General features: G+C 42.3%; 1 long non-coding RNA gene across 1 annotated transcript; it reads left to right on the top strand.

Moving 5' to 3' along the window:
- The first annotated feature begins 34,664 nt into the window (after positions 1–34,664).
- LOC124787700 lies at positions 34,665–99,192 on the top strand. The gene is made up of 3 exons (XR_007015992.1): positions 34,665–34,734; positions 90,292–90,367; positions 99,116–99,192. It is a non-coding gene; the product is annotated as an uncharacterized LOC124787700 (long non-coding RNA).
- The last annotated feature ends 44,987 nt before the right edge of the window (positions 99,193–144,179 follow it).

Below are 144,179 nucleotides of genomic sequence, written 5' to 3'. Positions count from 1 at the left end.
AAGTTTTTATTTCTTCTCCATGAATTTTAATACCTACTCCGAATTTTTCTTTTGTTTCCTTTACTGCTTGCTCAATATACAGATTGAACAACATCGGGGAGAGGCTACAACCCTGTCTTACTCCCTTCCCAACCACTGCTTCCCTTTCATGTCCATCGACTCTTATAACTGCCATCTGTTTTCTGTACAAATTGTAAATAGCCTTTCGCTCCCTGTAGTTTACCCCTGCCACCTTCAGAATTTGAAAGAGAGTATTCCAGTCAACATTGTCAAAAGCTTTCTCTAAGTCTACAAATGCTAGAAACGTAGGTTTGCCTTTCCTTAATCTTTCTTCTAAGATAAGTCGCAAGGTCAGTATTGCCTCACGTGTTCCAGTGTTTCTACGGAATCCAAACTGATCTTCCCCGAGGTTGGCTTCTACTAGTTTTTCCATTCGTCTGTAAAGAATTCGTGTTAATATTTTGCAGCTGTGACTTATTAAGCTGATAGTTCGGTAATTTTCACATCTGTCAACACCTGCTTTCTTTGGGATTGGAATTATTATATTCTTCTTGAAGTCTGAGGCTATTTCGCCTGTTTCATACATCTTGCTCACCAGACGGTAGAGTTTTGTCAGGACTGGCTCTCCCACCGCCGTCAGTAGTTCCAATGGAATATTGTCTACTCCGGGGGCCTTGTTTCGACTTAGGTCTTTCAGTGCTCTGTCAAACTCTTCACGCAGTATCGTATCTCCCATTTCACAGGCTATAAACATAATACCCACTTAAATTATGGATGAAAAATGGATGTGTGTCATGGTAGATAGTAATTAAAGTTTCATGAATTCTGTTCTGCACTGTGGAATTTGCTCTTTAGATGGTAATGAGCCCTATGCTGTGTATCAGTTTCATTGGCTAATGGTTGTCCACAAAAAAAGCAGTCAGCTGCAGTCTCATACAGTGATTAGTCTTCTCACATGTTGGTCATAGAAACATTGGTGCGACAAACCACATCAACATTCCTTGCAAGTTCATCAGGATGAGAGAGAAACCATGTGACAGGACCTTCCTCAGTGCATGACAGAACGATTAGTGTCATATGCACACACAATATGATACGCTGCCACAAATGGCATATGTCGTCCTGTGGAGGTAGTAAGTGAAACAGTGGGGTCACAATCACAGGGCACTACAGGAGTAAGACAGCACTTGATGTCAGTAGTGTATCTGTGGCAACTATGACTCACTTTGACATTGAAGCATCTGCTGAAGCTCATGAAGACAATCTTGTGAACAATTATGACATTACAAGCCTCCATAGCAGTGATGGAATTATCCTTATCAGTGGTTTAATCAAGCCACACTCTCTTCCTTCTCATCCCCTCTTCCCAATCAGTTACATCCAATTAAAAATATAGCAGCCAATCAAAAATACAAGATGGTGGAAACATACAAAATGATGGAACTAGCTCAATTGTGTTATTTGGAAATTAGAAACCCTCTCACCCTCCTTCTCCCCAAATCTCCCAAGCCATTCAGAATCCAAGATGGTGGAAAGAGCCCAATCTGTAAATGGGAAATTTAAAATCCCTTACCTCTCCAGCGAATAGAAGTGTATTGTTAAAATCATGAATAAATATGTTGACGGATATGAACTAAAATTACCTACCCTTACTTGAAAATCAAAGATATTCATTATTTCCACGAAAGCCAAACATTTACATACCTCTGATATAAAAGTAAAATGAAAAATTATGTGTAAAAATGATAGTAAGGGCTAAGATATGCATTACTTCTATGAAAGTCAAAGATATTTATACACACCTTTGGTGTGATGTGAAATGATGTATGAAAATGACGTCAAATTGAAGGATCTTGTGAGTTAACGAGCATTGCGCTCTCATTTAAATGTATGGCCGAAAGAGTCAGCCTACAGGAATTGTGAAACGAGCCCGATCGTCCAGGACCATGTGCCTGTCACAAAGGGCGCACATTCACCACGAGATAGGGAAACTCACAGGCATTTATTGTCTATTGAGGCCTAAGCGCTGTAGTGTGCGAGTGAGACAGACGAGAACCTACATCATAGGGAAACCCAGTAGAAGGAGTTTGTGGCCAGTGAGGCGTAGCAGTGTTAAATATGATGGGACCTAAGATCGGCCATAAAGGGAAACATTTATCGGAACTATTTAATTCTCTAGTAATGCAGGGAATGAAGCCACAGTAATTTTAATCTGCCATCCTCCATAAATTTTCATGGTGATCCCAATAAAACTTTAATATTGATCATATCTGTAATAGTTTAGGATTTATGTAAAAATGAACTTAACAAGTTTTGTAACAAAGACGTGAATGCTAAAATCTGAACGCTTTGGTCGATCTTAACGATCGACATTTCATACAGAAGCGCATGATTAAAATGACAAGCGTTGTGAATATCAACTCTATAACTTTGCTTGTTTAAAACATATAGTAAATTTAAATAATCAGTATTTTCAGTTAAGCATCAGATCATCATTTCCTCCACACAAAACACATTGAACGATGACAGCATGACACCTTATTGAATCATTAGGTAATAGAATATTTGTTGTATAGTTAGTGAATAATAGTCACTTTTGTTCTTTATTTATTTATCAGAAAGCACATTGGTGCAAGGCTAATGGCTGTGGCATTCAAAGAAGGAAAATGTATTGGTTTTATGTAAAGGAATTTAACGTTTATTATGTAATGGGTAATATTGTTACTTTATTTTTAACGTGAAAGTGGTCAAGCTTTGATTATTTAAATATGTTAAAATGTAAAATAATGTAGAATAAGCTGTAGCAAATCGGATGGACGGCTTCAGGAAAGGGAACTGCCCTAGTCAGTTGAGCGAGGATATTCGGCGCGCGAGAAAGTTCGGATTGAGACGCCAAAGCGGGCAGTCGGGTCTGTAGGCAGCTAGGAAGTGAAGCGACTTAGAAAATTTCGCGTTGTGCGGTATCGCGGGACTTGGTCTCTGAGTGGTGAGCAGCCGCGCGCCTTTTGTGACCTCTAACTTTTCGCATAGTTAGTGAGGTGGAGTATCAAACTTGTAATTCGCGATGAGATTGTGAATGAACGAACTGTGTCAAATGGATATGCGCTCGAGTGTAACAATAACTCAAATACGACCACTTTCGCCATTAGTTTGCTTTCTGAATAAACATTATTCAAACCAAATCGCAGCTGTGTGGCCTACATCATTTATGGGTGGTTAATTTAGCTGCCGATATTATTATTATTAATGTTGTTATATGTTATATTAACTTTGAATGGTTCATACAAATTCGCAAATTTTCCATTAGCCAGACAATTTAACCAAAGGGTTACAAGCGTCTAATTTAGGGCGTGTAATGCGACATGTGCCGTTCAACCCCTAGACGAGTTTGAGCCAAGACATTTCGACGAAGAGGAACCGCATGTGGGCCCGAACATCTTTGGCATGTTAGCTCGCAATTTAAATGTTACAATTGCCCCCCTCCATACTCACAAGGCCACACACACACACACACACACACACACACACACACACACACACATACTCACACATATGCTATGGGGTGAGGGCTATCAAAGGTAATTGACTTGGAGTAGGTCAATGATGAACAGTTTACACAATGACCATCATTCCCTTGCCCCTCCTCCCAAGTGATCATTATTACTCCCTAAGTGAGTACCTATCCCCTGAGTGACTACCAAATGGAATGGGTCACTGTTTAAGGAAACGCAATGTGCCATCATCTAAAAAAAATGGGTCACTGTTTAAATAAATGGTCAGTGTTTATGAAAACAGGTCACTATCTAAGAAATTGGGTCTCCATTTAAGAAAGCAGAACAGCTCATTGTTTAAGAGAATTGGTCACCACTTAAGAAAATCTAATGGGCTTAATTTAAAGAAATGGGTCACCATTTAAGAAAATGGAATAGGTCACAGTAAAGAAATGGGTCATTGTTTAATAAAATTGTTATTAATTTACAATGATGGTCAATGGAAAGAATAATGGTCAGTGAAAAGACTGATAGTCAGTGGAGTATGATGCCCAGCAAAACTGTCTCAAATTGCATATCCAAGATGTAACAGATCACCCCAAAATGTAACAAATTACCTCAAAATTATAATAAATTTCTCAACAACTGTAACAAATTTCTCCAGACATCACACACTGTGAGACGATGACCTAGTTTGAGGAGTATGTTGTTTACATGGAAGCAAGCTTCATTGAAGATGGGAATAGAGATGTAATTCATTACACTTTACAGTGCAGCGCAAAAAAGCTAGTTAACATTCATTTAGTACTTTTTTTACCTCAAAGGTGCCCTGCTCCTCTATTTTTGTATCAAACCAGTGAGCAAGCAGTAAGCAGTACTTGGAAACCAAGTGTCAGACATCACATTCATCAATGTTCATGCCCCAACTGAGGATAAAACAGATGAGGAAAAGGAGGAGTTCTATGGCCAACTAGAACAAACAACTGAGAGTACACCAACTAGAAATATCAGATAGTGCTGGGAGATTTTAATGAGAAAGCAGGAAAATAAGAATTTTACATACCATCTATAGGAAGGCACAGTTTGCATGATGAGACCAATGAGAATGGTCAAAAGATGATCAACTTAGCTATCTCAAAGAACCTGAGAGTAAGTTCGACTTACTTCGAACACAAGAGAATACATACGGGAACATGGTGTTCACCGGATGGAAGAACCGCTAACCAGATAGATCACATGTTGGTGGACCAGCGTTATAGCCATAGAGTCATGGACGTCAGATGGTATAGAGGAGCCGACTGTGCGTCAGACCACATCATCATTGTGTGCAGACTTAAACTCACGTTCACCTACATGCATAAGAAGAAGGCGACACTAGAACCTGCTTTGAATGTTGAGAAACTACGAGAAAGTGGCATTAAAGAACAATATGTTACAGAAATCAAAAACCGTTTCGAGGTCCTACAGACCCTAGAACCAAGAGAGAACGTGGAGCAAAGGTGGAAAGAAGCAAAGTCCACGGTACTAAAAGTAGCGGAGGATATGTTGGGAAGAAAGAATGAAGAAGAGGAAGTGGTTCAACGAGACATGCCAGAAGGCTACAGAGAAGAGAAGGAAGATGAGGGAGAAGTGGCTAGCTGACAGGGAGAATGAGCCGAAAAGGGAACATTTTATCAACATCAGAAGGGAGACAAAGCGAATCCTAACAGCAGAGAAGAGAATATATCTAACCAGTTTGCTAGAACAAGCTGAGGCAGAGAGCCAAAACAAGAACTCAAGGCAATTCTTCCAATACCTAAAAAGTCGGAACCATGGATTTCAGAGCCCAACTTTTTTCATTAGAGATAAGAACGACAACTTGATAAATGACAAGGAAAGTATTGTGGAAAGATGGAAAGAATACTTCTCAGAACTGTTGAATCGCCCAGACCAAGATGGGATATTACCTGCAAACACTACGGAGGAAAGGGGATGAAGAAGAATGGGAAGTTAGTGAAGAAGATGTGAAAATCGCAATCAAAGGACTCAGTAACAACAAAGCCCCAGGGGAGGACGGAATAACATCAGAATTAATCAAGGAGGGAGGTGAGAGCTTGCTCTTAGAGGTATATAAACTGATCCAGTTGACATGGGAGAAGGAGACACTGCCAGAAGAATGGAAATTGGCTATAATATGCCCATATACAAGAAGGGAAGCAAAACGGAATGCGGTAACTCCAGAGGAATCAGCTTGTTGAATGTAACGTATAAGGTGCTATCCATCATTATCCTCAGAAAATTGCAACCATTCACAGAGAACAACATACAGGAGTACCAAGCTGGATTTCGACCAAACCGATCAACAATAGATCACATTTTCACACTAAGACAATTGTTTGAAAAACATTGGGAGTATGATAGAGATATCTACAGCCTGTTCGTCGATTTTCAACGTGCATATGACAGCATACACACAGGAATAGCCTATACAATGCAATGCGGGACTCCAGAATCCCTGATAAGCTAGTGAGAATGGTGCAAAGGGTCAAAGGCAGCTGTACGTTTCCGAGGAGCCACATCAGAAACATTCGAGACTGAGACAGGCCTCAGACAAGGGGATGCTCTCTCATGTGTTCTGTTCAATGTCATCATAGAGAAAGTAATAAAAGAGTGTCGGCAACAGGAGTGGGCTGGAGTAGAGATGGACGGTAACTTCAGTTAACTTGCATATGCAGATGACATAGTAATATTTAGTGAATCAAAGCACGAGTTGGAAGAAATGTACCAGAAAACGGACAATTATGCACAGAAGGTAGGGCTCAAAGTGAATCGAGACAAAACAGAGTTCATGCAATTAGGAAGAAGACAAGAGCAGGTAGAATTTCTTGAGATAGATGGCAAGAGGTTGAAGAGAGTAGACCAGTTCAAATACTTGGGATCTTGGTTTACCACAGTCTACAACATAAAAATGGACATTAAGGAAAGAATAGCAGTGGGAACGAAATGCGTGCATTCCCTCAGAGAGACGCTTGGCTCTAAATCGACCTCAGTGAACACTAAGATGAAAATCTACAACACAGTGATATGACCAGCAGTAATGTACTGTTGAGAAACATGGAGCATGATTAAGCGAGAAAGAGAAAAACTATTAATATTTGAAAGAAGAGTAATGAGGAAGATATGGGGACCAGTTTTAGATAACGGAGAATGGAGGAGGAGAAAAAAACGAGGAAATCTATCTTCTGATGCGACAACCAACTATCCTACAGAAGATAAAGAGCAAAAGAATACAATGGGTGGGCCATATAGCCCGTATGCCAGATGGAAGACAGGCGAAGACTAGTGGGGAAACCAAACACCAAACGCCCCATTCGACGACCAAGGCAGAGCTGGATGTACGACCTGGCGAAGGACCTAGCAGCCCTGGGAATTGAAGACACCTGGAGGAACTGCGCACAAAACAGAAAGGAATGGAGGTAGTTTGTGGAAGCAGCGCGTGGTCTGCAGGGCCTGTGATCGCTGAATATCTATCAATCTATCTACCAGTAAGCAATTTGCTTAATGCGCTTGTTAGGCAGCAGGTGACCGATCAGCTTACTACTATTCTTACAAGAATATCACGTAAGCTACTGAAAAGTGATCGGTGCAAGATATCTTAGTGACTCTTTAGTTTCATTAAAGAAATATGTCATGAAGGAGCACTATTGGCACTTGGTTGTTTGCCATCCAACAATTCGTCACCAATCTCTCCTGTTTTAAGCTTGAAATAAAGTTCTAAGAAAACACAAACAATATTACGTACTTAAATAAGACTCTGTCTTGTGAGAGAATTGAAATAAGACATGGCAGTATAGATGATGATAACATTAATCATTCGACAATTCGGGTACAAGTTTAGCTTACATGTCTCTTGCAGAACTTGAGCAACAAGAAAGGTGAAACTTAGACAGTAGAAGAGCGGATCTTCATCTTTTTCGATGATGAGCATTTACAAAACTAACACATTGATAATACGCCAAGATGAGTCGATAAAAATGATACAGACTTCTCTTCTTTCCATCAAGGTAAAAAAACTTTGCAAAAATCCATTACTGAAATTACGAATTGATACAAACCTCAATTTATTCCAACAGTAAAGTCTTAAGAGCCCATTGGAGGAGATTCACTGCACATCTCATCTGACCTGATACGACACATGACCAATCAGCTAGCTCTGTTAAAAGATAGAGACTCTCTAATGTTATACTGAATGATGAAAAAAAAGCTAAAGAGGGAATGGAAAGGAAATAATAATAAAAAAATATGCTACATATAAAATGTAAAATTACATACAAATACAGGGTGTTACAAAAAGGTACGGCCAAACTTTCAGGAAACAATCCTCACACACAAATAAAGAAAAGATGTTATGTGGACATGTGTCCGGAAACGCTTAAATTCCATGTTAGAGCTCATTTTAGTTCCGTCAGTACGTACTGTACTTCCTCGATTCACCGCCAGTTGGCCCAATTGAAGGAAGGTAATGTTGACTTCGGTGCTTGTGTTGACATGCGGCTCATTGCTCTACAGTACTAGAATCAAGCACATCAGTACGTAGCATCAACAGGTTAGTGTTCATCACGAACGTGGTTTTGCAGTCAGTGCAATGTTTACAAATGCGGAGTTGGCAGATGCCCATTTGATGTATGGATTAGCACGGGGCAATAGCCGTGACGCGGTACGTTTGTATCAAGACAGATTTCCAGAACGGAGGTGTCCCGACAGGAAGACGTTCGAAGCAATTGATCGGCGTCTTAGGGAACACGGAACATTCCAGCCTATGACTCGCGACTGGGGAAGACCTAGAACGGCGAGGACACCTGCAATGGACGAGGAAATTCTTCGTGCATTAGACGGTAACCCTAATGTCAGCGTCAGAGAAGTTGCTGCTGTACAAGGTAACGTTGACCACGTCACTGTATGGAGGGTGCTACGGGAGAACCAGTTGTTTCCGTACCATGTACAGCGTGTGCGGACACTATCAGCAGCTGATTGGCCTCCACGGGTACACTTCTGCGAATGGTTCATCCAACAATGTGTCAATCCTCATTTCAGTGCAAATGTTCTCTTTACGGATGAGGCTTCATTCCAACGTGATCAAATTGTAAATTTTCACAATCAACAAGTGTGGGCTGACGAGAATCCGCACGCAATTGTGCAATCACGTCATCAACACAGATTTTCTGGGAACGTTTGGGCAGGCATTGTTGGTGATGTCTTGATTGGGCCCCATGTTCTTCCACCTACGCTCAATGGAGCACATTATCATGATTTCATACGGGATACTCTACCTGTGCTGCTAGAACACACGCCTTTACAAGTACAACACAACATGTGGTTCATACACAATGGAGCACCTGCACATTTCAGTCGAAGTGTTCGTACGCTTCTCAACAACAGATTCGGTGACCGATGGATAGGTAGAGGCGGACCAATTCCGTGGCCTCCACGCTCTCCTGACCTCAATCCTCTTGACTTTCATTTATGGAGGCATTGGAAAGCTCTTGTCTACGCAACCCCGGTACCAAATGTAGAGACTCTTCGCGCTCGTATTGTGGACGGCTGTGATACAATACGCCATTCTCCAGGGCTGCATCAACGCATTAGGTATTCCATGCGACGGAGGGTGGATGCATGTATCCTCGCTAACGGAGGACATTTTGAACATTTCCTGTAACAAAGTGTTTGAAGTCACGCTGGTATGTTCTGTTGCTGTGTGTTTCCATTCCATGATTAATGTTATTTGAAGAGAAGTAATAAAATGAGCTCTAACATGGAAAATAAGCATTTCCGGACACATGTCCACATAACATATTTTCTTTCTTTGTGTGTGAGGAATGTTTCCTGAAAGTTTGGCCGTACCTTTTTGTAACACCCTGTATACTTTGTTTCTCATACAATATGTTTACATTCATTGTTTTGTTTTACACCCAATACTGTTATGATGAATCACTAAATTGTCATCAAAAATTATACATCAGAAAGATGGTATTCACCTCAAATTACATCGACAATAAGTATTTTTACGTTTTTCGGGCATTTAAATTATTTATATTAATTACAATAAAATTAAATTATGGTGTATCACTAAATTTCCATAAAAAAGTGTACATTAGGAAGGTGGTATTCATCTCATCTTACAATTTACAGTTGACATTTTTACATTATTTGCAATTTTACAATAAAATCAATTATAATTTTTCTGGCCTTTACATTTTTACTTTACCCTGAAGTATTTGATGTTTGTCATTCTGTGCAGATCAGGGAAGTTTATGTTGCTTAAGAGTCGAAACAACAGGCTGCTTCAACTGAATGACAGCAGTTTTCACTTCGGGATCCAAGACACAGTGCCTGTAAACTTCTGTAGTTAGGCTGTTTACAGAGGATTGTTTTGCGACTTTTGCACTGTTACCTTTGCGCCCAGACTCGATGTCGAGAATGTACATTTTGCTTCATAGGCAACAAATTCTACAACAGTGTCACCATTCAGTTCGTCTTTCGTCAGACTAATTTCTTTTTTATCCGCCGGCGGAATATTGCATCTGTTATTAGCTGGGAATCCCAAACTATCGGGCCGTGTATATACGTAGCTCCTGACGTCTTCGTAGATATTTGGAGTTTTAATGTGATACATGAGGCTATCAGTACCTGTGTAACACAATTTTACACAATTTGTCTTAAATTTGTTTAAAATGTATTCATAGCGAAAGCCGAAAAAAGCGTCTTGGAAACAGTCTAACTCTCCCTTCCCACTGCAATCGGTTTGTCAAAGACGTTGTTTCGTCTGCTCAGTTCAATGGCAACTAAATTTTCGTTAAAAATGACGTTCTTTCGAAAATTCGGTTTTGCAATTAATGCAGCTGCCCCATATCGATCCTCCCAGAATGCCGCTAGTCTTATGTCCAACATCTTTCACACATTATGCATGGTTTTACTGAAAATACAATTTTCCTTGAGTTTCAATAAATTCTTCTCAAACTCATTGGTTGCACTCACGTACTTTTGTGGGTTAATCTCAGAATATGGTTTGGCTGGAAGATTCCCTGATTGATATAACTCAGTGAATCTTTTTTCTAAACCACTCTATTTTTCTAACGTTGTTTTACATTTCTCCAACGAATGAGATAGTTTCTCTCGTCAAACAGTGTTGAAAAAAATTTATTTGGTTTCGCACTATCAGATGCTTGCACCATTTTAAGGACAATTTGGGGTAATCTAATGTGTACCCTATGTTCGAATCATCTGGTACGTGGTCAGACACAGAACTTTCGGTACTCTTTGGAGGAAACCATTCAAAATATAACACTGGAAGATGCTGCAACATTGCCCAGTTGTATTGGTTATTATCATCAAGATAATGGTTTTTCGTTACACTCGGTCAAGAATCTGTTATTGGCAACTGTCTATCTGCAGTTATAATGACAATTCCACATCTAATACATCATTAAATAAAATAGAGTTGTTCGATGTGAATTATGTGCTGCAATTCTACTTTAGTAAGTTTTGCAGAGCCTCCCGCGTCAAGCCAGGCGAGGTAATGTAATGCACAGGATCCAATTCAGACGTCGTAAAGCAAAGATTGGGAAAGTTTTCGAACATGTTGGCAGGAGCAACATGTCAATTCTCAGATTTAAAGCGGAATATTTTCCAAGTGTATTAGATTTGGATACATTCCATACACTGCAAACTCTTCAGTATTCAGCCTCTGTTATCATTTTGCTAGTTAACAATCATTTCAACTTTTCGATTGACGGCAGGTGATCTTCCAGTACAATCTATTTGTTACTCAGATATTCGGATGGGAAAATTCCGTTCTGATTAAGTAAATTGAACCGTCGATCATTGCGAAAATATGTCATCACTGTGTTGATTTCATTAGATTTTGGTTTATGATGTGCACTTCCCGAAGGAGCAAGTCAAGAAATTTAGCGAACAGATTAATAAGAAATTTATGTTTCTTCTCTTCTCTTGGAGCATTACTGAAATCCTGTTTACAAAATGATCTATATTTTTCTACGAACATATGCTAAAAAGCAATGCCTCTAAACTTTTTTAAGTGAAAACTTTTTTAAAGCTTTCTGAATACAACAAACGTTTTTAACATTCCACATTTTATTCTTCATATCTAAATATTTATTTCTCAACATAGTCAAGCTGGTGACGAACACATTTCCCCCAACAAGAGACCGATTTATTGATACCATCACTGTCCGACTTTTTTGACGGAACAATAACCTCGCCTCTGCTTGCAGCGCTTCACATCTGCCAAACTGAAGTCCTGGAAAGTGTGCCTTGAGTTTTGGAAACAGATGAAAATCAGATGGGGCAAAGTCAGGACTATATGGAGGATGACTGATGACACTGAACCCAAGGCTTCGGACTGGTGCAGATGTCGCAGCGCTCTTGTGTGGTCTAGTATTGCCACGCTGAAGGAGAGGGCGCTGCATGTGTGGAATTCGAAACTCGCTTACAGCATGCTGTTTCTCACGCACCGACGTAGTTACGTTACACACCGTCATGTTACACACTACAATTCGGAGTCCTTTATCGCCAGACATGTACACATGATGAATAAATATGTAGAATGCTAATAATGTTTGTTTTATTTAAAGATTTTTCACATAAAATATTCGAAGGCGTTACTTTTCAGCAGGATAAGAGGGCTGTTTGAAAAGTTCGTGGAATCATCACCAGTGCTTACTACCGCAACCTGGTTCCCACATAATTGTAGGGTATCCGTTACGAGTAAACATATGAAGCACCAGTGTTGTGGCCAGAGATCTGTGGTGCAGACGCCGACCGCTGTGGTCTCGCGGTTCTAGGCGCGCAGTCTGGAACCACGCGACTGCTACGGTCGCAGGTTCGAATCCTGCGTCGGGCATGGATGTGTGTGATGTCCTTAGGTTAGTTCGGTTTAAGTAGTTCTAAGTTCTAGGGGACTGATGACCACAGCTGTTAAGTCCCATAGTGCTCAGAGCCATTTGAACCATTTGTGGTGCAGACGTCTCCCTGCTATTGTACCTGCGTAGTGATTTGTAAAGATGGAAAAAATCAGATTCGAGCACTGATTAAGTACTTCGTAAAGAAAGTTATGAAAGCAAAGAAAATTCATGCCGATCTTCAGAACACACTGAGGGGGGATGTCGCTCTGCTCCTTCATAATTAACTGCTCTCAAGTGGACAAATGGGTTTAAATTTGGTGAGGACGACTTAGAAGATGATCCGTGTAACAGTCGGCCAAGATCAGCCACTATCTCAGAAATAATTGCAAAAGTGCATGATGTGGTCACGGAGGATCGTGTGAGAAATTACTGATGCAAGAGGGATGTTATGTGAATCACATTTTATCAATGGATTTGTATATGAGAAAATTATCTGCTGTAGTGTCGCACTACTCTTAATGCATCGGAATGGAAATGTCAAAACAATGTTTGACCCGTTTTCAGAGCAACCAAAATGATTTTTATGTCGGTTTGTGACTACAGATGAAACTTGAGTCCATAAAACTACCTCAATCACAAAACAACACTGAAAATTAGTGGTAACATGTTGAGTCACCACAGCCAAAGAAAACTAATGCAATGCGATAAATGGAAAGGTCAAGGCGTCAGTTTTATGGGATGCAAAATGGATTCTGCTGAGAGATTATCTTACCATTGGTCAAAAAATTACGGGAGAATACGACGCCAACCTCAGGGACCAATTACAGTAAAATATACACGAATAAAGAGAAGGTTTGGCAAGAAAGAAAGTGATATTTTATCGAGACAATGCATGCCCACATACAAGTGTCATTGCCATGACAAAAATACATGAAGTAAGATACGAATTATTGCCACCCCACCTTACTTACTTGATATGGCTCCATCTGACTTACATACCTACTCCAGCTCAAACATTTTCTCGGTGGAAGGGGATTCTCTTCAAACGAAGAGCTGACAGCTAAAGTTGACGAGTTTTTGCAGGCTGGGAGGAATCTAATTATCGAGATGCGATCAAGGCAGTGGAACATCCCTGCACCAAGTGCGTTAGTGTACAGAAAGACCACACTGAAAAATAAAAAAAAGTTTCGCTGTAGTAAGTAGTTTCTTTCTATTCCATTCCGAGAACTTCTCAAACTGCCCTCGTAGAAGCGTAACCTGGATTTAATTTAATTTCTTCTCCGCCGTCTGTTGTCGTTTATTCGCAAATGTTTGCGATCAAGAAATGTCCATCGTAACTGCTCAGGTTGTGGAATACGACGGGCATTGTGTAGTGAGGCCTGTAGTTAACACTGCATCCAGCAAATGTTACGCCTTGGCACGATCTGGTGAAATGGCAATGGTTTCTGTGTTTGACATCGATTTCCTCAAACAGATTCCCACAAATATGCAAATCTCTGCCGTGTGAAACACCGATTCTTCTTCGGAGCTTAATATCATCTTTTATTTTGTAACGAAAAGTCATTTGCAGTCGTAGTCACTGAATAGAACAGAACTGCCTCTGGATAAATCAAGAAAGGCAATTTCACTTTGTTATTAAATTTTGTTAAATTTTACAATCTCGTTTTTCGCCAGTTGGCAATATACTACTGACCGGTTTGAACTGTGCATAGTCAACTAAACGTGCATCTAATGTTTCCAGGGAGTAATAATGGCATAGACACTGATCACACACTAAAACTGAATGCTGATAATCAATAATACTACTTCATGCGAGCCTCGACAAGTTTTTATGTAACAGATACGACATACGTCTGCATTATCAGCCTGCAACATTTATAACTACTCATGTTTGTCGTGATGTTGTTTTGCGATAGGCAGTAGTACAAATAAGAATTCTTTGTCATCCCTCTATTCTTCCACAGTCACCATTCATAATCTGAATACTGGATGCGGTAATCATTCACGGAGATGTACTCAATCTGTTTTTCGATATCTGTACTTGTTTCTGCTCTGCAGCGAACGGTTTGTTGGGAAAGATTAATTGATTTCCATGTCGCCAATATTTAGAATCGTGGTCTGCATTAATATTTAAAGGATATTAACATGCTGGAATTGTTCACTTAAAACATACATTATAGTTTGAACAAAAATTTGTTTCTGCTTGTTTACTTACTATCACTTTGGGCAGTTTTGTGTATATTCCTACATAAAATCCCTTATTTTCGTGAACGTTAACTCTTTATCGAATTATTTCCATCAATAGCCAGCCAGAATCGCAAACTTGGCAAGTTTCCAGTTTTTTCAAAAGTTTGTCTATGACACAGGTTGAATACCATTTACTAATGTCGTCAGACAGTGAAAGAGGCGCGTCCTTTGTATGAGCTACGTATGTTTTTCCTGTTTAACGAACTGTGTAGGCTCCTTAAATCCAGATCTATTGTTTACAACAGGATATATACGACTTCTAAATGCAGACTCGGCAGCAACCTATTTGACATCATCTGATTTAACTCATTTTACTGCCTGTTCGTCCACTATTACTAGTAAAATAAAGTTTCAAAGTTGACAAAGTTCAGCCTATCGAGGTGGTCTTCATTTTCCGCAGATTCTCAGCTGCTGCTGCTGCTTCTTCTTCTTGCAGATTTTCCAGCTCTCCGATCTGGAGGTAGGTATCAGACGGCGGATTCTCCACAGAGTCTGTAACATTGAATAAGTCAATAAAAAGTGTGATTTGCATTCATAGAGATGGTACATATACAACAAATGATGGACTGCATAAGTAGAAACGATTCATGAAGAAAAAAAGAAGACTTACACTTTTCCCATCGAATTTCCAGTAACTCCAGAGCGTGACGCTCGCTCAGAGTTAGGATTCTAAAAAAAATCTGGAAGGGATTCCCCCCAGAAATGTCTTGTAAATCAGAGCCTGCGCATATGCATTCTTCAAAAATAATCATGGAGATTAGAATCACATCGGCTTCGAAACATCGACATTTATTTGTATTACTGAACGAAATCCAACACCCACAAAGAATTCCAGAGGTAATGTCCTGTACAGCATAATACTGTACAGTATATTCTTGAAGTTCAGCTCCTGGATGCGAATGGATTCTGTTTCTTTATTGTGGGACCTGCCGCATATAATATGTTACTTTAAAAAGTTACTGAAGAAAATATTACATCCAGCAACTACAGACAGTAATAACAGTTCACCCAAAGTTGTCATATGTCCATCTACAACGTCAGGGCCTGTACTGATGCAGGGAATAAGGCCGAAAGAAGCTTATATACTAGAATAAAATATCAAGTAGCATACTCTCCCCAATTCTCTGCAGGATTCTGTTTCTTTAAAAAGTTTGATTGTTCATAGGGCTGTTCGTAGTGATCTTGTGATCACCTAGAAATGCTGTGGGTGTTTGAGTATTTCGAGAAAACATACCCCAACCGCAGCTGAGTTATCACACAACACACACCACTCTGAAGGGAATAATAGCACTGTCGTGCCACAATAACATAAGTTTTACGAAATCACAGTTGGTTTGAATTTGTGATTAGACATCATTCCAACATTGGAATCCTTATTCTGGCTTGAATTTGAGATAAAAGACGAGCTGAAAATTGATGTATGTTCCTGTTGAGGCGTCTTCATAAATTGATACTCCACGGCATTACCTGGAAATTAGAAAAGAGGTGTTAAATCATGCACGTACACTACAGACATATACACACACAAACACATTGTCAGTACTTACATATTGTTTGCAATGAGGCTTATACACTCATGGTAGTGATGTGAACTATTTGACAGCTTGAGAGGTGATTCGTCTACCCTCAATAACGTTCTGGACAAAAGTGTACCCACTAACGAAGATGACGATTGTCTCTTTTGCTCAGATAAATTTTTACATGAGGAGGCAGGGGAAGAATGAGTAATGTGTCTGACGTGTGAAATGTAGGCGCGCACTGAATGGTTAAGATAAAGAACGATATGCATGTGACTTCTATAAGTGAAATTATTTAGAGTAAGGAATTTAATAAATAAAATTGTGTATTATTATGTTTTATAGTGTCTTCTTTGACAACGAATTATTTCCATTAATTTTTTAACTTTAACAAACTATATAACGAAACGACTATTCCATATCTGTACCCCATAATCTGAAGTACTTAAAATGTCAAACTTTGTGTTTAGACTAATTTAGAAATCTTCCTAATGCAGTATGCATTCGAAAATATAGGAAATATTGAAATATATCCCAAAGTATGTGCTACAGATAATTTTGTTTGCTTACTATGAAAAACTGAGTAATTTGTGAACGAAAAACAAAATGGTATTCCATATTTGTACCACTTCCTCTACATCGTATTTCATACGACATCAATTAACGAAAACATTGTCTGTTAGAGATTGTCTATGGTCTTTTACAATGTTATTACAACAACGGCCGTGTCAAATATCGTTTTCATCTGTTACTAAGCACACGACAAATGTGCATTGTGGTTTGCTTTTATGTAGGATAGCCTTTTCGCTTCTCCTGTTATTTGTTTTCCAGTTCAGATGTTTAACAAGTATTTATTCCCTTTATTCCCCTATTGGTTCCTAGGCTATGTTGGCCTCTGCTTCTTTGTCTCTGGTGTGGTTAATACTTCAGAGATCTCTTGTATGTAGACAAGGTTAGCACTGCTGAAGAACTTGCTTCTCTTCCCCTCGTTCCTGGCCTCTTCTTTATTTCTTGAACGGGTGAGATTTGCAGATGTTCCTCCCTCGATTTCAACATTAGCGTATCCATTCTGGAAGCCACTGCCGCTGCAGATGGTTCATTGACTGGATCATTGGATAAATCCTTAATTATTCCTTCATTGCTGGCGATGAAATCTGCAACTGCGAAAGAAAGAGGATTTAACGGATATGTTCCTGTCACCCTAAACCCATTGACCGCTATCTCCCCTGCCTGGTAGTCGGGGTACACCTTCCCATTCAGTTCGGCGATGTGTTACGTGCGTTTTCCCTCATCCATACGCTTTCCTGCTCAGAACAATAGCGCTTCACCTATGAAGTTCTATTCAGCGGTTGCATCTTGTGGAAGTCATGAGGAGGCAGACATAAAATGATCGCATGGTTTCGTGTGCGTGATTTATAATATCCAGATTTCTGGAGTGACTCATTTTTTTCTCTAACATTTTTAACTGCCTTTGCACAATAGAGTTACCACATTTCTTTCGAGCTCGTAAAGTCATTTCTGAAGCAGTTCCTATAAGTAAAACAGGTTGTGAAACTACGGTACAAATACGGATTACTAGGGTACAAAAATGGAATACTAATATTCCATGTTAGTGACACAGCCATTCTGAAATTCAGAAACACAAATAAAATCTAAAATTAAATTTAAAGAGGCGACAAACACGCCATTTTACGGCTTAATGTATTAACTAAACGTCTGTTCACAAAATATATTAATAATTTACGTATTATGACAAGAATGAAACTGAAAAATTATCAACCTGCAACAATTATTCCTCCTAGTGAATTCGTTAAAACAGTTTCACTCACTTGCACTGGCTCCCAACTGTAATATGCAGTCATCCTAAAGCCGTCTACAGTTGCTGAACGTAGTTTTCTAGTAGCTAACCAAAGCACAGCACTTACAAGGCGAGAAACTATAGTATTCCATATTACTATCCCCATTCCACATTTGTACCTCTTACTCTGTCTAATATCTAATGATTGGTCTACCATTATTAATCAAGATTTGCTATTTTATTAATTTGTTGTTGATGTAAATGGCAGAGCGGATGAGGTGGAAGATCTAATTTTCAGGCGAACCTTGGTTCAAACAGTTGTTCAACCATTTACATGTAAATTTCCCCTTGTTGAGCCAAATTCCATGTGGTTCCTTCAACAAAACCATGGTCGGTTCCTTTACAATGTTTCTCGAGCTGATTCAAGAATTCTAATTAGCTCAACGTTGATAAGTCGTTACTTTCTGAGCTTTCCTTTCACGATTTTATTAGGAATACACTAGACATTAAGTAGTTACGAATTCTGGCAATTTCTGCTTTTCCTAGTACTCTGAGTTCATTTCACTTCATTTCCCGCATGTGTTTCTACTGCTGTTAAGTTAATGGGCAGAGTCTAAAGGCCGGCCGCGGTGGTCTCGCGGTTCTAGGCGCTCAGTCCGGAACCGCGCGACTGCTACGGTCGCAGGTTCGAATCCTGCCTCGGGCATGGATGTGTGTGATGTCCTTAGGTTAGTTAGGTTTAAGTAGTTCTAAGTTCTAGGGGACTGATGACCACAGATGTTAAGTCCCATAGTGCTCAGAGCCATTTGAAGAGTCTAAAGTTCTGTACCGGTCTCTGTCGTGAATGTCGTTGTGGTCTGTTTCTGGTTGTTCAAAATATTTCCTATCAATCTGTGTATCTTTCACTTTAGAGACAATGCTGAAGATCCTAAGAGAGAGTTAGCAGTTGTTTGTTCCGACTACAAGCCCGTTGCCGAGTAGCCTTCTGTTTCTCGTTGCAGCACTAATGCCGTATACCCGTCTTCTTCGATGTGTCCCAAAATTTTTCTCAGAAATTTTCTTTTAGTTCTAGGTTCTTTAGGTGTCCCTTTTGATCATGTTCCGACATTCTGAGGCGTACAGTACTGAAGCTGTCATTACCTTGCCGCAGGATAGGAGTTTTAGACCGAGAGAAAGATTTTTAGATTCGAAGAGGTTAGTCTTCCTCCAGTTTTGGTTCATCATGACCAGATCCCCATCCAAGGGCGTGTCCAACGAGGGGCAGTTTGACGGGGGGGGGGATACAGCAGCGCCTTCCCTCCTCTTCCCCCTCCCCACCCCTTAAAGAAAAGAAAGCTCTTCACAAACTGCACTCTTAACCCATCCTGCTAAACACACGTACCAACTCAGTACCAGTTCGAAAAAAGTCAGTGTTCCAATAGCCAATTTTTGTGTAACATCACAACTAATTTGCCGTTTACCGTCAAACCAGCACTCGATACATGTTAATGTCACAGACAGAATGAAAACTACATTGCCGCCGTGTACCTTCCATACAGGTAACGTGGCGGCTGAAAACACTGTTCCCTCCTTATCTGACGTGGATATTTCCCTACTTGTGTGTGAAATGAAATGTCCAAAATAGATAAATCCTAAATTTTGTAATAACTCAGACGCTAGTAATCTGATTTTAAAGAGTGAACAGCCCTTGAATCGTCTCTTTTAGGCCTAGGTTGCTAGCTTGAAGATGCGAAGTTGCTACCAATACATCTGTAATTGCCATGAAAATAGAATATACAACGTTTAGCGAAGACTTTTTCATATTTCATATAGATGAAATCACAATTAAGATTTCTTAGAGGGCTCCAGAAATGTGTGAGGTGATCAGCTTAGCTGAATCATCCTGTCTGTATTCCACTTTAATCATACACGAGGGCAGTTTCAGTAACTGGGACACGTTATACCGTCTTCCAGGCTGTGTGAAAGTGAATGACCGACTGCCCCCTTTCTCTCGAGAACGGGAGGCTTTTACGATATACAGATTTACAGTTTACTGCACATCGATCTGTGTTCCAATTGCGGGTTTCACAAGCGACCGCTGCTTATACGGGCAACTGCAGCCACATATGTAGTTCCCGCGTTGGCCTAACTACGTGTAAGTACAGAGCTATTAAAGAAGAAGAACGGATTTCAGTTGTTTATTACGGACAACGTATGAAAGATAGAAGCTCTTTGCGTATGCCACTGGATAGAAGAAGGCTCAAAGTTTTATATGCGCACAGACACTACACCATACACTCAACATGAGCCTCATGCGTTGCTGGAGAAACATCGGAACGGTAAGTCATTTCATTCCACACACGGATCAAGTGGTTCGTGCCTCTTGAATCGACAGCTTCAACAAATTGATTTCTCAGGTTCTGAAAAGTAGTTGCCATAATTGGGACAAAGGCTCTGTCTCGTACGTATCCTGACAGAAAAAAAAAAAATTGCAAGTCGTGAGCTGTGGTGACGTGGAAGGCCAAAAGCAGTGAACAAGATCTCGTTGTCCACCTCTTCCACTTCAACGTTTCGGGGTGCTGTTGTTAAGATAAGGCAGCACCTGAAGATGATAGTGAGGCCAGTTTTGCAGCATGTCCAGGTGTGACATTTCCGTCACAGTTTGCATCGCAAAAAGGAAAGATCCATAAACTTTATGAAGAGAAGCGGCACAAAACACTTTCAATTTCGCTGAGTCTCTTTCGTGTTCGACGACGGTGCTAGGTTTTTGTGACCCCCAAATTCTTACATTACGGCGGTTTACTTTATACGATAAGTAAAACGTCGATTCGTCCGAAAATATGAGTCGTTCGGAAAAAAGTATTCTCTGCTGTATCCTGGGGAAGTGAAATGCGAAATTCGTACCTCCTGTTACGATCGCCAGGACGTTATTGTTGCAGGAACTTCAAATTGTAATGCCTCATGTGCAGGCGTCGTTTCATAACACGCCGCACCGTTGTTCGGCCTGCCCGTCTTGCGGACTTCGGAAGGCTCCGTGTGAACGCATCCCGGGTACGCTCGACAGTTTCATCAGACGTGGGTGGCCGACCAGTGCTCTTCCCTATGCATATGGAACTATCTTCCAAGAATTTCGTATGTCAGTCATATATCTGCTCGTGTAGAGGAGGCTTCTCGCTGAACCGACGGCGGAATGCACGTTGCACTTGAACAATGAATTGACTTCGCGCAAATTCCAACACACGAAATGATTTCTCCTGTGGTATTGTCACCATGTTCCACAAACAACAACGCATCTGTGTTGAAACTTTGAACCTTCCTCTATCCAGTGACATGCGCAGTGTATTTGTCTTGGGACTGTTGTATTGAATCCGATATATCGATATTTAAACTACTTATCATTTTCTGCTCTCGAGATATCGAAAAAACATATATCGACGAGGAAAATATCTACATACTGACGTATAAAAATATCGGCTGCAAATCGTAAATATACTGCCGGTTTTAGAGCTGTATATTTAAGTGCTGATTTATTATTAGATATTTTGTACGTCAACAAGCTATCAGACTGCTTTAACCCCTTAGAGTAAGAATTGGAAAGAAAACCGTGCAGGTTCACGCTTGGTGAGGAGGAGATTAGTGTTTAACGTCCCGTCGACAACGAGGTCATTAGAGACGGAGCGCAAGCTCGGGTTAGGGAAGGATGGGGAAGGAAATCGGCCGTGCCCTTTCAAAGGAACCATCCTGGCATTTGCCTGAAGCGATTTAGGGAAATCACGGAAAACCTAAATCAGGATGGCCGGAGACGGGATTGAACCGTCGTCCTCCCGAATGCGAGTCCGGTGTGCTAACCACTGCGCCACCTCGCTCGGTCACGCTTGGGGATAACCACTTTGCTGACAATGGTAATTGCATGTAAGTGGAACAGTAAAAGATGGCTGGCTCTGAGCACTATGGGACTTAAGTTCTGAGGTCATCAGTCCCCTAGAACTTAGAACTACCTAAACCTAACTAACCTAAGGACATCACACACATCCATGCCCGAGGCAGGATTCGAACTTGCGACCGTAGCGCAATAAAAGATGTCCGGTGGGTTTCGTAAAATATCGGATTTATCTGGAACGTTTCATGTCGACTTCCATGCACTTTCCAACGCCAGCGACCTAGCAGCTGGATTGTCAAAATTGCGTGGTGAAGCTAAACGTTGCTGTTTCTGTCGGTAGAGTCGGTAGGGCCGATTACGTAAGGATTTCCGCTCACGCGTTTCTGCCCACCGGAAAGACCAATATTGTCATTTATATTTTTGTTCATCATTTTAGCAACTGTTTTGAAGAATGCCAATGTGAAGATATAGCACACCAGTTGCGTTAAAAACTGTTTTTAATGCAACTGGTGTGCTACTTCCTCACATCAGAAATCTTGTTACTCCATTTACACCGATACCGCCCATTGCACTGCAAACCAGGACGTGATGAAAGCTTAAAAAGTAGTAAGACTCCTTCACACAGTGAAAGCAAAATTGTGTTCTACAACAGTTTCAAAAGAACAACTTCAAATATTTGCCGAACATTGTGATAGAAATGTAACAAAATAAAAATATCGGCACGCGTTATTGCCATTTTGATGTCGATACGTCAGAGAAAAATTTTTAGGATAAAATATCGTTATAACAACTTTTCTTGGGAAAAATTCCGTTGTTATGATACTTTATCAACAGCCCTAATTTGCACTTTTTATAGTTTGTTTGTAAACAGCTGAAATCTGTTCTTTCTGTTTGAATCACCCGATATATTAAAACATTCAAAGGGCACTCTTCTCTGTTTTCCTGTTCAGTAGTATCTCTTATGTACTGCTCTAAAATAATGTCATCCCCGTCATTTAAGAAGTGACATAGCGTTTACGCCACGTTGATGACGATATACTACCAAAAGAGAGAGCTGGTGGAAACGAAGTATCTCTTATGTAACTCGACGGTACAGCGATAAATAAAAATGTATTTCAAGTGAACTACCTGTGAGTTAACGAGCATTTCACTCTCATTGTGACGAAAAGGTTCTGTGAGGAAATAAGTGTATCTATGTTTAGATTATAAGATAATTTGGAGAGGTAATTTGCAATGTTTTATTTCAGTATCGATTTGTGTACGCAGCTTCACTGCACGGAATTAAACAAGGGGTGAGATTTGTTTACCTTTGTTGTTAGTTTTGAGGCTAAGGGAATTATTTAAATTAAAAGAAAATATTAATTTGCCGATGGAGTCGATTGGGAATCTGTCACGAGATGCATGTCTCTAGTGGAACTTGAATAACGTGTCAGAATCGTTGAAGAATTTACGAGCATCTTGCAAACGCTGTAAATCAATTGTTTATTGTGTAGTTTAGATCTGTTTGTATCGATTCCATTTTTGTAGCAGTCTGAAATCTTTAGCTCGCCAAGCTATGCAGGGTGAATTAGAATTCCACCCACAAAATTTCGGAGTTTGTTCAGTGATATTTTCTGAGTATTAAGATACAGTGATCAAAAAAAATTACGGGAACATGGCTTGGGACGTTTGCCATTCTCCACTGAGCAATAACTGAGGACTGGGTATGTTACTAAATTAGACCTTTATCTGTCACAAATTAAGTGCGCAACAAAACATCGTTACATCGTCGATTGTTTACATAAAAAGAAATTAATGTCCGACAGGTTACTCTGGGTGTTTTCCTTTGGACTTCGAGAACTTCGATAATGTGTACACGACCCCCCCCCCCCCCCCCACCCCCACCCCTACCCCTCCATCCCCGTCGGCTTTTATCACAGCCTGATACCTACGTGAATGCTCTGTATAAGTCTGGGGATGTCACCCTCTGGTATCCGTTCCCATTCTGCAATGAGAGCATACGAGAGTTCAAAACGTTCAAATGTGTGTGAAACCTTATGGGACTTAACTGCTAAGGTCATCAGTCCCTAAGCTTACATACTACTTCACCTAAATTATCCCAAGGACAAACACACACACCCATGCCCGAAGGAGGATTCGAACCTCCCCCGGGACCAGCCGCACTACGAGAGTTCTTGGACAATCTATGGTGGAATAGCACGAACACGATCATGTCTGCAAGTCTATCCCACAAATGCACTATGGTGTTTATGTAAGGGAGCCACCGTCGGCCATCCCATTTCTTCAATGCCCAGGCTTCGCACGACATTCCTTTTCAAGCCGTCACATAGGCACTGGCATTAGAAAAAATTCAGGGCCACAATCGCATGCAGCAGCCATCACATGGTCCAGCAGGATCTGTTCGATGTACTGCCCAGCGGTAAGGCGACCATGGACAAGGACAAGACCCGCATGGTTGTCAACATTGGAGCCTTCTCACAAAATCACAGAATCCAGCAAATCTGTCGTTCTCCTGGACGTTTGGCAAGTACCACTCACCTCTGACCTCCACACATGAACACGACCATCACGTTGTTCCAAAGGGTATCTGGACTCGTCTGATAATAACACGTTTCACAGTGACGAAGTTCCCAGTTGAGATGGGAATGGCAGAAATGAACGCGAGCTGCAAGACGTTGTCGTGTCAAGCGAGATATTCGAACAGGACGTCAGGGTCGTAACGTTCTGACTCGTAACCGGTTCATTACAGCCTGATGGGACAAGGCGGCTCCAGTGGCCCTACTGAGATCGTCTTGGAGTGCTTTGGCAGAATCCGTACGATGCTGCAACGGAGAGATGGCTAGGTATCTGTCTTCACGTGGAGTTGTAATGCGACGAGGCTTTGTCCAAGTCACCTCGTTGACTGCAGCGTGTCCACGACCTATGGATGACACACGCAGAGGCATTGACATCTGGAGCAACAGCACCGACATTCCATCCTTTTTAGATCAAAGAGACCGTCCTTGCAACTGGCACTGCATTAAGAAGTCGCATTGCATGTTCTTGGTTCAATTAAACGTTCACATATAACAAGTGCCACCTATGTACATCACTAGAAAACTCTGAGACACCTATACTCACTTCCATCTCAGGGGTCACATGACAGTGTAATGCATAACGCAGTCAATAGACGGCGAATGATTTTAATTGTTGCCTACACTGAAAGCGGAGATCTCAAGCCACGCAATAAGACCGCAGGTACAGCCTGTACCAAAATAGATTTAACATACGTTGATACAGGAGTTCCCCTAATTCTTTTGAATAGTGTACAAGGGGCTGCTGATCTCCAATTGCTCTCTATATTTCGTTTGATTTCTAACTCTTATTTATCTATGTATCTGTATTGTACAACAGTGTAAATGTCAGTATGAGCTGTGTGGCTGGTTTGAAAACAAACTTGTTCCTTTCATTCACGATACTTGTTGTTAACAACAGTAATGCCAGCTACACTCTTCGCCCTCAAGCTTTTATTCTGTTCCGCTCGGTTCTGTCTCGTGTCTGTGCTTAGACTGAATGGGATGCAACAGAAAAAAAGATGTTTCTTTAGAACTATGCATCTGCCCATAAAGGCGCTTTGACAATAGTGTGACTTGCATTAGTTACCACATCTAACGATATCTGCCAGTGGAAACGATTTTGAGCTCAATGAAGTAACTGTAGCAGACGTCGCTGGGTATTTTTCAGACGTTCCAAATTCACTCTTTAGCATGGAATGTGATCATCATCATCATCAATAAAAACATCGTAATAATCAGCCATTTGACATCCGCTCCTGGATGAAGATATCCTCACACTTCTCCAGTTGTTACAGTGTTCGCCTACATACCTCTCCGTTCCTCCTGCATGTTTTCTACTATCATCTACGGTACCCACTTTACATTAGGTCGTCGCATCAGTCTTCTCCTTTCCTTTCGAATCTAGCGAAGTACTTGTGAGTCCATCTGTAGTCAGTTATAGTGGCTATGCATCTTGACCAATTCCATTTCATTTTCATTATACCCGTAATTTTGACTTCTAGTACCCTGATCAGTTTCTTTCCATTCCTGTATGTCCTAGCAATCCCGAGTGCACATCTGACCATTGACAGCAGGGCCGATCTCGGTTTTTGCAAAGCGAGAAGTGTCTCACTACCGGAAGTCAAAGCTGCGAACACACATTGAATTTAAACTTTTCTTAATATACACATCAGAAGCATTGTTTTGAAAACACTATTTAGTTCACAGAGAGATTATGGGCTATTTGCATTTTCTTGCTTATTTCCTTCACTGTCCATACACTCGTTATATTCAATTGCCCAAACTCTCAATGAACAATCGACGTCACTGGTAATTTGCACAATTTCTTTTTTATTTGTATTGATTAAACTTTTTTGATCTAATTATAACTGACTTTCGAACATAAGTTCTAACTTGCACAAATGAATTCTTCGGTTAATTTCTTAACTTCGTCTGCGCTAGAGGTAAACATCATAATCTCACCAGCAATATTTTGGTGGCTCTTTCTATGACAAGTATTATTTGTGCTTTTTGTCTGCCCCCGGTAGCTGAATGGTCAGCGTGATGGATTGTCAATTCTCTGGGCCCGGGTTCGATTCCCGGCTGGGTCGGGGAATTTTCTCCGCCCAGTGACTGTGCGTTGTGCTGTCCTCATCATCATCCTATCATCCTCGTCGACTGCAGGTCGCCGAAGTGGCGTAAAACTGAAAGACCGGCACCCGGCGAACGGCCTGCCCGGCGGGGGGCCCTAGCCATACAACTAAATTAAATAAAATTTGGGCTTTTTATCCATTTATGGAACTGAAAACGTCCTGTAAGGTTGGTGAGAATAGATTTGAGGAAATGAATCCACCTCCCCTAACTCCACTTTCAATTGTAAACTTCCATCTAACGGAAGCTATAACAGTGATGTGTATATTTATCTATACTACCATGGGCTGAATCAGTACATTGTTTCTCAAGCGCTGTTGGTACGGATTCAGTAGAAAATAAGTCAAAAGCTTTCTAAAAAATAATTGAATCCCAGGCAAAGTGACACGTCAAAGTTATTTTTCCGTTCTACGGTACGTCCAAGACAAAATCTGCCCCGTTCCGTAAACAAAAAGCTGTGTATTTATTATTTCTCATTTGCTCGATGTTCTGATCACGTGACGGGCGTGATTAATTGTCACAGCTTCATTTGACGATTGTTTCTTGAAAGTGTTGTGAGTTTCTTTTCGTCGTTCTCTGAGTTATTCAAGTAAAGCATGCCATATTATGTGAATGAAAGGGTGTGTATAGTTGAAGCTTACATCCGTACTGGTTCAGGACACTCGCGAAGTTTTTCATGAACCGTTCTCCAACCACAGTTTCCAGGAAAAAGTAATGCTAGGAGTTGGTGATAAAATAACGGTCCACTGACAATGTTTTAAATTCTAAGCGTAATTATAAGCTTTCAGTTCAAACTTCCGAAGCAGTTGTTCGCAACTGACGTATGTTAAATGTATATTTTGTCATTCTGTAATTAAGACATTACATCTCAAACCCTCTCTCATTTTACATGTTAGCATATAGCTTCTAGTTAATGAAGAAAGCAGGGAAGTATTGCTTAAATATATGGTGGATGATGAACTTGACCTGACAACAAGTTTCGTTTCACCTTTCTGGTCATGTGAATGGCCACACAAATTGGTGCTGTCCCACCGAAAACCCTCACTTTGTACATCAAATTCCTCTTCACGATTAAACAAATGTGGAGATTGTTGCGCGGTTTCTAGCGGTCGAATTATCAGCGCCATTTTCTTCAGAAGCACTGTCAATACTGACTTTACCTTCAAATTTCGAGAACTTCTACCCTCAACTAAATGAACATGAACGCCAGTACTGCTGTTTCCAGCAGAATCGAGCTACGTGTCACATATCTGTATTTCATTAATCACTGCCTCGTATTCATGTAGCCTCCACATAGAAGAGCGCACAGGAAGCAGGCGATTGTGACTGCGTCTTTCACCGGAAATGTTTCCTTCAGTTTTTTTAATCTATGGGGACATTTCAAAGGAAAAGTGTACGAAAATAACCCAAAGACGACAGACCAGCTGAAAGAAAACATACGCTGGTGTACAGAAACACCGATGATTCACTTCTCCGTACAGCGGGTTTCAATGTTGTTTCACGAGCACAAAAATTCATAGAGATACATGGCGACCATTTTTAGTATATTTTATAATTTTTAAATCGATGTAACTTAAAAACAGAAACACCTTATAAGACACTGTTTTCAAATAAGGCTGGGATATGTGCACTTTTGGTTTTGGCAAGTATTCTAGGCTACACTTGTTATTATTAATACATGTTTTATCCCTCCTAGGTTCACATTTGTGCATCATTTTCGTGATATCACAATCTTTTTTATTGTATGTGCCTGTTTTACTTGTGTAGACCACTGTCTTTAATTTACATCTAAAACTCCTCTTCCTCTTTCACACTCGTATTTCGTTGGTGTTGTTGACTGTGACTGCGTAGTCGCTTCAGTGTTGTTACACAACATGTCAACTGTGATTTTTTTTTTACTTTATTGTTATTTTAAAGCCTGTACAAATCAGGTAGGCTGGCAGCGGCACACTACGCCGCTCTTCAGCCATAGCGTTTACAATAGTAGAAGAACGGAGCATGATAATGAAACAAAATGACGGGCAAAAGAGAGAGGTCACAGAGACACAAAAAACACGGAGTCGTTCACACGTGACGATAACAACACTGAAAACACGTTGGCACGGCGCACAGAACACTGACGAATCCGACGGCACAAGTGAACGTAGTAGTGGGACGGCGGACACCAAAAACACTAAACGACGTCACACACACGAGACACAGAAGGCGATGATCTCCGGCGCGCGAAAGTTCACTTTGCGTGTGCGAGTCGGGGGACCTGCCAAGAGAGGAGGAGGAGGAAAGGGAGTGGGAGAGCGAGAGGGGAGAGCAGAGATGCCACGGGCAGGGGAGATAGGGGGGAGGGAGGAAGGGGGAGAGGAAGCCCGGGGGAAGAGGGGGGGAGGGAGGGGACTGGGAAAAGGAAAAAGAAGGGAAGAGAAGAGAAGGGAGGGAGCAACTGTGATTAGATGTATGTGTACTTGTATATCTAGCTATCTCTTAGTTAAAATGAGAACGTTCACGTTAGTGCGTCGCATACATGATATGACAAAGCATGTGTGTCTGTATGCATGTACTTTTATGTGGAACGCTAACTGAATTTACGTTTAGGGTTCTTGAACCTGTTACACCTCTATTTTAATATGTTGTTTCTTGTGCCAAGGGCAGTCATGTTTTATTCAAGGTGTCAGTTGCTATTAGACGTAGATGTTCTGATGTATGTAGGCATTACCTAATTCTGATTTACATTCTAGGTTTTATATGTTTATCGCCAAAGTCGTCCTTTCTATTTACACATTCTGCAAACAACATGATGTAGACTCAACATACTAACATTTTTGTACCCTCAAGCTTACGCTCTTTGTCTGTTTAGCCTACGTCTCTGTCGTTTTACTACCAGTGTAATTCATCCACCACGTTGGATACACAAGCATGGTATACAAGGGAGGATGATGATTTTACTTTCTGCTGTTATTATGTTAGCTGTATGGTATGTGGAACAGTGAGGTACAAAAATACCACCACATGTATTTGGTTTCACACTGGTGAGAACTATGTTCCAGCACGTCACACCTTAATATTGCAGAGTAGGTTACAACATGCCAGGTAAGTACGCTTATGTTTTTACTTTTACAGTTCTGTTACTTAATTTTTTAACAGTAGAGTATTTTATTTGGCGACTGCTTTCAGAATGCTTGGCAATGACGTGTCATCCGATAGCAATACATAATATTTTTAACAGCAAATTGCGGCATGATGCCGTTCAATAATGACACTAAGACTGTTGAATCAGACCTCACCAAAATTCTTAAAAAAATTTTTATTGGACTGTTATTAAATTGATATTTTGCTATTACTGAATATGTGTATTATTGAGGTGGGGCCATTTTATCTTGCAGATACTGCATAAATTGATTGTCGTGCTGTAAGCGATTCATTGTACTGTAGTTACATCTAAATCCAGCTTGTTATTTTGACTGATTAGAACCCTATGTTTTCTGCTATGCGGTTGGTAAAGACTTCAGTGATGGAATCTACGCATTGGAACAATGTACAATGCGTAGTTATCCAAAAGCGAACCACGGGAAAAAAGAAGTACATTTTTTTACCCAAAATACTCCTTTCACGACCAGGTCGAGAAATTTGTCCCCTTGCTCATGTGTGAACAGTGATCTGATCTGTTTGCAGACACTCCGGCCTATCGGAACACTCCACACCCAGAACACCAAACACTTTCCGGCCGCCCCCTCTACAGCTGGACTCAGCACCGGGGTTTCCTGGTGAATATCCTTATGAAACAGTGTATCATTATTGTTGTTCCGGTCACCTACTCTAAGGCTGGTTTGCTGCAGCTATCCATTCATGCCCTCTCCAGCTATTCACAAGTACAACACCAAACGTCATTGGCTTCATACGCACACACCTAGGTCTGTCTTTGCAATTACTTCCCTCCACCATCACTTCATCTATAGCTTTCAGTAATGACTCATGCTATATATGTCCCCAACCATTCTATCTGTTCGATACATTATGTTCTTTATTAGGAAGTTTTTTCCTCCTGTAATTGCTGCAGAACATCGTCATTGCTTACTTGATCAATCGATCCGATCTTCAACACTTTCCTGCAACTTTCAAAGACAGCTGATACTTTCCTGTCCTGCTCCGGTTTCGCACCCATACAGATCTGTGCTCAGCTCATAACTTTTCATGAATTCTTTCTGATGTGATGGTTCAAATTTTTGGACTATATCGAAACTTTCTTTTGTTACCTATTGTATACTAACTGAATCTTCCGTCGCTTCTTGGTAGAACAACTTTATAATAAATTAAAAGCGCAAGTTTGCTTTTGTTCTACAATGTTAATTTATTGTGCTAACCAGTTTTCAGCTTACAAGCGCATCATTAGACAATTACTGACTATTGTCATCACAGAAGTGACAATGTTTGTAAAAGATACTGGAAAAGAAGTTACACATTTGGACTGAAGCTCAGACGCACAGTAAATGACATCTTCGACACTGTGGTGATAATGCAATGTAAAAAGTAAAAAGCTGAACAGTAAATAAATATAAAGGGAATATGCAGGAATAAAACTTTCATACAAAACTGGTAAAGCATGACAACATGACAGTTTGTATTACAAACAAAACCAATAAAATAAAATAAAATCGGTACTTGACAAGGCTACTTCAAGAGCTATAAAACATGGAGAATGATTCACAAACCAATGAAAAAAAAAAAGAATAATCAGTTGTGACTACATAGTAGATAAAGAATCAAGCAATATCAGTAAGATAAACAGAAATGAATAAATGCAAGAAAATGGAGGTACATGAGCGAATGTACAGTAAATGCCATCTTTGAGAGTATGGTGGTACTGGATTTTAAAAAGAAAAAATGAACGACATACAAGGAATCAAACAAGAAAAACATTAACAATATACTTAAAAACTGTGCCTATGTAACAGTTTGCATTAAATAAATGAGCCAAATAAAATAAAAACAGTACTTGACGAGAAAAGTTCAAGAGATATTAAACATGGAAAGCAATACAAGTACCAGTTAAAAGAAAGACTTAGCAATTGTAACTACAGACTATATGGATTAAATAGGTAATTTCAATTTAATAAAAGAACTCAATGAATACAGAAATGGGGGAATATGAAGGAACAGACATTGTTTACTTTTACGCTTTTTACTTTTAGCATTGCATTACCGCCCCACAAAACGTGTGTGAGTTCCTAAGGGACGAAACTGCTAAAGTCATCGGTCCCTAGACTTACACACTACTTAAAGTAACTTATGCTAAGAACAACACACACACCCATGCCCGAGGGAGGAGTCGAACCTCCAGCAGGAAGGCCCGCGCAGTCCGTGACATGGCGCCTCAAACCGTGTGGCCACTCCACGCGGCACCACCAAACTGTGCCTTTGTGCTTCAGTCTATATGTGTAACTTCTTTTCCAATATCATTTACAGACACTGTGATTTCTTAGGTGACAACAGTCAGTAAATGTCTGATGATGGCGTTGTAAACCGAAAACCGGTAAACACAATAAATTAATACTGTAGAACAAAAGCAAACTAGCGCTTTTCATTTATTATCTATTGCACTTCCGAACTAGCAAAATTCCGCCACCTATTTTTACAGTCTCTTGTACAAGTTTAGCAATTAACCATGCGCCACATCAACCTGTGCGATCACCATAGATGTAATTTTCTTTATGTTTATGGAAATTATCTAATATACACTACCGGCCATTAAAATTGCTACACCACGAAGACGACGTGCTACAGACGCGAAATTTAACCGACAGGAAGATGATGCTGTGATATGCAAATGATTAGCTTTTCAGAGCATTCACACAAGGTTGGCGCCGGTGGCGACACCTACAACGTGCTGATATGAGGAAAGTTTCCAACCAATTTCTCATACACAAACAGCAGTTTACCGGCTTTTCCTGGTGAAACATTGTTGTGATGCCTCGCGTAACGAGGAGAAATGCGTACCATCATGTTTCCGACTTTGATAAAGGTCGGATTGTAGCCTATCGCGATTGCGCTTTATCGTATCGCGACATTGCTGCTCGCGTTTGTCGAGATCCAATGACTGTTAGCAGAATATGAAATCGGTGGGTTCAGGAGGGTAATACGGAACGCCGTGCTGGATCCCAACGGCTTCGTATCACTAGCAATGGAGATGACAGGCATCTTATCCGTATGGCTGTAACGGATCGTGTAGACACGTCTCGATCCCTGAGTCAACAGATCGGGACGTAATCAGATGTGAGTTCTAGTATAATATATTTGTCCAATGAATACTCGTTTGTCATCGGCATTTCTTCTTGGTGTAGCAATGTTAATGGTCAGTAGTGTAGTTGGAGGCGACTTTAACCTAGAGAACAGAGATTGGGCGGTCTATAGATTCATTGTGGGGGCTACAGACAGACAGTCGTGCGAAATACTTTTGAACGCGTTTTCTGGGAACTGTCATGAGCAACTAGCTCAGCAGCCCACTCGCAGTGGAAATATCTTAGACTTTCTACCTACAAATAGGCCAGATTTGACCTACAATGTCGGTATAGAAACGGGGATTAGCGATCGTGATGTCATTACATCAACTATGATTACGAAAGTTAAAGAATCAGTTAAGAGGACCAGGAGAGTGTCTCTGCTAGCTACAGCAGATAAACAGTTACTAGTATACCACTTAGGCACTAAATTAGCATCACTTTGTTCTAATAAGACGGATGTAGAGGACGACGTCTGCAGCAGCATGGACTATCAGGTCGGAGACCATGGCTGCGGTTACCCTTGACGCTGCATCACAGACAGGAGCGCCTGCGATGGTGTCCTCAACGACGAACCTGGGTGCACGAATGGCAAAACGTCATTTTTTCGGATGAATCCAGGTTCTGTTTACAGCATCATGATGGTCGCATCCGTGTTTGACGATATCGCGGGGAACGCACATTGGAAGCGTGTATTGTCATCGCCATACTGGCGTATCACCGGCGTGAAGGTATGGGGTGCCATTGGTTACACGTCTCGGTCACCTCTTATGCGCATTGACGGCACTTTGAACAGTGGACGTTACATTTCACATGTGTTATGTCCCGTGGCTCTACCCTTCATTCGACCCCTGCAAAACCCTACATTTCAGCAGGATAATGCCCGACCGCACGTTGCAGGTCCTGTACGGGCCTTTCTGAATACAGAAAATGTTCGACTGCTGCCCTGGTCAGCACATTCTCCAGATCTCTCACCAATTGAAAACGTGTGGTCAATGGTGGCCGAGCAACTGGCTCGTCACAATACACCAGTCACTACTGTTGATGAACTGTGGTATCGTGTTGAAGCTGCATGTACCTGTACACGCCATCCAAGCTCTGTTTGACTCAATGCCCAGGCGTATCAAGGCTGTTATTACGGCCAGAGGTTGTTGTTCTGGGTACTGATTTCTCAAGACCTATGCACCCAAATTGCGTGAAAATGCGATCACATGTCAGTTCTAGTGTGATATATTTGTCCAATGAATACCCGTTTATCATCTGCATTTCTTCTTGGTGTAGCAATTTTAATGGCCAGTAGTGTATTTCCAAAATTTCATTACTCTGCATTTATTTATTTATTTTTGCCTGACGAGGTCTCTTCGTGAGTGAGTGTGTGTGTGTGTATGTGTGTGTGTGTGTGTTTGTTAATTTTCTTAGATCATTGATTAAACTTCTGTTTCAATGGAAATAACAGAAACCCGTTTTTCATGGCTCTGGGGCTGTCTCTAATCTGTATAGGTGACGCCCCAAACCCATTAACAAATTTAAAACAAATTCACCTGCTGCGAAGCAAGTATGACAACTCTTCGCGAACCATCAGATATGGTGCTGCCATCTTGTGAGGAGGACATGCAAGGGCTCCACTGCGGTCTGCTTCACGGAGAGTCAGCAAGAATGCAGTAGCTATGACGTCGCCGCCTATGTTTCACCAGAAGTGCCGCAATTTGCCGGCCTCGCACGTCGCCTGACGGCACACGTCCGGTGGAAAGAACCGAAACGAGCCCGCAGGAGCCGCCGCGCGAGGTCGTTCCTCCTCGCGGTATCGAGCCAGGTGGGCCGGCCTGGGTCTCCCAGGAGACATCGATCGGCCGCCGGCGCGGCGTGGCCGAGGCGAGACCCGCAGAAGAGCGCGGGCCATGGCCGCCTCCGTCAGCAAGCGGCTCTCCCTCGTCGAGCAGAAGAGGATCCAGTGGGCCAAGGAGAGGGGTAAGCCGCCAGCGACGTCTCGCCGTTCTCGAAGCACCTGCACCGGCTGCCCACCTGCGACTGTGCCGGCGTTAAACGGGCGGCAACAGCACGTGGCACGTCGCTTCACCGTATCAAAACACTATGCACAGCCTCTCAATCAAAGAACACCTCGGACAACATTTTATTATCACGAAATAATCCAATAATAGGTGGAATCGACCATTTTAAATTTCCGCCAGTTATCTTAAATACACTGGCTCTAATATATTAGACTTTCGTTAAAAAATTACCGTTATCTAAATCAATCAAAACCCTGAGCTCAGAAAAGGTATGGGTGACAACGCAACGTACTTAATTTAGCAAACATGGAGAACTGGAATTTCCACAAACAATAAATATTTGCTTCAGTCAATAATGTTCATTTTAAGCAAGGATGTTTAGTGGTAGCTATGGTTTTCCACTTTTCATGTTGCATTTGTAACGACATCAAAATTTTCTCGGTGCTAACGATTTCGGGATCTTGTGCAGAAACTCAATACTGATCGCAACTCCTCTATCTTTAATAGTTTAACACCATAAGCGTGGTGGTTAAAAGTTTGCTTCCTTAAACAGTATAGAAGCAGGATAGGACTTTTCACGAATAAGGTGTGCAGTAGTTCAGTATTTGACACACCATAAATCAGCCTCACGTCTTGCTCGTAGTTTATTTATAATCACAGGGAAGTAATACACCAATGAGATAAAGTTTATAAAGATTCAACATTATCTGAGATGATAATATTATATGCAATCTCTGTCACATGGATTTCTAGTTTTTCTTACCCCGTACATAATTCTGTCTTGTCCAGAAGAGGCGGGAACAACACCTTATTTAAAACATTTTCCCATCACAATAACTAGTGAAATCGACAATTTTAAACTTCCAAAACTTTAATAAAAAGGAAAGCTTTTTGCAACCAAAGAATTCAGTATTTTTTCAAAAATGAGCACTGCTTGTAACTCCTCTGTCTTTAATTCGTTTGTTTATTGAGTAAATACCGAAAACCCGATGGCTCAAATTCCACTTAATTAAACAGTATGCAAGCACCCACTCTCTGACTAGGATGCTTCACAAAAATTCAGCTTCAAGTCTTGCAGCTTATTTATAAATATTACAGTGTGAAATTCTAACGACGCCAGATTCATATCGATTCAACATTGTTCGAAGTAATAATACGCTGCACAGTCGCCGTCACGCGGACTTGTGATGTATGTTGTGCCGGAATACCTTTCATAATTTCATCTCATCCAGAAGAGTTCGTAACAAAATTGACGTATGCTCTTTGCGACTCGTCTCTACATTTTAATATTAGACGCAGCACTAGAACGATATATTATGCCCTGATCTCTGTGCATGCTAATTCAGGACCTGACACTGTACAGTTCTATTCGACACTCAATTTTTACAAAGTTCTGCAAGCCACGAAGGGTGCCTCGACACTCCTTTCCACACTGTAGCTCAGATACTGAGACCAGCTTCTTACACTGTTTCGGAGGGAAAGTTCAATATTTGAAAAAAATATTATATCTTGTTATTTATGCCATAATTTGTAAAATGTGAAATACCTAATGAAAATATAAATCGTGACATGCTGACATAACTGTTACGGAATCATTTTAATTTTTACTTGAAATATTTTACAAAATCAGTAAATGATGTTCGGACAATTTACAACTGTGGAACCCTTCTCGGTGGGACTTCCATTAGGCCAGTCATCTTAAATACACTGGCTGTAATGTATTAGACTTTCGTTAAAAAATTACCGTTATCTAAATCAATCAAAACCCTGAGCTCAGAAAAGGTATGGGTGACAACGTATCGTACTTAATTTAGCAAACATGGAGAACTGGAATTTTCACAAACAATAAATATTTGCTTCAGTCAATAATGTTCATTTTAAGCAAGGGTGTTTAGTGGTAGCTATGGTTTTCCACTTTTCATGTTGCATTTGTAACGACATCAAAATTTTCTCGGAGCTAACGATTTCGGGATCTTATGCAGAAACTCGATACTAATTGCAACTCCTCTATCTTAAATTGTTTTAACACTGTGAGCGAGGTGGTTCAAAGAGCGCTTCATTAAACAGTATAGAAGCAGGATAGGACTTTTCACGAATAAGGTGTGCAGTAGTTCAGTATTTGGCACAACATTAATCAGCCTCACGTCTTGCTTTAGTTTATTTATAATCACTGCGAAGTAATACAGCAGTGACATTAAGTTCATAAAGATTCAACATTATCTGAGGTGATAATATTGTATGCAGTCTCTGTCACATGGATTTCTAATTTATCTTACCCCGTACATAATTCTGTCTTGTCCAGAAGAGGCGGGAACCACACCTTATTTAAAAACATTTTCCTATCACAATAACCAGTGAAATCGACAATTTTAAAATTCCAAAACTTTAATAAAAAGGAAAGTTTTTTGCAACCAAAGAATTCACTATTTATTCAGAAAATGAGTTCTGCTTGTAACTCCTCTGTCTTTAATTCATTTGTTTAATGACTAAATACCGAAAACCCGATGGCTCAAAGTTCACTTCGCCGGCTTGTGTGGCCGAGCGGTTCTAGGCGCTTCAGTCGCAGGTTCGAATCCTGCCTCGGGCATGGATGTGTGTGATGTTCTTAGGTTGGTTAGATTTAAGTAGTTCTAAGTTCTAGGGGACTGATGACCTCACGTGTTAAGTCGCATAGGGCTCAGAGCCATTTCAAAGTTCACTTCATTAAGTATGCAAGCACCCACACTCTGACTAGGATGCTTCATAAAAATTCAGCTTCAAGTCTTGCAGCTTATTTATAAATATTACAATGTGAAATTCTAACGACGCTAGGTTCAAATCGATTCAACATTGTTCGAAGTAATAATACGCTACACAGTCGCCGTCAACGGACTTGGAATGTACCTTGAGCCGGAATACCTTTCATAATTCCATCTCATCCAGAAGAATCCGTAACAGAATTGACGTATGCTCTTTCCGACTCCTCTCTACATTTTAACATTAGTCTTAGCACTAGAACGATATATTATGCCCCGATCTCTGTGCATGTTAATTCAGGTCCTAACGCAGTACAGTTCTATTTGACACTCACTTTTTACGAAGTTCTGTAAGCCACGAGGGGTGCGCCTCGACACTCCTTTCCACACTGTAGCTCAGATACTGAGACCGACTTCTTACACCAGTTATGGGGAAAAGTTCAATATTTAAAAAAAGCTATTATATCTTGTTATTTATGCCATAATTTGTAAAATGTGAAATACCTAATGAAAATACAAATCGTGACATGCTGACGTAACTGTTAGGGAGTGATTGATATATTTTACAAAATCAGTGAGCGATGTTCGGACGATTTAGAACTGTGGAATCCAAATCAATTACTTTCTAGGTGGGATTTGCATTAGGCTAGTCATCTTAAATACACTGCCTCTAATGTATTAAACTTTTGTTAAAAAATTACCTTTATCTAAATCAATCAAAACCCTGAGTTCAGAAAAGATATGGGTGACAACGCATTGTACTTAATTTAGCAGACATGGAGAACTGAAATTTCCACAAGCAATAAATATTTGCTCCAGTCAATAAGTTCATTTTAAGCAAGGGTGTTTAGTGGTAGCTATGGTTTCCCACTTTTCATGTTGCATTTGTGACGACATCAAAATTTTCTCGGAGCTAACGATTTCAGGATATTATGCAAAAACTCGATACCGAGTGCAACTCCTCTGTCTTAAATAGTTTTAACACTGTAAGCGACGTGGTTCAAAGTGCGCTTCATTAAACAGTATAGAAGCAGCATAGGACTTTTCACGAATAAGGTGTGCAGTTGTTCAGTATTTGGCACCCCATAAAGCAGCCTCACGTCTTGCTCGTAGTTTATTTATAATCACTGCGAAGCAATACACCAATGACATTAAGTTCATAAAGATTCAACATTATCTGAGGTAACAATATTATATGCAGTCTCTGTCACATGGATCACAATAACCAGTGAAATCGGCAATTTTAAAATTACAAAACTTTAATAAAAAGGAAAGTTTTTTGCAATAAAGAATTCACTATTTATTCGGAAAATGATTACTGCTTGTAACTCCTCTGTCTTTAATTCATTTGTTTATTGACTAAATACCGAAAACCCGATGGCTCAAAGTTCACCTCATTAAACACTATGCAAGCACCCCCTCTCTGACCAGGATGTTTCACAAAAATTCAGCTTCAAGTCTTGCAGCTTATTTATAAATATTAGAATGTGAAATTCTAATGACGCCAGATTCATATCGATTCAACATTATTCGAAGTAATAATACGCTGCACAGTCGCCGTCAAGCGGACTTGTGATGTACCTTTCATAATTCCATCTTATCCTGAAGAGTCCATAACATAATTGACGTATTCTCTTTCCGACTCCTTTCTACATTTTAACATTAGTCTTAGCACTAGAACGATATATTATGCCCTGATCTCTGTGCATGTTAATTCAGGTCCTCACACTGTACAGTTCTATTCGACACTCACTTTTTACAAAGTTCTGCAAGCCACGAGGGCCGCCTCGACACTCCTTTCCACACTGTAGCTCAGATACTGAGACCAACTTCTTACACTATTTAGGCGGAAAAGTTCAATATTTGAAAAAATTATTATATCTTGTTATTTATACCATAATTCACAAAATGTGAAATGGTTAATGAAAATATAAATTGTGACATGCTGACGTAGCTGTTAGGAATCATTTTAATTTTTACTTGATGTATTTTACAAAATCAATAGATGATGTTCGGACTTTGGAGCCCAAATCAATTACCTTATCGGTGGGACTTCCATTAGTCCAGTCATCTTAAATACACTGGCTCTAAAGTAGTAGACTTTCGTTAAAAAATTACCTTTATCTAAATCAATCAAACCTCTAAGTTCAGAAAACATATGGTTGACAACGCATCGTACTTAATTTAGCAAACATGGAGAATTGGAATTTCCACAAACAACAAATATTTGCTTCAGTCAATAATGTTCATTTTAAGCAAGGATGTTTACTGCTAGCTATGGTTTTCCACTTTCCATGTTGCATTTGTGACGACATCTATGTCTACAGTCTGCTGCTAAAATATGGCAGTTTGTTCACGCCTCTTATTTCGACTTCGCTGAATTCTAGGATATCATATTAAGAAAGATACCCTTAGCCCAGAACAGGTTGGTCGAAAACTGCGGTGTTAATTCAAAAATTTCGTACAGCACGCTATTCAGGCTTCTCTGACCTCCTCATGGATTTCTTTATGGTTACTAGCCCATTGGGTCAATGAGTAAGTGCCACACCGGAAATATAAAGGGTTGGGTTTCTATCCTTGTCAGTCCTGGGACTAGTCACTTCTTTCATCTCTCACAGTGGTTCGATAAACATTCATTAACTAGCACACAGAGATGTGTTCAAAATCTATATCTTACATTTTCTCTAGGGTTCCAAGGAATGACAAATTTAAGTGATAAACCATAGATTTTTCACTTCGAGAGACTTCCCTACGTCACATATTTCTTATGCTGTACACTTTGTTTGATTTCACTTTAGGATGTTATTTATATGTATAAGCTGTCACTAACCTCAGAATATACGTGAACAGAATAAACCCTGATTTTTTCCATGGCCAAATAGTCCATCTAAAGCGGACCCTTGGTAATTAGAACCTTCTGAGACAGGTCATCTGGGGACTAATAAGTTAGCATAATGTGAGATGATGGTTTAAAGCACGTTTTCTGACACTATGAAGGACTATTCACCGTGGTAGAAAATTCCGCTATATTGGTGTCGCCCATCGTCCGCAAGGTATCGGCTTGTCGAATGATGCAACATGCGGGTGGTGCAAAGTGTTCTGTCAGAAACTTCCTGGCAGATTAAAACTGTGTGCCCGACCGAGACTCGAACTCGGGACCTTTGCCTTTCGCGGGCAAGTGCTCTACCAACTTTTTTTTTTTTTTTTTTTTTTTTTAAAAAACTGTGTGCCCGACCGAGACTCGAACTCGGGACCTTTGCCTTTCGCGGGCAAGTGCTCTACCAGCTTTTTTTTTTTTTTTTTTTTTTTTTTGTTTTTTTTTTTTTTTTTTTTTTTTTTAATTTCTCGGGCAAGTGCTCTACCATTTTTTTTTAAGAAAACAAATAAAAACCTCTTGGGTATGAAAATAAAAGACGACGTTCTTCATAAATAACACAATATCCTTTGAAAACGTAAAACATAAAAGGTAGCTATATTTCCGCAACGGCCTTCTTTTGTATTTGTATGTTTTTTTTTTGGTAACATAAATGAGTGTACAGTCTCACCATCAGCAGCACTTCTTTTTTTACTTTATGTTATTTTTTTTATTTTTATTTTTATTTTTATTTATTTTTTTATTTATTTATTTATTATTTTTTTTTTTTTTTGGAGCACAAGAGAAAGAAAACAAATAGGCTGCAGATAGAGAGCTATGTGTGAAAGTGATAAACATGTGTAAGGAGAAAAAAAAAAAAAAAAAAAAAAAAAAAAAAAAAAAAAAAAAAAAACTTAGAAGAGGAGGAGGAAAGAGAACTGAAATAAAATAGGAATACTTTCCGCGCCATGCTCCACTTTGGCGCGCCAGCAGAACAAAATGCATTCTATCATTGACCATTGAAGGGGAACGTGGGATCGTCCAGCCTTGGCTGGCACGGTTTGTTGAGATTCCAGCTTTGAGGCGGGTTGGTGAAAATGCTCTGTAAATAGTTCGCGAAAGTGGCCCGATAGTGTCGATGCCGGCGAAGGGTATGGTGATACACTTGGAGGCGTGTCCAAAAGTCCGCCGGATCGACGATGTCGTCTCGGAAGAGGTAGTCGACAGCCATGCCACTGATCCATGTGATGGCGTGCCACTTAGCCGATGGAAAGTAGGTCGTGTCGGGATATATCATCATAGTGGGAGAAACGTGATGTGGTGGTACTCGGAGGTAGAAAGCCACAATCTTCTGTACGAGGGTCCAGACAGCTGCTGCTGGCCCACACTCAAAACGATGTAAATCTGTATCTTCGACATTGCACTTGAGGCACAGGGGTGAGTCCACCATTGCGATGCGATGCAGTTTCTGTCTTGTAGTATACTTGCCGTTGACGAGAAGGTACCACATAGAGGTGGTGTCAGTGGTGTGATATGGTTGGTGGATCGTTTTCCAAACTGTAGGCCATGAAACCTGGGGGTGACGTGTTTCGACGGGGTTGCGGGGTGGAGACTTTCGGAGAAGGCGGTAGATGTCGCGGGTGGTCGTCTTCCTGGTCCTGGGGAGCTCGGTGCATATGTAGCTGTACTCCAAAAAGAAACGGCCGATATGTGACATCGGAGGTGGAATGTGTGCCAAAGACGTCGGTGGGCGTCTCGAAACAGGCGCGAGCTCGGTGGTCAACATTCCAGTAAAACTAGCATTTTGGCTTTTCCATAACCGGAGCATAGTATTGGTGTAAAGTGCCGTTGTCCTGGCTCTCACATTAACCAGATCGAGGCCACCGTCCCGCTTCGGTAAGGTGAGAGCGTCATACTGGACTTTGAAGATGTGTCCAGAACAAATGAAATAGCCGAATGCCGCCTGTAACCTGGCCGCCATTGTCGCAGTGATGGGCAGAATCTGCGCTATATGGGGTATCCGAGCTGCCAGATGGGTATTGACGAAGGTGACTCTCTGGCACATATTCAGCGGGCGTAGTATGTGATTTTGTATGTTGGCCCGGAGGCGTTGCAGCAGCGCACGAAAATTGATCGCCGAGGTGCGGCGAATGTCTCGCGTGTACACCAATCCGAGACAACGAATGGTGTCTACCAGTTGAAATGGAGCTACGCTGTCTGCGGGAAGGCCGCGGCCGATCTTCATGGCGCATGATTTTGCCACGTTCATAGCGCTCCCTGCCCCTGCACTGTAACGGGTAATCCACTGCATCGCAGCTTGTACTTCAGCCGCTGAACGTACGACGAGGGCCAAGTCGTCCGCGTAAGCTCGGCAGCGGAACATATGATCCCGGAGTGGAATACCTGTCAAACGTCGCCGTAATCCGCAAATAAGTGGTTCCATCGCAATGGCATAAAGTACCGTCGACAAAGGGCAACCCTGCCGTACTGAGCGTTCAATTCGTATAGGTTCTGTAAGTCTGCCGTTGACGAGAAGTCTGGACGTTGCTCCACGAAGGAGCCGCATAATCACTTGCGTGAACGTCGGGGGAATTGCCATTCGGTCCATCACTGCGTTGAGGAATGCATGATTGACGCGGTCAAACGCTTGTTTGAAGTCGATGGAGATTAAAGCGCCTGGCAGTCGCGAGTGTGTTGCCACAGCGATCACATCTCGATATTCACTGAGGGCCGTCTGTATATTACGATCGCCGCCTAAGGATGTTTGTTCGTGGGAGACAATGTCCCGTAATACATGTTTGAGTCGCACTGCCAGAAGGCGTGTGAAAATCTTGAAGTCCGAATTGAGTAACGTGATCGGCCGATAACTGTCGAGTCGTGTTCCTCCTGCGGGTTTCGGGACTGGTACAAGTAAGCCTTCCATGAACATTGGTGGCGGGTTCGCCGCGCCGGACAAAAGTTCCCAGTACATGTCCCTCCATCGTGGCATCATCAAATCTTGGAAGGTTCTGTAAAATTCGAGAGGTAAACCGTCCGGGCCGGGAGATCGATTCAGAGACCCCTTCGCCACAGCGCCCTGGACGTCGTCGGTGGTCACTTCAGCAGTCAGGAGGGTTGCAGCTGCTGCGTTTAGAGTACCAAGTGTCTCATGGGCAACCTCAGCAATGGCCTCTGCACCGGCAGGTACTTCTTGATAGAAAAGTCTATAGTGCGTTGTGAATGCATCCGCAATGGTAGCTTGCGAAGTCAGCCGTCGTCCATCAGGTAAGTCTAAAGTTGTCATTAAAGCCTGTCGGCGTCGACGAACATTTTGAACAATATGATGCATAGAAGGTTCTTCACCATTAATCCTGTCTTGGCTGCGGGCTCGTACAATGGCTCCCTCTAGACGGCATCTGGTCAAGGATAGAATCTTGGCCTTGATGCGTTGAGCTTCTGTGAGGCGATCCGGGGATGGAGGATGATCCATGAGTTCACGTGGAGCGCTATAGTAGAAATCAGTTGTATGGTGATTCCACCTGGCTTTTGCTCTGCCATAGTGTGTCAATGTGCGTCGGATGGCCGGTTTGGCGCACAGCAACCACCACTGCAGTGTGGTCTCGTAACGCATAATGCGTTGAACACAGGTGTGCCACGTGTCGGTGACCTGTTGTCGACATTCAGGGTCCCGCAGTAGCGCGACATTGAGTTTCCAGGGTCCTGCACTGCGCCATATAGATTGTCGACGTAGGTTCATGGTACAGATATAGATGTCATGATCCGAAAAGGCAGACGGCCAACGTTCCGCGTCGAGGAGTACTGATTTTAGAGCGTTAGAGATGTATATTCTATCAAGTCGGCTGGCGGAGTGGCTCGTGATGTGTGTATACCCCGGGCGGTCGCCGTGTATCACTCGCCAAGTGTCGAGGAGACGAAGGCGGCGGACGAGGAAGCGAAGTTCGGGACATGTGGTGAAATGGGGGTATTGGTCTGTGCGCTCGAGAACACAGTTGAAATCTCCACCTACGATGAGATGATCGTATCGACCGAGGAATAAAGGCGTGATATCTTCTGCGTAGAACTGGGAGCGATCCCTCCGTTTATCAGTGCCCGATGGGGCGTAGAGATTTATGATTTTGAGTCCTTCAACTGTTATGGCCACCCCTCGCGCTGTTGGGAGGTATGCGACATCGGAAACTGCAATTCCTTCTCGGAGGAGGATGGCTGCGCCTGTGTGTTCCATAGCTGCAGGGGCGGCGTACGTCTCATATCCATAACACCCAGTCCAAGTCGCTGTCCTCAGTTCTTGTAACAGGGCGATGTCGATGTCCGCTGCTCTTAGCGTGTCACGGAGCAGTTGAAGTTTAGCATGGGAGCCGATATTATTAGTATTGATAGTAGCTATTCGGTACGCCTGATGGGAGATCCGTGCTGTTGATAGGGTCGTAGCTGGTGAAGATTGTTGTTGTGGATGCTGGAAGTCCATAGAAGTCGCAGGATGCGCCGTAGAAACTTCCCCCATTTTAGTTTTGGTCGAGCAGAGAAACAGATCTCATTTCCGCATCAGATGGAGGTGGGAAATCCGTGTCATCCGCCCATGAAAGGTGTCCGGCAGGTTTGACATCGGCGAGAGGTGGCAGCGCTGGCCGAGTCGGCTCAATGGCGTCGGTGACAACAGGCGTGCTATGTTCCATGGCTTCTGGGCGCGGGGCTTGCGCACGATCTCTGTCGGACGGTTCACCGTCTTGTGGATGACGCGTCTCCGTGGCAGAGGAGAAAGTGTTATCGTGTTCTCCGTCGGAGTGATGTGGCATTTCTTCGTCCTGCGGAGGGGGCTCAATGGTCGATTCTGATGTCTTGCGGCGTTTTTTTTCGTCGTTTGGGCGACTTCTGCTTTCGGCAATGAGTTTCGGTGTCTGAGGAAGGAAGAGATTCACGTCGTTCCGGTACAAAAGCCGCGGGTGCTATGATGCGGTCTTCATTCTCCAGAACACTCTCATTGGTATCCTTGTGATCTTCTAGCGTGGGTGTGTCCGGCTGTTGGACATGTTCACGGGCGGCATCGCCGGTGTCAAGGTGCTGGGACGCCTCCGGGTGTATCGGACCAGAGAGACGCTCGTGAACGGCGCCTTGTGAGGGCTGGACGTGCAGTGTCGCCGCATAGGTGACTGGAAGGGTGGTCACGGTTCTGTCGGTGTTCGTATCGTCGGGCCTTAGTTGTGTGATGCGGCGTTGCAGGCATTCATTACGGACGTGGCCTTCTTGGCCACAACCGGAACATGTTCGAGGTTGTCCGTCGTAAATGACTACCGCACGGCAGCCGCCGATAGAAATGTACGATGGAACGTGCCGTTTGAGATCGATTCGGACTTGTCTCACACCATTAAGCACCGGATACGTCGTAAACTGTGCCCATGTCTCGGCTACGTGGCTCTGGACTTTTCCGAACGGACTTAGCGCCGCGATGACTTCATCTTCAGCCACCTCGAAAGGCAGTTCGAATACACGGATCGTCCGAAGGCCAAGTCCTGCATGGTCGACATCCACAGGCCCGACGTTTCCGTCGGAGTGTCGAAATTTTAGTCCATGTCGCGTCCTTTGAATGATCTCGTTGCAGGCAGCGTCGGAAGTCATCTTAACATAAACGACGCTGCTAATGATCGATAGGTGTATGCCGATGAGTTCGTCACGCGGGATCTTCACGTCTTCGCGTAGGAAGCGTTCGACGGCCAGTGCTTTGGGTCGTGCGTATTCGTTTGAGAAGGTGAACTTAAGAGTGTTCTTCCTGTAAGAGTTGGCCATTACAGCTTGTTCGACTGAGAAGCGCTGTGACGAGGAAGTAAACAAAACACTCCGCGCGCGCAGCGGCGTGGACGGCCGAGCGCGGTGCGCACTGCTGCCCTGCCGAACGCAGACTGCTGAGCTACCGAAGCACGACTCACGTCCGGTACTCACAGCTTTACTTCTGCCAGTATCTCGTCTCCTACCTTCCAAACTTTACAGAACTCTGTCAAAGTTTCTTTAGGTGGTGCCTTGAAGCAAGAAGTAGCCCGCAAAACCTCTCGATTATTTGTTCCATCAGTAACGACATGTCTTCTGATTTTGAGACTGCAGTGTATGTTGTAGGAATTTACCAGTTGTGGTGGTGTAGTCGTCTACAAGGGGTATTAGGAAGACCGCAGCAGCAACCTGCACTTCGAGGTTATGTTTGCCTTGAAATTAGTGGCAGTCATTTCGAACAACTGTTGTGATGTGCGAGATAATAAATTATTTGTCAGGGTTGTAAATGATGTGACGTGTTCTAAAGTGTGATTTTCTGTATAAAATTTAGGTAAATGCTTGGCATTGAAAGACAAATGAACATGTTTGTCATTTCGAATGGTTTGCAGTGTCGGCAACCACGTCGAAAACAACTTCACCTTAAGCTGATCCTATATTTCATGTCTTAAGGATTGACGCGCTTAGATAATTCAGCTTAAACATCAGTTTTACTGCTTATATAATGTTATTCTTGTTTTGTTTGTAATTGAGGAATGGTTGACGTAAATTATCTCTATGCCAAGCACGTCCTCGAAACAAATACCAAACACCATCCGCGCTATGAGCTTGTAACTAGGTCAGATAACTGTAGAATCTAATGCGGCAAGAAAAACGAGAAAAAGTTGTCCAAGAATGTCGAAGCGAAAACCTATGTTCTCATAAGAATACAATTTGCTTCACAAAAAAAAAAAAAGTTCCAGGGACTTATAACGGCAAAATCGAAACTATACGGTTGACGTAAAAATATGTTCGCAAGTTATTATAGATTTGCAACTTGATTTTACAGCATCAGAATAGTCCGGTTTTTCGTGCTTTTACTAGTCCTATCTATTTTGGTGAAAAATATGTGCATATTCTAAAATGATTTTCATTATTTCTTCTGAATTTTAGGAAGCTGAATAAGGATTTACCTAAGATCACGATTGTTGATGTTGGTATTTCATCCACTTTTGCTGTCACTTGGTTTCTTCTGAGAAGGTAGACATAAAATGTGAACATTTTTCTCAGCGGACGAGCCTTATTCTAAATATTCATATGTGGACAACTTTCCTGGGTTTGTTGGTAGAAGATCTTGTAACGGTTAACGGTTCCATTCGTTAATTTACTCTAATTATCAAGGTTTTTAACATAAAGATTGACTTTAAGGAACGTCAGAGGATTTGATTGGGACATACTGCCCACGTACAGCATCGAGCTGCAAAAACATCGAATGCTAACGGACAACTGGGATGAACTTTACTTAGTTTTTGAGGGTGCAACTGACACGTTTGCCTGAATTGTTACCTAAAGTAGGATAAGGTTGTTCAACCCCTTAAGGATAAAATAAATAATTGTGTACACAATTTGTTTTGTGTACACTGAATCTTCATTTTTTATGCTGTTAACCACCTTACTAATCCGTACCCTCACAGCATAAGTCGTACTTAGGATAAGAAGTCAGCGACGACACAAAAACAATGAAATAATGTAACAAAACGTCACTGTAACAAATTTGCAAACTATAAACATAACGTTTCTTCCGTAGTTACTCGTAGTGTAAGTACACAGGAAACAAAATATGAGTTCCTAACAAATTAAACTGCTTAAATTGGTATATCGAAAATCACTTGGTTTGCTCACAGATAGCACAGAAATATGTATTAATATTTCTTTCCACGGCAGCACATAGGTAATGTACCAAACCTATACATTTCATACACTGAATCATGTCTTCTTCGCGATCTTACTTACACAGTTGACATAACCAGTTCAGTCTATCCTTTATTTTTTTTATTCTCGCTAAAGTTTGCACCTATCTGTCTCTTTTCATATGCTTGTGCACAGGTTTCTTCTTTTTATTTGCATTTGCTTTGGTTTCTACGCCCTTTCTGTAAGGACTTTGTGTTAATTCTATTGTTGGTTTAGGTCGCTTCGAATTTCTTTGATAATTGTTGTTATGCACAGGAGAGGAGGTAAAGTGTTCAAGTAAGTCTTTATTTGTTGACTGTTAATTTCAGCAATTGTTGCAATATTGTTTCCGATTCCACATTCTTGAGACATTGTGGAAGGTTCAGACCGATTATTGAGCTGTGCTGCAACGTTAGACGGTCTTCCAGTTTTTCGCGTCGTTGCTTCAGTTCCGTCACCCGATTCTTGGTCTGATTGATCAGCAATATATACAGTAGTTACTACAGAGTTCTCTTCTTTGACGACATTTCTATTACATGGCCGCAGACATGTTGCCTTAAAACTGTTAGCGCTTCTTCCGTTCAAAATGATGTCGCTTATGCATAGACTGACCTGAGGTATGCATTACTCACGGGCTGTGCATTGTTTACCTTTTTTTATAACACTCCCAGGATTTGAACGTAGCCACGAAGTTGCCGCTTCATTGTAGTTGTTTTATTAGTCTTTATAGTGTGTGGTTGTAGACGATGAGCCGCGTGAGAAGGAAATGATAGCACGCTTATACCAAATCACGAGCCACCTGGATAGCCTCTAAATTTTTGTTGTGTGTGTCATGTGTATCTAGTAAAAGTAGATTTTAGTTCTGGTCCCTTTTATCTACTTCTGTAAATTTTATCAAACGTTCTACCTGTCAGACAAACAGTTTTGTTGTTAACCATCAATTTGTCGAGCATCGAAATGCCGTGTTTTGTGGAACCCCCCATTTTAAGACGTCATTCATTCTGTTGCGATTAAACACCAGGGTAAGTCAATTATTACCCGCAGTTTAGTTATATTTTTGTTTATTTTGGTAGTGCTGTCGTTTTAAGGTGATGACGCATGATTTGTTTATTTGTTATTATATCATTGCAATTTTCAAGCCATAGACTTACTAAATAAAAACTAGACCACGCATTGGCACTAGTGTCGCGTCCCCACATTGAACGTGATAGAAGCCGCCATTTGCAGGGAAACAGTGCATAAACATGGTACGTTCGTGTGCTGCTTTTAATTGTAACAGTATAATGGAAGCAAAGACGAAGACGGAAACAATGTTACATTTCACAGGTCAGTCATTTCTGGTTGTTTGTTACTTTCTATTACTTGTATATAGTATTTTCATGGAGAAATAATACATCATGAGCGTTTGTTTTTGTTTAGGTTTCCCCTTACAAATGATTTTCTAAATCGGAAATGGATAGTTGCTACTCGGAGAGAGAACTTCCAACCGACAGCAAATTATTTGCTGTGCTCTCTTCATTTTGAAGAGAATTATTACATGGAAAATTATGTAAATGGATGTCAACTGAAGGACGATGCTATACCGACAGTATTTGGATTTCCAACTCATTTGAAAAAGGTATAGTGTTCTGGAAATCGTGCAATATAGGCCTAGGTTAAATAGTATGGAAATACTGTAAGTGTGCATAATTTTGAACGTTCGTTTTCCAGGTTACCAAGGCAATCAAATATATATTAGTATGAATCAGAGATAGGTCGAATAACTGCGTTTAGATACTTAACATGTGTTGTCAGGTGGTGATTATACTTCGTAAATGGTCAAATATTTGATCAAATGTTGCAAAATCAACCACTTTCAGAGGTGCTATCAGTGTTAAAAACTAATGTGCGAATGAAATTCCTACAGTATTTAAAGTGATATGGTTTATTACAATTAATCATACCAAAATTCGAGTGTAGACAATACTGTGCTAAACAAAAGTAAGCGTGCAAAATGCACACAGTAATCGGCAAAAAGCAAAGAGGACCCGACAGGAAAACCACGTGAATTAAATCATAATCGTACTGTCTGCTACTTTAAAAGTTTCATGAATTATCAAATGCAAATAACTCGATGTAAACTCTCTCCACCTTGTCAGGAAAGAGCCTTATATTCTGAAATTTCGCGTCTCTATGCAGACGTATTTCGGAAATTAGGAAACTACATTCATTTAAGTATACTTTTAAAATAGACTCGAATACTCAGTACTTTTTTAAACAAACATGTGTTTAATTTGTGCTTCAATTTGCTCTTGTTGCGTCCCATATACTTCAAATCACAAGCCCAGTACTAAGGATTCATCCCTGCAAATGGCGGCGATCAGCTGCTTTAATTGGGCGACAGTTGCCTCGCTTCTTCGCTACGGCGTGGTAGTGGTTTGTTTCAAGCTGCTAGGTTAGTTTCGTTATCGCTGCCGTGCTGTTAATCATGGCTGCACCGCTGTCTATTTGCACCAAAGAAGAGCAACGTTCAGTGATGCGTTTTTTGTGGTTGGAAGGCGTATCAGGGGCCGAAATTCATCGAAGACTTTCGGTACAATACGGGAACAGTGTTTTGCCACAATGGAGTGTCTACGAATGGATTGAAAACTTCAGAATAGGTCCCACAAATGTTACGCACGATGAAGGAGCCTGATGACCGTTTACCTCCACAAATAAAGAAACCATTGAGCGTTCACGTAAAATGATTCTCTTGGACAGACGATTAACTTTTGACGAAGTGGCACATCGTCTGCAAATTAGTCACGGTTCTGCCTACAAAATCGTCCACAACAGACTTGGGTATTGTAAAGTTTGTGCAAGATAGGTCCCAAAACAACTCACACAGTTGCATAAACGAACGCAGTTGGACATCTGCAAAAAACATTTGGATCGCTATGGTAAGATAGGGGACAACTTCTTAGACAGGATCATTACTGGTGACGAAACATGGATCCATCATTACGAGCCGGAGAGTAAACAGCAGAGTATGGAATGGAAACATCCAAATTCGCCGTGCAAGAAAAAGTTCAAGATCCAACCGCCCGCAGGAAAACTGATGCTTACTGGTTTTTGGGACGCACAAGTTCCGGTACTGGAACATTATGGGGAAAGGGGCACAACAATAGACAGTGTACGTTACAGTGAGATGCTTAGTGCAAGGCTGAAGCCTGCAATTCGAAGCAAACGCCGAGGATTGCTGTCAAGAGATGTTGTGTTGTTGCACGACAATGCTCGTCCGTATACTGCTGCCCACACTGCCGAAACGCTCCATAAACTCAAATTTGAAGTACTGGGTCATCCTCCATATAGTCCCGATCTTGCATCTTCTGACTATCACTTGTTTGGTCCACTCAAACAAGCATTAAGGGGCCGTCGATTTGCCTCGGACAAAGCAATGAAAGAAGCGGCGCATTCCTGGCTCGCAGCTCAACCAAGAACCTTCTTTTACGAGGGCATCAAGAAGCTTGTACAACGATAGACCAAGTGCGTTGAAACGCAAGGAGACTATGTCGAAAAATGATGTTCTTGTAAGTTTCCTATTTGATTACAATAAAATTTTATAACTACTTCGCGGATAATAATTGACTTACCCTCGTATAAACATCGGAGGTATGAATTCGCCTACTGTATCCATTGTACATACACTGTTGTTGCGTCCACTTGGTGTTTACGTCTTCGGACAATTACTGTAGATGATTCGTGAACTGCGGATAGCGCGGTTTCATCCACGTTATATATTTGGTCAGCCGCGTGCATACGTTTTCTGATCCTAGTATTTCCTTATGTTTATCAAAAAAACTCTTTAACGCGCTCTTTATTAAACCCCTTCCGTCGTGCCATCGACATTACTTCGGAAACCCGAAGGACAGTGTGGAATGATCTTTCATAGACCTGTAATACCATTCTTCTTTTCTTTATTGAAGCGATGCGATAGATGATATTTCTCAGCAAGTTGGTAGGCAAGTTTTCTCAATTCAGTTATAGTTACCCCGAAGAAACTAGAATCTAAATTAATTATATGCTGCGCTACTTCATCTTCTATTTAGGCTGTACTATCATTAGTTCTTCCAAATTTTGGTGCTTTATTTAAACCCTTCAAATGACGACGCAGTGTATGTTATATCTTCTACACGCTTCATTGAACCCAGTTTAACCATGCCGATGTTTCATCAAAGCTTCGGCCATATCCTCTTGTTTCCACTCATTGTAAGCTCTCTTCGTCATATTGCTCAGCTGAAATAAACAGTTTTTAGTTAGTATATAATTTCCATGAACGACTAAGTCGTACCGGTACGATTAAAAAATTCTACATAGGTGCGACACAGGCAGTGAGACATCTACCGCTTCTAAAACTACAGGCATAACCTTAAAGTTTTCTACCGTTTGATTATGCTTAAATGAACAGCAGAGTATCTAGAAAATATATGTGACCCAAAACAATTATCATTATATTATTTACACATGCACGAGAAAATGTAATAAGAACAGTCAAACAAACTTGGTTTTTCAATATTTTTCTGTCACAACAGCCAGCGGTCCTCACAATTGTTTTATACAACTTGATGGTGCCTTTTATAAACGTGGGATCAGTTATTACTGGAATACGACTTAGGCTGTGGTGCGACTAACGCAACTTTACTCTAATGACCAGGCAACTTTCTGCCATGTTCTTGCATTTAATCATTCCATTGGCACTAGTTTATAATAACACTTTTTTCTTGAACATTGCTTGCTGACAAACTTTGTAACGTAGATTAACAATGGCTTCAGACTGGTTTAACACTCATCGTAGAATGAACTGACTGTCTCTGTCGCCGGAGTATAAATGACGTGTAACAATCTATTTTTAGTACATGTACATAATTAATGTTATAGTTAAAAGTTATGAATATTCATCATTTTAAGTACAGCATTCGGTTCTGCAAAAAGTCTAAAAAATGCAGAAACGTGTGTGACATAATCAGAAACTCAGTAAAATTACGTTTTCGGTTCGAAGGTAATGAAAAAGCAACTGCAAACAACCAACCCAAAATAATTTCAAATTAAATTGTAACTATTTAATAATTATTGGTACTAAGTTTTTCGCTGAATCTTGGACAAAAGTTCAATAGTTTATTAATGTCTGGTATTTGGTTAACCATTTGCATGTATTTCTAAGCTGATTAAATTTAATGTTGCTTTATTCTCGAACATTCCTGTCAGTAGCAGTATATAAAATTATAGTATTATGGCATCCAACAGTATATTTTTTTTAAGGTCAACTTATATCGGCAAGCTGGTAAAAAAGCGAAATTAGAAATAACAAAAGATTAACAGTAATTACAAATATTGTCATTCCCACGACCTATATATTGGGCTCTACATTAAAAATAAAGATCGAATAGCAAACAAGTCTGCCACATTGCAAACTTTATCAATAACTGCAGACATTTATGCTCTGTTATTCGATGTACTGTGTAATTTTAAGTTGCAGATTATTGCTGTTTAGTTTATTCGAGATTCTGTAGCTTATTAGTACGAGTATTGTAAAAGATATTACTTCAATCATCCGTGAAATATTTTAGTTGAAAAAGCTTCGGTCTCGTATATACGAGTGAAATTTGAAATATTGACTTTAAATGGTGCTAAAATGTTTTTTATTTGTAGCCCATTATGAGTGGAAAAGGCGTGAGAAATAACGTATCAGAGCCTTCCTGGCCGCGCCAGTGGACCCTTCCTCGTGGCTACTGTAGACCCAGAGGCGGTATCTGGGGGAAGGGAGGGGTGTAGCGAGGAGGATGGGGGGAGAGTTTCGTCCAGACTGGAGGTTATGGGGCGGTCTCTCTGTAATCTGGTTACATAAATTGTTGTCAGGGCCTTCTATGTTCGCTTACGGACTAGTGACTTTCCCGTATGACAAGCCGGCCGCTGTGGTCGAGTGGTTCTAGGCGCTTCAGTCAGGAACCGCGCTGCTGCTACGGTCGCAGGTTCGAATCCTGCCTCGGGCATGGATGTATGTGTTGTCCTTAGGTTAGTTAGGTTTAAGTAGTTCCAAGTCTAGGAGACTGATGACCTCAGATGTTAAGTCCCATAGTGCTTAGAGCCATATGAATCATTTTGAACCGATATGACAGGTGATTTCCTGTTGGAATAACATTTTGAAATTTCTTGTCAGGAAGCGGCATTCTGCAAACGAGAGCTATTAGTGGGGAAACGAAATGACACAAGGAAGTGCTTCATTCTGCTCTGGAGGTAGACTGCTTGAAAGACATGTACGCTAAAACAATTTTGTGGAGTGTCTGGGAGTTCGCTACACCAGAAGTCATCTGGCAGCCCTCGCAGGCGTAGCAGAGGAATCGTTTGCCTTGTGCGGTGAAAGTGATGTTTCTAATTTCTGAAATCAGGATTAATGACCCATTCCGATTATCAAAGTTACTTTTCCCGTACAGAAAGCCTACAATAAACGAAACTGCGTAGGCAACGGTTTAGTGAGTGTGCACGTGCCCAGTAGGAATAGAGCTCATGGCAGAGCGCAGAACCATCGGCTAGCTGGAGATAATGTGTAATAAAAGAGACGGACTTGTCGAGGTTTAATTGAAGAAAATAATTTATACTTGTTTCTGCGGAAAATTGAAATGCGGTGTGTTTGCGTAACTTTTTACCTATTGAATTAGACTTGCTTCCCTGTTTTGTTTTTGTGAACGTTATCAGTATACGTTACTAGATACTAGTTGGAGCCAGTGTAGCGACTGTTTACTGTGTAAGTTTTCTGACCCAGTGGTCATGTCTGTGAACATTTCTGAAATTAGCTAGATTTTTTGTTGTTGTTGTTGTTGTTGTGGTCCGAAGACTTCTCTGATGCAGCTTTCCACTCTAGTCTACCCTCTTCATCTCGCATAACTGTTGCAAATTAGGTTCATTTCAATCTGCTAAATATACATTATCTGATTAAAAAATATTTGGACACCCCTTTGTATCTCATAATTGACCAGATACTGCCAGAGGCAGAGCATCCAGTATAAATGGAAGAGGGGAATGTTGTGTGGTCAGCATAGAGAAAAGTAACAGCAGGGATGGGTCGGCCAGGAGAGCTAAGTGCCTTCAAAGGTGTACTTGGATGCCACCTAACGAATCTCTGAGAAGCATTTCAACCGTTGTAAAGCTGCCCAAGACTACTGTTGGCGATTTGATTCTGAAGTGGAAACGTGAAAGAATGTCCATTGCTAACCCAGAACCAGGTAGATCTCATGTACTGACCTCCAGGGACCCTCAGCATTACGGAGGGTGGCTGTAAAAAATCACTTGAAATCAGCGGAAAGGATCACTCGTGCGTTTTAAAGTGCTACAGCACTACTGCCGGCAAAGGGAGTTAAAAATAATGGCGTGTCACTGGACAATGAATAACTGAAAAAGAGTGATTTGGAGTGAGGTATCACGCTGTACCTCGTGAGAATCCGATGGAAGTACTTGGATTTGGCAAACGTCTGGAGAACTTTACTTGCCATCACATTGAGAGCGCTCAGTGAAGTACCAAGGAGCTGATGTTAAGGTACCGGGTTTATCGTGGTTATGGTTTGCTCCTCTTATTGCACTTAAGTAAACGCTAAATGTGTAAGCATATGAACACATTTTATAACATAGTGTACTGCGTACAGTAGAGGAACACTTCGTTAACTACGCTTATTTTTATCACCATAACAGTGCACTCTGTCGTAAAACAGCATCTGTGAGGCAATGGTTTATGGACAATAACGTTCATGAAATGGACTAGCCTGCTCGGATTCCCGACCCGAACCCACTGCGATGAGTTAGACTCACTGTGATGAGTTAGAACGTCGACTTTTATCCAGTCCCCAGCGTCCAACATCACTATCTTCTCTGGTTTGCGCTATTGAGGAAAAGTAGGCTGCCATTCCTCCGCAGACATTTGGAAACTTCACTGAAGTCTTCTCTGCAAGGTTCATGGACACCTCATGTTAATTTCCACTAATAAGTGTCTGGATACTTTTGATCAGATGGTTCATTCAAGCCTTAATCTCCCTCTACAATTTTTATTCACCTCGCACTTCCTTCCCATTCCAAACTGACGATTCTTTAATGACTCAGTGTTTATCGTATTAACCGACCCCTTCGTTTAGTCAGACTGTTCCACAAATTTATTTTTCCCCAAATACACTCCTGGAAATGGAAAAAAGAACACATTGACACCGGTGTGTCAGACCCACCATACTGGCTCCGGACACTGCGAGAGGGCTGTACAAGCAATGATCACACGCACGGCACAGCGGACACACCAGGAACCGCGGTGTTGGCCGTCGAATGGCGCTAGCTGCGCAGCATTTGTGCACCGCCGCCGTCAGTGTCAGCCAGTTTGCCGTGGCATACGGAGCTCCATCGCAGTCTTTAACACTGGTAGCATGCCGCGACAGCGTGGACGTGAACCGTATGTGCAGTTGACGGACTTTGAGCGAGGGCGTATAGTGGGCATGCGGGAAGCCGGGTGGACGTACCGCCGAATTGCTCAACACGTGGGGCGTGAGGTCTCCACAGTACATCGATGTTGTCGCCAGTGGTCGGCGGAAGATGCACGTGCCCGTCGACCTGGGACCGGACCGCAGCGACGCACGGATGCACGCCAAGACCGTAGGATCCTATGCAGTGCCGTAGGGGACGGCACCGCCACTTCCCAGCAAATTAGGGACACTGTTGCTCCTGGGGTATCGGCGAGGACCATTCGCAACCGTCTCCATGAAGCTGGGCTACGGTCCCTCACACCGTTAGGCCGTCTTCCGCTCACGCCCCAACATCGTGCAGCCCGCCTCCAGTGGTGTCGCGACAGGCGTGAATGGAGGGACGAATGGAGACGTGTCGTCTTCAGCGATGAGAGTCGCTTCTGCCTTGGTGCCAATGATGGTCGTATGCGTGTTTGGCGCCGTGCAGGTGAGCGCCACAATCAGGATTGCATACGACCGAGGCACACAGGGCCAACACCCGGCATCATGGTGTGGGGAGCGATCTCCTACACTGGCCGTACACCACTGGTGACCGTCGAGGGGACACTGAATAGTGCACGGTACATCCAAACCGTCATCGAACCCATCGTTCTACCATTCCTAGACCGGCAAGGGAACTTGCTGTTCCAACAGGACAATGCACGTCCGCATGTATCCCGTGCCACCCAACGTGCTCTAGAAGGTGTAAGTCAACTACCCTGGCCAGCAAGATCTCCGGATCTGTCCCCCATTGAGCATGTTTGGGACTGGATGAAGCGTCGTCTCACGCGGTCTGCACGTCCAGCACGAACGCTGGTCCAACTGAGGCGCCAGGTGGAAATGGCATGGCAAGCCATTCCACAGGACTACATCCAGCATCTCTACGATCGTCTCCATGGGAGAATAGCAGCCTGCATTGCTGCGAAAGGTGGATATACACTGTACTAGTGCCGACATTGTGCATGCTCTGTTGCCTGTGTCTATGTGCCTGTGGTTCTGTCAGTGTGATCATGTGATGTATCTGACCCCAGGAATGTGTCAATAAAGTTTCCCCTTCCTGGGACAATGAATTCACGGTGTTCTTATTTCAATTTCCAGGAGTGTAGATTCAGTATCTCCTCAGTAGTTATTGATCTCTTGCGATGTGTACGGTATCATACCACGGATGTAGATGGGTTCCAACGACTGTGCCACTGTAAGAGCTCTGTAACCGCTAAACAAAATAAATTTGCTGCAGCAAATACCTTAACTTCCAAATTTGATTTCACATTTCGGTACAGACTGAGAACGAGTTCCGTAACTGGTAGCCACTTCCACTAGTAAACACCTGCCCAGAGACTAAGTCCATAGTCACTTTACTGGGCTGTGGTAGTACCAATCCCTGTGGGCTGCTTACTGTAGTGCAGTATTCCAGGATGTACGTTGTTAACTCCAAACGAATTCTGACAAAGACTGCTCGCTGAGGATTGTCTTGCAGGCTGCTGGGACGCGGGATTGCCAGAAGGAATCTGTGTGAGTGACTGGAGATCACGCGCTCCTCGCCCATTGGCTTTCCGAATGGAATGATGCCATCGTTGAGTCTGTTTATCTCCCGTGGGCGGCATGGAAAAGTAGTCCGCCTGCTGCAGGTGGCCTCTGTGAACAATCACTGAATCTCACTCCGCTCCTGGTCTCGTCACGTTGTACGCTACGCAGACCGCCCTTATGGTGGAGATGGCCTACCGAGATAGGGTAGCCACGTGGGAAGCAACGTTCCTCTCCCCCTACCCCAAGGGAGAGAAAGATGAAGCCTCTTGTTTTTCGGCTGCTACTTTTGTTGGCGGATGAAGTACAGCTCCAATTCAAACACCGTGCTGACGCTGCTAGGCTCTGCTTCCATCGATTCAGGTGTCGCCAGGGCGTCGGTATTCGTAGGCCGCCGCGGAGTGGATGCTCCTGCTTCAGGGAAGACGCGTTACTGGCACCTATAACTGAAAGAGGGCTATAATTCCTGGAAGGAAGAACCTTCTCGATGCTTGGTCGGAGTTGACTTACTTGTTTTCGGCGTGTGTCTCCATCTGCTCTCGATACAACATACATTGCACTGCTCAGACGACAAGCCACTGTCCCCAGACACAATTCCTTTTTTCCATACCAAACCTCTGCATAGGAGACCTTTCCATCTTCTGCAAACCGTCATTATCTGTTGCCGAATCTGGGGGTGACAGTCTTCTCCCAATGATGGAGTTCCTAGAGGTATGGGAGGGTCCTCATCTTCTGACCATGTAACATCTCTACCAGAACTATGTCCTTGTGGAGAGCGCTCCTGTAAGAAGAGAGGAACATTAGTAAAGCGTACTCTAATGTGTAGTCAGCTGTGAGCTTTATCTCTTGTTCCTTGAATGCCCAAATGTAGCTTTCGGGAACTCCATTTGATTCTGGATGAAATGGCATCTGCGGAGATGTTGGATCCCATGAGCCAGACAGAAAAACCTCAAACTCATGACTCACGAGTTATCTAATTCAGTGGTGGGAAGAAGATCCTCCACCGTGAAAATTAGTTTTAGTGCCCAAACCATTTGGGACATCCTACTCCTGTTCATCCTGAAGATGTAAAGAAAATCTACATCCATGAGAATGCTCCAGTTTGTCCCCATAAGAGATCCAGTATCACGGAAGTGGAGCAGACTCCAGGGCTCCATTGCCTCAGACCAAGCAAAGAAAAGTATGGCAGTGCACAATTCAAATTTACATCTCTGACCTGGATGTGGTTGTCCAGATCTTGAACCTGTGAAATGTAACTGCTGGAAAAAAAAACTGTCAAAGCTGAAGTAGAGACGATATAAAATGCATATTGGCAACAGCGAAGAAAAGAGTTTCCGAATGACTGGATGTGGTTGTCCAGATCTTGAACCTGTGAAATGTAACTGCTGGAAAAAAAACTGTCAAAGCTGAAGTAGAGACGATATAAAATGCTTATTGGCAACAGCGAAGAAAAGAGTTTCCGAATGAAAGATGTCTGTCAGATATAAATTTATCTTAACTTCTCTGAAGGTGTTTGGAGTGTAGCCTTATATGGAAGTACAGCATACATGATAAGCGTTTCAGACAACAAGAGAAGAGAAGTTTTTGAAATGTAGTGTTGCTGAAAATTTATTGTATTGCGTCCTACACTGCTATTCCTCCTGAGTAGACCTCACCTCCTGCGTAGCAGCATCGGCATAGCATACATCAACATGAGGCCAGGAGCAAAGTGAGTTTCAGTGGTTGTTCACAGAGGTCGCCCGCAGTGGCCAAACTACTTTGCCTCGCTCACCACAGGCGCCAACCAGACACAACGATGACATCATTCCATTTAGAGACCCAACAAGCAAGGAGCACATAACCTCCAGCCAATCATGTGGATTTGGTTTAGCAGTCAACGTGGCAATATGAGATTTTCCTCGTTGCCTGCAAGACAATCTTCAACTAGCAGTGTACTGTGTTAAGTATTCAACCTTCATCCTTAACTCATTGGCAGAGTTAGTGCAGGAGTCTCATGAGGTTAGCCGCTGTATGTAATTTCGTTACCAGCAAGATAACCTGCACTATTTTTTTTTATTTTTATACTTGATATCCACAGTACAAAGACTACTGCTTTGAATTTTCTGATCACTGTAACTTGTTAACATTTCATGAAATTTGAACAATGTGGGGCCACAATTAAAACGTTTATGATAGTTTTAGAGGAACCCAGTATCGGCTTGAAAAGGATTATGTGTCCGTTTAGCTCAAGAGCCACTAAACTGCTTTATCACCTTGAGAAAGAATACTGTACAAAGTACTTTCAAAATCATCAACATTAGAATCAAACACATTCACCACAATATATGCATCTTAGGTGCAAGTACAGTACTTGAAGAAGTGACGTTGTTTCTGTAAACAAATCTCTGCCTTAGGACCTAGTTTCCGACAGTATAAGCGCTTCAAGCATTTGTAGGAGATTGACTATCTGTCATGAGTTACGAAACACAAAGAACAAAATTTGGGTTTAGAAAATTGTCCCACTGAATTTGATTTACCCCTGTTCCACGGTGTGGTACTATTCCTGGAGAGTTTCACTGTACTGCTTATCCTGGTGAGCATCACTAATCCCACAATCTGTCTTTAAAAACCTCAGTTTCTCTTTATTATAGCGATTTCTCTGTTTGGCTCTCGAGTTCAAAGGCTGCAATAACCGGTAAACAATTTTCCAATTGGGGTTTTTCAAAACAGGAAACACAGTGCTTAATTTCACACTTGTAATGACTGTCGTGAGCGAGACCTTATAATGTGGCACCTCATCCTTTAAATGACTGTAAAGGTTCCTTGTATGTCTGATAAAATTTATGGTGTGCTTCCACAACCAGAATTTTACTCCGAAAATATTCAGGTAACTTGTTCTCAAATATTCAGGTGACTTGTCCTTAACATGAGAGTATCCTAACTCACTTAGGTGCTTACCCAGAGGGAATTGCCAGACGGGCCAATACTGATAAGCACCAACATTTGGCAATAAGAAAGTACGTTCAGATACATCACCTGATGTTCTGTGTGTCTGTCTATGTAACTGGCCAACTGTTCCTGTGCCACATCAAATGATTGGAGCATCGATGGCCTCCGTTGGACGTCTATGTGCTATTGGTTTCGCTCCTCCAACTGGTGTAACAACTGGTCCTGAGTAACATTTAATTTTCCATAGAAGCAATAATGTACCACAAAAGGTTCAATATTGGTAATGTAAAATTAATTTGTTGCATCATCTGGAGCTACCGCAAACAGACAAGTGTTCTCGATCTACTTGATAACGGAGTGAGAAGAGACGACCCTAGTTCCAACAAGAAGTACACACTTCACAAAAAATTTAACAAAGAAAGACCAAGAATGTCCAACAAGAAGCATGGACACCGGGGTTCGAAAAGAGAATGACCACTATGTTCACTACAACCACTGACTGTCCAGGAGTCAATACAATAAATCATCATAAGCGTAGAAAAATACACTACCGTATACCTTGTCGGCGTCATCCAATTGACGTTTACTGAAGGGTACTCCCCTCAGTGGCTGCTTGTGAGTGCCCTAGCGTTTGTCAAACACATGGCTGACTGTTAATGATGTATAGGTTTGGTAATCCAAACGACTGTCCTGTTGAAGGGAACTGTCATTGATAATCACAAACTACCTATTGCGCCAGTGTTGTGACTTTCACAGTATCGATGGTAACACGAATGTGATTGGATTCCAGCGACTGTGTCGGTATAAAAATTACGAGACCGCTGCAGAAAACGAATTAGTCCTGGTAAAATTACACTTATTTATTGTTACTCTCAGATATCTTAGCATCCAACACTGGTTACACATTTGATCTGTACGGACTGGGAACCAAGTTCTGGAACTGATAATCGCTTCCAGTACTAATACCTGCTCAGAGACTACTTCTGTAGCCGTGTTGTCGCACTATTAACTGTGACGATTCAAATCCTTCCTGGATGTTTAGGATGAAGAAATATTCCAGTATGGCAGTTCCTGACAACCACATGAATTCTGCCAAAGGCTGAACGCTGAGCACTCAACACCGAAGACTGCTAGTCGAAGACTGTCTTGCAGACTGCTGGGCTAAAAGTTATATTGCCATGCGAACTGCTACATCGAATCCACACGACTGGCTCGAGGTTATGCGCTCCTCGCTCGTTAAGCCTAGTTTACACGACGACACTAGGTTGCAGGCAACAGCGCTACCGGCCACTACGATTGCGCGCTGCGCGATTGCGCAACTCGTCGGTGAAACTAAACAGTTTCGGCGTGTTCCAACTTTGGCGACACTAGTTGCATGAATTTGGAGGTTATGTGTGTTCGTACAGTGTAGGCAAACTGAAATATGAAGTGGGGAACGGAGAATAATGTTCGCTTTTTGGATATCTATGCTTTGCATAGGTGTTAGTGGGATTTCAGTTATGCTGGTTACAAAAATAAGTAACATATTGCTTCTCCTGGGACCATCATGTGCAATCAGAACATAGATAGTTTGACAATATGTGAGCTGCAGGGCAAAATTTATTGAATTAGGAGCACATATACAACTGATTTAAGAAAAATACAAACAAATGTAATACTAACTGTAGAAATGCTCTTGTCTACAAGACTAAAATCCCATCGTTCGAGTTGGCCCACTGTTTTCTTTTTTAAGGAATGTTGTTGACAGGAGTGAAGGCTACGCAAATCAAGAAGCTACATTCTTTATTCAATATTCATCTGTTTAAAACGTCGCAGCAGTGCTGCCCATTCACAAATGTTTGGTTCAAATGGGTCTGAGCACTATGGGACTTAATTTCTGAGGTCATCAGTCCCCTAGAACTTAGAACTACTTAAACCTAACTAACCTAAGGACATCACACACATCCATGCCCGAGGCAGGATTCGAACCTGTGACCGTAGCGGTCGCGCGGTTCCAGACTGCAGCGCCTAGAACCGCTCGGCCACATCGGCCGGCACAAATGTTTGAATTTTGAAATATTGCCACTGTACAGATCTACCTTCAAGAGAGTAGTATGCAAACCACTCTCTTCTTAACGCGGCCTGCTTCGAATAATTACTGCTATTAATGTTAATAATTATTACTGTTAATAATTATTGGTGTTAATGAAGGAGTGTTGTCACCAACTAAAACCGCATCTTATAGCATGCCGAGTGTTCTCGACTGTACTGCATGCAATGTAATATTTAATTTCAGAACTGGCGACAGTGCTTCACGCATTACAATATCTTTATTACTTATCGCATAATTAACTTTATTGAGGATAAATGTTAACAGTTCTGGTGACTTTCTAAGATACGTAAAAGAACACTATGGGTCTTCCATTACAAATTATTTCAGCAAGGATGCTGAGCAACCGAGCTGACGTCTTTTCTTCATTCAGTCACGAATCGAAACACGTTTCTTATTTTTTCTCTTATGCAGCGATTCCACGCAACAAGCTTTAACTCCATTACAACTCGTGCGACGTGCAGCTGTCAAAACTTTCATTTCAAACACGCCTCAGGAACCCACAAAACGACGAAACTGAAGTATATACTGGTTTCGCTGTGTCTACAGTCAAATATGCAGTCATTTGCGTGCAACTCATTCCACGCAACGAATGGCGCAACCCAATGTCGTCGTGTAAACTAGGCTTTAGCTCTCCAAGTGGAATAATGTCATCGTTTGCGCCTGTGGTGGTCTCTGTGAACAACCACTGAAGCTCACGCTATTCCTGGCCCCACTGTGTCGTATGCTACGCAGAACGCTGCTACAATGGAGGGGACGCCTACACGACAGGGGTTGCAGCGTGTTACGCAACACTTTCTATGCATGGAATTTTCAGCATTCTTCTATAACACAACTTTTCATCTCTTCTCCTCTTGTCTGTAATGCTTAATGTGTTCGTTTGACTTCTGTACAAGGTTGCACTCCAGACAAAGGCCTTCAGAAAGGTTTTGTAACAATTAAATTTATATTTGATGTTAACAAATTTCTTTTACTTGGAAATGCTTATTTTCGCTGTTGCGTTTTATATCCTCTCTAATTCCACTTATCAGTTGCTTTGCCACCCGAAATGCAAAATTCGACTATTTTTAGTGTCTTGTTTCCTAATCTGTTTCTACGAGGGCTATCCACAAAGTACATTACGTTTTGGAATTAAAAATAAATAAAGTATTGCAAAATTTTTTTATTATATACAGATGAAAGCCACACTTAAATACTACTTTTCTACATAGTTGCCATTTAAATTAAGGCACTTATCGTAGCGATGGACGAGCTTGGAAATTCCTTCGTCGTAAAATTCGGCCGCCTGCGCCTTCAACCATGTGGTTACCTCTTCTTGAAGCTGAGCATCGTCATCAAAACGCTGCATAGCCAACCACTTCTTCATTACTGGGAATAAGTGGAAGTCGCTCGGTGCCAGGTCGGGACTGTGCGGCGGATGCGGAAACAACTCCCACTTAAAAGATTCGAGAACTTCACGAGTGGCATTTGCCGTGTGGGCCCGGGCGTCGTCGTGAATCAGCAAGATCTTTGAGCCCAACTTTCCCCTGCGCTTGTTTTGTATTGCTCTTCTGAGATTGTGCAGAGTTTGGCAATAACTTTGAGAGTTTCTTGTAGTGCCTCTTTCCAGGAAATCCACAAAAATCACACCTTTTCTGTCCCAAAAGACAGTCGCCATCACCTTCCTTGCCGACATTGTCTCGCAGTTCACATGCTTAATCCATGTTTCGTCACCAGTAACGATGCGATCGAGTAATGAGTCGCCATCTTTCTCGTGAGCGTCCAAAAACGTTAACGCTGCAGCCATTCGCTGATTTTTGTGAATCTCTGTCAAGATTTTTGGTATCCATCTTGCACAAAACTTGTGGTAACCAAGCTTTTCGGTAGTGATTTCGTGCAACAAACTTCGTGAAATTTGTGGAAAACTCATAGAGAGTTCCGTTATTGTGAAATTACGGTTTTCACGGACCGTGGCATCGACTTTTTCGACAAGTTCGGCAGTCACTATGCTGGGTCTTCAACTTCGCTCTTCGTCGTGAACGTTAGTTCGGCCATTTTTAAATTTTATGACCCACTGACGCACTCCACCTTCAGTGATTATGTTGTCCCCATACACTTCACAAAGCTGCCGATAGATTTCTATCGGTGTACAGTTTTTTGCAGTCAGAAACCTTATTACAGCACGCACTTCACACTTCACGGCATTTTCAATTAACGCTGACATTTCAAACTGTTGCAGTAACTCAACGGAGTACAGCACGAACCTCTCACTAGCACGGCAGGATGCGGACTGAGCGGCGGAATGCCATGACACCAAGTTGGCCGCGCTTGCCCCATCCCTAACGGACACGAACGAAAACGTAATGTACTTTGTGGATAGCCCTCGTATCAACATCATTTGATTCTCTTCTAATAAATTCCAATACTCTTGATCCAATTATCTTCTTTTTCATTTTATAACGTGTTTCCAAGAGACTAGACATTCCGTTCAACTGACCTTCAAACTCCTTTACTGTCTGTGACGGAATTACACTGTTATCGGCGTACCGCAAGGCTTTCATTTCTTTTCGCTGAACTGTAATTCCTTTTCCAAATTTTGTCTTGGTTACCTTTACTAAATTGCACAAGTTGTAGATAAGCTTCCTGTCCCTCTGATTTATGCCTGATACCTTCAGAACTTCAAAGACTGTATTCCAGTCAACATTGTCAAAAGCTTTCTCTAAATCTATAATTGCTTAGTTTTGCCTTTGTTCAGTATATGTTCTAAGATACGTTATAAAATCAGTAAGGATTCGTGCGTTCCTTCATTTCGCCGGAACCCAGACTGATCTTTCCTGAGGCATCTGCCAGTTTTCCGACTGTTCCGGAACATTTATTGGCGGTATACGAATGGTAGTATATAACTGGGACCTCGTGGACGTGATTAGAATAACGTTTCACCATTGTCAGTTCCTCGAATTTCGCTCTCATACTCTGAATTGTCATTGTAGATTTGAATTTAAATCTTGCTAAATTATTTTCATTTGTGCTGAATTATACTTAGATAAGTCGACACGGAGCTAAGTATGCAATAGTTTAGAAAGCTAATAACGACTCTATAACCCCCTTTCTGCTTCTCAAACATAGTGTTCTCTTTACGTCTGTTTTTCGAAAGTGTGGTCGCATCTGTGAAGAATCATGACCTTGCTACGGATTTGTCTTCCGTAGCGTCTAAATTCGGACTTGCCAATCCAAGCAACAATATCGATACACTGCGTTAGACCTTGGACTAATCCTGGGCACTTATTTATCTGATAAATTTTAATTTATCTATGGAACAACTTCTGAAGTGTTTACTAGAAAACTATTGGGTCGTTGAATTTAGCAATAAAGTATTCGTTACACTCCACTGCTTACCGTGAGTTACTTGTTTGATAATTTATGTTTTCGTCTAAACATAGTGCCTGCACTCACCACCTGAACAGGAAACGTGTCTAAACTCACCTTCAACAATTCCTCCTGAAATTAAGCTCTACTATTTAATATTTACGGTCACCATGTTCTAATGGAGTGAATTTTGAAAGTTAAATAGTTAAATGTGTTAATTCAATTTGGGACAGTTAATTAATTTATGTTTTAATAATATTAGAATTGCTTTTGTGAACTAGGTTAAAACTGACAAGATATTTATCGTCTTCTTTCATTATTTTTAAGCCTTTAAAAAAATCAGAGTTACTATCTGACGTTTTAATGAAGGTAATATACTCCTGAAATTTTAAGAATATGATTTTATGCAAACCAATTTTACTCAAGGACTACAACAAAGCTACCGATCAAAGATGTGTAATACTCTGCCCACAGAATTTACTGATGCTGCTATTATATTCAGCGCTGAAAAATTTTGTTGTAGGATTTAAGAGAAATGATATTGGTAGTAGAAATTAAACAGTCGAAAACTATAGAAATTAAATGTCTCTATGTTGAACAAAAGCACTCTTCTTCAAAGTACGTGTTGCTTTAAAACTGGCTCTCCTTTTACAAGAACATTAAATATATTGTTTGTAGTTTGCCTTGTGATGAACAGTGCAGTTGAGGGTATGGTGCCAAAAACACGTCTGCAAATTCGTCATATCTCTGCTTAAAGTGGTATGACAATGGCGCCGTAATGGCTGTCCTCACTAAGCCTGCTTGAAGCCAAGTTATACAAACGTAGCTACACCATAATTTACCCTGCTAACTCTTGCAACCATGGCTTATGATTACCAGAAACAGTTTCGTAATGCAGAAACATTCTTCCAATAATATGTGCCTATATTACCACAAATTAGTAATTTCTTTTAGAGCACACTAAAACACGACCACACTATTACCGCTGACTAGTTACCTCTCACTGCTCAGTCTATCTGCGGTGAATTTCTTTTCCACATAAATGGTGTTTCTCTAAAACGGAACGCGCCAACGTCACCTGTTATCCTTATCTAAACAATGTTTGAAGGGTTTGCCTTCTGTGCCTTTTCCCTTGTAGGAAAGGTGTACAACAAACGGATTCGACAAGGGAAAAACTTGGTCTCCCTCAAGCCTTATGACTTCCTTCTTTCTCATGCATTGCATTATATTTTTCGTAATACAAATACCAACGGCATTGTCAAAGCTTTGCTGGGGGTGGACTGGAGTCAAACTCACGGCCGCAGATTATACGTACCTGGCGCACCAAATTCCAAGGGCTTTTCCGTGGTCATTTCCGGTGCTGTTCTCCCCTTGCCACCTGCAGAGGTCGTTCGGTGCAGCACGGGAAACCCTAATGGCTTTATTCTTGTTGAAGCTGTTGTTATGCTTGTGTATTTCTACAGCTTCTCTGAACAAACGAGTGTGATAACTCTTCTATGCAGTAAGAACTTCAGTGTCGGCGAACTTTACTATGTGGTCGGTCTCACACAGCGCGTGTTACGCCACGGCCGAGTTCTCCACCTCCACCAACATACAATGCCGCTTATATTCGGTGATCCTGGTGTTGATTGGTCGTCCAGTCATTCGAACACAGACTTTTCCGTATGTACAGTCGTGGACAAAACGAGCGAGACCCCTCGCCTTTTCGTTATGTTAATCCGCACAGCTTTAAACTCTGCTACACAGCATAACAGGCAAGGCGACGAAGTGCTACCAACGTACTCTGAACAGGCGTGAAATTGAAAAACTATCCGAACTTTGTCAGACTGTTTTCAATCACCTTTAAGACTATATTAATGCTGATTAGTGTGTTAAACACAACACCTAAATATAAGATATAAATGAAAGAAGAAATGCTAATTAGTATGAACTGTACTAATAAAAATGAATTTCAGCTTATCGGGATAACATAACTGTTTTAGTAAGACAAAGTACCCCAGATCGTTACGAATCAGCAAACTATTATACGCATTCGGCCGCGGAACGGTCTGTGTCAACGTTCGGACCAGTCATACAGGATTACCGTTGCTGACCTACCATGAATATGTGCAAATTTAGCAGTGCGTGAAAATTCATAACGAAGTTCAGTTAAAAATCATTCAGTGCTGCACGTAAGCCAAATAAATTACTGACAGAAGCGGAAAAAGTAGGCAGTAACAAGTATGAAATTCTACAATAGTTTCATATTGACATCCACAGGGCGCCGGTACAGAATAAAGTTAGCAATAAAACGTATTGGGGGAATAAGAATTTCTTAAAATTGCTTTACTAATAGTTTATCTGCCTCCATCGAGATTAGAACCGAAAAAAACAGACATCCCTTGCAGTAGCAAACACCTTTCACTATGCTAGCAGACAACCCAGGCAAACAGCCCTCTATTATTACCTCAGGCATGAATAAGCCGGCAATTTCGCAGTGAAAATGGCAAAATGATCTGCAGTTTCTGATGCATAGAGCTTTCTGGACTCAAAAACAAGAATTTTCTACCTTTATGTCACCGCTTATGTGACAATCATTCACGATGTTTATGGAAATAACAAAATACTGTTATTATCGAGTAAATTTAGTAGGATAATTCTGCACTACCCCAGGAAATAAACGGCGACATAGCTGCCAAACGTATTCGACAATGTTTCGAATTCTCCATTAGACTCGCCACAGCCTGAAAACGTTCATTAGCGGAAGTGTTTCTTAAGCTAGCTCGCAATGTGAATGCTCGCATTTGTAAAACGCGGTGGCATTAATACGGGGATCTGAATTATCACATGTATAGGCAAATGGAATTTATTTGCATTCCTGTAAGCATGATTTGGATCGAAAGCGTAGCTATGAGTAATGTGCTGACGTATCGACTGCAACTAGAACATTTCGAATAAAGAGTAGGGGGAATTATTTATACGGCCCTCATCTTCAGTGACTGTCGTAGCTATTTTCGTTGTTAGGATTTCTTCACCCAAATCGGTAAAAATGGAACCCTACTAGTCTCACTTTCTTGACCCTCTATCTGTCTACCCAACCCTTAAAACCCGTTTACCTCGAATACGGGTAGACATAATAATCGGAAATGTATCGCACTTCCTGCGGTATACGGTCCCTTGGTGGTGTAAAAAAGTGAGATTCTATGTCGACGCAATCTAAAGATACGAACGCTTATGTAAAGAAAATTTACGCGAAAGGTAAAAAAAAAATGTCTCTAAGAACTATGCGACCAAACTGCTTCGGTCATCAGTGCCATAGACCTAGAACTACTTAAACCTACCTAAGTGAAGGACATCACACACATCCATGCGCAAGGTAGGATTCCAATCTGCGGCTGAAGCAGCAGCGCGGTTCATGACTGAAGCGCCTAGAACCGCTCGGCCACCGCACCCGGCGAAACCCTTTACACCTCATGTATAATGTTAATATATAATGTCTAGTGAGGATAAACTGTATTCGCCAGCAACTGAGATCGTTTGATCACGGAACTTTTACGAAGCTACATTCAAATTTTGTTTGAAATCGTATGCAATTTCCACTTCCAAACGCCGTAGGAACGTCGTATGCGATATCCACTTCTGAAGACGCTGGCGGATATTGCAGTACCATAACAAGTCGTTAAGAATTTATTGTTGTTGGTCCATGCATGACACTTTATTTCAGAATCCATTTAACGCACCTAGGTGTTTGTCTATGACTGAAAATAATGAACTAAAAATATATAAACAGCAAATAACTTCGATGTTCAAATCAGAAGTAACTCACATGCCTCAATTACAACATAATTTAGTTGTTACATCTACATGACTACATTTACAGGATTTCTTTGCAATCCAGACTTACTTGCCTGGTAGAGCGTTCCTCGAACCACCTTCGGAGTATTTCTCTGCCGTACCACTCTTTAACAGCGTGCGGGAAAAAGGACCACTTAAATCTTTTCTTACGAGCCCTGAATTACATTATTACACTGGTCATTTCTTCCAGTGTAAGTTCCCGAGAAAATAATGTTTTGGCATTCAGAACAGATATTGGTGATTGAAATTTCGTGAAAAGATCTCGCGGCAACGAAAAACGCTTTGGTTTTCATGAATGTCACCCCAACTCGTTTATCAAATCTGGGACTATCTCTCCCCTATTTCGTGACATTACGAATGCTGCTACCGTTCCTTGGACGTTTTTGGCGTGCACCGTCAATCACGTCTGTCAAGGACCCCATAACGCGCTGGAATACTATAGCAGTGGACGGACAAACGTAGTGTAGGCAGAGTTTTCAGTAGAACTTTTGCGTATTCTTAGTGTACGGCCAATAAAACGCAGTCTTTCGTTTGCCTTCCCCACAAAAGTATGTTTTCGATCGTTTTAGTTTAAGTTTTACTGGGTACTGGGATGAATTGATAGTATTTCGACTTGTGTTTCGGCATGTAACCAAAAGTTAATTATTCTTAATGGACGCAGCTTTCGTGTTTAATGTATTCCTCATTCAAAAGAGTACACTTCTCGTACACCACACTTAACTATTTCAAAGTATTAAATTGTTACTCATGTTACCAAGTTGTAGTGGTCATCTAAACTTGCCGTTTTGAAACAAAGGAAAATATTATAGCGAAATATGGCAACTAAGAAGCAGACTATCCAAAGAAACAAACATTTCCGGTTCACGTCGTTGCAGTAGGTCTACTACACAGTAACGTAAATTAGGAGCAAAGTCCATTAGTAGATCGTTATCAGGAAAACCAGCCCTCATAATGCAAATTGCCACTACAAGAACGAAAGTTTCCAAACATGTCAATGAGTAGTCGAGGAAAGTGGACGCATTCTGTCTACTGTATCGCAACACACGCCACTTCCGAGAGGACCCGCCAAGTGTCATACCCCGATCGTGCTGAAACTTCGCTCAGTGAAAGAGGGGACAAAACAAGCGAACACATGTCTCGGCTTATCTGCATACACTCGACCGCTTCTGAGAAAACGACGGTCAAAGTTTTCAATGCGCTGTTGCTATAGTGTAGATAACTTTTAGCGTGTTAGGATTCAGTTGAAGCGGTGGCGCAGCGGCTACCGTCACGACTTCAGAACTTTGCGATGCGAGTTCGAAACCCGATTGTTCCTTTTTCTTTTCCCCCTCACTCTCTGAACTATCTACGAATGTTTATTCCAATTTATGTTTTAACAATGTTGTCGTTATTCCTCAGTTAATTTACCGTGTAATGAAAGAAGTTAAAAAATAAACGAATGATAAAATGATGTGTAATATTTGTGAATGTCCTTGCAACCTTACAGGTTGTAAGGAGGTTCAAAAATATTTCACATTATTTTCTCATTCGTTTATTATTTTTTTAATTCATTAATTCACAGAAAGTTAATTGATGAATAACGACAACATTATTTCAACAGAAATTGGATAAAACATTCGTAGATAACTCTGGTAGAGAGGGAGAAAATAATAGTAATAAAAAAAACCAATATGGTCTCGAACTCGGGAATCGATGTTAAGAAGGAACGACGGTATTCAGTGAGCCACAGCTTCAATTGCATTCTCGGGGGCAAAAGGTATCTACACAATAGCAACAGCGCGTTGATAGCTTTGACCGTCGTTTTCTCGGAAACGGTCGAGTGTCTGCAGATAAGCTGAAACACATGTCCGCTTATTTTGTCCTCTCCTTCACTGAGCAAAGTTTCCGGACAATCAGCCTATGACTCCTGGCGAGTTCCCCTCGTTAGTCGAGTCGCTTCTTACGCCCGGCGAGAACTATGTTCGCCTCAGAGTAAACTGCTTCACTTGGAAACACGGCGAGCGAGAATAAACACGTTTTCCTTCTTATAAGGCAACCTTCTACAGCTAAAATTCACGGAGTGTTCTTCAGGTTGCTGTATATGCAAAACGTAAACATTTCATTTCATGTAATACTTATCAGGGTAAGACATGACAAGAGCGGACCAGTCCCTTCTGAGAAAAATTGCAGATTCTAAGTTGCTCCACTATGTAATGTCATGGGTAGGGGCTTGTGATCTTTCGTTTATGGCATCGATTTCCGTGTTACACATACTTGGCCATTGCGTTGTGGCTGCAGTTGTGGATGAGGCAGTCTGTTTCCTACTAGCGCTGTTTTCGTAGCAGATCAGATATGAACCGCGACGAATCATTCAGTCAATGCTAAATGGCCCATCTGGCTGAGGCAGACAAGGGCGCTATAATAGCACTCCATGCAGAGGTATTTTCAAATGACTATGTAGGAAGAACTATGTGTCTTCACAAGTCGACAGTAGCCAGGTGGATTAGACGAAAGGAAGAGGGTGGTAACTAGAATGGAAGGCCTCACTGTCAACGCACGACAAATTCAGCAGACTTTGGGTCTCAATGTTAGCAGTAAGACCGTCACTCATCGTCTAAGGGGAGGTGAATTGAGAGTGAGAAGCGCTGCTGTGAAAGAGACAGTGACTGTTTCCCACAGAGCAGCCCGCCTTGCTTTTGCTTCTGAAAATGTCGACAAACCTCTCCAGTTTTGGAGGCGTGTGATTTTCACGGACGAAAATGTTTTCTCTACGGCATCAACAGGAAAAGTACTTGTTTACTGGCCAAAAGGTGCTAGGTATAATCCAAAATACATTTACAGTTGCCGAAGGAGTGGCAGGGAGTCGGTAACGGTATGGGCGTAGATATCGGCCGAAGGGTGTGGGCTTCTGTGGGAAGTGGAAGGAAGACTCGATGCGCGCAATTACATATCAGTTCTGGAGGAAGTGATGTTGCCTTCTGTGACAGCAAGATTTGGCGATGATCAGAGCATGTTCCAACAAGATCGCTCGCCGATTCATATGGCACGTGTGGTTAAGAGGTGGTTCGACGACCATAGCACTATTACTGTAACGGAATGACCACCTAAAGGAGCTGACATGAATCCCATTGAGAATATTTGGGCAGAAGTGGTCAGAGTAATACGTGAAAAGGGAGAGTCACCGTCGACTCGCCGACAGCTTTCTGATGTGATTCTTGACGCTTGGAATGAGTTACTTTAATCTCCTAGTTATGTGGCTAGAGTTGTGGACTCAATGCCCAACAGACTTCCAGCCGTTGTGGAAGCCGAAGGAGGCTATACGCGATACTAAGCAGCATCAGCAGAGGTGTTTTTCTTTTTTTAATAATTTTAAGGAAACGCAGTAAGTGGAACCTGGACAAACAAATTAATTTACAACAAGATATGTAATATTTAATTTTCTAAGAGAAGAAATACGTTATATATTCATGCAATTTCTAAAAATACATGACACACGTGTATATGCAAGAAGAGTAAAAAGCAATTCAGCACAAATGAAAAATGTTGAGGAGAACTTCGCCGATGAAGGCGTAATTGGAGAGCGAAAGTTGGGCTAGAAGGGGAGGTAAGGAGGCCCGAAAAAGAAGAGAAAAATCAAATACCCAATAGACTTCGAGCCGCTGTCGCAGCAGAGGGCGGTTGCTATATGCGATTCGGAGCAACAGTAGAAGAATAGTTTTATTTACTGATTTTTAAGGCTTTATTTTGTGAGGGCTAAACAATGCTGCTTCATGACACCCACTATTTGTCCACATGTGGTTAAACCTCAGAGGTGTAAAAAAAATTTGAGAGGTGCCGAAGTTCTGCGGAACAGTAACGTGTTTTAGACAAGAAGATGATTTTTAATTAATTTCATTTTAACCATTCACAGTATGCTTTGAGATTCTAATCTATGATTCATTTTATTATTACGTATCTTTTCTTCAGTGAAAGTGAACGGTAGTAACATTCAAGATATGAAGAATAACTGGAAGTTTTTAATTTATGGAATGGCGTATTTAACAGTTAATATTTTCAACAAATCTGTAGTTATAGGAAATATTAAGAAGCAAGTAAAAAATGGCATTGTGGAAAGATCAGGTCGGTCTCTAAAGGGTGACGACTGTCAAATAGCAAATACAAAACTATGGGTAACAACTATTATTGATGGCGGGAAGCCATAATCGATATGTCACTATTCTGTAATTGTATTTCTGAAGTTTATCGTCGATCGTAGGACTGAAACCGATACTCTGTTTTACGTCAAGAATATAGCCTTTAAAATTTACGTAGCATCGCAGAATATTAATACACCGAATATAGATCAGGAACCTCATCCAACAGCCTTTAATTTTATTCTCACGAAAGGCATTGAGAAAATAAATAGCAAAAGGAATGATAAAACTCTCAGAATCAATATAGAGAATTCAAGTGCCCACTGGATTAAAAAGTTTCCTATAATAGCAAATAATTGCTTTCACTGACTCCTAGATGCCTACTTTTTCTCAGTCAGACAATGTTTGAAACTAGGACTAGCAAGGGAAAACATTTTTCCACAGATTGTCGAATTGGAAGTCGAAAATAAAGTTACATAAATTACGATGACAACAAACGTTTTTCAAGTAGACTGATCACTGTAGGCATCCAATACTTTTATTGTGTGTTACATCCGCAGTACGCAAACTGGCAACGCCACCAAAACACAATACCACTAAGCTATGAAACAACTGTAGCAAAACAGAGGATCCTTGTTGCCCATATTACAGATAAGACGACTAATTCGCAGCATAAATGTCAATGTAAGCAACAATTTCTGTTGGAACGTGCTTCCTGGAACAAATAACATACATTTCCTACGTCTTCAGTGCGAATCATGTAGCAAATGTAATTTAATGGACATAAAAATATAGAGTGAATTTGCTAACATAATTGTGAAACACTCAAGAACGTAAATCGATGGTCACATAGTTGTCAAACGTATTCTACGGTGTTGCCATTGTCCATTAGACCAGCAGCAGGAAGAAAACGCTCGCTCAGCAGATGTGCTGAGATAGCTAGCACTGGCGAAGCTCGCGCTTCGAAAACGCCACCACTTCGTGGAAAAAGAAATAACCTCACGTATAAGCCAATGTGTTGTATTCGCATATCTGTGACTACGACTTGACGCTAAAGTGTGGTTCTGGATAGTACATATGTTCAAATTGAAAATCTAACATCATAAATAGCGACAAGGGGAAATGAATTAGGCGTCCTTTCTCTTCCGTAACATAAAATATATTTTGGTTATTCTAGCTTGAATGAATTTGGCAGAAAATCATTCAGCAGAAGTGAATAACTCTTTAGTAACACCAGATGATATTAACAGTTTGTCGGCGCGGGTTAGCCCTGCGTCCAACGGTGTCGTATCGCGGGCCGCGCGGCTGCTTCAGTTACAGGTTGGAATCCTACTTCGGCCGTGGATGTTTGTGATGTCCTTAGGTTAGGTAGGTTTAAGTAGACCTAGGTCAAGGGGACTGATGACCTAAGCAGTTTGGCCGCATAGTTCTTAGAGACATTTTTTTACCTTTCGCGTAAATTTTCTTTACATAAACGGTCGTATCTTTAGATTGCGTTGACATAGCTCACTTTTTTACACCACCAAGGGACCGTATACCGCAGGAAGTGCGATACATTTCCGATTATTATGTCTATCCGTATTCGAGGTAAACGGGTTTTAAGGGTTGGGTAGACAGATAGAAAGTCAAGAAAGTGAAACTAGTAGGGTTCCATTTTTACCGATTTGGGTGAAGAAATCCTAACAACGAAAATATCTACGACAGTCACTGAAGATGAGGGCCGTATAAATAATTCCCCCTACTCTTTATTCGAAATGTTCTAGTTGCAGTCGATACGTCAGCACATTACTCATAGCTACGCTTTCGATCCAAATCACGCTTACAGGAATGCAAATAAATTCCATTTGCCTATACATGTGATAATTCAGATCCCCGTATTAATGCCACCGCGTTTTAGAAATGCGAGCATTCCCATTGCGAGCTAGCTTAAGAAACATTTCGGCTAATGAACGTTTTGTCGCTGTGGCGATTCTAATGGAGAATTCGAAACATTGTCGAATACGTTTGGCAGCTATGTCGCCGTTTATTTCCTGGGGTAGTGCAGAATTATCCTACTAAATTTACTCGATAATAACAGTATTTTGTTATTTCCATAAACATCGTGAATGATTGTCACATAATCGGTGACATAAAGGTAGAAAATTCTTGTTTTTGAGTCCAGGAAGCTCTATGCATCAGAAACTGCAGATCATTTTGCCATTTTCACTGCGAAATTGCCGGCTTATTCATGCCTGAGGTAATAATAGAGGGCTGTTTGCCTGGGTTGTCTGCTAGCATAGTGAAAGGTGTTTGCTACTGCAAGGGATGTCTGTTTTTTTCGGTTCTAATCTCGATGGAGGCAGATAAACTATTAGTAAAGCAATTTTAAGAAACTCTTATTCCCCAAATACGTTTTATTGCTAACTTTATTCTGTACCGGCGCCCTGTGGATGTCAATATGAAACTATTGTAGAATTTCATACTTGTTACTGCCTACTTTTTCCGCTTCTGTCAGTAATTGATTTGGCTTACGTGCAGCACTGAATGATTTTTAACTGAACTTCGTTATGAATTTTCACGCATTGCTAAATTTGCACATATTCATGGTAGGTCAGCAACGGTAATCCTGTATGAGTGGTCCGAACGTTGACACAGACCGTTCCGCGGCCGAATGCGTATAATAGTTTGCTGATTCGTAACGATCTGGGGTACTTTGTCTTACTAAAACAGTTATGTTATCCCGATAAGCTGAAATTCATTTTTATTAGTACAGTTCATAGTAATCAGCTTTTCTTTTTTTATTTATATCTTATATTTACGTGTTGTGTTTAACACTAATCAGCATTAATATAGTCTTTCACATGATTGAAAACAGTCTGACAAAGAGTTTTGCAATTTCACACCTGTGCGTAGTATGTTGCTAGCACTTCGTCGCCTTGCCTGTTATGCTGTGTAGCAGAGTTTAAATCTGTGCGGATGAGCATAACGAAAAGGCGAGGTGCCCGCTCGTTTTGTCTACGACTGTACATGGTAGGCGGTATATTTCCGACATTGCAAATGGATCCCTTTTCTCTTTTACTGATCGGAGACACTACCTGATCTTCTTTGTCGGTTTATAAATAGTCTTTTCGTCATGTTTACGCAGTAAATGGCCAATTCCATTCGTCATCCTGGGAATGTGTAGCAGAAACGCCGATGTTTCTTTCTCTGATGTGTTTGACTCTGCGATACTTCTTATGTAACTGGTGGAGCGCCCATTGCTCCTCTGAACGGTTTCCAGGTGTCACATCTCGCGTCTGCGGTGGTGCAGCTCACATATTCTTCTTGCTCCTTACGAGCGCCTAATCATGCCTCTTTTCTGGCTCGGGTGGTGATTTGACAGTTCGTGCAGGTATTGCTCCATGTGTTTCGGTTTTTGATACACGCTGTGTCCGAGGTTTTCATTATCCCTCGTTATCAGCACATCTAGAAAAGGTAGATATAGAGAATATCAGCACATCTAGAAAGGGTAGCTGTTTGTCATTTCCTACCTCCATGATAAATGGCATGGAGGCTGTTCAAGTGTCTTAGGAAGCCACCGAGCTGTTTCTCACCATTACTTCACACAACGAAGATATCATCGACATATCTTTACCACATCTTAGATTTACAAGGTCCCAAGTCCACCTCCTATGCTTCGAAATGATCCATGAAGAAGTTGGCCACTGCTAGACTAAGTTGACTACCCATGTCGACGCCTTCCAACTGTTCGTAAAAGTTGCCAGTCGACATGAAATAGCTCGAGGTGAGACATACGTGAAAGAGCTCGATGATGTATTACGGGAAAATGGAACCGATGTGTACCAGAGTCACAGAGAGGCACTTTGGTAAACAAAGCAATAACATCAGAGCTGACGAAGATATCGTTTGGTCCAAGTTTTAGCTTCTTCAGCTTCTCAATGAAATGTCCTGAGTCCTTTATGTACGTGTCAGTCTTTCTTACGTGCGGCTGGAGCCCGCCGGTGACCCAGGAGCGCTAACAGTCGATCTTAAAGGAACATACTTCTAATGCATCTTTGGTGATTCATACAGCCGAAATGGGAAGGCATCTGTGCTGCACAACTTCATCATCTGTATGTACGCCGTGAGAGAAGACATGTTAATTAACTGATTTTTACTTCGTGTGATCCGCTGCGTCGCAGCTGTGATTAATTTACGGTACGTTGTCGGATCTAAGAGAGCCCGGATCTTCTGCTCATAACCTTCGGTCTTCATAACGACAGTTGCATTTCCATTATCGGCAGGCACTACCAGTATACTCTTGTCGGAGTTAAGACTCTTCTTTCTTCAGGTTTTTGTTCGGCGCAGTATCCTGGCGGTTTCAGTGTGTATTTACTCAGCTCTTTCACAAGGAATAGTCCTAATGGTCGCTTCGGTATTCGCAGTGGTGTCCTCCATTAGTACAGTTGACGGGATAATTGTGAAATTCCCTCCTTTTTGAAGAAGAGACCGTTTCATCTTTGGTCAACCGTCGTTCAGTGAGGTTGACAACTGTGCGTGACATGTCGAGAATCACCTTGTCAATCTTCTTCCTGCGCCTTGCAACCTTTTTCTTCTGTGCTCAGTGCAACGCTCGGGTTCGTTCTGCGTACTCTTTTGTGTGATGCCGTCGTCTTGTCCTAGTCGTCTTGATGCATTCTGATACCTAGTTCGTGAAAATGGTCAAAAGTTTCCCATCCGTTCTCCCCAAATATCTCCGTGTTGCATGAATTCACTCATGAAGAAAAGCTCGTTCCACTTTGGCGTAGATAGGATGTGCTTGGGCGGTGGTTAACGGGTACTTACATTTCAAGAACTTTGCTGTCGCACCTTCATCCCGCCACCGCGACAGAAACGCGAGAAAGGACATCAATCGCGCTTTCTTCTGCCGTCGATGGTCAAGGCGTCGCGACAATCTGGCGATGTCCTCCAGTAGAGGCACAGTACAAAATTGTTAAGGCTATCGCGGACACTTTTTGATAAACTGAATGTTGACTTCTGTCTCAGGTTCTTGGGCCGACGTTTGTTTGACGGTTTTTCTGACGTTTCGCCAGCAAGAGTGGCAGGAATTATCAGAAAAATCGTCAAACAAACGTCGGAAGAAGAACCCAGGCAGTTTGTCAATAAATGGCCACGAAAACCTAAACTATTTTGTAATTAATATCGAATTAAGGAGCGAATCAGCCAGTGCAGAAATGATTCCAGACAAATAATTTAATCATATTTTACCATTCTAATCTAACTTTTAGAAAAATTACTGATTAAAGATATCAGATCTCGACAAGACATTATATACGTAGACAATAACAGCGTTCGGTTGCAATCTCCGACGCACGAAATTCTTGTTTAAGAGGAATTCAATGTAGCGACTGTCCACTCCATAACAGCCAACCACATAGCACCTAATTCCAGCCAGCAGAGTGACATATACCAATACCATGACCAACAAGCAGCTGCACACAGCCTAAGCGCTGTCAAGAAGGCGCTCATTAGTTTCACAGAGAAAATAACGCTCAAGAAAAACAGGATGAGCTGAACACGCGGTGCTTCGCCTTCCTATCACCATTCCCCAGAAATTACGGTTATACTGCTTGTCATTAAAACTGCAGCGCCGTAGAGGTGGCCTGTGACAAGTGTCAAACTGTGATGCATGTGCTACATGATTGGGTACAATGCAAAGTAGGTAGGAGTAATGGCATACACAAATTAAGTAGCGGGTTTCTCATTCAGAACCGCATTTGAATGGTGGATGTTTGTAAAAATACCGTGTTATACTACCTGTAAACCGGAGAAACATCTACCTGCTGCAATATAGGGGCCTCGGGCATGGATGTGTGTGATGTCCTTAGGTTAGTTAGGTTTAAGTAGTTCTAAGTTCTAGGGGACTGATGACCTCAGAAGTTAAGTCCCATAGTGCTCAGAGCCATTTTGAACCATTTGCAATATAGGGTGTATCAGACCTTTTGGGTAAAACTGAAGCAGGTGACAGTGGGCCCACAACAGATTATACTGAGATAGGGAACCAACTATCGGCAGTGCAAGTTTAAGTTGCTGTTTCAGAAACTTTGCACTGTTGTTTTTGTTTACATACAGTTGCGTATAGGCCAAATCTGTGGAATCATATTTTCGTGTTTATCTGTGATTTAACTGACTTATTCTTAATAAACTATTAGGTTTACCATGAGTGAAAAGTGCTTGACTTGGCGTAGAACTGTTACGTCGGGGCTTTAGTGTGACGGGTGCTGTAGTTTTTTTCCGTATGGGTGACTGTAGTGACGTGGGAATAGGAGAAGTAAATGAGACTCATCAGTGGTTTTGTAGCATATGTAGTAGAGATAGGAAGGCACTAGAACAGGAGGGGAAAATTGCCGCCCTTCAGGCTGAGTTAGACAAGGCCAGGAGAGATCTTGACAGATTAAGGAGGGAGAAGGGTAAAGAGAGGTGGGAAGTGGCAACAGGCAAAAGGAGGAGCAGGCCTAGAACTTTGTCTGACAGCTTCGTGGTGAATGTGGAAAATAGATTTGACCTGTTGCTTCAGTTAGAAGCTGGTGAGCCTCAAGCAGTTGTAGCTGTAGACAGGGCACAACAAACTTTCAGCAGCAAATTGAAAAGTAAGAATGTAGGGAAATCAGTAGTGAGAAAGCAAGGGTTGTTGTTAGGTAGTTCCCATGGAAGAGGTGGCGTCCAACTTTTGCAGGATGAACCAGGATCAGAATACCAGATCACCAATTTTTTTTAAACCTAGTGCTGGTCTGGAGCAGGTGACAGAGGATTTAGGGTCGCTTTGCAAAAATTTCACTAAGGAAGACACCGTGGCTATAGTGGGTGGGCCAGGTAATAGTACTGACAGAGATCCTGTGTACAGAATAGAGTGTGACCTGGCAAAGATTGCATCAGCATCGAAGCATACTAGTGTTGCGTTTGTATCTGTTCTTGTGCGCCATGACCGATCTCATTTGAACTCTTCTGTCAAGAGAGTTAATTTGGAGTTGGAACAGCTGCTTACGTCGGGCGCAGGGTCACATATTGGTGTGGTTCCTGTTGATTCTCTCAGTAGGTGGGATTATACTAGGTATGGCCTTCACCCCTTAGGAAAGGGAACGGTAAACTGACTTGGAAAATAGCAGGAAAGTTAAAGGGGGCTGGCACTGTCATGAGTGATAAAATACCAGTGGCTATAGGGTTCAGAAAATACCCTTTTTTAGGGTGGGGAGGACAGAAAGAAACCAAGTTTTAAGAGAGGTTATGATTGAGACAAACCTTCAGTTTGAGAAAGAAACCAAAAGACATAATTTTAGCTTATTACATCAGCATAAACAGCTATTGGTTAAAAATTTTCAACAGTCAGCAGAAATTTCAACTCTACCCAATTTTAACTCAGTCAATGTGAAATGTCAGCTATCTTTATTGCATCAAAATATTCGAGGACTGAGAAATAAAATTAATGAATTAATTTTCTGCATAGATTAATTAGAGTCCTCAAACCCAGCTGACATAACCCGCCTCTCTGAACATCATGTGACCAGTGATATAGAACTTTTAAGTGTTACAGGATTTAGGTTAGCATCTTACTTTTGTAGAGCAGAAATGGAGAAAGGAGGAGTTGCCACATTCATCAGAAACTGCCATAAATTTAAGAACATAGACATTCATAAATTTTGCCTAGAACAGTGTATGGAAGCATGTACAACAGAAGTAGAATTTCACAATAAATCCTTCATGAAATTAATTGTATATCGAGAACCTGCAGGTAACTTTAATCTGTTCATAAACCACCTTGAAGCTGTACTGGCCCATTTAACAATCAAAAACAAAGAAATAGTGGTTTCAGGTGACTTCAATGCAGATTTCCTTAAAGACTCTCCCAATAAGAACTTATTTGAGTTAGTAACACTATCATTCAACTTAATTCCCACTGTAAAGTTATCCACTAGGGTAGCCAATTTCTCACAAAGAGCCATTGATAATATCTTTACAGAAAAGTACAATGAACAAAATTATATTACAAAACCAATAGTGAATGGCCTCTCAGACCATGACACGCAGTTCCTTCTGTTAAATGTTAATACTGAACAGGATATAAAATCCGTTAAATCTGAGCTCAAGAGGGTAATCAATAAGCAAAAAATTGAATATTTTAGGATACTCCTCAGAGACATTCACTGGAGTGATGTTTACAGTGATCATGGCATGATTGAAAAATATAACACTTTTGCTAATAAAGTGCTTACCTTATTTGAACACTGTTTTCCTCAAAACTAACCAAGGTTGGAGCAAAGTCTACAAAGAAGCCACGGATTATTCAAGGAATAGAGGTACATCGTAAAGCAAAAAGAAAACTGTATCTGTCAATCCGAAACAGTTATGATGTCGATGCCGTAGCACATTACAAGAAATACTGCAAAATATTAAAGACTGTAATACGGACATCAAAGCAAATATATTACAACAAAAAGATAGTCATATCAGATAATAAAATAAAGACATTGTGGGATATAGTAAAGGAGGAGACTGGTTGAACCAGACATGAAGAGGGACAAATAGCATTAAGAGTAAATGATACATTGGTGACAGATGTGTATAACATTGTATAACTTTTTAACAAACATTTTATAACTGTTGTGGTGTTGTCAGATTCTGTAGATGCTGTTATGTAATAGCTCAGACAGACATTTCAAGTAACTTCCATACTATGAAGTTAACCATCATTATCCCAGCAGAAGTAATGACCATCATAAAATCATTAAAATCAAAAACATCTAGTGGGTGTGATGAAATGTCAACAAAGTTAATTAAAGAATGTGATTCTGAATTAAGTAACATGTTAAGCTATCTGTGTAACCAGTCGTTTATCAGTGGAATATTTCCAGAATGGTTGAAATATGCTGACGTTAAGGCACTGTTTAACAAGGGGGATAAGGAAATAGCATCAAATTGCCATCCACTTTCACTTTTACCAGCATTCTCAAAAATTGTAGAAAAGGTGATGTACAATCGGCTTTATAACCACCTTATGACAAATAACATACTGTCAAAGTTGCAGTTCGGATTTCTCTTTAAGGGTTCTGATATTGAGAAGGCTATCTACACTTACAGTGAAAATGAACTTAATTCGTTATACAAAAAATTGCAGACAACTGGTATATTTTGTGATCTGTCAAAGGCATTTGACTGTGTAAATCACAATATACTTTTAAGTAAATTAGAACATTATGGTGAAACAGGAAATGCTGCAAAATGGTTCAAAGCTTATATCTTTATATCTCTAGCAGGAAACAAAGGATGTTATTAAGAAAGAGACATGTATTAAGCTATCAGGCATCATCCAACTGGGAACTAATTACAAGTGGGGTCCCACAAGGTTCTGTCTTAGGGTCCTTACTTTTTCTTGTGTATATCAATGACCTTTCATCAGTAACATTACCAGATGCCAAGTTTGTTATGTTTGTCGATGATACAAACACTGCAATAAATAGCAAATCAAGTGTAGTCTTAGAAAGATCAGCTAAAAAAATATTTGTGGATATTAATCTATGGTTCCTACCCAATTCTTTGTCACTAAACTTTGAAAAAACACACTAAATGCAGTTCAGACCTCCTTAGGTGTATCCCACGAGTATATGCCTAACATATGATGACAAGCAGATAGAAGAAGTGGACAGCGTGAAATTCTTGGGATTACAGCTTGATAATAAATTCAACTGGGAGGAGCACACCACAGAACTGTTGAAGTGTCTTAACAAATCTCTATTTGCAATGTGAACTGAGTCAGGCATAGGGGATATAAAAATAAAAAAGCTGGCATACTATGCTTACTTTAACTCTATTATGTCACATGGGATTATTTTTTGGGGTAATTCATCAAGACAAGCTAAAGTTTTCCAGGCACAAAAGCTTGCTATAATAGTTATACATGATGTGAACTCAAGAACATCCTGCAGAAGCCTTTTTTAGGGAACTAGGGATACTAACTACTGCTTCCTAATATATTTATTCGCTACGGAAACGTTAGGCATAATTCCGTTCGGAAATTCAGTAACTGCTTGTCTTACAAGTTGGTACATGTACTATCTTGCTTTGAAAACATCCACAGAATAACGAGGGACTAAAATGAGGAAACGACGAACGCTTTGGTCTGACGTTCGGGTTAAATCGGTCATGTGACGTCCCTCGCTCACTGCATTTGTGGGGATTCATCGTGTTTCGTTGTTCCCGTGTTATAGCTCGCGTGTTGTGATAGCACGTCGTTTCAAGGCACCGACGCGTTGAACAGTTATCACAAACACTTCACTCAAGGAAAGGTTCGTTATAATTAAATATCAGCTGAAGGCACATAAGACGTGAAAGTCCCGAGGAGATTTTAAGATGAACGTTAATAATATACGAAATTTTATGCGTTCGATGTGCTCACGTGGTTAGAGACGTGCAGTTACGCAGTCTTTGGGGCTACGTTCGCGTTCTAGTACTTGCTAATCTTCTTTCATCTTCGTTTTTGTAATACGTTCTTGGTTGGTAGATTTGGGAGAGCTGACCAGACAGCAAGGTCATCAGTCCAATCGGATTAGGGAATGGTGGGGAAGAAAGTGGGCCGTGCCCTTTCAAAGGAACCACCCCGGCATTTGCCTGTAGTGATTTAGGGAAACAACGGAAAACCTTAATCAGGATGGCCGGACGCGGGTTTGAACCGTCGTCCTTTCGAATACGAGTCCAGTGTGTTAACCACTGCGTCACCTCGCTCTGTTACTTTCTTGGACATTTTTATTCATGCAAAGGAAGTACTTTCCGCAATATTCGATGTTATTTACATATAAGACCGTGCTGTGTCAGGAACGAGTCTCTTCGATTTCGTGACTTCACTTCGATTAAGAAAGGAAAGATAAAATTGCTCTGAGTGAAAGAACCGGGAATGATATTTATATTCTTTCTTGACACAAATATTTGACCGTCCTTTTTTTTCGAATACGTCGCGATTTCAGAGGAAGTTGTCAAACAGGAATCTAACAATACAATTTAAATTACTGCGGGTGAAATGAGCAGCAATGACGTTTACATTCTTGTCTGTCACAATTATCAGGCTGTTTCTTTCCGAATATGTCACGATTTCTAAAGGCGTGGTTAGGGAAGAACAGACTACAGCTTAAATTGCTGCGAGTGATACGAGTAGCAGTCATATTTATATATATGGTCTTGCTTGTTACAAATATTTAGTGCTAGCGAATCCTCAACAGTTTCGTAAATCTGGCGAGACAAAGATCACATCACAGAGCGAGCAATGGACGTCACGTGATCTATTTCCAATATCAGGCGAACGTCATTTGCACGCCATGGCATTTCCTCATTTTAGTCACTTGTACACAATGATTTCCGAAAATATGGTGGATAGCACAGCGTGGCACCACAGGTAGCGCTAAATAACGTACCATAGCCTCTGTTTACCAACTCCATCTATTAGGGCTGCACCCTGTATCCAAGGGCTCTGCGCCGTAATCTTTCAACAAGCTAACACGAGACCGCGTGATGACTGTACTGTCCTGACCTACATCATTGCAGACAGCATTCGAATGTTGGCCTGATCAGCACGGTCTGTGGGTTTCTAACCAAGTGGAAACGTCTGTTCATGGGCTGCTGAGGGACTGGTACGTCCCCACTGTCCAGTGGCTGAGACAGGTGAAGCCTTTATATGCACAATTATCAATAATTTCCTATTCTTTCTAGTATTGTAGCTGTAATGGCCAATAGTAAACGTGCATGTCTTGCCATGTTTTAGAAGTACTGTAAGATCATGACCTTTAGTACTGAACAAGATTCACATATGATACGCAGCCTATATACAGAGAGAGTGTGGCCATTGGTGAAACCGCACGTAATTGGCTGATCAGCTGCAACGTAATTTTTTTGCCAAGGGTCTCACTCGATTCTTATGTTCTCGGTGCTTTCTGGAGTTGGATTATTGTTTTGCAGACTTTTTGGAAACTCCATACCACGTACACAGATTTCTTGTCTTGCGAAGAAAAAAGTCGACTACAAAAACCTCTCGGCACTATTATCTACGAAATATTTCGAGTGTTTGTCGAAATGTCGCGTGTTGCTCAGAATTGCATTGATTCTCGCTGTCAGTAATTATGTTTTTTTTGTTTTTATTTGAATTGCCTTTACCGAAATTAAATGTCAATTAACAAGTACTGGATCTAAATCTTTTTATGTTTAGTTACTAGTGGCATAAAAATGTGAATATCTGTAATAAAAGAAGTTTCGTTTACGAAAATCAGCTACTGTGAAATTGTTTTACCATGCTTTCCTTCTTTAGCGCGTATAAGCATCATTACAGATTTACGTCTTCTGAATTTTTCCAGTACAAGACAGTTTTTAGGTCCACAATAATCCCATCTAAATATATTAAGATGGGAAGGAAAAAATTATATGTAGCTTAGAAGCTACGAACGTTAACATTTAATATCCAGGCAGGAAACTCTCAAATCGCTTCAAAGCGTCTACAATAATACGAATGAAACTCTTTTCTCCCGGTCGAATCCCATTTTTTCCGGAACGTTGTAATAAATGGGTCATTTACTGTATCACGCTACACCTTAGTTTACTCCCCGTTAAATGTATGGTAGTCATGTACTAAACAACAAGCTAGCATCTCTGCTATAATGTGAGTGTCAAATCCATGTCTTGTGCTAGTCAACAGGCGACAATATTTGCCGCGCGAATTCTGGCAAAAAAATTCCGTCGGCTTGTACATATTATCTCCAATACTGGCCATTAACATTGCTACACCACGAAGATGACGTGCTACAGAGGCGAAATTTAACCGACAGGAAGATGATGCTGTGATATGCAAATGATTAGCTTTTCAGAGCATTCACACAAGGTTGGCATCGGTGGCGACACCTACAACGTGCTGAGATGAGGAAAGTTTTCATCCGATTTCTCATTCACAAACAGCAGTTGACCGGCGTTGCCTGGTGAAATGTTGTTGTGATGCCTTGTGTAAGGAGGAGAAATGCGTACCATCACGTTTTCGACTTTGATGAAGGACGGATTGTAGCCTATCACGATTGCGGTTTATCGTATCGCGACATTGCTGCTCGCGTTGGTAGAGATCCAATGACTGTTAACAGAATATGGAATCGGTGGGTTCAGGAGGGTAATACGGAACGCCGAACTGGATCCCAACGGCCTCGTATCACTAGCAGTCGAGATGACAGGCATCTTATGCGCATGACTGTAACGGATCGTGCATCCACGTCTTAGCCAACAGATGGGGACGTTTCCAAGACAACAACCATCTGCACGAACAATTCGACGACGTTCGCAGCAGCATGGACTATCAACTCGGAGACCATGGCTGCGGTTACCCTTGACACTGCATCACAGACAGGAGCGCCTGCGATGGTGTACTCAACGACGAACCTGGGTGCACGAACGGCAAAATGTCATTTTTTCGGATGAATCCAAGTTCTGTTCACAGCATCATGATGGTCGCATCCGTGTTTGGCGACATCGCGGTGAACGCACATTGGAAGCGTGTGTTCGTCATCGCCATAATGGCGTATCACCCGGCTTGATGGTATGGGGTGCTATTGGTTACAGGTCTCGGTCACCTCTTGTTCGCATTGACAGCACTTTGAACTGTGGACGTTACATTTCAGATGTATTACGACCCGTGGCTTTACGACCCGTGGCTTTACCCTTCAGTCGATCCCTGCGAAACCCTACATTTCAGCAGGATAATGCACGACCGCATGTTGCAGGTCCTGTATGGGTGTTTCTGGATACAGAAAATGTTCGACTGCTGCCCTGGCCAGCACATTCTCCAGATCTCTCCCCAATTAAAAACGTCTGGTCAATGGTGGCCGAGCAAGTGGCTCGTCACAATACGCCAGTCACTACTCTTGATGAACTGTGGTATCGTGTTGAAGCTGCATGGGCAGCTGTACCTGTACACGCCATCCAAGCTCTGTTGACTCAATGCCCAGGCGTATCAAGGCACTTAATACGGCCAGAGGTGGTTGTTCTGGGTACTGATTTCTCAAGATCTGTGCACCCAAATTGCGTGAAAATGTAATCGCATGTCAGTTCTAATATAATATATTTGTTCAATGAATACCCGCTTATCTGCATTTCTTCTTGGTGTAGCAATTTTAATGGCCAGTAGTGTATGTTTTTGGATGTAGGCTTCGCCTTTTCCTTGTTACCCAAACATGTTTGAGCACCTCTGTGCCATCATCAGTGGGTTTTGTTTATTGTACAACTATAAAAGTGAACATATTTTAGGTTGCAACTGATCTAACGAAATGAGGCCTAAAGACCGTTTTGTTCGAATTTGTTCTTACCTTGATTTTGCATTATATATTTTTCTGCACTGTCTGTATGGTGTCCTGCACTGATAACTTGTCATCTGCAAACCAAGCGATGTAAATGTGAATTTTATTATTGAGATAACCGATCCCATGATTTTTTAAAAAACGTGATCTCGTTGTGGCAACATGTTTTGCGTATTTATTTGTTGTTACTCACGTTTTGTTGTGACTGATCTCTCTCCTTTCTCGTTCCGAGGGAGAGCACTGCAGACGCATAGTAAATGTACTTTGAGTTTTTTCGGTTTTGCAGCCGCCTTTTCACTTCGCGAAACGCTATGTTCACGATGTTTTTGTGTGCCCTAACCCCGTCTGCGTTCATTTGTCCCCGTGTGAATTTGCCACGGATTTTGAATTTTGTTTACTTCTCTCTCTCTCACACACTTTGTGTTCTAATAGCCCTACCACAACAAAGGTCAAAATTTAATAATGATTGTGGTGTTGCTCACGCTGCTAAATACTGCATTTTCGGGCAACAACAAAGTTATTATGTGGCAGGTGTCATTAGAGCACAGTTAATAAAGTCATTTCATGTAATAATGTTTCCCACGCTGGTCTCGTTGGAAAATCATGGCTCAATCGTCGAATATCTATGTGGTGATGATTCCAAGCTCGGATGCAAAGAGGCCTAGGTTTTATTCTGCTATATTCAAAAGTTATGTAGATGCGCTTCACAAACCTTTCTTGAAGATTAAACCTTTCAAAGTTAGCACAATGGTGATGTAAAAAAATAATCAGCACTCCGAATTTAAGTTACACTTCCTTTTTATTGCTTTTGTTGCAATGCCACGTTACACACAAAACATCACTTCACAATACAAAACATACTTGAAAACTTCTTCCTCACTGTTAAAGTTCACATTTTATAAGCTGACTACAATATGCGTCTTTCCAACATGACGTCCAAGACGACTTTTTTAAGGTCCGACTCTCTAACTAACTAATAATCGCTTACGCGCCCAAAAATCAAGAGTTACAGGTACGTCAAAGATCATAGTGACAAAAGAAAATATACACATAAGAATAATATCATTGCAATATAAACACATCGATGTATCAAAGTTCCTCTATATTAATGAAATCAAATCTGTATGTTGTCTCAGAAATATATTAAGTACTTTACAGAAACACAGTAGAATGTTGCTGGTATCGAGAGGTTCATGTGAGGTGCCGTAATGGTTGCATAATTCAAGTATCCATTACAGTGTGTGTGTGTGTGTGTGTGTGTGTGTGTGTGTGTGTGTGTGTGTGTGTGTTGTGTATGTAAGCCACCTCAGCTGCTTATGTTACCTTTTCTGTAAAGATCCTTTAATGTTTTAAATATTAGGTGGTCAACAAATGTGATATGGATGCTGTTAATTTTTAGGGCTCTTAGGTGTTCTGGGTGTCTTGTATTAAAGTTCCTGCGTGTTTGTCCTTCGTATACAGACTGAAAATAGTTTCTATGGGTTAAAGAGCATTGGCCACCCTCTCTGTATGTAGGCTCCTAACATATGGTAGAAGGGGTGTAGAGCAGGTGGTGACTACAGCAGTGTGCACGTGTGTCTGTGTGTGCAGAGGAGCTGGCGGGTCTATGCGCGCCCTGGGGACTGCCCGCTAAGGACACCGCGGAGATCTTCCGCTCTTCCATCAGGTGCGTAGCTCAGCGCCACACGGAGGACAGCACACGCACCGCACCGAGCTGGGCTTCCACTCGTCTGCACACCGCTTTCTAAACTTAAAAAAAAGAATAAAAAATAAAAGAAAATTATTTAAAAGTTACTGCATACGAGACTTAATGCTTGACACGCAAATGTATTTATAAGAAGCGAACCCATTTTCCTATCGACTACATACTTTAGTCCTGTCATAGTGTCCTCCTGCAGATGCCCATAGATATGGCCAAGCATTTTCAGATACTACAGCAAGAGCTAATATTCACGTGAGAAGCGTATGTCTTCCCAAATTATTTGGGCTACAATTACCGATCTTCTGCTGCAAAATTTGGTAATCTATGGAACAGTTTTCATCCGACAATCGGATCGTAGATCGAAATACAGTAGCCACCGTCTGGTTTTAGAGGAAGCAGATATTTGTTTCGTCAGTGATACTTTTTTTTCAACTATGCCTTTAAAATTTTCGAAATTTTACAAAATGGTACTTTGTTCCTCCTACTACGAAAATTACTGTTCGTAATTCATTATTGGTTGAGTGTTGACCAATATCAGGTACGTAGTCATTAACAAATGATAGCTGACGCACGAGTACACATCAGAAACCATCCGGTCTCCAAGGATGTTACAAGCAAACTACAAGTGGAAGCGCACTACTTCAAAAGTGGGTAGTCTTCATGTAAACAATAGTCACTGGAAACCGGAGCACGTTAAACAAAGACCACAGAACACCAATTTTTTCATGTGGGTGAACACACTGCATTGGTTTCCTAGAAATACTGTTCACATCATAATTACTGGGTTTCATTGCGTAATCCGAGCCCACTTGTCGTAAATGTTTACGTTTTTGCCTGTCATACCCTGGCGGCCGGATGTCTTTGAACTCGTGTTCACGCGCTTCCACTCCCACTTAACAATGATTGTAGTTCACGCTCTTCCATTCCCACTTGACAATGGTTATGTATATTACATTGTCAATAGCTGACTAGAATACATTATTTAGAGTTGTAAATGGGAAACTGTTGTCATTTCCTACATGTAGCTCGACTTTGTAAACAAATAATAGTAGTAGTGTTCGGAAGTATACGTGATACTTTTCTCCCCACCTCATGACCTCATATACACAAAGGAAGTTTCGAAAATTTTTAAAGGGGTAATTACAAATTAGACGAAATCTTAAAAGTAAACGTATTGGCTAAAAATATACCTACTTTTATTCCACATCACTGCCATCATGAGCTGCCCATTAATCAGAACTCAGATGAATAGTATAATCACGAACTAGTGTAGACGATTGGGTAGGTAAATGATCTTTCTCCCACATACTCCTTATTTTTTATTGTTATATTGCTTCATAAACAACTAAGCGGAATACAGAACAACGGTTCAGTTTGAAATAAATGGAGAAAGGAGAAATGAAAATATTGTAACCTCGTGGGAGCAGCCATTGAGGCTTCCCTCAAAGTTTTTTTCCAAAACTGTAGATCGATCTGTAGTTCCTCCCCTAAATCGTTGCAAGAATGACAGTACGACAGATATCGAAATAAATGAGCGAGGGATAGAAAAGCCTCTGAAATTGCTCAACAGAGGAAAGGTCACTGGACTTGATGGGATATGAGTTTGATTTTATACTGAGACTGCGAAGGAACTTGCCCCTCTTCTAGCAGACGTACAGCACTAGGTCTCTAGAGGAGCGATGTGTTCCTAATGATTGGAGAAAAGGCAGAGGTCATTCACGTCTTCAAGAAAGCCTGTTGAACAGTCGCACAAAACTATAGGTCTTTTACCTCTGACGTCGCTCTCTTGTAGAATTTTACAACATCTTTCATTCTAGCGTGACATTTCTGCAGAACGAAGATTTCCTCTGTAGGAACCAACATGGTTTCCGAAAACGACGATCGTGTGAAACCCAATTCACTCTGTTCGTCCACGGGTTCCAGAAATCAGTAGATGCAGGCGCGCAGGTAGACACGATGTTCCTTGACTTCCGTAACGCATTCGACACGCTGCCGCCTAATGAACAAAATACGAGCATTTGGAATATCACACTATGTGACTGGAGAGTTTCTAGCGAAAAGAACACAGTATGTCATTCTGAACGGAGAGAAGTCTTCAGGCATAAAAGTGACTTCGAGCAAGCCTCAGGTGAATGTTAGAGAATCATTACTTTTCACAGTATACTTGTATATAAATAACCTAGCAGATAACACCGAAAGTTCCATGAGACTTTTAGCGGATAATGATGTTGTACACAGACAAGTCGTGATGGCAGAAAATTGTGGTGAATCGCAGAAATAGCTGCAGAGGCTCTACGTTTGGTGCAGGGAGTGTCAATGTAAAGTATTGAGAATACACAGACAGAAAGACCCTTTATTGTATAAATACACGACTGCAGAACAATCACTGGAAGCAGTTACTTCCATAAAATACCTAGGAATATGCGTACGGAGCGATATGAAGTGGAACGACCATATAAAGTTAATCGTGAGTAAGGCAGATGTCAGACTGAGATTAATTGAAAGAATTTTACGAAATGTAGTCCGTCAGCAAAGAAAGTAGCTTACAAAACACTCTTTGGACCAGTATTTGAATGTTGGTCATCAGTGTGAGAGCCGTACCGATTTGTACAAAATGCGCTACAGTGTGCTATCTGCGATAATAATATTTATTCTGCTACCGTTTTTGGTCTTAAACCATCTTCAACGGCAGAAAACGTTTCGCAGATTTATCAAATGTCATACACGCTTCGATATACGTTACTCCTGGAAACCAAAATCGCCAATATAAATGAAACATAGTATTGTAATCTTGCTAAGATTTTTCATTAAGGATGTCGCATTGGTACTAAATTTCGCCAAAATTCTTGCCACCGACACCGTGGACGTGTTGCTCTATGGAAAAGACATCACACACCCTCTTACCCACATTTAACACTTGCGATGGAGGTCAGAACCGCGACGCCCAGTATTGAAATGAAGCAGTTTTCTTATGGGTGACTATGGGAAACAGCTCACTCATCGCCGCTCACAATCGACTCGGAAAGACCTCAGGGCATGGCATAAAGGGCGCTAATGAAACCATGCCTTTCATTGGGGCGTTGATTCCCACACATTTCGCGATCGTAAACGACAGTTCGCGCTGTGATGAGCAACAGGGCGACGTTCTTGACAACCTTTGGTATTGCTGACACCCTCTGGACGATGCAGCCAGTGTTGAATGACATCGTGCGCCTGCTTCCCTATTGAATGTGATCGCACTCGTTTGGAGTGCACTGTTACCACTATTATTGCTCTGTTGTTCAGCATGGGACCACTAGGGACGTTAAAACAATTCGATGAAATTTAAACATGATCCAAAATAGCAAACAGTGCTTATGCTTCTAAAGCCCTCGTCTCGCGTGATCATGGTGGAGAGGAAAGAAACGGGGCGTGACATTGACACATAAGTGAACAAAACGGTAAAGAGTTCCTGTAAGACCACCCAGTTTGGCAACACTATCGGTGCCACCCGGCCATCTTCCTTTAGTACTTGCAAATGTACCTGTACGGAGACAACCAGTGATGGACTCGTAGGCGCCTGCAGGCAGGCAACCCCCTGGCACCCCTCGAATTCCGCGTGACTTCTACTAGGGGTCAGAGCAGCAGCCATTGTAGAGCCATCAAAAGAAGGGGTGAAATGTTGATAAAAGGGGCGTGACGACCTTCCCGTCGTTTGACACGTCCGTAAGAGTGGCGTTGGGCAGAATTATGATGAAATTTGTGCCAGTGTGACATCATTAACTCACGTTACTCCTTACATGGTTATCTGAACTGCGGTCGTTTTTGGTACATGTCAACACCTTGGCGTCTGAAGTGTCGACCAGCTCAAAGGTGACGTCGCAGACCGCCACGCTTTTTAACATTACAGAGAAAGGTTCTAGGCACTTATGAGCCACATTTCAAACTTCTACGTCGCAATGGGAGAGAATTATGGGGATTTTGAAAAGTGATTCTTTAACTTTGTTTCGCAGTGTTAATTTTGTATAACGTTTACAAAAGTCTCTTTTCTTTCATTACTGTCGTGGGAAAGTTAAAAAAAACAGTGTTAACAAAATGGCGTAAGAATAATGAAATCTCGCACATCGCGCATGCACTGTAGCTTAGGTAGCTTTTGTAGGCCATCTTCAAGTTGTTTCCTGCCTTGATAGGCCGCTGGTGTCCAGTCTCAAATTGTTCGTCTCGACTTTCCTTATCTCACTGTGGTATATATATATATATATATATATATATATATATATATATATATATATATATATATATATATATACTAAAGTGGGTAGTATCGCGTACATAAGGGTGAACGGGAAGTGCATTGGCGTAGCGTATACCCAAGAGGTTTCTGTGAAATGTTTCCGACGTGACTATGGCCGCATGAAGGCGGAAGGGTAGTTGGAGCTAGACACATGGGACATTCCATTTCGGAAGTCGTTAGGGAATTCAATATTTCGAGATTCTCAGTATTAAGAGTGTGCCGAGAAGGCCAAATTTGAGGCATAATCTCTCATCGCAGACAACGCAGTGGCCGACGGCCGTCACATAACGACCGAGAACAGCGACGTTTGCATAAAGTTATCAGTGCTAACAGATTAGCAACACTGCGTGAAATAACAGCAGAAATCAATGTGGGACGTATGACGAGCGTATCCGTTAGGACAGTGCCGCGAAATCTGGCGCTAATGGTCATAGGCGGCAGGAGACCGATGCGAGAGCCTTTGCTAACAGCACGACAGCACCTACAACGCTTCTCCTCGCTTCGTAGCGATATGGTTGGATCCTAAATGACTGGAAAATCGTGGTCTGGTCAGATGAGACCCGATTCAGTTGGTAAGAGTTGACAGTAGGGTTCGAGTGTGGCGTAGATCCCACGAAGCCATGGACTCAAGCTGTCAAAAAGGCACTGTGCAAGCTGGTGCTGGGTCCATGATGGTGTAGGCTGTACTTAGAGTGAATGGACTGCGTCCTCTGATCCAACTGAACCGATCATTGACTGTAAATGTTTATGTCCTGCTACTTGGAGACCATTTGCAGCCATTCATGCACTTCTTATTCCCAAACGATGATGGAATTTTTATGGATAACAATGCGCCATGTCACCAAGCCACAGTTCTTCACGATCGGTTTGAAGAACATTCTGGACATTCCGAGCGAATGATTTGGCCATCCAGATCGTCCGACATGAATCCGACCGAACGTTTAAGGGACATAATCGAGATATCAGTTCGTGCTCAAAATCCTGCACCGACAATGCTTTCGCGATTATGGCCGGCTATAGAGGCACCTTGCCTCAGTATTTCTGCAGAGAACTTTCAGTGACTTGTTGAGTCCATGCTACGTCAACTTGCTCCACTAAGCCGGGAAACAAGGAGCCCGACACGATATTAGGAGGTATCCCATGATTTTTGTCACCTCAGAGTACATATTGGCTATTTATTTAGACACAAAAGGTATTTAACATATTTATTAGCAGAAAGAAAAGGAGATCAACACGAAAGGTAAACAAAGAAATGGATAAGATGTATTGGACGCAAAAAATTGAAAAAATTACCAGTAAATAAAGAGGACTTCACGTAGTAGAGAGGATTGGACGCAGTAACAAATTTTAGCCTTTAGAAGGTAATGGCAAATACGGTTTTACCCATTAATGTTGTTTCCGTCTATTTTACTCTCATTCCTAGTGTTTATCTCATCGTACTGCGTCCGCTGTTTTAATAATTTCGCATTTTTCCCCTTTTAAATTTGTGGGTAGGTGCCCTTCCCATCGCGACCGTCATTTGTTAACCGGATGGAGGAAAGTCGTGTACGCCAAATGTCTGTGAATCGTGTAAAATTTGTCTTGTGCGGCACTGCATTTTAAGAAAACACCTAAAGACTGCATTCACGGCGGCCAGTGCATCGTTTTGCAGTTTTGCCCCCATTTTACGTACTTCCTGTCTCACGAGCTAGCGCGCTGGCGTGTTAAGCTACAGAAGCAGGTCGCTCCTTTTCATGATAACGTGGTTTAATAACATATTATCGTTAGGGAGTTAAGGAATGAATACCCCTGATCGGAGTCTGACCGCATCTCGCTTGTGAATTGGCAGATAGGTATTTAAATCCATCTACTATTGGTTACGAGTATACCGTTCGCATGTCAACTCACTTCAGCTCACAAGAGAGAGGGCCTTATGTTTTCTTCCAGGCAGGCTCGATTTCCGTAGTTTCACTAAGTTTTCACTCCGCTCTTTAATCCAGCTGACTACCGCAACTGTAACAACCACCACATCGACGTGACGCTAAAATCGACCTGGTGTCGAGACGCAAACATTCACTTCTTTTCTGCGTCACAGTAAAAATTCTTAAAGGTGTTTTGATACGATTCCAGTGTTCGCAGAAAAATCTGAAGTGTGTTGTTCTCACTGCAGTAGACGCGTTTCGTAGCGCAGGCTGTGCAGGACATCGCGTTCGGACAATCACGATGTTGGCGCTGGTGATGGGGGAGGTTTCTCAAGGCGTTGCGTGGCCGGCCTCATGAATCACGCGGTCTGCCTACCTTATCGATTGCCTCGCCTGCGAGGACCTCTCCTTGGAAATACAAGCGACGTATCTGAGCCTTCAGCACGGTTACACTGGCCTCTTTGTCCAGCCACAACATCATTTAAGTATTAAAAGTACTACTGTTTCCAAAGACTATTCAACTCTAAAAAAAACGTAAACTCATATTAACAGAATCTTCCGTCGGTGGTTAGTAGAACAACATTATAATAAATGAAAAGCACTAGGCTGGCTGAACATGAACGCAGCTGGAAGTTGCAGAATTCAGACTCTGCATTTGCTGAGCATGTACTGAGTGAGGGTCACAACTACCAGCCAGTGTCCCATGTACTTCACTTAGCAAACAAAGGCCATAAACTCAACCTGCTGGAAGCCCTGGAAATTAACAAACATCTTGCTCACAGTCCAGATCTCATCCTAAATGACCAGACACAGCTCAACACTTCCCCTCTCCTAAACTTCATATAATCATCTTTGTTGTTCATTGCTTCCCACACTCTCTCTTCCAACATATTCCCATTTTCCTGAAATCGTTAAGTTGTTTTGTTTTGTTGAAGTTGCCTTTGTTTTCCACATAGACTGTAGTTTCAATAGTTAGGGCTTTCTTTTAACCGGTACTTGTATTACTATCCATGTTTAACACCCCTTGTAGTTGTCTAATCAAATACTGTTCATATTTTACTTTGCTCATTTATTTAATGAAAACTGTTACACAACCACTGCTTTAATTATAATATTAATGTTAAAATGCAGTACCATCGCACTCTCAAACTGTAGGTTCCCTCAAACACCTCAATTTTCCTACATTTATTTATTTCTGTTTATCTTATTGATATTGCTTAAGTTCCTTATGTATTCTATAGTTACATTGATAACTGTCTCTTTAATTGGTTGTGTATCACTCTCCATGTTTCATACCTCCTGATGAAGCCTTGTCTAGTACTAACTTTATTTTATTTTATTCCTTTTGTTCATTAATTGAAACTGTTATGTAGGCATACTATTCCTATTTTGTGCTAAAGGTTTTCCTGTCTACTCCATTGCTATTTATGTAGTGTTCAGTTTTTACTTTCTCATTGGAAAATGTTACTTACTGTATGTTTTCTACATCAGTCTAGAAGTGTTACTTCTCTTCCAGTGTTGTTTGCTAACATTTAACTTGTTTGGTGATAGTACTCAGTAAATGTCTGAAGATGATCTAGTAAGACGAAAACCGGTTAACAATAAAAGAAATATTGTAGAACAAAAGCGAACTGGTGCTTTTCATTTATTAAAACGTAAACTGTATTTCACTACAACATATAGTGGTAAAACTTCCTATTTCTCCTATGCGGCCTTTTAATGAAATTCACCTACCGCATACTTTTCCATACGTAGAGAATCAATTCAGTGTTTAAGTTTTATAATGAGAAGTCGGTAGATGTCTCGCAGGACAGCCATCAACCTGAATACACTGTCCTCCAGTGAAGATCTGAAGGTCCAGAGTATCGAATGAAATATTGTACTGTTGCATGAAACCCCAAAACTGTTCAGTTGGACGGAGATGTGCAATGTTATAGGTCACAGAAGATAAAGTGATATTCGAGACATTTGCATAACATGTGGGAGTGATGTGTTGTCATACACAAAAGTAATCAGTAAAAAATTATTACCAGAGATACACATTACTGTCGTGTTGACATCGTAACGAAGGTCCTTACATATGAGTTGAGACTGTGATGAGGAAGCTGTGAGTTCGAAACGTACGTTGGCATAACAATAACGCTACTAAAAAGACACCAGGTCTCGTCATCGTGTTTTCCAAACAGCTGTCTACGTGTAAATATTTTGCAACGCTTTTGTAGTAACTTAATAATAATTCGAAATTAACATTACTCTACGTCTTCAGTATTAAAAATAATATTTAAGGATGCTCGCTGTTAGTGTAAAACGAAGAATAGAATTCTCGGTTTTCAGTAAAAACTAAAAAAGTCAAAAAATGCTTAACGCGTATGCCACTGCATCTGCAGGACTGACGCTTCCTTGCATCCCTTCCTTCACTTCTCCCTAGCCCCTCGCCAACCACAAGCCCTCTAGGTACTTTCCGCCGGCACGACATCCTACGGATACGCATAAGCGTGTGTGAGGACGCGCGTGTGCGTGTGTGCGTGCGTGTGCCAGGACGCACTTCGCGAGTGCCGCGGCAGCTGCCGACCACCTAAAGGCCAGACGACAGCAGCAGGAGGAGCAGCTGGAGCATCAACAGCAACAGCTGCAGCATCAACAGCAACAGCTGCTGCATCAACAGCAGCTGTTGCAGCAGCAGCAGCAGACGTCACCGGGAGCCGGCGCCGGCCTGCCGCCCATACCCGGAGCACGCGCCGGGGACTCACAGGTAAGAATCTCGCGCTCGGACGCCCCACAAGGTTTCATCTTTGGTCTACTCTTGTCTGACAATTTGTAAGTGGACTGGCGCCACTTCAGCACTCGCAGGAAGATCTACGCTGCTTGTGAATGTAAATGCTACTCCACCAAACTACACTACTGGTCATTAAAATTGCTACACCAAGAAGAAATGCAGATGATAAACGGGTATTCATTGGACAAATATACTAGAACTGACATGCGATTACATTTTCAAGCAATTTGGGTGCATAGATCTTGAGAAATCAGTACCTAGAAAAACCACCTCTGGCCATAATATCGACCTTGATACGTCTGGGCATTGAGTTAAACAGAGCTTGGATGGCGTGTACAGGTACAGCTGCCCATGAAGCTTCAACACGATACCACAGTTCATCAAGAGTAGTGACTGGCGTATTGTGACGAGCCAGTTGCTCGGCCACCATTGGCCAGACGTTTTCAATTGGTGAGAGATCTCCAGAATGTGCTGCCCAGGGCTGCAGTCGAACATTTTCTGTATCCAGAAAACCCCGTACAGGATCTGCAACATGCGGTCGTGTATTATCCTGCTGAAATGTAGGGTTTCGCAGGGATCAAATGAAGGGTAGAGCCACGGGTCGTAACACATTTGAAATGTAACATCCACTGTTCAAAGTGCTGTCAACGCGAACGAGAGGTGACCGAGACGTGTAACTAATGGCACACCATACCCACCATACCATCACGCCGGGTGATACGCCAGTATGGCGATGACGAATACACGCTTCCAATGTGCGTTCACCGCAATGTCGCCAAACACGAGTGCGACCATCATGATGCTGTAAACGGAACCTGGCTTCATCCGAAAAAATGCCGTTTTTCCATTCGTGCACCCAGGTTCGTCGTTGAGTACACCATCGCTGGCGCTCCTGTCTGTGATGCAGCGTCAAGGGTAACCGCAGCCATGGTCTCCGAGCTGGTAGTCCATGCTGCTACTAACGTCGTCGAACTGTTCGTGCAGATGGTTGTTGTCTTGCAAACGTCCCCATCTATTGACTCAGGGACCGAGAATTGACTGCACGATCCTTTACAGCCATACGGATAAGATGCCTGTCATCGCGACTGCGACTACGAGGCCGTTGGGATCCAGCACGGCGTTCCGTATTACCCTCCTGAACCCACCGATTCCATATTCTGCTAACAGTCATTGGATCTCGACCAACGCGAGCAGCAATGTCGCGATACGATAAAGCGCAATTGCGATAGGCTATAATCCGACCTTTATCAAAGTCGATAACTTGATGGTACGCATTTCTCCGCCTTACATGAGGCATCACAACAATGTTTCACCAGGCAACGCCGGTCAACTGCTGTTTGTGTATGAGAAATCGGTTGGAAACTTTCCTCATGTCAGCACGTTGTAGGTGTCGCCACCGGCGCCAACGTTGTGTGAATGCTCTGAAAAGCTAATCATTTGCATATCACAGCATCTTCTTCCTGTCGGTTAAATTTCGCGTCTGTAGCAGCACGTCATCTTTGTGGTGTAGCAATTTTAATGGCCAGTAGTGTAATACTACACTATCTTGATCAAACGCATCTGGTAACACCTATGTAATATGAAATTGACCACAAGATACTTAAAAAGCTTAAACATGGTTCGTAGTAGGCTGTAACGTGATTTTTATTTAATCGTGCGATTAGCTAATTTTGACTAGTTGGCATTGTCAGACACTTGTAAAACCAACACGGAAAAGCACTACATTGTGTGCATATTTCGCGTGTATAACTAACACTTCACACACCTCACATTAAAATAAAACATTACTGCATGAACTTCTTACAGTCACAGGCCAGTTACCCTGTAGATGTAAGAAATTTGTGCATTAATGTTATATCTTAGTGTGAGGTGTGTAAAGTGTTATTTATAAATACTATGGATGCAGACAATGTAGTGCTGTTTCATGTTGGTTTTACAAGTGCTTGACAATGATTAAATAAAAATCACGTTACAGCCTACTACGGACGATGTTTACGTTTATTAATCTTCTGAACGCTGTGGATACTCACAAATACAAAATTTTAGTGACCACTAGATGTCACGAAAGGCGATGGAGTACACTTATAAACTGGGATAAACATTGGTTTGCATGCGGCCTGCTCCGATAAGATAGTACGCAGTTCTTTAATGCCTACTTGCTCGTTCCTTAAAGCTCGCACCAAAGGGCTCACTGAAGCAAGCGGAAAAAGCTCAGAGTGGATGGAAGCGCCACAAAGAGAACAGAAGTACTGCTCGCAGAGAACATCATCAATGCGTCGAGCTCCAGCAGGAGATCAACAATTTTTGCTTTCTCTGAGGCTGCTGCATTATATGCCGTTGTAGTGAACAACACAAAAAGAAGTTAACGGTAGTTACGGGTGAAAAAATTGATGAGCATGCGCGAGGAGAGGGGAATCTCGACATTCTTCTAAACTAACTTCGTTCATAGCTCTAATACTCGTTACGTGAGGATGAGCGACGGTAATTACTAATTCCTGATGGTCCTGTGCAACAGAAATTAACGTAGCAGGACACTGCGATGGGAACAGCAATTATTCTTTCTGAAAAGCTGTCAGCTACTCTAAGATTCCGTGACACTGGCGGATCAGAGTCTGTCAAAGAACAGTACTTTCAATACGTAAACGTCCTCACACCCAAAACCACTTCCCTTGGAGGTCACAGTGACATGTCTTTCTGGCAGTACTGTCAACGCGGAGTTCTTATTTTATTTTTAATTTCCTCCACTATTGTCTCTTAAAGCGGATTTCGTTTAATGCTGCATCAAGTTTGTTCCTATTGCGATAATCTTTAGTTCTGATGTCAAAAAGGCACAGTTTCGATACATACTGATCAGTTGCCTTATTCTACCTTCTTTCTTTAGGAAATCTCTCTATCGGATGCTGAGGGAGCTGCAGGCACGAACATTATTGAGCATATCTGAGGTACCTTGCAACGTGCTGTTCAGAAGAGACCCGCACCACCTCGTACTCTTACGGATTTATGGACAGCCCCGCAGGATTCATAGTGTCAGTTCCCTCCGGCACTACTTCAGACATTATTCGAGTCCATGCCACGTCGTGTTGTTGCGGCAGTTCTGAGTGCTTGCGAGGGCCCTACACGATATTAGGCAGTTGTACCAGTTTCTTTGGCTCTTCAGTGTATACAAGTGATTCAGCAGAAGCCCTATGAAGCTGTTCGCAGACGATGCTGTTGCCTGTTGGAAAGTTGAAACATTTGAAGAATGTAGTGACTTGTAACGTATTCCGCAAAAGTAGACGGAAAGATCCACTAATATTCGATTATGCTCTTGACGATAAATCACCAAAAAAAAACATATGAGTCACCGTCTGGATTGACGTAAAGTTGACTCACGACATAAAACAAACTGTAGAAAAAGCAGATGTCAGACCGAGGTTCTTTGGAAGACTCTAAAGGAAATGTAGTTTATCCACGAAACAACTGGCTTCCAAAACACTTGCAAAACCAGCTCTTTGAGTATTGCTGGTGACTTCGGGACCCTTACCATGTTATGTTAGTAGAAGAGACTGAGAAGATGCAACGAGGAACAACACGTTTCGTCACTTTTTTGTCATCAGTATTATGGCTGGTTTGATGCGGCCGCCCGTATTTTCACCTCATAGTAGCACTTGCATCCTGTATCCTAAGTTATTTACTGGATACATTCAAATCTCTGTCTTACCCTGCAGTTTCTCGACGACTCCCTCGCGTACGATAGAGGTTACTTCCTGATGTCTTAGCAAATGTCCTACCATCCTGCCCCTTCACCTTGTCAGTGTTTTCCATGAATTCCTTTCCTCACCGATTCTCCGGAGAACCACCTCATTCCTTACCTCATCACTACATCTCAAATGCTTCGATTCTCTCCTGTCCCGTTTTCCCGCAGTCCATGTTTCATTATCATACAATGCTGTGCTCCAAAGGTATATTCTAAGAAATTTCTTCCTCAAATTAATACCTATGTTTCATAATAGTCGACTTCTCTTGGCCAGGAACGCCCTTTTTTCGAGTGTTAGTCTGCTTTTTATGTCCACCTTGCTCCGTTCGTGATGGGTTATTTTGCTGCTTAGGTAGCAGAATTACGTAACTTCATCTGCCTCGTGATCGCCAATTATTATGTTACGTTTTTCGCTCTTCTCATTTCTGCTACTTATCATTACTTTTGTCTTTCTTCGATTTACTGTCAATCTGTATTCTGCACTCATTATACTGTTCATATCACTCAACAGATCCTGTAATTCTTCTTTATTTTCGCATAAAGATAGCAGTGTCATAGGTGAATCTAAACGCTAATATCGCTTCACCCGGAATTTCAATATTTCTGTTGAACCTTTCTTTATTTCCGTCATTGCTTCTTCGATACATAGATATAAGAGTAACGGCCAATAACTACATTCCTATCTTTCTCCCTTTTTAAACATAGCACTTCGTTCTTGGTCCTCCAGTCTTATTGTTCTCCCATGGTTCTGGTACATATTGTATATTACCCGTCTTTCTCTATAGCTTGCGCCTACTTTCCTCAGAATTTTAAACATCTTGCGCCATTTGACATTGTGGAACACTTTTCCACGTCGACAGATACTATGAAGACGTCAGAAACCTCCTTCTGGTACGTTTACCTTTCCCAAACCCAAACTGATCGTCATCTAACAAATCCCGAATTTTCTTTTCCATTTTTCAGTGTATTATTTTTGTCAGCAACTTGGATGCATGAGCTATTAGGCTGATTGTGTCATAATTTTCGCATTTGTAGGCTCTTGCTATCTTCGGAATTGTGGAGAAGATGCTTTTCCGAAAGTCTGTTTGTATATCGTCAGTCTTATATATTCTGAATAGTCGTTTTGTTGCGACTTCCCTCAGTGATTTTAGAAATTCCGATGGAATGTTATCTATCCCTTCTGCCTTATTTGATCTTAAGTCATCCATAGCACACTTAAATTCCGATTCGATTATTGGATCCGCTATCTCTTCCTTGTCGACTCCTGTTTCTTCTTCTATTAAGTCATCGGGTAAGTCTTCCCCTCACAGAGGCTGTCAGTGCACTCTTTCCATCTATCCTCTCTCTCCTCTGCTTTCAACAGTGGAAATCCCACTGCACTCTTAATGTTACCAGTCTCGCATTTAATTGCACCGAAGGTTGTTTTGACTTTTCTATATGCTGAGTCAGTCTTTAGGACAATCTGTTCTTTTTCGATTGTTTCACCTTTTTCATGCAGCAATTTCGCCTTAGCTTCCCTGCTCTACCTATCTATTTCATTCCTAAGTGACTTGTACTTCTGTCTTCCTGAATATCCCTGAACATCTTTGTACTTCCTTCTTTGGTCGATCAAGTGAAGTATGTCTTGAGTTACCAATAGTTTCTTAGTAGTTAACTTCCTTGGATCTACGTTTTTCTTTCAACTTCTGTGATTGTCCTTTTTATAGATGACCATTCCTCTTCAGCTGAACTGCCTGCTGAGCTATTCACTATCGCTGTATCTATAACCTCAGAGAACTTGAAGCGTATGCCTTAGTAACTTCCGTAGCTCATTTTTTTTTCACGTTGATTCTTCCTGACTTGTTTGTTAAAACTTACAGCCTACTCTTCATTACTAAATTGTGATCTGATTCTATATCTGCTCCTGGGTACGACTTCCAATCCAGTAGCTGATTACGGGATCTCTGCCTCATCATCATATTCTGTAATGGTATCTTCCCGCACCTACCTGCCGTTTTTGGTTTGTATTTTTTAGCAAGTGTAATAGCGTTACGGAGCTTAACAAATTCCAGTGGCTGACGCTACGAGAGAGGCCTTGTGCACCCAAAGAGGTTTATTGTTGACATTCCGAGAGCGTACGTTGGAAGGAAGGCCACGGCGCCTCCGGAAACGGCGCTGCCGATAACTCTCCGTGTCGCTACACATTCTGTCGAAGATTTACCTCTTCCACACATGTCTCGCGAAATGACAACGACTAAAATACAAGAGAAATTAGAAATCTTACGGAAGTCTACCAACAGTCGTTCTTCTCACGCACCGTTCGTGAATGGAACTCGGAAAAGTGAAAATTTCAGTGCTATCAGAAGTACCGTCTGCCACAGACCGTCAGTTGACCTCCGAAGAGTAAGTATAAATGTAAATGACCTTAGTGTCTTGTCATGCTTGTAGCGCTATACCGTTTTGACACTGACGTGGTTATCTCCGCGATGTCATCGCCCCCTTAAAATACTGAAGGTGTCATCGTGGTTAGGGGCTAAATGATGCCATGTTCCCATTCCAGTGAGCGGATTACTACTGCCGGGTAAAACATTAAACCACCCTTTCCAACAAAGATACAGCACGTCCAGGCGGTATTGCGGGTTGCCGCGCACTAGCTTATAGGCGTACAACTTCTGTTTTACGTGTGAATGTGGAAGTAATTGAAAAGGAAAATTTTGGTTTAAAGAGGACATTAGAAACGAAGCACAAGCTCGAATTGCGGAAGGAAAGAAGCAGCGCACTCTTCAAAGAATCCATCCCAGTGTCTGCCATAGCAATTTAGAAAAGCGACGAAATATTTTAATTTTATTGACCGATCGAGGGTTTGGAACTCTGCTCTGCCCGAAAACGAGTACAGAGGCAATAAACGAATCTCATACCTAGCTGAACTGAAAAGCACCTTACCTATCAATAATACAGTATGTCAACGAAATTTCACTTCTTTTATCATAGTCTCCTAGAGGGTATCAAGTACCGCCATTGTATTAGTAATTTTGTAGGCGTGGAAGAGGACAACATATTCGCCGTTGACTGTAGAAATTATTTGTTTCACCATTGTAACTCCGGCCTTTGGGTCATTTTCATGTGGTACTGCAAAACGTTTTGCTTCAGCACATGTCAGACTTTAAAAATCTTCTGACGTAATGTATATCCACTATGTGATCAAAGGTATCAGGACACCTGGATGAAAATGACTTACAAGTTCGTGGCGCCTTCCATCGGTAGTGCTGGAATTCAATATGGTGTTGGCCCACCCTTAGCCCTGATGAAAGCTTCGACTCTCGCAAGCATATGTTCAATCAGGTACTGGAAGGTTTCTTGGGATATGGCAGCCCATTCTTCACGGAGTGCTGCACTGAGGAGAGGTATCAATGCAGGTCGGTGAGACCTGGAACGAAGTCGGCGTTCCAAAACATGCCAAAGATGTTCTATAGGATTCAGGTCAGGAGTCTGTGCAGGCTAGCCCATTACTGGGATGTTATTGTCGTGTACTCATTCCGCCTCACGCCGTGCATTATGAACAGGTGCTCGATCGTGTTGAAAGGCGCAATCGCCAACCCTTCAGCAGTGGGAAGCAAGAAGGTGCTTAAAACATAAACTTAGGCCTGTGCTGTGATAGTGCCACGCAAAACAACAAGGGTACTAGGCCCCTCCATGAAAAGCACGACCACACCATAACACCACCGCCTCCGAATTTTACTGTTGGCACTGCACACGCTGCCAGATGATGTTCACCGGGCACTCGCCATACCCACACCCTGCCATCGGATCGCCAGATTGCGTACCGTGACTCCTCACTCCACACAAGGTTTTTCTCACTGTTCAGTCACCCAGTGTTTACTCTCCTCACACCAAGCGACCCGTCATTTGGCACTTACCAGCGTGATGTGTGGCTTAAGAGCAGCCGCTCGAACAAGAAATCCAAGTTTTCTCACGTCCCACCTAACTGTCATAGTTCTTGCAGTGGGTCCTGATGCAGTTTGGGATTCCTGTGTGGTGGTATGGATAGATGGCCGCCTATTACACATTACGACCCTTTTCAACTGTCGGCGGTCTCTGTCAGTCAAGAGACGAGGTCAGCTTGTATGCTTTTGTGCTATACGTGTCCCTCCACGCTTCCACTTCACTATCACATCAGTAACAGTGGACCTAGGGATGTTTAGGAGTGTGGAAATCTTGCGTACAGACGTATGACACAAGTGACACCCAATCACCTGATCACGTTCGAAGGTCGTGAGTTCGGCGGAGCGCCCCATTCTGCTCTCTCTCTCGATATCTGATGACTACTGAGATCGCTGATATGGAGTACCTGGCAGTAGGTGGCAGCACAATGCACCTAATATGAAAAACGTATGTTTTGGGGGTTGTCCGGATAATTTTGATCACATAGTGTACATCCTTCGACATGTATATGTGTCTGAGGATTTTAAACCCTGACAAGTACTGAAGCAAAATGTTTTTCAGCACCACTTGAAAATGGCTCAAATGCCGAAATTGCAATTGTGAAAGTAAGAAATAATTTCTACAGTCAACGGCGAATATGACGTCCTTTAAAAAATTCTCCATGACTGCGAACCGCGACCGTGAGAAGTTAATCTTCATTATTTGTTGGATGCATTCCTGCGTCTGTTTTCATATACAGTTTGCCCCTCTGCTCCTTCCTCCCTCCACCCGGCTCCTAATACCAAGGAGGCTATTCTCTGTTGTTTTAACACATATCTTGTCATCCTGTGCCTTCATCTGTTTGGTGTTTTACACGTACTTCCTTCTTCACCAACCCACTGGAGGACCTCCCCAGTTCTTACCTTATCAGTCTACACATTTTCAGCATCGTTCTGTGTTGCACCACATTTCAAACGTTACGATTCTCTTCGATTCCGATTTTTCATCGGCTCACGATGCACTCCCAGTGAATGCTGTACACTGGACATACCGTCTCAGCAGTTTCTTCTTCAGATTAAGGCGTATGTTTGTTACTAGAAGATTTCTTTTGTCTACGAATGCTCTCTTTGCTTGTGTTAGTTTGTTTGTTTATATGCTCCTAGCCTCGTCAGTGGCGCGGAATTTGGCCTCCAAGATAGCACATTTCCTTCACTTCTGCAGCTATTTTCGTTGTTCATTAGACTCTAATCCGTTCAAAAGGTGCTGTAACTTTTCCTCACTTAGAACAGCAATTTAGGGAATCAAATTATTGACCGCCTTCATCGTAAATTTTAATCCATCAGAACATGATTTTTACTTCCGTAATTGTTCTTAGATGTGTAGGTTGAACAGTAGAGGAAGAAGACAACGTCCTTGCGTTACACTCTTTTTAATCCGGGCACTTCTGTCTTGCTCTTTCATTATTGTTCCCTCTTGGTTCTAGTACATATTGTACATTGTCTCTCTTGCTGCATTTTATAAGAATTTCTAACATCTTGCACTTTTTCTGAGTCGGAAAATCCTATGTGTCGAGAAATCGTATGACATGTCTAAACTTTTCTTAAGGCTCTCTTCCAGTATCCATCGCAACGTCAGAATTGCCCCTCTGCCGCCTTTATCCTTCCTAGAGCCAATCTGATCGTTATCTGAGACATCGTCAATTTTCTTTTCCATTCTTCTGTATATTAATATTCTTATCAGCAACTTGGAAACATGAGAGCTTTTGCTTATTGTGAGGTAGTTGTTTTCTTTGGGATTGTACAGTAGGAATGATATTTTTCCGAAAGTGCAGTGATATTTCCACTACCTCATAGATTCTGCACCGTAACTTGAATAATCATTTGGTTTTAACATCCCCCAATGATTTCAGAGATTCCTAGAAAATGTATCTATACCTTCTGATTGTTTGATCGCAAGCCTTCCAAAGCTCTGTAAACGCTGGCTCCTAAGGCTTCCATATCGACATCTTCCTATCATGTCAGCAAACAGTTCCTCAATGTGCTCCTCCCATCTATCATTTCTATTCTCTGCGGTTTAGCTGTGGAACTCCTTTTGCCCTCCTAATATTGACGTTCTTACTTCTAATTTCACTGGAAGTTATTTGGACCTCTTGATCAGTTGTATATTTCCTTCTTTAAACGATTAATTGAAGTATTTCGTTTGTTACTGGTTTTATTGTGGGTGCGGAATTAAATCAAAAAGAATTTAGGGCTTAAAGAGGCCATATATATGGAGCACAAACGCAGAATTGGCGAAGTTAAGGAAGAAAATCGGCAGTTTCCTGTCCAAAGGAACCATGCCGACGTTTGCCGTAGTGTTTTGGAAAAAAACATGTAACACCTACATTTATATGACCGATCGAGGATTTGAACACTGATTCAACCAAAACGAGTATGAAGGTAATTAATGAATTTTTTAGTTTTGTGAAGTGAAAAGCATCTTACCTACGAATAACATTGTCTGACAACGAAATTTCACTATGACCACGGACTTCTAAAGGTTATTCCTAATTTCCTCACATCACAGCCTGATAATGAGGTTGTTATCTTTTCGTTATTGTTCACAGTTACTGCCCATTGTTCGAAGAATTTGCAGTGAATTAAGAGTGCGAATTGGAACTGGTAATCTGACGGAAACAGAAATTGCCGGTCTGAAAATGTAGTCATATTTCTAAATAATTCCATCAGCCCTCCGCAGAAGTATTTCGAAATGTTGCATATTCATCTGCAAGAAATTTCCGAACCCCATTCAATAAGATCGTGCCCATGTATTTGTGATCTTTAGAAAATCAAATTCTACTCGTCGCCAGCGGAGATTCGTTTATCAGTCTTCTGTATAATTTGAAACTGTTCAAAAAAATTATGTCCTTCGCCCCACCGAGCATTCACGTTTCACTCAAGGAAAGCAATAAACTGAATGTTGAGTCAACTATTCCACTGCTGCAAAACTTTCTACACATAAATAAAACTGTATCCCATGCTGCAGTTTACTCTATACATGAGTAATTGAAAACCACGGGTTTAGGACTTGCATGTGTTTTTTTTTCATCATGCATTTGTTCTGAAGCAATTGCAACCAACTGGATGTCACTTAGGCGATTTGCTTGTCCCTAACTCGTTACCCATCCGGGAAAACGGGAGCTGCAGTTTAACGTGTAATTATTATTATTTAATCCCTCCCTCCCCGCTGTCAGCAAATACAATTTGCCGCTCTTCAGTCGCATGATAGAAAAATTTTAAAACGAGTTATAAAATTGGACATGGCGGCTGACGAAAATGAATATTTGACACAATAAAATGACAGATCATCAGTTGCATAAGCTGAAATATAAAAGGCTGGTTTGTTGATTAATTAAGATATGGACACGGATGAATGAAATGTTTCGTACAATATAAACGAAAGATGAACAGTTGCATAAGTTAAAATGTAAGTACTCGCTACGGTCGCAAGTTCGAATCCTGCCTCGGGCATGGATGTGTTTGATGTCCTTAGGTTAGTTAGGTTTAATTAGTTCTAAGTTCTAGGCGACTGATGACCTCAGAAGTTAAGTCGCATAGTGCTCAGAGCCATTAAGCCAATGTAAGTACTGAGGTGCCGACTGATTAAAACAGATACACAGAAGAGTGATGAGTGGGTGTAGACTGCCAGGGTTAGGGGTTTCATGGGAAAATAGCATTCGAGGTAGGGCGTAAGAGGGTGTTTGTGTGGGCGGATATTTGGAGCAGGGATTTGGGAGAGTGAAGAGGTATGCGGTTTCGCACCAAGACTTAAGAAGTGGGTGGAGAGTAGGGGAAGGGAGCCCTGACAACTTCTCCTAAATCTGTTATGTATATACAGTATAAGGACGGGGAAGGGGAAATGATAAAGTTTCTTTGGATGTTGACACATTCTTTGCGTGGCACGGCGAAGAAAGCCACGACAAAGAATTGCGGAAGAATTATAGTAATGAGTCTCAGCAATACATCACAGGATTTGCTAAGCTTTACAAGAAGAATGGTGTAACACGAGGTAAACACGTAGATCATGTGTTGTTGTTCTTATTTTTTGTTTTGGTTGTGTCACGCCAGCCACAGTCCGACACACAGTAATTCTCTCTCTCTCTCTCTCTCTCTCTCTCTCACACACACACACACACACACACACAGATATATATATATATATATATATATACACTCCTGGAAATGGAAAAAAGAACACATTGACACCGGTGTGTCAGACCCACCATACTTGCTCCGGACACTGCGAGAGGGCTGTACAAGCAATGATCACACGCACGGCACAGCGGACACACCAGGAACCGCGGTGTTGGCCGTCGAATGGCGCTAGCTGCGCAGCATTTGTGCACAGCCGCCGTCAGTGTCAGCCAGTTTGCCGTGGCATACGGAGCTCCATCGCAGTCTTTAACACTGGTAGCATGCCGCGACAGTGTGGACGTGAACCGTATGTGCAGTTGACGGACTTTGAGCGAGGGCGTATAGTGGGCATGCGGGAGGCCGGGTGGACGTACCGCCGAATTGTTCAACACGTGGGGCGTGAGGTCTCCACAGTACATCGATGTTGTCGCCAGTGGTCGGCGGAAGGTGCACGTGCCCGTCGACCTGGGACCGGACCGCAGCGACGCACGGATGCACGCCAAGACCGTAGGATCCTACGCAGTGCCGTAGGGGACCGCACCGCCACTTCCCAGCAAATTAGGGACACTGTTGCTCCTGGGGTATCGGCGAGGACCATTCGCAACCGTCTCCATGAAGCTGGGCTACGGTCCCGCACACCGTTAGGCCGTCTTCCGCTCACGCCCCAACATCGTGCAGCCCGCCTCCAGTGGTGTCGCGACAGGCGTGAATGGAGGGATGAATGGAGACGTGTCGTCTTCAGCGATGAGAGTCGCTTCTGCCTTGGTGCCAATGATGGTCGTATGCGTGTTTGGCGCCGTGCAGGTGAGCGCCACAATCAGGACTGCATACGACCGAGGCACACAGGGCCAACACCCGGCATCATGGTGTGGGGAGCGATCTCCTACACTGGCCGTACACCACTGGTGATCGTCGAGGGGACACTGAATAGTGCACGGTACATCCAAACCGTCATCGAACCCATCGTTCTACCATTCCTAGACCGGCAAGGGAACTTGCTGTTCCAACAGGACAATGCACGTCCGCATGTATCCCGTGCCACCCAACTACCCTGGCCAGCAAGATCTCCGGATCTGTCCCCCATTGAGCATGTTTGGGACTGGATGAAGCGTCGTCTCACGCGGTCTGCACGTCCAGCACGAACGCTGGTCCAACTGAGGCGCCAGGTGGAAATGTCATGGCAAGCCGTTCCACAGGACTACATCCAGCATCTCTACGATCGTCTCCATGGGAGAATAGCAGCCTGCATTGCTGCGAAAGGTGGATATACACTGTACTAGTGCCGACATTGTGCATGCTCTGTTGCCTGTGTCTATGTGCCTGTGGTTCTGTCAGTGTGATCATGTGATGTATCTGACCCCAGGAATGTGTCAATAAAGTTTCCCCTTCCTGGGACAATGAATTCACGGTGTTCTTATTTCAATTTCCAGGAGTGTATATATATATATATATATATATATATATATATATATATATATATCACCCATGTCCATTGATAGTGACCGGGCCAAATATCTCACGAAATAAGCATCAAACGAAAAAACTACAAAGAACGAAACTCGTCTAGCTTGAAGGGGGGGACCAGATGGCGCTATGGTTGGCCCGCTAGATGGCGCTGCCATAGGTCAAACGGATATCAACTGCGTTTTTTTTAAATAGGAACCCCCATTTTTTATTACATATTCGTGTAGTACGTAAAGAAATACGAATGTTTTAGTTGAACCACTTTTTTCGCTTGGTCACAGATGGCGCTGTAATAGTCACAAACGTATAAGAACGTGATATCACGTAACATTCCCCCAATGCGGACGGTATTTGCTTCGTGATACATTACCCCTGTTAAAATGGACTGTTTACCAATTGCGGAAAAGGTCGATATCGTGTTGATGTATGGCTGTTGTGATCAAAATGCCCAATGGGCGTGTGCTATGTATGCTGCTCGGTATTCTGGACGACATCATCAAAGTATCCATACCGTTCGCCGTATAGTTACGTTATTTAAGGGAACAGGAAGTGTTCAGCCACATGTGAAACGTCAACCACGACCTGCAACAAATGATGATGCCCAAGTAGATGTTTAAGCTCAGATGGTAGAGCACTTGCCCGCGAAAGGCAAAGGTCCCGAGTTCGAGTTTCGGCTGGGCGCACAGTTTTAATCTGCCAGGAAGTTTCATATCAGCGCACACTCCGCTGCAGAGTGAAAATCTCATTCTGGAAAAATCCCCCAGTCTGTGGCTAAGCCACGTCTCCGCAGTATCCTTTCTTTCAGGAGTGGTAGTTCTGCAAGGTTCGCAGGAGAGCTTCTGTAAAGTTTGGAAGGTAGGAGACGAGATACTGGCAGAAGTAAGGCTGTGAGGACCGGGCGTGAGTCGTGCTTCGGTAGCTCAGATGGTAGAGCACTTGCCCGCGAAAGGCAAAGGTCCCGAGTTCGAGTCTCGCTCGGGCACACAGTTTTAATCTGCCAGGAAGTTTCATATCAGCGCACACTCCGCTGCAGAGTGAAAATCTCATTCAGGTGTTTTAGCTGCTGTCGCAGCTAATCCGCACATCAGTAGCAGACAAATTGCGCGAGAATCGGGAATCTCAAAAACGTCGGTATTGAGAATGCAACATCAACATCGTTTGCACCCGTACCATATTTCTATGCACCAGGAATTGCATGGCGACGACTTTGAACTTCGTGTACAGTTCTGCCACTGGCCACAAGAGAAATTACGGGACGATGACAGATTTTTTGCACGCGTTCTATTTAGCGACGAAGAGTCATTCACCAACAACGGTAACGTAGACCGGCATCTTATGCACTATTGGGCAACGGAAAATCCACGATGGCTGCGACAAATGGAACATCAGCGACCTTGCCGGGTTAATTTATGGTGCGGCATTATGGGAGGAAGGATAATTGGCCCCCATTTTATCGATTGCAATCTAAATGGTGCAATGTATGCTGATTTCCTACGTACTGTTCTACCGATGTTACTACAAGATGTTTCGCTGCATGAAAGAATGACTATGTACTTCCAACATGATGGATGTCCGGCACATAGCTCGCGTGCGGTTGAAGCGGTATTGAATAGCATATTTCATGACAGGTGGATTGGTCGTCGAAGCACCATACCGTGGCCCGCACGTTCACCGGATCTGACGTCCCCGGATTTCTTTCTGTGGGGAAAGTTGAAGGATATTTGCCATCGTGATCCTCCGACAACGCCTGACAACAATGCGTCAGCGCATTGTCAATGCATGTGCGAACATTACGGAAGGCGAACTACTCGCTGTTGAGAGGAATGTCGTTACACGTATTGCCAAATGAATTGAGGTTGACGGACATCATTTTGAGCATTTATTGCATTAATGTGGTATACAGGTAACCACGCTGTAACAGCATGCATTCTCAGAAATGATAAGTTCACAAAGGTACATGTATCACATTGGAACAACTGAAAGAAAATGTTCAAACATACCTACGTTCTGTAATTTTAATTTAAAAAGCCTACCTGTTACCAACTGTTCGTCTAAAATTGTGAGCCACATGTTTGTGACTATTACAGCGCCATCTATCACAAAGTGAAAAATGTGGTCGAACTAAAACATTCATATTTCTTTACGTATTACACTAATATGTAATAAAAAATGGGGGTTCGTATTTTAAAAAACCCAGTTGATATGCGTTTGACCTATGGCAGCGCCATCTAGCGGGCGAACCATAGCGCCACCTGGTTTTTTCCCCCTTCAAGCTAGACAAGTTTCGTTCTTTGTAGTTTTTTCGTTTGACGCTTATTTCGTAAGATATTTGGCCCGGTCACGATCAATGGACCACTATATATATATATATATATATATATATATATATATATATATATATATATATATATATATATATATATATGTGTGTGTGTGTGTGAGTGTGTGTGTGTGTGTGTGTGTGTGCGTGCGTGTGTCGCACAGTATTTACACTGGTTGTAAATGTTATCACTTACATCACGATGTACTCCCATCATTGCCATGTGATGTCGCTCCAAAAGCCAATTTAGTATGGAACACATACCATTCATGCTTCCAGACAACTTTCCTGGCGTACGCTGCTTTCATCGCGTCTTACATCACATAAGTTGGATGAAAGTGATGATATTCACCTGCTTAACTACGTTCCCTGAATTTTATTTGTGGCCCCTAAACAAAGCATGCTACACCAGTCAAGTCATCTGGCCGTATAAACTTAATGCTATCTATGCGAAGCTGCTTCTGTTATTAGGGAGGTGTGAGAAACGTACAGTAAAGCTGCTTCCAGCCTGAAGGTGTGTACAGAGAGTGCTTACTGCCTGCAGGAGAGCCAGGCGGAGTGCAGCTGCCGTGAGGACGAGGGCGACACCTCGGGCTACGGCAGTGAGGCCAACGACTGCGCGCTGCACCCGCGCCTCCACCACCGCAGGCTGCAGCGCACTGCCTTCTGGGACGCCGCTGCGCGCAGGTACCGCTTACACACTTTGTGTTAACAAAAACTTTGTGTACCGCCTGCTCGCAGCGTTTCTGAAACGGATCTGTTTGGTCAAACGCTAAGAATGAACCTCTAACAACTGTACACTTTGGTCCCCTTACACACACTTTAAAGAAGGAAGACTGGGTTTAATGTCTCATCGACATCGAGTTCATTAGAGACGGAGCACATGCTCGAATTATGTCAAAGATAAATCAGCCGTGCCCTTTCAAAGGAACCATCCCGGTATTTGCCTGGAGCGATCTAGAGTAACCACGGAAAACCTAAATCTGGATGGCCACATGCGGATTTGAACCGTCGTCCTCCCGAATGCGAGTCCAGTGTGTTTTCAACCAATGCGCCACCCCTGTCGGTTCCACTCGCTTTAAAGAACTCTGTCTGTCTGTCTGTCTCTCTCTCTCTCTCTCTGTCTCTCTCTCTCTCTGTGTGTGTGTGTGTGTGTGTGTGTGTGTGTGTGTGTCTCCCTATCCCCTTCTTCTTCATCTTCACACCACCACCACATTATGGTGTGTGGTGGAGGGCACTTCATGTAATACTTGTGAGGAAGCAAGTATAGTCTTCCGTAACTTACACATGGGCGATTGGAACTCGGTACGAGGGGGAGGAGTACAAGACAAATTTGCGGGAGCGTATGGGCTTTGTAGTAGGAATGAGAGAGCAGACGGATTAATTGAGTTCTGGAATAAATGTCAGCTAGTAATAGCGAATACATGCTTCAAAAAAATAACGAGAGGAAGAGATATGCGTCGAGTAGGCCTGGACGTAGTAAAAGATTACAGAGATATTACATAATGCTTAGACGGATTCCGAAATCAGATACTGGACTGTAAGCCGTACTCGGGAGCAGATTTAAACTGGGAGCACAATTTAGTAATGATGAAGAGCAGACTGAACTTCAAGATACTCGTCCGGCAGAATCAATGTGTAAGGACTTGAGATACTAGAGGACTTAGGAATGATGAGATGCATTTGAAGTGCCCTGAGGCTATACGAATAGATACTGCAATAATGAATACTGCAGTCGGTAGTTCAGTTTAAGAGGAATTGACGTCTCTAAAATGAGCACTCACAGGAGGTGGACAGAGAAGTATAGGTACAAGGATGGTAATTGTGACGACACCTTGGGCAGCAAATAAGAACTTCAGTCGATTGACAAAGAAGGAAGTTTTGAAGGAAATTTAAGACTGCAGAGATGTAAGTTGCTTAGGAACACTTTTTTTTGAAAGCAGATAGGCTTTATTCATGGATACGAAATCATATTTTTCAACATAGCCTCCATTCAATGTGACGGCCTTTGGTCCACCCTACTTGGAGGGCCCGTATACCAGATGGTACCACTCTGCTGGTCTACGTCGGAGCTAACGGTCTAGTGCGTCAATAACCTTCCCATGATCCACGTATTGCGTCCCGTGGAGTGCATCCTCCATTGGGTCAAACAGACGGAAGTCGAAAAGTGCGAGATCCGGGCTGTAGGGTGGGCGAGGAAGAACAGTCCAGTGAAGATCTGTGAGCTCTTCTCGGGTGCGCAGGCTTGTATGAAGACTTGCTTCGTCATGCAGGATGAGAAGTACATTGAATTTTTGAGGCGACGAACACGCTGAAGTCGTTTCATCCATTTCCGGAGATCAGCACAGTACACTTCACAGCTGACCGTTGCAACATGAGGGAGGACATCATACCGGATAACCCCTCCAGAGTTCCAAAAGACCGTCGCCATGACTTTACCAGCTGAGAGAGGGTCCTTGAACTTTTTCTTCGGAGGAGGGGCGGTGTGGCACCACTCCATGGATTGCCAGCCGGCACGCCGGAGATCGAACCGGCTTGCGCGACGTTATTGCCATGACGACAGACGCCTCGCCCAACCACTCGCCGTACACATTCTGAAAGAACCTGTAAATATCTGCGAGGATCTAGTTTTCTGCCAAAAGAAACTCAGTGACGGCTCTCTGCTTGGAATGCACCTCCGTTACAGTCCTCATTTTGAAGACTCCACTACCTATTGGAACTTCATGAAACTATAGGAGCTGAAGCAGGAATATTCTACGATGTCCCACAACAAAATCGGCATTTCTTTTAAACCTCAATTTGGAGATGAAAAATGTGTTGTATTACTTAAACACCCCTCGTAGCAACACCAGGGAAGCCAAGGCGATATGGCAGCAGGAAACATATAAGGAAATCGAAAAAGAGATGGTTACTGGAAAGACGGATCCAGCATATAGAAAAGTCAAAATAATCTTTGGTGGCCATGTAAAGAATACGGTGGGAATTCCAGTGTTAAAAGCAGAGGAGAGAGCGGCTAGGTTGAAACCGTACATTAGAGGCCTCTACGAGGGGGACGACTTGTCTGACGACGCGATAGAAGAAATGTGGAAGACATAGGCGATCCAGTATTAGTGTTTAACAGAGCTTTGGAAGACTTGCGATGAAATGAGGTGGAACGGATATATAGCAATCCTTCGAAATTTCTGAAGTCGTTACTGTAAGTGGCAACCAAACGACTACTCAAAATGGTGTGTGAAATCTATGAGAATGGCGACGTACTATCAGACTTCCGAAAAAATATCATTTCCACAATCCCGAAGAAAGGAAGGGCAGACAAGTATGAAAATCATCGTATAATCAGCTTAACAGCTCTTGCATCCAAGTTGCTCACAATAATAATACACAGAAGAATGAAAAAGAAAATTGAGGGTCTCGTAGATGACGATCACTTTGTCTTTAAGAAAGGTAAAGGCATCGGAGAGGCAGTTCGGAAGTTGCTCAAATGGTTCAAATGGCTCTGAGCACTATGGGACTTTACATCTGAGGTCATCATTCCCCTAGAACTTAGAACTACTTAAACCTAACTAACCTAAGGACATCACACACATCCATGCCCGAGGCAGGATTCGAACCTACGACCGTAGCAGTCGCGCGGTTCCGGACTGAAGCGCCTAGAACCGCTCGGCCACCACGGCCGGCTCGGAAGTTGCGCTTGATAATGGAAGCAAGACTTAATAAAAAGGAAGACACGTCCATAGCATATGTCGACCTGGAAAAAGCTTTCGTCAATGTATAACATGTTGGAAATTCTCAAAAAAAACTGATGTACGCTGAAGGGAAAGACATATATTATGTACAAAACAAAGAGGTAACAGTAAAAATTGCAGATCAAGAAATAAGTGCTCGGATTTTGCCTCTACTGTTCAAGTTACACGTCGATGAAGCAATGACGAAAATAAAAGATTGAGAAGTGGGATTGCAGTTCAGGATGAAGGAATATCAAGGATAAGATTCGCTGATGACGACGCTAGAGTGTCCTCAGTCACACTGAAGAAGAATAGCGGGATGTTGTTGTGGTCTTCAGTCCTGAGACTGGTTTGATGCAGCTCTCCATGCTACTCTATCCTGTGCAAGCTTCTTCATCTCCCAGTACCTACTGCAACCTACATCCTTCTGAATCTGCTTAGTGTATTGATCACTTGGTCTCCCTCTACGATTTTTACCCTCCACGCTGCCCTCCAATGCTAAATTTGTGATCCCTTGATGCCTCAAAACATGTCCTACCAACCGATCCCTTCTTCTAGTCAAGTTCTGCCACAAACGTCTCTTCTCCCCAATCCTATTCAATACCTCCTCATTAGTTACGTGATCTACCCACCTTATCTTCAGCATTCTTCTGTAGCACCACATTTCGAAAGCTTCTATTCTCTTCTTGTCCAAACTGGTTATCGTCCATGTTTCACTTCCATACATGGCTACACTCCATACAAATACTTTCAGAAACGACTTCCTGACACTTAAATCTATACTCGATGTTAACAAATTTCTCTTCTTCAGAAACGATTTCCTTGCCATTGCCAGTCTACATTTTATATCCTCTCTACTTCGATCATCATCAGTTATTTTACTCCCTAAATAGAAAAACTCCTTTACTACTTTAAGTGTCTCATTTCCTAATCTAATCCCCTCAGCATCACCCGATTTAATTTGACTACATTCCATTATCCTCGTTTTCCTTTTGTTGATGTTCATCTTATATCCTCCTTTCAAGACACTGTACATTCCGTTCAACTGCTCTTCCAAGTCCTTTGCTGTCTCTGACAGAATTACAATGTCATCGGCGAACCTCAAAGTTTTTACTTCTTCTCCATGAATTTTAATACCTACTCCAAATTTTTCTTTTGTTTCCTTTACTGCTTGCTCAATATACAGATTGAATAACATCGGGGAGAGGCTACAACCCTGTCTCACTCCTTTCCCAACCACTGCTTCCCTTTCATGCCCCTCGACTCTTATAACTGCCATCTGGTTTCTGTACAAATTGTAAATAGCCTTTCGCTCCCTGTATTTTACCCCTGCCACCTTCAGAATTTGAAAGAGAGTATTCCAGTTAACGTTGTCAAAAGCTTTCTCTAAGTCTACAAATGCTAGAAACGTAGGTTTGCCTTTTCTTAATCTTTCTTCTAAGATAAGTCGTAAGGTTAGTATTGCCTCACGTGTTCCAACATTTCTACGGAATCCAAACTGATCTTCCCCGAGGTCCGCTTCTACCAGTTTTTCCATTCGTCTATAAAGAATTCGCGTTAGTATTTTGCAGCTGTGACTTATTAAACTGATAGTTCGGTAATTTTCACATCTGTCAACACCTGCTTTCTTTGGTATTGGAATTATTATATTCTTCTTGAAGTCTGTGGGTATTTCGCCTGTCTCATACATCTTGCTCACCAGATGGTAGAGTTTTGTCATAACTGGCTCTCCCAAGGCCATCAGTAGTTCTAATGGAATGTTGTGTACTCCCGGGGCCTTGTTTCGACTCAGGTCTTTCAGTGCTCTGTCAAACTCTTCACGCAGTATCGTATCTCCCATTTCATCTTCATCTACATTCTCTTCCATCTCCATAATATTGTCCTCAAGTACATCGCCCTTGTATAAACCCTCTATATACTCCTTCCACCTTTCTGCCTTCCCTTCTTTGCTTAGAACTGGGTTGCCATCTGAGCTCTTGATATTCATACAAGTGGTTCTCTTCTCTCCAAAGGTCTCTTTAATTTTCCTGTAGGCAGTATCTATCTTACCCCTAGTGAGACAAGCCTCTACATCCTTACATTTTTCCTCTAGCCATCCCTGCTTAGCCATTTTGCACTTTCTGTCGATCTCATTTTTGAGACGTTTGTATTCCCTTTTGCCTGCTTCATTTACTGCATTTTTATATTTTCTCCTTTCATCAATTAAATTCAATATTTCTTCTGTTACCCAAGGATTTCTATTAGCCCTCGTCTTTTTACCTACTTGATCCTCTGCTGCCTTCACTACTTCATCCCTCAGAGCTACCCATTCTTCTTCTACTGTATTTCTTTCCCCCATTCCTGTCAATTGTTCCCTTATGCTCTCCCTGAAACTCTCTACAACCTCTGGTTCTTTCAGTTTATCCAGGTCCCATCACCTTAAATTCCCACCTTTTTGCAGTTTCTTCAGTTTCAATCTGCAGTTCATAACCAATAGATTGTGGTCAGAATCCACATCTGCCCCTGGAAATGTCTTACAATTTAAAACCTGGTTCCTAAATCTCTGTCTTACCATTATATAATCTATCTGATACCTATTAGTATCTCCCGGATTCTTCCAGGTATACAACCTTCTTTTATGATTCTTGAACCAAGTGTTAGCTATGATTAAGTTATTCTCTGTGCAAAATTCTACAAGGCGGCTTCCTCTTTCATTTCTTCCCCCCAATCCATATTCACCTACTATGTTTCCTTCTCTCCCTTTTCCTACTGACGAATTCCAGTCACCCATGACTATTAAATTTTCGTCTCCCTTCACTACCTGAATAATTTCTTTTATCTCGTCATACATTTCATCAATTTCTTCATCATCTGCAGAGCTAGTTGGCATATAAACTTGTACTACTGTAGTAGGCATGGGCTTTGTGTCTATCTTGGCCACAATAATGCGTTCACTATGCTGTTTGCAGTAGCTAACCCGCACTCCTATTTTTTTATTCATTATTAAACCTACTCCTGCATTACCCCTATTTGATTTTGTATTTATAACCCTGTAATCACCTGACCAAAAGTCTTGTTCCTCCTGCCACCGAACGTCACTAATTCCCACTATATCTGACTTTAACCTATCCATTTCCTTTTTTAAATTTTCTAACCTACCTGCCCGATTAAGGGATCTTACATTCCACGCTTGATCCGTAGAACGCCAGTTTTCTTTCTCCTGATAATGACATCCTCTTGAGTAGTCCCCGCCCGGAAATCCGAATGGGGGACTATTTTACCTCCGGAATATTTTGCGCAACAGGACGCCATCATCATTTAACCATACAGTAAAGCTGCATGCCCTCGGGAAAAATTACGGCCGTAGTTTCCCCTTGCTTTCAGCCGTTCGCAGTACCAGCACAGCAAGGCCGTTTTGGTTAATGTTACAAGGCCAGATCAGTCAATCATCCAGACTGTTGCCCCTGCAACTACTGAAAAGGCTGCTGCCCCTCTTCAGGAACCACATGTTTGTCTGGCCTCTCAACAGATACCCCTCCGTTGTGGTTGCACCTACGGTACGGCCATCTGTATCGCTGAGGCACGCAAGCCTCCCCACCAACGGCAAGGTCCATGGTTCATGGGGGAAGAATAGCAGGATATGCTGGATGAAATGAACAGTCTAATGGATACAGAATATGGATGGACAGTAAACCGAAGAAAGACGAAAGCAATGAGAAGTAGTAGAAATGAGGCTACCGATAAACTTAACAAAAAAATCAGTGACGAAATAGTAGAGGAAGTGAAGGAATTCTGCTGCTTTGCAAGCAGAGTAACACACGACGAAGCAATGAGGACATTAAATGCAGATTAACACAGGCAAAGAGGGCATTCTTGGCCAATATAAGACTACTGGTATAAAACGTTGGTCTTAATTTGGGAATAAATTTTTGAGAATGAACGATTTCAGCCCAGCGTTGTATGGTGGTGAGTCTTGGGCTGTGGGGAAAGTGGAAAAGAAAGACTTCGAAGCGTTGAGGACGTGGTGCTATAGAAGGATGTCGAAAATTAGGTGAACTGATAAGAAATGAGGTCGTTCTAAGCAGACTCTGCCGAGAAGGGAACATATGAAGGTCATTGCCAAGAAGAAGGGACAGGACGTTAGGACATGTGTTAAGACATTTGGGAATAACCGGTATGGTACTAGAGAGACCGGTAGAGGCTAAAACCATAGAGGAAGACAGAGATTGGAATACATCCAACAAATAACTGAGGAAGTAGGGTGCAAGAGCAACTCTGAGGTTGGCACAAGACAAGAATTCGTGGCGGGCTGCTAAAATCAGTCACAAGACTAATGACTAAAAAAAAGACCGTAAAAGCATGAGTCCGCGCCATCAGCGAATGTTCTCGTTTGCGAGAGCAGTCGCTCCCACATGCCATGCACACTCTCCTGTGCCGTAACGTCACTTTCATAGCGCAATCATTCTAAAGCAATAGTAATTATTTGTCTGATAATTTTCCTATTATTAATTTCTATGACTACGTTGTAGTATGAGATTGAGGATAACGCTCGGCAAATTTTCAAAATTATGAAGGAAGTATTTTTGGAGTTGGTGTACCGTTTTCGATGGCTTTTAGGAGCGGTTTTAGGAGCGTAAGGAAAGAAAGATAGAACCTCTAAATTTGCTAGGGATCTTCTATTTGCATATAACACTTTTTTCGTAGGTTCATTATACTGACTGAGTAATTTCAGTGAAAATGCGGTACAAAATTTAGTATAATCTGCGTAGTTTACCTACATTTTGCTTTTGACTTAAAATTTTCAATTTTTAATATGTTGTACATCACAGCATTAACTGACAATCCACTTTTGAATGATCCTTTCTGAGAGTGCAGGCGTTCGAGTCATGTCGATTTGTGTTCTGATGGCAGTTTGTTGAAATCTGTTTTAGTTCGAGTTATTTAAACTGTGACGCTGGTGAGCTCCGAAAGGCAATTTTTAGAAAGTAACTTTGGCAGCCCAACTATTTTAATATGAGTGAATCGTTTTCAGACTATAAGAAAATTTACTAAAAGAGTGTGTTAGTGTGGAAAGTAGTTCTTCCTTCATTAAATAATTTATTGTACAAAGATGCTGCATCGAAAAGCTGCAACATTCAGGCAAAGCACTTGAAAGGAGCCTATAGTAGAAAACCATGAACCGACACCATTTTTTCTATTATACCGGGTGGTTATAATTTAACTTTCCGTATTTAGCACGTTATAACACGGAAACTAATTACCATATGAGGACAAACTTGGTAGAATTAATGTCAAGGGCATAGGGATGAGAAATAATGCAGTATCAATTCAATTGAAACACTTTTAATGTTTTGCTACGATACATCATACCATTACATACTGGTACCTTTACTGCTACAAAAGAGGCTCAGTATGGTACCCATCAGGGAGCAGGAGGGTCTGAAAGCGCAGCATTGCATTCTGCACAGCAGAGCGAAGCGTGTCCGCAGGTATGCTGGCTACCTCTCTTGATATGCTGCGCTTCATATTAGCACATGTGTGGATGTTCCGCTGGGAGACCCTGTCCTTCAGGTAGCCCCACAACCAGAAATCGCAGGAAGTGAAATCACCTAATCATGCCGGCCAAGCGTTTGGAAACGATCGGCTGATCATTCGATCGTTTCCAATTATGTCGAAGAAGCAGGTGAACTTCACGAGCGATGTGCGGTGGGTTCCCGTCTTGCATGAAAACTGTTGAGTTCAATGCGTCTCTCTCCTGAGGGGCGGTTATGATTTGATGGGGAAGCATATCGCAGTAGCGCTGGTCAGTCACACTGCACGTCTTTGGTCCTGGAGCGTCAACCAGTTCAAAAAAGAACGGGCCAATGACGAACGTAGCCGTGAAGCCACACCATACGGTGACACGTTCACCATACAGAGGAACTTCCTGCACGGTGACTGGAGGTGAAGATCCGTACACTCGCCAATTCTGTGTGTTCACGTTACCCGTCAGAGAAAAATAAGCTTCGCCTGACAATAGGATGGTCCATATCTTTGCGATAAAGAGGAGAGCGAAGTCAACTGTTCTAATCGAAGGTGCAGAGTCACCGTAACGTTTATCAAGCTTCTCTTCAGTCTCCTGAGGTGTTTTGCCTTTCATAAAGTAATGTTTAATCACCACACGAAATTCTTTTTCGTCCATTTTTTGACAATCACTCGACTTCCTTGATTCACACAAATACCAAACACAAAGAAATCGACCAATATGGCTGAAACTTGGTGTGCCTTCTTTCCAAAGATGCTACTAACTAAACATGACCTCGATACGCGCTGGTGGTGCCATCTTTCGGACTTCGCACGGACTTTTCAAACGCCTCTCGTATATGGATCTTGTATGGATACCATTTGAAAATGGTTAAAAGCTCCCTCCGCACAGCAGACCAATGGATGTTCAACTGTCGTGAGACGGCACGCACGCTGCCTGACGATCGGGAATTGCGCGCATCGTTGTCTGCCATTGTTATTGTTGTGGTCTTCAGTCCTGAGACTGGTTTGATGCAGCTCTCCATGCTACTCTATCCTGTGCAAGCTTCTTCATCTCCCAGTACCTACTGCAGCCTACATCCTTCTGAATCTGCTTAGTGTATTCATCTCTTGGTCTCCCTCTACGATTTTTACCCTCCACATTGCCCTCCAGTACTAGATTGGTGATCCCTTGATGCTTCAGAACATGTCCTACCAACCGATCCCTTCTGCTAGCCAAGTTGTGCCAGAAACTCCTCTTCTCCCCAATTCTATTCAATATCTCCTCATTAGTTATGTTATCTACCCATCTAATCTTCAGCATTCTTCTGTTGCACCACATTTCGAAAGCTTCTATTCTAAACTTGTCTAAACTATTTATTGTGCATTTTTCCCTTCCATACACGGCTACACTCCATACAAATACTTTCAGAAACGACTTCCTGACACTTAAATCTACACTCAATGTTAACAAATTTCTCTTCCTCAGAAACGCTTTCCTTCCCATTGCCAGTCTACATTTTATATCCTCTTTACTTCGACCATCATGAGTTATTTTGCTCCCCAAATAGCAAAACTCATTTACTACTTTAAGCCTCTCATTTCCTAGTCTAATTCCCGCAGCATCACCAGATTTAATTCGACTACATTGCATTATCCTCGTTTTGCTTTTGTTGATGTTCATCTTATACCCTCCTTTCAAGACACTGTCCATTCCGTTCAACTGCTCTTCCATGTCCTTTGCTGTCTCTGACAGAATTACAATGTCATCGGCGAACCTCAACGTTTTTATTTCTTCTCCATGAATTTTAATACCTACTCCGAAATTTTCTTATGTTTCCTTTACCGCTTGCTCGAAATGCAGATTGAATAGCATCAGGGAGAGGCTACAACCCTGTCTCAGTCCCTTCCCATCCATTGCTTCCCTCTCATGCCCCTCGACTCTTATAACTGCCATCTGTTTTCTGTACAAATTGTAAATAGCCTTTCGCTCCCTGTAGTTTACCCCTGCCACCTTCAGAATTTGAAAGAGAGTATTCCAGTCAACATTGTCAAAAGCTTTCTCTATGTCTACAAATGTTAGAAACGCAGGTTTGCCTTTTCTTAATCTTTCATCTAAGATAAGGCGTAGGGTCAGTATTGCCTCACGTGTTCCAACATTTCTACGGAATCCAAACCGGCTTCTACCAGTTTTTCCATTCGTCTTTAAAGAATTCGCGTTAGTATTTTGCAGCTGTGACTTATTAAACTGATAGTTCGGTAATTTTCACATCTGTCAACACCTGCTTTCTTTGGGATTGGAATTATTATATTCTTCTTGAAGTCTGAGGGAATTTCGCCTGTCTCATATATATTTGCTCACCAGATGGCAGAGTTTTGTCAGGACTGGCTCTCCCAAGGCTGTCAGTAGTTCTAATGGAATGTTGTCTACTCCCGGGGCCTTATTTCGACTAAGGTCTTTCAGTGCTCTGTCAAGCTCTTCACGCAGTATCATATCTCCCATTTCATCTTCATCTACCTCCTCTTCCATTTCCATAATATTGTCTCAACAACATCGCTCCTGTATAGACCCTCTGTATACTCCTTCCACCTTTCTGCTTTCCCTTCCTTGTTTAGAACTGGGTTTCCATCTGAGCTCTTGATATTCGTGCAAGTGGTTCTCTTTTCTCCAAAGGTCTCTTTAATTTTCCTGTAGGCAGTATCTATCTTACCCCTCGTGAGATAAGCCTCTACATCCTTACATTTGTCCTCTAGCCATCGCTGCTTAGCCTTTTTGCACTTGCTGTCAATCTCCTGTCTGCCGTAGCAACAGCGATTTCATCAACTACCTGTGGTGCAACCGGTCGTTTGCCTCTTCCCAGAGCGACGCCCAATTCTCCAGTTGATTCGAACTTCTTCATCATGCTCTGCACAGCAGGTGAAGAAAGAGGCCCCTTTTGTTATCCTTTCAGCCGGCGATGTTCTCGAAGAACGGCATTACTGTTGCTTTGGTAATAGAGCTTCACCAATAATGCCCTGCTCTTTTTTGTTCAAGTTCGTGTTGACACATCAACAAGTGCACTGCGACTGGTCAGGTGTGTGAGACTATGAATCACGATGACTGATCATGGCACCTGGTGGCAATAGTTGGAAATGGACGGTGGCTCTGTGGCCCATGAAAATCATGCACTCCATACTCTGGACAGTAATGCTACCACGTTTGGGCCTCGTACGGTAATTAGTTTCCGTGCTATAACGTGTTAAATAGGGAAAGATTAATTATAACCACCCGGTATTCTTTGAAGATGGTGCTCACAGCCGTTAAGCGTTTTCTTAAAAAAATTTCGTAATGGCATCACCAAGAGTAACTCGTACTAATAAATACTTCTTTATTATAACCGATTTCAATCTTCAGGTCGCTGCAAGTGATGTCGTGCGGTAGCAAAGGCACTCGAGTCGGTCGTCTGCTGCCACAGCTCCTTAACGTCTAATTTCGTTGCATTGTCCTAACACATACGTTCTTCGTACATCCCACATCAGGTCTTAAGTTATTTGAAACAGCTTACATAATATTAATCTTGTGGCGTCAAACAGCAAAATATTGATGCGTATCACTGCTGTCAGGTATTAGAATATGTCACATCATCCATTGATACATTCTGTACCTTCAGTAAGACCATTCCCCAAGCCGCCGCTCGCAAATTTCGTTAGAATGATTTGAGGAACACTCTACTCCCCACAACACCACAACCTCATTGCGGGACGCTTCACAGTCATTATAGTCAGGTAGGTTGTTGCAGTACTTCTTTTTTTTCGCCAAATATCCTAGCATGCTGGTAGTGTAGCAGAGGAGATCCCAACTGGGAATGATAGGGAGAGAAGACCGTAATCGGAACTGAGGATTGGAACTATTCTGCATACGCTACTAGGTAGCCTCAGAATTCAGCTGTTCGTAAATGTACCTCTGGTATGAACAGCCTGTCCAAGAACGCGACGTTATGAATGTTGACACCACTAAAGAGATCGCATTGCTGTTCCCACTCGTTACATTTCGCGTTCAGTTGACAGTTTCTTTAGCATCCAGTGGTAGACAACTTCCGGATTAACAGATGCCTCCTGACACTTTCGTGCGACAGAGACCTGGATATCTCTGCGAAATGGTGGCTGAATCACACAATCCCAAAGCAACAGCTACACTGTTATCCGTTGTCCGTACTGCCTTCACTGATCTAAAACAGTTGGTCATCTAGTTTTACGTAATGGATATTTTGACCCCCGTCAGAAAGTAGCCTACGCAGACAACACGTTGCCTGCTTGTGCATGACGTTTGACCAATACTGTAAGCTTACTTGTCCGTCGCTGACATAGAAAAAAGACCGCAAACCTTCTTTCCTTCCAGTGTGGGTTAGCTGTGCAGTAACTAGAGTACATGGGACAGGATAAATGCTCGCTACAGTGAAGTCGATAATTCGATATCTCCCACAACTGACAAAATTTACAAAAAAGATGTGAATTTCTTTGTCCATCCTCACACTCCTGAGAATGGCACATTAACAATTTGCAATTACGCGCCCCTGTTACGTTGATGCGTTGATAAATACTCGGCACCTCGCAAGGATAACTACCAGATCAAGAATATTAGGTAAGTTGTTGGAAGTGGTTAAGCGTTGGTGAAAATCTCGCTTCTGAGCGCACAAAGAGCTCTAACCGCAGAACGCTGCACGAAACACGCGTTGGTGCAGTGCTGCGATACAGACCGCATATCTCCCTTCGTAGACGATGGCAAAGACGCCGTCTCCAAGTCCGTACCGCTCGATGGCTGAAGGCGAAGTCATCTCTCTCCACAATTCCCCCGTCTCACACGCGTACGAAAACGGGCGGAAGAATACTCAGTTTCGGCCGGTGTGGAGCGCTCTATCATCGCCGAAATCACTCCAACGGCATTTCTGAGAGCTACCCAATGATCGAGTACGTCATAACGCCCCTAGGCTATCCCCAAAAGCGCCGTATTGTCCCGCGTTTCCGGTGACCGCTACCTGCCTGCCACGGCGGCCCGACGAGCTACGGCCAGCTGCAGACTTTATAGTCCACAATTCTCAACTTCCGACACTTTTCACCAACGCTTTAAGTTAGTGACTCAATCATGCAGACATGCAGTGAATAGTGCTCGAGAGTGCCTCATGTTTATCATAATTCAATAGAGTCATGATCTGATGCCCTTGCCAGTCCCTTTATTATTAATACTAATGTTGGTAAGCTAACGTGTAATTGCCTATGTCCTGGCACCTTACAATACAACAGAAATGGAGATGAATTTCGATCGGCTCTAAGATCTCTGGGAATATAATTTTTCACAGGCTTAACCATAGTTGGCGTAGGAGTGATTATAAATCGACATTTTCTGCCACTATGACTGAAAAACGACGACAGATTGGGAAATATTAATTGTTGCACGCCATAATTAAGTCAAGAACCTCCTGTACGACCTTGCAAGGTAAGTGGTAATATGAAAACAATTACTTTCTGGGCAGTCCCTGCAAAAAATGTAAGATGCTTGGGCCAGAGCTGTATTTCAGGTAGGCACGGGAAGAAGACCGAAAAGCAAAGTGCAGATGAGGGGAGGAGCGCCCTAGTTCCAGGCAGCACAGTGCTTAGACGGTACAGGAGTAGGCTTAAGCCATCGGCACACGGACCGTGCATCCGAACGTTGAGCGTGCCGAGTTTCTGGCGTCATAGTGTGGAATAGCACGTTCGGGAGTCTTTTCCGTACGTGCAGAGCAATATCTGGCATGTCAGATATTCTGAGCGTGCGTCTGAGCGTTGATCAATCAGATGTCACAACGCCACCTACGTCACACGCACGCCGTATCCCTTCAGTACAGAGCTGTGAGGCGCCATATAGACATTCATTTCAATATATATGCCGTTTCTGGGCACCAGCAAATTGAGAATAACTGGGAAACCCGTGGTTAACTGTGTGATTCGTTCCAATAAAATAATGAGAAACATCATATTCGTGACAAAATAATTATTGTAACTTGCGTATTATGAGAGTAGGCTATTTGAAGGCAGCGACACACTGAAGATCCACCCAAAACGCATTGTTCTTGGTACAATTTGTTATAATTAAATTTCAATTAGTAACATATCTACGATTAAGGTTTCCAGCAGGGGGTAAGATTATACGATTAGATACAACGAGTGTGTTGGTGGTTTAGCGTGCCGGCATGGTAGCTCAGCGTGTTCAGGCAGAGGGTTACCTGCCCTCTGTAATAAGAAAACTAAGTTCACCGATGATCGACAAACTGAAACGGACGTCTTTATCAAGTGCAACGAACGAAAGTGAACATAATGAGATAAAAAAAGCGTAATGACTAGAGTCACTGTCCTGTGTAGAGTTTTTTTTGTTGGGGCGGTGGTTCGCGTACTGACACTTCCGATTTTTTTCTAACATACGCGTTTTTATTAGGTTCTGATACTTTATTATTAGTTTAATATAAATAAGTACTATAATATTTGATGTTACGTAAATATAAGTTCACCTTTTTTTGGGGGGTGACTTTGTTCGATTGGCTTAATCTATAGGACAGCTTGCGCTACTTGTATAAAGCTATTTTGCTCCTTTTTCTTTTACGCTTCGTAATTCACATGTTGCAAAGTTTCTACTACAGGGTAGGAACACTGATCAAGTCACACTGACCTTCGGGTTTTACTAATATGTGGGAATGATTAAATAACGTTTATCTTATGCGGAGAATTATTCCAAATTTGTACCACACTGTTTATAATGGAACTTTTATAAGCCTGTGTCCTTATTGATTGGACACGGTACTTTCCTTTTCGTGGACGATGGAGGAAATGTGCGTTTTAATAGAGCTAACGTGGGAATTTTACGCGCGCCCATTGAGTAAACAGTGTGATTTACGAACTAGAAACATCCCTCAACTGCCGCTGGAGTGCGTAGCGATCGCGTATACCACGTCGGGGCCCACGTACCGTATGCACAAGTCGCACTGTTCCTGAGCGTTCAGGAGCACGTTGAACTTGGCACGCTCAACGTTAACGTTCGACAGCACGGTCCGTGTGCCAACGGCTTTAGGGACACCAGCAGGCCCGCATTGCGCCCAGTGGTCGCTACCGCTGCCGCTAGCTCGCTGCCAGCCATTGATCGTTCCGTAAAAGAGTGAGCCCGTGGCCTCGTTTCGGACTGTCGCCACCAGTCCACCTGGTCTATAAATGGAATGCGCGCATCCGGATTTGTTGCGGTTGCGGAAAACTTGACACTGGAACCTGAAGCGTCTCGACAGAAACCAAGCCACCGACACGGGTCTTACGTGTTCCTCCCAGTTACGTTGTTGTTTCGCTGTTCACGCCTCCGTGCCTAATAAGACAGGGCCGTAATGTAGATCTCCGAAATTTCTCACATCTTCCCGTGGTTGGAATACTCTAGCAAAACAAGCCAGGACCGCCGATTTAAGCCTCACTAAAGATGGTGATGTCAATAGATTTTCTATTTCGCGGTGGAATGGGAACGGAAAGGAAAGTTCCTAATTATTACGTGATCTAACGTTTCGCCAACAAAGACCGTCGAGTGTTGAAAAACGCTTACCATTCACAGCAAAGAGAATCAAAGACTATATTTCCGTATTTTTATGTTTTCCGTTGTTTCTTTACAACACCCTCATTGGCATTGTAGAGAGTTGGAAGTACTTCTCTGGGCGGTATCACTAACCTGGTGTCTTGCTGTTTCGGTAAGTCCCTCATAGCACAGTAGTAGCGCTCAGTCGCCAGGTTCCATGTAGGTGGTGATCCTGCTGAAGTGGACTTTTCAGAGATGCCAGTTGTTAATTGTTTCAACTATACTTGTTTTAATACAGAAATTGCTTTGTCAGACACGTCACAGAATCAGTATTTGCAATATGGCGGCTCTGGACTACGCCGTTATATTCGACCCTTTACACACATTAACACAGTTTTCTGACTTTACATAATGATAGACACTGGCCACGACACGTGGCGTTCTTATAACTAATAACTTCACTTTCTAGCTTGTTTAACATCTGAAACATGCACTCGCGACCGTTCTTTTATAGCCGCCCCGGTTACTCGACCGTGCGTTTTGCGTGGCTCCCCGCGACTAACTCGCCCTGTCTTCCCAAAGGACAGGAAAGACCACCCCACCTTTCTCCCTTAGCCGATAAGGACACTTCTCTCGTTCCCTTCATATATACAGGGTGAGTGGCGTAAGACGTAACACCCCCATTATTCCGTTGGCGATTGCACATATCGACAAGCGGTGTTCGGCGAATCATAGCCGACTATGGGGCACATACTTTGGTACATGCACAATAATCACAACGTTTATATTGACCGAGATAATGAGGCAAGTACATGTTTTTTAAATGGGACGCTATACTTTCTTTTACCATCATTCGAACGCTCTGGAAAAGACACGTATAGTGATGTAGCGCATGTTGCTATTGTGATTCAAACTTCGCTTAAAAGACGCTGGGAAATATTGTACGATTGAAGGTCGAGGCGGTCGGAAGCGGCTGCAGACCGTAAACACGCCTCGCGCGACCCGCAGGCCGAGTTGCCGTGCTCTATGCAGAAATGGCTCTGAGCACTATGGGACTCAACATCTGAGGTCATTAGTCCCCTAGAACTTAGAACTAGTTAAACCTAACTAACCTAAGGGCATCACACATCTATGCCCGAGGCAGGATTCGAACCTGCGACCGTAGCGGTCTCGCGGTTCCAGACTGCAGCGCCTAGAACCGCACGGCCACTTCGGCCGGCTGTGTGCTCTATGCAGCATACCCCCTACGCTACGTAGGTAAATTCACATCCGCCCTCTTTTAAGTAAAGTTTGAATCACAATAGCAACATGCGTTACATTACTATACGCGTCTTTTCCAGAACGTTCGAATGATGGTAAAAAAAGTATAGCGTCCCATTTAAAAAACATGTACTTGCCTCATTATCTCGGTCAATATAAACGTTGTGATTATTGTGCATGTACCAGCGTAAGTGCCCCATAGTCAGCTATGATTCGCCGAAAACCGCATGCCGATACGTGCAATCGTCCCCGGAATAAAGGGGGTGTTACGTCTTACGTAACTCACCCTGTAGATATATCCAAACTTTCAGCCAATGGGCGTTCAGATCGCTGTTACTAGACGGATCTGACGTCACGGAAATTTGTCTCGGAACTCTGTCTCAGAATGGAAGATCCTACTCCCGAATAGTCGGATCTTGTCCCTACTAAGATTGCACAACATTGCCTCCTATGATTTCATCTCTAATACTTCTTGCTGACGCTTAATTGTTAAATGTACACGTAGCCTGGCTGCTACTGAGCATTCCCGATCGCGTAAATATGCATAATACTTGGCTCAAACATGTGAAGTAGAGGCACATACGCATTACACCTTAGTTGTTTCTGTATTCTTGGAAAGTTGGCCTCTAATAGAAACGTACACCGAGGTAACACAAGTCATGGAATAGTAACATGCACATACTCACAAGGCGGTAGTATCGCGTACGCAAGGTATAAAAGGGCAGTGCATTGGCGGAGATGTCATTTCTACTCTGATGATTCATGTGAAAAGGTTTCGGCATGATTATGGCTGCACGACGGGAATCAACAGACTTTGAACGTGGAATGGTAGTTGGAGCTAGACATATGGGACTTAACATTTCGGAAATCATTAGTAAGTTCAATATTCCAACATCAACAGTGTCAAGAGTATGCCGAGAATACCAAACTTCAGGTGGGTAGCTGTCATAACAGACGACCAAGATCAGCAGCGGGTGTGTACAGTAGTCAGTGCTAACAGACACGCAACATCACGTGAAATAACCGCAAAAATCAATGTGGGACCTACGAAGAATGTATGTGTTAGGACAGTGCAGCGAAATTAGGCGTTAACGAGCTATGGTAGCAGACGACGGACTCGACTGCCTTTGCTAACGCACGACATCGCTTGCAGCACCCCTCCTCGGCTAGTGACCATATCGACCCTAGGCGACTGGAAAACTGTGGCCAGATGAATCCCGATGTCGGTTGGTAAGAGCCGATGGTGGGGTTTGAGTGTGGCGCGGAGGCAACGAAGCCATCGACCCAGGCTGTCAACAAGAACCATGTAAGTTGGTGGAGACTTCATAATAGTGTGAGCTGTGTTTACATGGAATATACTGGCCCTCTGGTCCATATGAACCTAATTTGGAGCCATTGCAACAAATATTACATTGACCAAATAGGAAGAAATTTTAAAACCCACTTTAAAGAACACATTGACTGTTTCAGACTTGGCAAACCGAATAAATCAGCTATAGCGAAACATATGAATGAAACAGGACACAGTGTTACGATAAACAACGATCTCAAAGTACTACATAATTTAGAAAAGAGCTGGAAAACGGACATCTTGGAAGAAATCGAAATATTCATCCATTGCCTCATGGGGAATAACGAGATCCTGAATGAAATGACGGACTTCAAAAATTCACATTTCTTTTCCAATTCCACTACAGTACTCTTAGAATAAAAGATACATAACATGACAGTCGTTTGACTCTAGCCCCAGCAATTGCTTAGAAATATGTAAAATAAATAGTTTATATCATGACGTGTTTAATAATATTTTAACAGGTGCTCAGTTTGTAATGTATTTCGTCAATCTACCTCTGTAATACGATAACAAGACGTGCAGAAGACATGTAAACATCTGACACCACATATATCGACGAATCGATAGTCAAATCGAAACCAGCTGTATTTCGATCGCCATCTTGTCCACTGCACTACAGAACTGTTTGTGATCGTGTTTCCAAGTTACTGCTATGTCAACGACAATTTGTGAACTGTGGCCAAGAGAGCCACGGAAATGAAAACACCAGAACGCATCACAACGAGACGTCCACACCAGAAGAACAAAGATGACCACAGCATTTACGAAACGACTATGTAACATCATTATGACCTTATTGTAAAGTTGTTTTTGCCATTTAGCCTGAAGATGAGGTATAACCCTCGAAACATGTCACTAAATAAATAATACAATAGTTGACAAAGTTTGTGACTGGTAGAAGTAATTTAAAAAAAAACCTGTCCATATGAACCGATCATTGACTGTAAATGGTTATGTTCGGGTACCTAGAGATCATTTGCTTCCATTCATGGACTTCATGTTTCATCGGGACACAATTGTTCATGAGTATTTTTAAGAACATTCTGGGCAATTAGAACGAATGATTTGGCATCCCATCGACATAATCGAGAGGTCAGTTCGTGCACACAGCAACACATTCGCAATTATCGACGGCTATAGAGGCAGCATCGCTCGCTATTTCTCCAGGGGACTTTCAGCGACTTGCTGAGACCATGCCAAGTCGAGTTGCTGCATTACGCAGGGCAGAAGGAGGTCTGACGCGGTATTAGGAGATATACCATGGTTTCTGTCACCTCAGTGCAGAACAAAAGCAGACTAAATAATAATTTAATCCCTACTAAAGACATGTAAATAAAAGCTTGTTTGCAACTCCTTTCACAAAGCAGGCCCTGCTACACACGTTACAAATAACAAACAAAACAATATCAGACTACATACAGACACCACAACACAAACAACAGACGATCTTAAAACTGTGAAATTGATGTGTTCAATTGAACTGTGCTCGAAAACGCCGAAAATCGGACATTCTGTTGAACGCACGCCAGCTAAGTGCATCTTCAGGACGACACATATGGAATAACAATATCACAGAATCGTAAGTAGAATCAAATCGTAATTTAATCTTACGAAACTTACACTCCAACTGTTGTTTCTTACTTAACAATAACAGAATAACAAGAAACTCTCATACACGTAGTAACTTACCTGGAGTCATTATAAGATATACTACACTATACCGCAGCTGTTATATACGTAAAACTAAGAGACATTACAGCCCACCCGAAATGCTTTATAAATAAAAAGAAATGAAATGTGCACGTCACAAAACAAATAGTTTCCCATTTACTTGTACAGACAGACATCATCTTCAAGAATAATTTTATTTACTTGCAGCACAGCTATTCTATATCAGCAGGTACGTGATTTTGAGCCATAAGTCACATATCACACCGACATCTTTTTTCAAAATATTCGAGAAACTAACGTGCTCTAGAGACATACTTTTAGTGAAAACTATTTACTTAGCACATCATACTTGGATTCCAGAATGGCTACTCTCCTGATAATGCTATTTATACATTCACTTATCAAACAACACAAGACTTATATAATAAAATATCGCCAGTTGATATTTTTTGTGATCTTTTCAAGGCATTTGATTGAGTAGGTCAATTTACTCTCTTAGAAAAACTCATTTGTTTTTTTTTTTTGTTTTTTTTAAATTGAAGGCTTTACACAGAACTTGTTTGAATCACACTTAACAAATATAATGCAAAAGATTGTGCTGAATAATTCAAACAATGTCTGGGGAGAAATCACAAAGGGAGACCCACAGGGTTCGATTTTGGGCCCACTTCCATTCCTTTTATATATGAATGATCTTCTACTTAACGTTAAACCCACAGAATTAGTAATTTTTGCAGATCATATTAGTGTGATAATAAATCCCATTAGATAGAAAGCAAATGAGGAGATGGTAAATGATATTTTCTAAAGAATTACAATATGGTTCTCAGAAAATGAATTCTCCCTAAATTTTGAAATAACGCACTATAGTCAGTTCTATACGACAATTAGCCATACAAACAATTTATGTAGGTCATGAGCAAGAATCGGTGAACAAGGTAGAATGGTCCAAATTTCTGGGTGTACATATTGATGAAATCTTAAACTAGAAGGAGTATGTTACTGAGCTTCTTAAACAATGAAGTTCAACCACTTTTGCTCTTCATATAATTGCTAATCTTGAAGACGATCAACCTTTTCACATATTTCAGATATTTCTCGTCAGTTATGTCTAATGGAATAATTTTCTGGGGTAACTTCTCAGTTAGAAAGGGTACTGATAGCCCAAAATCGAGCAGTAAGAATAATATGTAATGTTCATCCATGAAAGTCATTTACGTACCTCTTCAAGATGCTCGGCATTTTAAGTGCGCCTTCATAATAAATATATTCGCTAGTGAAATTCACGAGAAACAATCCATCACAGTTTGAGAAGAACAGTGGTGTGCATACCTACAATATTAGAAGGAAAAATGACCTTTATTATCCGTTATTAAAGCCGTCAATAGCTCAGAAAGAGGTTCAACATGCAGCCCCTTTGCCCGGTAACATGAAGTATCTGACAGGCAGCAAAGTAAGTTTTAAATCTAACTTAAAATCATTTCTTGTGGACAGCTCCTACCTATCCACTGACAAATTTCTACTGGTAGCCAATAAAAATAATATTAAAAAATGTAAAAAAACTTGTTCTAAGTGTAGTAGCATGGCTAGGTCTATAAAAATAATGTTTTCATTAATTTTAGCACTAATCATGTACACATATCTTGTAAACTGGCACTTCCCACCTCATTTCGATAAAAAAAATCCTTGAAAAGATCTATGTAGAATGCAACTGACTAACTGACGAATGATTGGTGAGACCTCAAGCAGTGTTCCGATGACAGAGTACCAGTCTGGAGAGTACTATTGATACGCATCTGTCGGCTTAGACTGCTCGTAGAGGGAATGTGCGAAATAGTAATGACCATTTGGGCATCTAGATTTAGGTTTTCCGTGGTTTCCTAAATTGCTTAAGGCAAATGCCGAGATGGTTTCCCCGAAGAGGCACTTCCCAATCTTTCTCTCATGCGAGTTGTGTTCTGTGCCTGATGACCTCGTCGTCGACGGGGCACTAAGCTCGAATTTTCCTTCCTCCCTCTCTGTGCGGAAAGGTACTGTTACTCAAGGAGGGAATTTCAGGCTCTTTTGCCCTCACCTCATTCATGAGTTGATGCATCTTTCAGTTTCTTATTCGTTCAGAATACGCCATTGCTTTCGGAGGAACCATTGGTCATCATGCAAACTCTCCAATGCTCCATGCCGCTGAAATTGAAAGAGATCCTGGTCAACATGCGGTAGTCGATACCCAACGTCCATTATATGGTGGCTTTTCCATCAGGGAAACTTCCCTAGTCACCACCATGGAATCGGCGCCAGAGAATCCCCAACTTGTACGTGCGATCCATCATATGAAGTTCATTTGAAATCACCTATTCTTTTCATGTGAGCTGTAACGCGGTCAGAAAGACACTTTGCTCTAGAGAGGAAACGAGTTATAATACCGATTTCCTATTGGTTTCACCAGTGTCGCCTTTTCGGAAAATGCAGCAGCTTATATAATTAATCATATAATGTAGGCTTTCACAGCAGGTGTTTACCAGTTAAGAATTTCGGGTAGACAGGCTGTGATCGACATGTAAAACTATTCCCTTGCGTTTCGTTCCGACTGCGGGAGACATCTTCGGAGACAGAACGGCATCTTCCTTTTTTGTTACATCTTTCACTCCCAACTCATGAGAGCAGTATGGGCTGTTCCAGAACTTCGTTCTTTTTAGTCAAATACCTCAGCATGCTGCGAATGCGGCAGAGGGAATCTTATGTAGGAATCATTGAGCCGGTATTTCAGTTCCGTCCTTCGCCTGACGACCAAGGGAAGTCTCACTAAAACAACAGTTTTGTGTATATGTGTTATCTGTTGTGCAGCTGCTTTAAAGTTTCATGGCCTCCCGCACCCCCGCACCCCCCCCCCCCCCCTCCACCCACCCACACACCGAATTTATAGAGCTACAAAGTGGTCACCGTCATTCGCCACGCGATACTAAACACACGATTATCTTTTTCTGCTGTCATCGTTATCGGTTAAAAGCACTCCATCGTCATTCTGTTAGCCTAAAGTCGGCATCCACAATTCATTTAACTTAAATCCCCCTTCTTATCTGTTCAAATTATCACAGTGTTTGTAAACCTCTGTCGCCTCTCTCAACAAGCGTGCAAGATGGAATGTTATATTGGCTAAAACGCTTGTCTCGCAGAATTTTATTTCATGGTTTCCATTTTTGAAAGCGTGTTGCACTACGACCGATTAATCAGTTTGTATCAGGTAGCAGTTCCTTTTAAGTTCAGGTAAGCGGGCGTTAAACTCCTTTTCGTGGTACAGATGTATACTTTGCCACAACTACACGAACTGTGTGGGCCAATGCCGCAGGAGTCGCTAGTCGATGCCGTGCATCTTATGGCGGTCCCACTCATTCTCTTCATTTCTTGCTAGGTCTAAGCATCGTTTCAACCCCATACTTGACATCGGGAAAGTTTAAGCCAATTCTATAAATTCGGGAGCTTCTTCAACCTTTGATGAAATTGCCTCTTTATGTCCAAAGATGTCTTCCGCAGTTGAAGACTAAACTTCAGGCAAAATTTTTGTATGTTTACCATGACACTCCCTGTGCTCCACCACAAATACGTCATCTAGCTGAATGAAAAGAACCGCGCCTCTATATTGCGCCGTATCTAAAACAACCCGCCCTACTCCATGAACTTGAGAATCTCAGCCCGGACGTTTTAACTGAAGAAAATACCTGCTGTGAAAGCCCGCATTGTATGATTAGACGCTTCTACGAGGAGGATATGTCAGCATTGGTTCAGCACTAGAAGAAAGCTCAGCAACTGTGTACGCTCACTTTTTCTTAAAGTTGCCGGAAATTCGACAGTTCCGAAATTGCTGAATGTGAGGAGTATGTTCTCCTTGGCACAATTTCACTGTATTTAGAACTGCAAGGAGCTAGCGACGTTACGAGAGAGGATCTGTAAAACGTGGCGAGAACTGGCGGCAAAAAGCAGAAAGCTTTTACACCCCCTTTATAAATCGGTAATGATGGTAAGTGTTGTAACTTTGATCAACATTCTGTGCAGAGCTCCGAATGATTTTGAGTTACCATGCAAGGAAGAGTCGTCTTTAAACAGAATTAGGAGTGCTGTGGCCTTCTCCACCAGACATCGCGGCGCCTAGAGTATCAGCAACCAAACTGACAGCCTGCACCGCGGGTTGCCCGCTTCGCAGGTACACCGATGCACTTCACAACTGACAGGCAATATTAATGAACGGCCACAACAACAACAACAACAACACAGCAAAGACACCAGCGGCCACCAGGAGCCACTACCGACCCACACAAACATAAGGAAGAGGTCGCTGCAGATCCCGGAACTATTTTCACAAGTCAAACTACGTAATCGAAAGTAGTTCTGAGGTACTCATCCGCCGAAGCGCTATAAAGGCCGGCGCTCGGCCGCACATCGGAGTTCATCGACCACCAGCAGCCGTGGATAGCTGCCGCCCCGGCAGCCTGGCTTGGATTATCTCGTTGACCTCTGGATTAGGCTTGGTATATCGGAGAAGTCTCTGGCGGAGACTAGTAGGAAATTATTTCAGTTGTTTTCTATATTATTCTTTTATGTAGTTGTGATTCGAAGACGGATCACTGTTTTGTGTTGGTGTTATACTTGAAGAATTTGTTTAGGTTAATTGAACAGTCCAAAAAATCGTTTTCGGACTTTGATCATTAGTCTCTTCTGCTTACGCACACATATCAAGGAGAAATTATGGAAGATGTGGAGAAAAACTGAAATTTCACATGATTATGGACTGTCTAAGAAAGCGATTTGAATGAGCTACGTAAGATGTACATAGTGCCATTGACGACAGTTGGCTGAAAACACTATACTTCACATTTTAACTTACTTAAACGTTACCTGCAATGTGATCCGCAAGTATTGTGTATAAGCTTTTGTAAGATATTCGTATTTTCAATATATCCTCATTTTGTCATACGAAACACACAGAGGTTGAACAGAAATGTGGAAACAACACGAGAAACTGCAGGTTGCGCTGTTGTATTTGGCCACCAGCGGCACCTGTGTGATGTCCTCAATACGTTGCAGGTATCAGTAGTGGTCAGACCAGTGTTCTGCGCATTTGTGAGTGCATAAGTCGGACCCAAAGGAACTCGAATGTGCGAAAATGGCTGGTGTTCGTTTGGTGGCTGCTTGCCTAACCACGATAGCCAAGGTGTTTGCTGTTTCAAGAGGTAATGTATCGAAGCGGAAAAACAGTTCCGTGAACTCTCAGTGCGGGCCCAAAGTGTGCGTTGACTGATGGAGACAGATGATCAGTGAAGAGAATTGTGACGAAAAGTAAGAAGAAGATAGCTAAAAAGTCACTCAGAACGAAATATCGAGCTGGGGAACACTGTTAGCGCCAAAATAACTCAGAGGGAGAGCCAGAAGCTGGGAATTGCAGTGCGAGGTGGAATTTCAAAACCATTCATCAGTGCAAATGCACCAACAGGGAAAGCATGGTGGCGAAGCCACAAAATCTGGACTGTGCAGCAATGGAAGAAAGTCATTTGGTCTCGGATGAGTCTTGTTTCACACTGTTTCCAACTTGTAGCCAAGTTAACATCCCAACAGTGAAACATGCGTGGGGGATTGGAGGGTGGGGGGGTGGGGGGTGGGGGGTGTAAGGTGAAGATTTCGGCAGCTACATCGTGGTACTGAATGGGCCGAATGGTTGTTCTCTAAGGTTGCATTACTGCCAAGAATTATGTGACCAATTTGGCTCATCAGGTCCATCGCATGGTTCAACGTTTGTACCCCAGTGATGATGCTGGATTCCAAGAGGACAGGGCCCATATACACATTACTCACTTCGTCCAGGACTGGTTTTGTAAGCACAAGGATGAAGTTTCACATCTCCCCTGGCCACCAAAGTCACAGGTCTCAACTCTGGACGAATATATTTTTTTTAAGTTTTTCTCTGGCAAGCACAGAACCGAGCCAAGATACGCTAGTGCGACCGCAACAGAATAACCACACTGTAACGTTATTCTGACAGCACCACAAAGTGAAGTAAGCCCACGTAATACACACAACAGACTGCCTCCACAAATACAGACGTTGCACAAAGTCCCAGGCTGACGATCTGAAAGCCACAGCTGGAGCACCATGATGCAACATCCATCACCACAGCTCGATATCGTCACAGGCACGAGCTTGAACTATGAAGCTCACTCCTTCAGTCGTTATTAATCAGTCATGTATTGCTAGTCAGTATAACAGTCTTGTATGTTACAGTAAATCCACGTTGAAGCTGTTCCGTGATGTGCTTATACACACATCAAAAACAGCGTTGCATCACCTCGGTTCCGAGAGTTCCGGAAACTGTACAGAAAACTGAAATAGAGATCAACATAAACATCATTTTCGCCATTTTTATTGCTCATGAAAAACCACGCATTGCATGTTGTACCAACATACAGCGAGACCTTCTGAGGTAGTGGTCCAGATTGCTGTACACAACGATACCTCTAATACCCAGCAGCACGTCCTCTTGCATTGATGCATGCCTGTATTAATCGTGGCATACTATCAAGGCACTGTTGGTCCAGATTGTTCTGCTCCTCAACGGCGATTCGGCGTTGATCCCTCAGAGTGGTTGGTGGCTCACGTCGTCCATAAACAGCCCTTTTCAATCTATCCCAGGCACATGCGATGGGGTTCATGTCTGGAGAACATGCTGGCCACTCTAGTCGAGCGATGTCGTTATCCTGAAGGAACTGTCGCCCATGAAGACGAGTGCCTCGCCAATATGCTGACGATAAGGTTGCACTATCGGTCGGACGATGGCATTCACGTATCGTACAGCCGTTACAATGCCTTCCATGACCACCAGCGGCGTACGTCGGGCCTACATAATGCCACCCCAAAACTGCAGGAAACCTCCAGCTTGCTGTACTCGCTGGACAGTGTCTCTAAGCCGTTCAGCCTGACCGAGTAGTCTCCAAACACGTCTCTGACGAATGTCTGGTTGAAGGCATATGCGACACTCATCGGTGAAGAGAACGTGACACCAATCCTGAGCGGTCCATTTGGCATGTTGTTGGACCCATCTGACCGTGCTGCATGGTATCGTGGTTGCAAAGATGGACCTCGCCATGAACGTCGGGAGTGAAGTTGCGCATCATGCAGCGTATTGCGCACAGCTAGGGTCGTAACACGACGTTCCGTGGGTGCACGAAAAACATTATTCAACACGGTGGCGTTGCTGTCAGGCTTCTTCCGAGCCATAATCCGTAGGTAGCGGTCATCCACTGCAATAGTAGCCCTTGGGCGGCCTGAGCGAGGCATATCATCGACAGTTACTGTCTCTCTGTATCTCCTCCATGTCCGAACAACATCGCTTTGGTTCACTCCGAGACGCCTGGACTTCCCTTGTTGAGAGCCCTTCCTGGCACAAAGAAACAAGGCGGACGCGATCGAACCGCGCTACTGACTATCTAGGCATGGTTGAACTACAGACCAGACAACACGAGCCGCGTACCTCCTTCCTGGTGGAACGAGTGGAACTGATCGGCTGTCGGGCCCCCTACGTCTAATAGGCGCTGCTCAAGCGTGGTTACTTACATCTTTGGGCGGGTTTAGTGACATCTCTGAACAGTCAAAGGGACTGTGTCTGTGATAGAATATCCACAGTCAACGTCTGTCTTCAGGAGTTCTGGGAGCTCGGGTGATGCAAAAATTTTTGATGAATTCGTCTGATGACTCACATACGAGACACTAGCCATCCAGTATGATGCACTCCACTGCCGAGGAATGCCGCTGCTGCCTATCTTGCTGTCACCGATGTAAAGTCTTTGGCGCCTTTGACCAACAATCCACTGGGGATCAATCGAAGGTGACCTGCTACTTGTCGACCTCACACTTTCGCGCCAGAGGCACCTTCATGCTGCCCGTTGGCTGTGCCTCTAAGCAGCTAGCAGTGTCTTGGGCGTCTCTTGTTGTGAGGCGAGGGCATACTTCTAAGCGGCTACCATCATCCCGTGCGGAGCTGCTAGCAGTTGACCAGTGCAAAGACAAAGGAGAAATGCGTACCATCACGTTTCCGACTTTGATAAAGGTCGGATTGTAGCCTATCGCGATTGCGGTTTACCGTATCGCGTTGGTCGAGATCCAACGACTGTTAGCAGAATATGGAATCGGTGGGTTCCGGAGG

This window comes from Schistocerca piceifrons, chromosome 3 (assembly GCF_021461385.2).
Source record: "Schistocerca piceifrons isolate TAMUIC-IGC-003096 chromosome 3, iqSchPice1.1, whole genome shotgun sequence".
Classification (NCBI taxonomy): domain Eukaryota; kingdom Metazoa; phylum Arthropoda; class Insecta; order Orthoptera; family Acrididae; genus Schistocerca; species Schistocerca piceifrons.
This window is presented reverse-complemented; position numbering and strand designations above follow the sequence as displayed.